The 108,952-nt window shown below is 37.7% G+C and overlaps 2 protein-coding genes and 1 pseudogene across 2 annotated transcripts; all 3 read right to left on the bottom strand.

The window, feature by feature from the left end:
- Window positions 1–657: 657 nt before the first annotated feature.
- On the bottom strand, window positions 658–6,777 carry LOC135734218 (cytochrome P450 2K1-like; annotated as a pseudogene).
- A 14,130-nt stretch (window positions 6,778–20,907) lies between these two features.
- abca3b (ATP-binding cassette, sub-family A (ABC1), member 3b) lies at window positions 20,908–75,132 on the bottom strand. The gene is made up of 31 exons (XM_065253132.1): window positions 74,956–75,132; window positions 73,101–73,177; window positions 69,028–69,277; window positions 64,423–64,550; window positions 60,073–60,238; window positions 58,061–58,320; window positions 57,661–57,777; window positions 52,322–52,442; window positions 43,992–44,165; window positions 43,718–43,899; window positions 41,131–41,277; window positions 40,908–41,037; window positions 38,667–38,821; window positions 38,219–38,374; window positions 37,928–38,138; window positions 37,676–37,826; window positions 35,060–35,158; window positions 34,480–34,678; window positions 34,088–34,397; window positions 33,737–34,007; window positions 32,327–32,531; window positions 32,023–32,242; window positions 31,468–31,626; window positions 29,153–29,313; window positions 28,926–29,060; window positions 28,183–28,377; window positions 25,621–25,808; window positions 25,327–25,497; window positions 25,042–25,238; window positions 24,890–24,963; window positions 20,908–23,017 (listed from the first exon to the last, which is right to left on the bottom strand). Exons 2-31 carry the CDS (start codon window positions 73,152–73,154, stop codon window positions 22,886–22,888), a joined length of 5,118 nt encoding a protein of 1,705 aa, XP_065109204.1. The 5' UTR covers window positions 73,155–73,177; window positions 74,956–75,132; the 3' UTR covers window positions 20,908–22,885.
- Window positions 75,133–77,142: 2,010 nt separating this feature from the next.
- ccnf (cyclin F) lies at window positions 77,143–91,898 on the bottom strand. Its single transcript, XM_065253135.2, has 17 exons — window positions 91,600–91,898; window positions 89,089–89,243; window positions 88,850–88,956; window positions 88,489–88,556; window positions 88,192–88,388; window positions 86,119–86,172; window positions 85,884–85,988; window positions 85,723–85,800; window positions 85,231–85,379; window positions 84,989–85,153; window positions 84,788–84,911; window positions 84,446–84,626; window positions 84,246–84,333; window positions 79,404–79,503; window positions 79,183–79,316; window positions 78,880–79,052; window positions 77,143–78,789 (listed from the first exon to the last, which is right to left on the bottom strand). Exons 1-17 carry the CDS (start codon window positions 91,610–91,612, stop codon window positions 78,383–78,385), a joined length of 2,298 nt encoding a protein of 765 aa, XP_065109207.1. The 5' UTR covers window positions 91,613–91,898; the 3' UTR covers window positions 77,143–78,382.
- Between the last annotated feature and the right edge of the window lie 17,054 nt (window positions 91,899–108,952).

Here is a 108,952-nt window from a genome sequence, read left to right as displayed (position 1 = left end):
GTTTTTTCCCCTCCTAGGACTTTTCTCCCACAGGGTTTTTCTCCTAGGGGGTTTTTTCAACCCCTGCTGACATAGGCTTAAATTAGCACTTTATTACATAGGTTACATTTTTACTACGCACGCTAGTATGGTTAATCTTAACCGCTGTATTCTGCTGTTTATGTTTTTAAGATTTTTCTGTTTTTTTTTCCTGCATCTATTAATGTAAAGCTGCTTTGAAACAATTAAACAATTGTGAAAAGCGCTATATAAATAAAATTGAATTGAAAAAAAGTATGTTGTGACCTGGAGAACCCACCACTTTCTGTGCTGCTAACGTAACGCTACAGGAACATGACAAAATCATGGGTTTGTACAGCTTTAAAAAGTGAACAGTTTGCAGTTTTTTTATACATTTAAATTATTTTACATAAATATTTTAAATAATTTAAAACGGATCCAATGTAATTTATACAATAATTTATTCAACCAGCACTTTAAATTTTACACTTATTTGGGTGGTTTCATATCTATCTTTATTCAATGCGTTCACTGTACAGCGCGTCGTGAATGTGTTAGCATTTAGCCTAGACCCATTAATTCCTATGGTACCAAACAGGGAAGCCACCAAACACTTCCGGGTTTTCCCTATTTAAAGACTGTTACATGACGAGTTATACTAGTAAGTATGGTGCCACAAAATAAATATTTTTTTGGTACCATAGGAATGAATGGGGCTAGGCTAAATGCTAACACATTTTCAAAAGTTTACATACACCTGATTCTTTACACTGTAAGATGTTGCAAATCAAAGACTTTTTTGTTTATGGGTTTCTTGTTTGAACTGCTCGCTGATCTTGCTTTTCTGCATTTTCTGCATATCTGAACCGTGTTTACCAGTGACTTTATTTAGATTCTTTTTTTACATTGCTGACAAACAAGAGACTCATACACAACTATTACAATAGATATACAAACATTCAGTGATGGTCAGGAAGTTAATAGCACACATTTACAAATCAGGTGTACAGTATGTAAACTTTTTTTGCAGTTTTCCTCTCATTTTGTATTATTATTATTTACGTTACATACAAGTTTAACAGATTCATTAAAGGAAAATCACAGAAGTGGTGCTTTTAACAAGATAAGGGCTTCAGTAGAGCTTTGAACACTTTATCACTACTGTATGACTGACTTCATATAAATACTTAACTATTATCTGTGAAACAAACATATTAATTTTATTTAGGAATTATAATAAATCAGTATTTCATATAATTTTTGTTGTCTTATTTAAATGAAGCTATTTTTGCATAGGAGCACAGATTTTACCCACAGTAAATCTATTCATTAGCTGAGGTGTAGATCACTGGAGGTCTTCTGTTTAATAAATTCAGTTTTATATTTATAGCTTGTGTCACAGTTACAAAATTCACCAACAGCAGTTTAATAAATTTAATATTTGTTTATGTTTTTCTTTATAATTGCCTTTTAGCAAAATATATCGGAACATATATAAATTAATTAACTAAAAGTGTAAGCATTATAACACAATAAAAGTAGCTTTGCACATTGTTGCCTAATAATTTCTTCCAATATTTACATATTTACATTTTTGTATGTGCATTTTGTAAAATCAGTGCTTAAATTCTCCATGTGTGGATGGCTATTTAGGAGCGTTTGATGGCACATAGTTTGTGTGGTGATGGATTTAATGTGATTCCAACAATTCCTTTGAGATCCAGTTCATCTCCAGACACTCCGGGTGGGGGAGTGAAACGAAAGGTTTGAAGAAGGGAGGTGAAGAACATAAAGAGCTCCATCCTGGCCAAACTCTCTCCTAGACAAATCCTGCGGCCTAAGAAAGAGAGAGAAAAAGAGAGAGAGATGGGTCATTGCTCAAATGTATACATACTACAAGCATACTACAACATCTGGTCTGGTGTAGATTTGAAAGTACCTGCAGAAAAGGGCATGAAAGCGTCGTTCTTAACAAACTGGCCCTTCTCATCAAGAAAGTGTTCTGGATAAAAGCTGTGTGGTTTCTCCCAAACACTCTCATCCCTTAATACAGACGTCAACAGAGGAATAACAGAGGTACCCTAGAAAACAAACAGAAGACCAAATTATAACATGTAAAGATTTTGACAGTATCTGCACTAACAACAACAACATCATTTATTTATAAAGCACATTTAAACACAATATAGACTGATTCCAAGCTAAAAACCTCTGTTTTAGCTGCAAATAATTATTTGTCATCCACTTCTTGATATCATTTACACATTTCAATAACATTAAATGAACCAGTGGTATCAAGCCTAAAATGTAAAACTGAGAATTGTCTGCAAAACAGTGATATAAAATGTATTTCTAAAAAAGTTAGGGGCAATGGAAGCATATAAAGGGAAAACAATAAAGGTCCCAAAACAGATCCCTGGGGTACACCACACAAAAAAGGGCCAGATGAGGGGGGAAGATTTTCTAAAATTACAGAAAAATTTCCATTCTCAAGGTAAGAAGCAAACCATTGTAATACATTGCCTTTAACATTTACCATACAATCTAGTCATTCAAGAAGAATTTATGGTCAATGATGTCAAATGCAGACCGCAAGTGCAATAAAACCAGCAAAACTCAAGAACCTGAATCCAGAGCAAACAAGATATCATTTGTAACCCTCAACAGAGCTGACTCAGTGCTATGTAATGATCTAAAACCAGATATGAACATGTACACAATATTAAAAGCATTCAAATACTGGAGTTTGTTTGTGAGCTGTGAAAACACTACATTCTCCAAAAGCTTAGGGATGAAAGCCAGTTTAGAGATCAATTACTGCACATTTCCAGATCAAATTGAGTTTTTTTCAACAGAGGTTGCACAATTGCATTTACAGCAGCTCTTGAGATAAGAACGTGAGCTTTTACACACTAGCTGGCCTTTATTGCACAAATATATTTTTGACTGACCTTCTTGATGAAATATCCATTGAAGTTCACATCACAGCTGGTGGTATGTGGTAGATTCATGGGCACTATGTTGGCCAGTCTCTGTACTTCATGGATCACAGCATCTGTGTAAGGTAAATTCTTTCTGTCGTCCACCATTGGCTGACGTCCACCAATCACTCTGTCAATCTCCTCTTGAACTCGATCTGCATACAAACACGGCACATTATTGATCCTTCAGAAACTAATTCAGCTGAACTGAGGAAAGTCTTTATTTGGCCATAATCATCAGACCCCAGCGCAATGTTGTTCCTGTAGTGTCAGTACCAGCAGCAAAAAGATTTCCCACAGAAATGATAAGATTGTCCTGGTGGAAATGTGAGTCCTTCTTGCTGGATTTCTGACACAGAATGCAACATTTATTCAGTTCTGCCAAATCCATAAGGCTACAAAGTCCTATTCAACATTAAAAAACAAAATGGATTATGTCATGGATCATATGCTCAACTAAACCCATCTTGCATTGTGTACTGCTTGTGTAAGTGACTGATTTCTTTAAACTTCTTTCTGTATTCAGTATGTGAAGAAAAACCCTGTAATGTATTTCCATACCTCGTCGCTCTGTTTTCGGATGAGAAAGGAGTCAACAAATCCTCTGCTGTCCTGTGGATTCAGGGTCTCTAACAGCTCAGAGATCAACTGTTTTATTGACTCTATGTTTTTTAGAGCATTTCTTATGACAGCCCTTTTGCTGTTCAGGAATGGACCCAGCCATGGAAATGTGTTATACAACTACAAGAAAAGAGTAGAGATAAACAACATGAATAACAGAATTTTTGTGACATCTATAAAATATCTAGAAGACCTTAGATGCCTTTTATGACCTCTATTAGGAGATGCATAAATAGTGAAAGGAATGACACCCTTAACATGATATTATTAACATGTTATGTTCAACCAAGCATTGGGTCAAAAAGGGATGAACCCAAGACGTTGGGTCATAATTTAACCTATGTTGGGTTGTTTATACCCACTGATATGTCAAATACAGTCTTGCGTAGCCAAAGGCATGGGAATCATAGGCCATTAAAACGGCCAAGGAAAGCCCAAAAGGCCACATGACTGACACATAAAGCAACCAATCACATTTCACTTTGTACTGTGTCATGTTTAGAGGCGTGGAGATGTTGCCACAATAACAGACTAAAGTTTATATCAACAATATAAAACCATGTTAAAATATCTTGCTACTTTTAACCATGCCGTGTTATTTGATATTGATGAAGGATATCGTCTCTGATAAACATGAAAGCTTTTGTCGTCGATCAGACGGCTTTATGTTGTTTCTGGTTGGAACGTTAAAAATCGCAACACACACAAGAATGGGTATTTGGTATTGGTTTTAAGACAACTTTTATTAAATGTTTTGATCCACTTGTAGTAAAATGTAAATGTCAACAATATAATTGAAAGTATTTATTTACCCGCATAGAAACAGATCCACCAAGCCGAACGTTTTCATTTGCCCTGTCAACCATTGCTGTGAAGCGAGGATCTGTGTATTCAAATCTGCTGCCATACACAATAGATGAGATGATGTTTGATACAGCGTAGTTCACGGGTTGAGTAGTATCGAATGGTTTTCCTGTAAAACAAACAAACAAACTCTCTCTATGATTCTTATAAAGTATGAGCATGACTTCAGATGTCCAACTGTGTATTGTCGTACCTTGAAACTTTTCAAACCCTTCTTTCAGATACTGAATTTCCTCTACCATTTTGTCTTCACTTTGTCTCTTGCCCATCCCAAAGTCACGTAGGTTGGTCAGAGCGAAACGTCTCATCTCTTTCCAGCTCTCCCCATTGGCAAAGATGATCCCTGATCAAAACACAAACAAATGCCCAGATGATTGGTTGGAACAATATTCATTATTTCATTTGGGAGAACTCTGCGCTTCTACATGTGTACATGGTTGAGTACATAAATAATTTAAGTTAAGGTTCTTCTTACCACATCCTTCATTAAGTAGTTTGAAAGCAGGTTGAATATCTCGATCTCCAAACTCTTCTGCTCGGTTCACGAGCGCCTCTTTAACCGTTTTGTATCCGGTCAAGACCACAAATTTATTGGGACCCAAAAACACTTGGAATACGTTTCCATATGTTTTGGAAAGCTGGAGGTTACAGAGTAAACATGAGTAAAGAAATCTCTAAATGATGATGTTATTCTTGTTAAGATGTCTCACCTCACAGAGAGAATCAAAAGGTCTTTTCAGGTCCAGCATCAGCAGGTTTCCCAGCAGTGGAAGTGGTTTGGGTCCTGGTGGATCTTTTCCTTCTTTGAGGCTGTTTACACTTGGCATTAACATGCGTTTTCGTCGATCGGATCACAAGTGGACGACGTTAATGCCAGGTGTAAACGGTGTTCAAAACGTTTTGAGCTCGTCCACTTTCGACCACTTTCAACCACATTCAGAGGTAGTCGAAACCACTTTCGATCGGATCGCTTTGGAGTTGTGGAACGCATATGTGGTTGAATGCGTTCGAACCGCCACACGCGACCGCCTTCTCTCCGCCCATTTATCTGATCTGAGGTATTAAACACAAGTTTTACGTCTTTTTTTTTACTTCTGGCGTAAACATACGGTGAACAGCGCTATTTTTAGCCTTTCATTGATACAACTAAAGCGGGTGATCTCCGTAGTTTCGTTTTGAAAGCGTGTGAAAGTTGCGCGATCCTATTTCATCAATTGCGCTGAAAATTCAGAGAAAGCTCCAACATATAAACGTACAAAACACTATGCAGCATGTATACTTGCTAAACAAGCAGTGGACTCCGACATAATATTAGTTTGCTTCCATATAAACTCATAATTACTCCCGCTCGGGTTTGAATGACAGCAGAGAGACTCGCCCACCGTCTCACAGACCACCCCCTCACAGTATTCAGGACAGATGCGGTCGAAAGTGGACAAAAGAGACGGATTTAAATACCAGGTGTAAACGTAATGTGTCTCTCTCGTCCACTTGTGATCCGATCGATGAAAACGCATGTTAATGCCAAGTGTAAACAGCCTCTTTGTGAGATTTGGAGTTGGATGAAAGCACATATAAAACCAAAAACACAAGCAAGGCAGCCAGTATTGTACCACTGCTGGAAAACTGCAGAAGTGTCTCCACAACAGCCATTTTAAATCTGAGCGTCTGTGCTGCACAGAAATCACTGAACGTGTGCATTCACACGTTTATAGCAGGTAGAGGAGGGAGGGACCTCGTGTAAATCTAGAGGGAGTTATTCTGCAAAACAAAGAAGCCATTAGAACAGAGGGCTGGTACCATCATGTCAACATATAGAAAGATATAGGACACCCTTCGATGAATGATTAAACTTACATTTCAGAAAAAATATATTTTAAAGCCAAAGCTAGAAAAGTGTAACATATTTGCACCCATATTATTGCTCATGCATACATTATACATACACACTTGATTTATAAAAGATAATGTGATGTTTTCTAAACTAGTCAATACATGTCAATGTGCGCATTTGAACTCCGAGACACACAGGTCTCATGTTACCTTTGTCCCAATGAAAACCACAATAATCCAAAGTGATTTACATGTGACTTACTTTTTGACTCACTTTTGTACAGGAGGATGTAAAGCACCACTCCCATACAAAAATCATCAGGTTTATATTTGCATTAAAAATAAACAGTGACAACAGACGAAGATTTATGGGAATGAGGTTGAATGCATGCCATGAAGAAGTCCTTTAAGTTAACTTTAGTTTATGAACCATCTCACCAGTGTGCTGAATCAGCAAATGAAGAAGTTTTACACTCTTAACAGTTTAAATATTCATCCAAATGTATGCACAGCCCAATAAAAAGTGAAATCAGGTAAGAGGTTAAAATGTTGGCTAAGTGCATTTTTAATGTAAAAATTTACGCATTTCACAGACACTTTTATCCAACGCGAATTACAGCACATTCAAAGTATACATTGAATCTCACATGACTGCTGAACATTATATATAATATTTGTGAATGAATCACTCTGTGTTATTATAAAGTGATTCAATTCAACTGCATTCTTCTGGATTGACTCTACTGAAATCCTGCTCCACAGGTTCATCTCATCTCAAACTTGAGTGAACTTTTGCACCCTGCATGTTAGTTATATATTTGTACTTTAAGCTCTCACATTTAAATTTGAAATCAGATTAAAATATGAATTTACCTAAAACTGGAGGTTTGGGGTTTGCACACCAAAGTGCTTAAACGTGGCAGAAAACGCCAGGTGGATGCCGACTGTAGGCGCTTGCCAGCTTTTTTCCAGCTGAGCACTTTGGTTATGATACTTTTGCTTAGTTTATAAGTCATTGAACGATGCGCCAGTTGGTTGTTGTGGCATTTGTCCCGCCCCTCCTCCACTGTGATTGGACGGCAGAATGAGAAGTTAAACTTTTTTCAACACAGACAAAAAAGCAGAGCGCTGGGGAAAAGCGCAGAAAAAAAACACCAGCTGCTGGCTTTTTTGAAAATTGAAAACATACGGCGGCCCTGCATGCCCCCTTAAAAGCTAAATGTACTAAGACTCAAACTTTTAAGAGATGTTTAATTTATTGTTTAAGTAAAGACCATATCTGGGTTAACAGTGTATTTCCAAATGCTTATGTCATTTATTATCAGATGGGCTTTAACATACTGGAATATAAACTATGTCTCTGACCTCTGTCACACTTTAAGCTGTATTGACTTCTTACCTCTTTCACACACCTGATGCAATGTTTGTCTGACAGATGCTACATTTGTTCAATGTAAAACCTGTATGTCCTGTCTGTTTATTTAGTCTCATGTGTGTCGCTCCATTCAGTCCAATAATGACTCAAGACGAGTTCTGATAGAGTCAGACAAAATACAAGATATACAAAACAGAAAACAAAAACAAAACAGCAATTGTGATGATGGTATTGTTATGAAGCAATTATAATAAGCAAAATAATAATAAATTAAGATGATGATATTGTTATGAAGCAATGCTATTAATAATAATAATAATAAAAAATATAGCTGCAAGCAGCAATACCGGGGTCAAGCCGAAAAGGGCACAGAAGGATGTAAAGTTGCGTTTGGATAAGCAGACTGAAGAACCTAGGTAAACCTAATGATTTCAGATGAAAAAATGCAAAGGTAATCAACAAAAATAATCTATATTCTTGTCTACTGCAACTGTCCTTCGGTTATTGACAATCATGGAACATTAGAGCACTGAAGGACATGTATGTGATGCTTACAGTGGGCAAACATGGGTCACAACATGTTACAACAAGTTAAAAGAGTCAAAAGAGACCATCCCCATGTCTCTGTGATGTTCTGATACAGAGAAAAAGCTCTTGCAAAAACAGTTGATAACGTATTCTCATTGGTTGCTAGAGAGTAAATGGACATCCTCTAGTGATTATAGTCAAAGCCATGAAAGGAATAATCCATGATGACTCATGGTTTTAGATGTGTTGTTGCAGTAGTTTTAGGCAAAAAATGCCATATTCTATCTCAAAACCAGTAGGTGGCGCAATGACAAAATTCGTGCATGCAACCTCAGGTCATAAATGTGTTACATCTAGCTAGTTTTATGACTATACACTTTAGTTTAGTGAAGAAACAGTTGTATGACCATAGGGTGGCTTGATTTCAAAGGTTTTGTTCAATTATAAGGCCAACTAGTGGTGCAACCATACAATTTTTTTTGTGTAGCCTCAGACTGTGGTTGTACATCAGCGTATCAAATATGGTGAAAAAATCTCTTTGCGTTACGAAGTTATAACCATTTATGTGTAAAAAGTCAAAATTTAAAGGTAATTTTTCGTTTTTTGCAATTTTCGGCCATTTCTGATGAAAATTTTAATATAGTGCCAATAGAACTTTTTGTTCAGAAGGTAATGCAATATTCTTCCTATGATGTTTTCGAGTCGATCAGAATTACGCTCGCGGAGATATTCGCGCGTGTTTTTTAAGTGCTGTTTTGCTGCGCAGGGCTAACCGTGAGGCGAAATCTGGCATGTTTGGTATCGTTGGACTCGGCGACTATTCAGGACTCCTAAAAATCAAGTCCCGTCAAAATACGTTGATCACAGCCAAAGTTATAGGTGTAAAAAACATCTGTCTGGCCACTAGGTGGCGCTGCGACGAAACTGTGCATGCACACTCAGTTCCTGACTGGCATCACAAGTACCTAGTGTCGTGTCAATAGGCCTAAGTTTGACGAAGATACAGCCTAAAATCTGTTTTTTTGCGCTCTACGAAAATTTTGTTGACGCGCTATACGACAACGGATTGGTTTATCGAAATTCTTTTGATAACTTTTTGCCGTGAGGGTCTCTAGATGCTACATACCGATTTTCGTGAAAATTGGGCAAAAGCTCTAGGACGAGTTCGCAAAAGTAGGTTTTACGAATAATTCAAAATGGCGGAAAAATTTTAATGACGGAAAATGACGTCATAGGGTCAAATCGAATCGTCTTGAGCCAAGGAATCAGAGGAAACAAGAAATTTGTTTCTAGGACTTACGGATCAGAAGTTATAAGCAAAAACGTAAGTGCATCTTTGGACTGTTGGTGGCGCTAGAGGGTTGGAGATAGAGACTCCAAATTTGCTGTGGGGACACATTGGACTGTCCTTTATCAGTGTGCCAAATTTCATAACTTTCCTACGTACGGTTCTATGGGCTGCCATAGACCGCAATGGCGGAAGAAGAAGAATAACTAATAATAAATATAGCTGCAAGCAGCGATACCGGGGTCAAGCCAAACATGGCAAAAATGATTCATACGTGATGACGGTCATGATTCAAGATCTAAGTTTGCATTAGTTTTAGGGAAAAAATTGCAATTTTTTGTATCTTGAGACCACTAGGTGGCACTGTGCCGAAACAATAGATGGTGCCTCAGGCCATGACTGTGATGACACATACCAAATTTAGTGTAAATACGATAAAGCGATACGGAGATATAGCCTTAAATGACTTGACCACTAGGGGGCACTGACCAAAACAATAGATGGTGACTCAGGTCATGATTGTGATGACACCCACCAAATTTGGTGTAAATACGATAAAGAGATGCAGAGATATAGCTTCAAATCTCTTGGCCACTAGGGGGCGCCAAAAAGTTTACAAGCCCTCTCAGAACATGTTGCTGATGAACCATACCAAGTTTCATAACAATACGCAATTGCGTTTCTGAAATGCTTGAACTTAAAAAAAACTCAAAATGGCCGACACACAAAATGGCCGACCAAAAACCATTTGGTATCGTTTGACTCGGCATGCCTCACGAAATCTAACAAGACTACTCTCATAATTTTACATTTAAGTTTGCAGTAGTTATAAGCAAAATAGAAATTTTTATATCTCGTGACCACTAGGGGGCGCTGTGACGAAACGGTGCATGCACCCTTACGTCATCACTGTTATGACATATACCAGGTCTCATATCAATACGCAAAAGTTTTGCGAAGATACAGGCTCAAACACATTTTGGCGTGCTCGCCCTCGCATTCTTTGATGTGTTATACGACAACGGATAGGTCTACCGAAAAGCTTTTGATAACTTTTTGTCTAGAGTGTCTCTAGATGATGCGTACCAAAAATCAAGCCAATCAAACAAGCGCTCTAGGAGGAGTTCGAAAAAGTAGGTGTTCAATATAATTCAAAATGGCCGACAGGAAGTAGGTTTGACTCAGACATATTTGGTACCGTCGGACTTAGCACGAGCCAAGGAATCAATAGAGTGAAGTCTCATGTCAGTGTGGCAAATGAATCAAATGCTATAAAGATTTTAAACAATTTCTTTACATATCCTGACCACTAGGTGGCGCTGTCCTAAAGATTTATAGGTGCGCTCAGAACATGTCACTGATGAACCATGCCAAATTTCGTAGCGATACGCTATTTTGTTTGTGAAATACTGAACTTAATGAGAAAATTCAAAATGGCCGACACCCAAAATGGCCGACCGAAAACCGTTTGTTATCGTTTGACTCGGCATGCCTCAAGGAATCTAACAAAACCACCTTCATGATTTTAGACTCAAGTTTGAAGTAGTTATAAGCAAAAATAAGCATTTTTCGAATCTCGTGACCACTAGGTGGCGCTGAGACGAAACGTTGCAGGCACCCTCAGGTCATGACTGTAATGACATATACCAAGTTTCGTGTCGATACACAAACGTTTTGCGAAGATACGGCCTCACGTCCGTTTTGGCGTGCTCGCCGCCTTATATGTTGTCACTGTATACGAGAACGCATTGGTCTATCAAAAAGCTTTTGATAACTTTTTGTCTGGGGTGTCTCTAGATGCTACATACCAAATGACATGCAAATCGGACAAACGCTCTAGGAGGAGTTCGAAAAAGTAGGTTTTACGGAAAATTCAAAATGGCGGAAAGATGTGCATGACACAAATGACATCAATGTGTGCAATTGAATCATCATGAGCCAAGGATTCAGAGGAAACAAGAATTTATTGTCTAGGACTCACGGGTCAGAAGTTATGAGCATGAACATAAGTGGATTTTTGGACTGTTGGTGGCGCTAGAGGGTTTGAGTTAGACACACCAATGTTGCTATAGTAACTTCTAAGACTGTCCTCTACATGTGTGCCAAATTACATAACTTTCCTACGTACGGTTCTATAGGCTGCCATTGACTTCAATGGCGGAAGAACTAGGATGAATAATAATAAGAAAACTAACAATAACAATAGGTGTCTACGCCACTTCGTGGCTTGACCCCTAATAAATTAAACGAATAATAATACAGACATTTACATAATAATAATAATAATAATAATAATAATAATATGTATTTGAAGCAACGATAATAAGCATAATAATAATAATAATAATTATTATTATTATTATTTTATTTATTATTAAATGAAATGGATAATAAGTCAGATATTTACATAATAATAATAATAATAATAATAATAATAATAATAATAATATGTATATATTATGTAATAATAGTATGTACAATAGTAGTATTAATATCAATAATAATTCTATAAGGATTGTTATGATTACTGGAATATTTTTCCTTCTTTTCTTTAATGCCAATAATAATAACTTAATAAATAATAATAATAATAATAATAATAATAATAATGTAATTATTATTATTATTAATAGTAATAATATTAATAATACTACAAACAAAACATATAATTTTATATAAAAGAATGGTGATGATATTAATATTTTGTAAAAAAAAATGGCAACAGGTATGTCAATAATAATAATAATAACGACAACAGCAACACACATACCCAACACATATCACACGAATCAAAACATCAAAACTTCTGTGTATGTTTTTATGATTTTTTACGTTTTAATTTTAACCTCCTAAGACCTGAGTTTTGTTTTGTCTTTTTTTATTCAGATTTCTTCCAGCTATTTGGGGTTAGGAAGAACCAATAAATATAATAACTACTTTTTTCTTTGAACATGAACCATGTGTAATTGTCCATGTTTGTGTACAACAGGTTCCAGTTACACCGAATTAAATATTATGGTGCAAACAACACAAAAATGTGATTCTTAGGAGGTTAATGTTTAAGGATTTTTACTACCGTGTTGGGTTGCCACCTGACCTGCTGAAATCTTCTGTTCACCATTTGTCCTGCACAGCTTCAGACAGATCTGTAAATCATTCATATCTCTGTGTAATAAAGGCCAATAAACAGATCTAGAAAGTATCAAAATGTTTCTTCATTCTCAGTTAGGTGAAGGTTTACCTCCGTTCGACCTAGGTCATTTGACCTGGTATAGTTTTAAGGTCAGCCAAATGTGTCAATGGTGAACCTGCATTGCGTCATTCATTGGCAGAAAATCTACAGCTAATCCTGTATAGCTCTGTTAGCAGAACGAAAGATCAAAGGTTTCGAACCCAAGGAACAACATATAATGCACTGCATGTCGCTTAGATGAGTAAATGGAAACCAACAACTCGTAAACTTTTATGTCCTGCGCAATATATCTGTGTGGGGTGACATCTTTTATGATGCAGTTCAGTGAACACCTGTGGTTTTCTTGCCAGGATACCTGTGTGACCCTGATGAGACATGTATTCATTTAATTTTAGAAACTTACTGTAAATAGCCTTTAGCTTGCATGCACCGCATTTTAGATAAAAGTGCTGTAGAAAGTAAAACTGTAATTATCTAGGCATAGATGAATAATAATAAGAATTGTGTACATTGTAATGGCATATCATTTGTACAATTGTACAATTGTTTCCTCCTTCTTATGTGAACCTGGTGCATGCAAAAGGCTACTGGAAAACCAATCTCAACATAACACCAACTGTGACATTACAGTCAAGATGTACACCCAACATTAAATAACACATTAAATTAATTACAATGTTGTTAAAATGCTAAGTGTTATATGCTCAACATGATCTCACAGAAAGTCGTATTATAGTCACGCAAAATTTGATTAAATTATTTGTGTCCATGGCACAACATTCAGCTTTTGTTCGTGCTTTGAGCAAAAATGTCTTTTCGTGACACTTGCAGGAATTTCTATAAATAGTTTTTTTTTTTGTATTGTTTTCTCTTTTTTCCTATTTTTAAATCATTGTCGCACCTGGAGTTGGGGTTTGAGTTAGGATGTCTAAAAAATGTAACAGAAAGTGATTCTAACCCCAAACCCAACCGACAATGGTAAAAAAATTGTGAGAAAAAAATACATGAAATGAAACAAAAAAGAAAGTTGTGCACGAAAAATATTTGTGCAAGTGTCACAAAAAGACAATCGTGCTCAAGGCACAAAAAAGCTGAATTTCGTGCCATGGACACAAATAAATTAATAAAATTAATAAAATCACAGAAAGTGATTCTAACCCCAAACCCAACCGACAATGGTAAAAAAATTGTGAGAAAAAAATACATGAAATGAAACAAAAAAGAAAGTTGTGCACGAAAAATATTTGTGCAAGTGTCACAAAAAGACAATCGTGCTCAAGGCACAAAAAAGCTGAATTTCGTGCCATGGACACAAATAAATTAATAAAATTAATAAAATCACAGAAAGTGATTCTAACCCCAAACCCAACCGACAATGGTAAAAAAATTGTGAGAAAAAAATACATGAAATGAAACAAAAAAGAAAGTTGTGCACGAAAAATATTTGTGCAAGTGTCACAAAAAGACAATCGTGCTCAAGGCACAAAAAAGCTGAATTTCGTGCCATGGACACAAATAAATTAATAAAATTAATAAAATCACAGAAAGTGATTCTAACCCCAAACCCAACCGACAATGGTAAAAAAATTGTGAGAAAAAAATACATGAAATGAAACAAAAAAGAAAGTTGTGCACGAAAAATATTTGTGCAAGTGTCACAAAAAGACAATCGTGCTCAAGGCACAAAAAAGCTGAATTTCGTGCCATGGACACAAATAAATTAATAAAATTAATAAAATCACAGAAAGTGATTCTAACCCCAAACCCAACCGACAATGGTAAAAAAATTGTGAGAAAAAAATACATGAAATGAAACAAAAAAGAAAGTTGTGCACGAAAAATATTCGTGCAAGTGTCACAAAAAGACAATCGTGCTCAAGGCACAAAAAAGCTGAATTTCGTGCCATGGACACAAATAAATTAATAAAATTAATAAAATCACAGAAAGTGATTCTAACCCCAAACCCAACCGACAATGGTAAAAAGAAAGGAAAAAAATGTGGGAAAAAATGTGAGAAAAAAATACATGAAATGAAACAAAAAAGAAAGTTGTGCACGAAAAACTATTTCTAGAATATTCGTGCAAGTGTCACGAAAAGAAAATCATGCTCAAGGCACAAAAAAGCTGAATTTCGTGCCATGGACACAAATAAATTAATAAAATCACAGAAAGTGATTCTAACCCCAAACCCAATCGACAATGGTAAAAAAATAGGAAAAATTTGTGAGAAAAAAACACATGAAATGAAACAAAAAAGAAAGTTGTGCACGAAAAACTATTTATAGAATATTCGTGCAAGTGTCACGAAAAGACAATCGTGCTCAAGGCACAAAAAAGCTGAATTTCGTGCCATGGACACAAATAAATTAATAAAATTTATAAAATCACAGAAAGTGATTCTAACCCCAAACCCAACCGACAATGGTAAAAAGAAAGGAAAAAAATGTGGGAAAAAATGTGAGAAAAAAATACATGAAATGAAACAAAAAAGAAAGTTGTGCACGAAAAACTATTTCTAGAATATTCGTGCAAGTGTCACGAAAAGAAAATCATGCTCAAGGCACAAAAAAGCTGAATTTCGTGCCATGGACACAAATAAATTAATAAAATCACAGAAAGTGATTCTAACCCCAAACCCAATCGACAATGGTAAAAAAATAGGAAAAATTTGTGAGAAAAAAACACATGAAATGAAACAAAAAAGAAAGTTGTGCACGAAAAACTATTTATAGAATATTCGTGCAAGTGTCACGAAAAGAAAATCGTGCTCAAGGCACAAAAAAGCTGAATTTCGTGCCATGGACACAAATAAATTAATAAAATTAATAAAATCACAGAAAGTGATTCTAACCCCAAACCCAATCAACAATGGTAAAAAAATAGGATTATATTGTGAGAAAAAAATACATGAAATGAAACAAAAAAAGAGTTTTGCACGAAAAACTATTTATAGAATATTCGTGCAAGTGTCACGAAAAGACAATCGTGCTCAAGGCACAAAAAAGCTGAATTTCGTGCCATGGACACAAATAAATTAATAAAATTAATAAAATCACAGAAAGTGATTCTAACCCCAAACCCAATCGACAATGGTAAAAAAATAGGAAAAAATTGTGAGAAAAAAACACATGAAATGAAACAAAAAAGAAAGTTGTGCACGAAAAACTATTTATAGAATATTCGTGCAAGTGTCACGAAAAGAAAATCGTGCTCAAGGCACAAAAAAGCTGAATTTCGTGCCATGGACACAAATAAATTAATTAAATTAATAAAATCACAGAAAGTGATTCTAACCCCAAACCCAATCAACAATGGTAAAAAATAGGATAATATTGTGAGAAAAAAATACATGAAATGAAACAAAAAAGAAAGTTGTGCACGAAAAAATATTTATAGAATATTCGTGCAAGTGTCACGAAAAGAAAATCGTGCTCAAGGCACAAAAAAAGCTGAATTTCGTGCCATGGACACAAATAAATGAATTAAATTAATAAAATCACAGAAAGTGATTCTAACCCCAAACCAAATCGACAATGGTAAAAAAATAGAAAAAATTGTGAGAAAAAAACACATGTGTAACGTGTTCCCTGTGTCCCTGTTATCTGGTGTTTTGTTATACTTGTGTTTTGGGTTTATATTATGTCTCTGTGTACCTGTGTTTAACCTGTGTTCATGTATACCCTTGTTCCCAGTTGTATCTCCCTGTGTTAATTAGTGTCTCCGCCCCCTTGTTTGTAACCATGGATATTCATTGTGATCATGCTTCTCCCCTTGTGTGTTGTCCTAGTTACTGATTGTTTCTGCTTTGTCATTGGTCTTAGTCATGCATATATACCCTGCTTGTTCATTCTGTGTTTGTGGTTTGTTAAATGATGTCGCTAGTCCCTTGTGTTTCCCTGGTTCCTGTTTTTGTCATTTTTACACTTTCACATTGGAATAAACTGCATTTGGATCCGTATTTCGCCTCATCGTCTTGTCTCACCTGGTTTCAGCCGTGACAGAACAAACCACCAACAAGGATCCAGCAGCAATTCCTCGCTCCCCTGTGTGTTCTCCCTTGTGCTTCCCAAGGTTTCCCTGTGTTTGGTCCGACCCCGCTCACAAGATGACTTCCGCCGTGTCTGAGCCTGTGCACAAGTCGCCGGGTTTTCCGGTTCATCCCATGAAAGCCCGGGTCGGCCGTTTGATCTCCAGTATTTCGGATTACCCGCTGATCACTGTCCGAGCGACCAGAATCCCTGGACCGCTCGTTCTCTCGAGTGAATCCCCGAGTGAATCCCCGAGTGAATCCCCGAGTGAATCCCCGAGTGAATCCCCGAGTGAATCCCTGAGTGAATCTTTCCCGAGTGAATCCCCGAGTGAATCTTTCCCGAGTGAATCTCCGAGTGAATCTTTCCCGAGTGAATCTTTCCCGAGTGAATCTCCGAGTGAATCTTTCCCGAGTGAATCTTCCCTGTGTAAAACCCTGAGTGAATCTTCCCCGAGCAAGTCACCGAGTGAATCATCGGCCAGCAGGTGTGATACATCACATGAGACGGCTACAGAACTCTTTAAACTGTTTGTGCCAATTGATTCACTGAAGGCCTCGGAGTTCCCCGAACTTTTTAATTTGTGTGAATCTTCCATGTTAGCACTGGTAATGTGCTATGTTTTCTCAGTTTGGGGCTCACCAGTACGACGGCAGGTCAACCAGACTCATGAGCACAAGTCCCCCGAACACCCTCGAAGGGCTGAAAGATTCGAACCTGAACCATCCGAGTCTACTGAGACTACTGAGTCAACTGAGTCTATTGAGTCCTCCGAGCCGAGTGAATCTCCTGAGTCCTCCGAGCCGAGTGAATCTCCTGAGTCCTCCGAGCCGAGTGAATCTCCTGAGTCCTCCGAGCCGAGTGAATCTCCTGAGTCCTCCGAGCCGAGTGAATCTCCTGAGTCCTCCGAGCCGAGTGAATCTCCTGAGTCCTCCGAGCCGAGTGAATCTCCTGAGTCCTCCGAGCCGAGTGAATCTCCTGAGTCCTCCGAGCCGAGTGAATCTCCTGAGTCCTCCGAGCCGAGTGAATCTCCTGAGTCCTCCGAGCCGAGTGAATCTCCTGAGTCCTCCGAGCCGAGTGAATCTCCTGAGTCCTCCGAGCCGAGTGAATCTCCTGAGTCCTCCGAGCCGAGTGAATCTCCTGAGTCCCCTGAGTCTTCTGATTCCCCTGAGCCGAGTGAGTCATCTGAGCCGAGTGAGTCATCTGAGCCGAGTGAGTCATCTGAGCCACATTGGTCAGCTAGTGTGGTCACCCCGAAGCTCCAGAGACTTATTGTCACTAAAACTATGGCCACTTTCAACCTCTCTGCCTGTTACAAGATGGCTGTCCCCAAGTTTCCGGCTCTCATTACCTGGTCCGAGACGGCCAAATTTGAACTCTCTGCCCTGTCTAACCTGGCCCAGAGGGCCTCTTTCTGTTGTTTCCCTGTACCCAGGTTCATGATACCACCAGCACCACCCTGGTATCCAGTCCCTCTCTGGTCTCTGGCTCCACCCTGGCTTCCCGCCCTGCCGGCTCCGCCCTGGCTTCCCGCCCTGCCGGCTCCACCCTGGCTTCCCGCCCTGCCGGCTCAGCCCTGGCTTCCCGCCCTGCCGGCTCAGCCCTGGGTTCCCGCTCTGCCGGCTCCGCCCTGGGTTCCCGCTCTGCCGGCTCCGCCCTGGGTTCCCGCTCTGCCGGCTCCGCCCTGGGTTCCCGCTCTGCCGGCTCCGCCCTGGGTTCCCGCTCTGCCGGCTCCGCCCTGGGTTCCCGCTCTGCCGGCTCCGCCCTGGGTTCCCGCTCTGCCGGCTCCGCCCTGGGTTCCCGCTCTGCCGGCTCCGCCCTGGGTTCCCGCTCTGCCGGCTCCGCCCTGGGTTCCCGCTCTGCCGGCTCCGCCCTGGGTTCCCGCTCTGCCGGCTCCGCCCTGGGTTCCCGCTCTGCCGGCTCCGCCCTGGGTTCCTGCTCTGCCGGCTCCGCCCTGGGTTCCTGCTCTGCCGGCTCCGCCCTGGGTTCCTGCTCTGCCGGCGGCTCCGCCCTGGTCCCTGTCTCCGCCCGCGGCTCCGCCCTGGTCCCTGTCTCCGCCCGCGGCTCCTCCTTGGTCCCTGTCTCCGCCCGCGGCTCCTCCTTGGTCCCTGTCTCCGCCCGCGGCTCCGCCTTGGTCCCTGTCTCCGCCCGCGGCTCCGCCTTGGTCCCTGTCTCCGCCCGCGGCTCCGCCTTGGTCCCTGTCTCCGCCCGCGGCTCCGCCTTGGTCCCTGTCTCCGCCCGCGGCTCCGCCTTGGTCCCTGTTTCCGCCCGCGGCTCCGCCTTGGTCCCTGCCTCCGCCTGCGGCTCCGCCCTGGCCCTTAGACTCTCAGGGCCTTGACCCACCATCCCTCCCCCGGGTCCACCTCCATACCACCGCCCACCTGGACTTATGTACTTTGGGGTTCTTGTTTCTGGTGGGCGTCTGGAAGCCGCCCTTTAGAGGGGGGGCTATGTAACGTGTTCCCTGTGTCCCTGTTATCTGGTGTTTTGTTATACTTGTGTTTTGGGTTTATATTATGTCTCTGTGTACCTGTGTTTAACCTGTGTTCATGTATACCCTTGTTCCCAGTTGTATCTCCCTGTGTTAATTAGTGTCTCCGCCCCCTTGTTTGTAACCATGGATATTCATTGTGATCATGCTTCTCCCCTTGTGTGTTGTCCTAGTTACTGATTGTTTCTGCTTTGTCATTGGTCTTAGTCATGCATATATACCCTGCTTGTTCATTCTGTGTTTGTGGTTTGTTAAATGATGTCGCTAGTCCCTTGTGTTTCCCTGGTTCCTGTTTTTGTCATTTTTACACTTTCACATTGGAATAAACTGCATTTGGATCCGTATTTCGCCTCATCGTCTTGTCTCACCTGGTTTCAGCCGTGACAACATGAAATGAAACAAAAAAGAAAGTTGTGCACGAAAAACTATTTATAGAATATTCGTGCAAGTGTCACGAAAAGACAATCCTGCTCAAGGCACAAAAAAGCTGAATTTCATGCCATGGACACAAATAAATTAATAAAATTAATAAAATCACAGAAAGTGATTCTAACCCCAAACCCAATCAACAATGGTAAAAAAATAGGATTATATTGTGAGAAAAAAATACATGAAATGAAACAAAAAAAGAGTTTTGCACGAAAAACTATTTATAGAATATTCGTGCAAGTGTCACGAAAAGACAATCGTGCTCAAGGCACAAAAAAGCTGAATTTCGTGCCATGGACACAAATAAATTAATAAAATCACAGAAAGTGATTCTAACCCCAAACCCAATCGACAATGGTAAAAAAATAGGAAAAAATTGTGAGAAAAAAACACATGAAATGAAACAAAAAAGAAAGTTGTGCACGAAAAACTATTTATAGAATATTCGTGCAAGTGTCACGAAAAGAAAATCGTGCTCAAGGCACAAAAAAGCTGAATTTCGTGCCATGGACACAAATAAATTTATCAAATTTTACATGACTATAACACGACTTTCCATGAGATTATCTGTAATGCTATATGCATGCTTATTTTGGCACAGTTTATGTAGGCTAAATTTGATAGGATTATATCTAATGCTGAATTTCTGTTAATGTACGATACATCAAGTATCCCAATGATGGATGTAACTTTGTTATTAAAGTGTACTGTCATGTATATGATACGATCTGCTGACAGACAAATAAAAATTTAGATTTTTTAAATTATTTTATTAATTTGTTGTATTAAAAGTGTTTTATTATTTTGTCTGATTGCTTCGACTAGGCTACTACTGAAGATGTAAATGGTGATTAAATTTAAAACTATTTAAGATAAATGTACTATTTAATAGAGCTATGAACATCAATGTTTTTATAAAGCCTAACACTATTAAAATATAGCTTAGACTAATATTCATCTTACCAATTTCTTGACTTCACGGCAAACAAAGAAGTTTTTTGTCTTTACAGTCCCAATACTTATTGGTGTATATGAATATAAAAACAACAAACAGTTGCTTTACTGAAGCAGATATCAAACTGCAAGGTGCCAGGGAGCCCCAATTTCAAAACAAATTTTATAAAATACATTAATTTATTATAAATTCTGTATACAAACATCAAATTGAGATTTTTTTATGAATGGGAGGCACCCAACCCATAAGTTTAACCACCACTTTACTGTATCTTTGTGAAAAAGCCAACAACACAAAAAACTGCTGCATAACACAGTTAGTTAATTTGCACAAGGCAGATTTAATTTAAAAAAAGAAATGTCAATACTTACATTTTACACATGGTTAATTTAGTGATACAGTAGTCAGGATTACAATTCCCTTTGTGTTATAGTATACACAACCATTTTAAATCAACATTGTCCTCATTAACATTTTCAGGTTCACCTTCTTTCTCTTCAAAATGCAATATTTCAGTTTCATATCAAGCAGATCAGACACAACAGCCAGAGCACTGTGCAAAGAGTATGACAAACAGATCAATTCATGAAAAACAAAACATACAAAATCTGTGATCGAGTCACCAATGAAGCCCTGTATTATGTCAGTTTTGTCTACGTCAGGGTTACGGTGACGAATAAACCCAGAGTTTTTCCCACCGCTAAAAAATTACATTCAATAAAGGTGAATCTGGACGGAAAGATGCACCGATGCAAAGTAAAGAATGGCAGTAAGTGAAACATGCAATCTGATGAAGAAGAATCAACTTTAATGCACTTTATAAATGAATTCAGCAGCACTTCTTACTTCTCCTAACACATTAAGTCACTTAACTTGAAGCGGACGGATGTCGTAACCTTATATAATGTTTTTTTCTGTAGTGTTTCATTAAGGCTTCACTCATGAAACACAATCATGTGCATAATGTTGCATTGAAAAAAATCTTACAAGAAAGCTTGCAAGCACGACTACACGACTTGCAAGTTGAGTTTCATGAATGAAGCCCCCTGTTGCATTAAATTCATTGCAGCGATTCAAGTTACCAACCTCTCAAAAAATTAATCGATTACTAATGGATTTGAATGTAAATGAATTGGTCCACATAAGTAGTGCAAGTAGTGAATAAATGAACAAATTCCCGTAACTAAAGAGACGGATGTAACTTAAGTCATTTATTAATATGATTTAACATTGTGGTTCTCATCACACAAGTAGGCATTTTGCATATCTAAATGACTTTAAGCCCTCTAGTGGTCCGATATGAAATAACAAAACATTTTACAACAGTCAAATCCTGGTGGTTTTACGCGTTACTATATACATTAAACAACATCATGATTGGAAATGTTGGGTGAAAAAGCATTAAAACATTTGAAGTGAAAAAAATTCAAAGCATTATTTTACTGAAATATAAAGGAATGTTGAACATTTTGATGCGACTCGATGAAGACTTTTTTTACACTCTGGGTTATTTTCAATTAAATTAAAGATTTTTTTATATTTGACCCAGCAATGGGTTAAAACAACTCGACACCGGTTGCTTGGCTTCGTCCCTTTTTTGACCAAACCCAGCATTTTTTCGATTGCACATTCAATTCAATTTCGGAGAGAAACTGATGTCTGCCAATAACTGATAATAAATAGCAAATAAATGTGGAACAAAACTATTTGATAAAATATTATATTTATTTACTTAGTAATTGCAAAAAGATGCAGCATTTTTTTTTATTTATTTCCCATTCTTCAAGTCCCATATTCGGATAATCTTTCACCTTTTTCGTTGAAAGAGCCAAGCATACGTACCATTAAGACCACAGTCAGATGAAAAAAGCGAACGAAAAAGACATTCATAAATAATATCACAGTCCTACACAAGCCCGCTCAGTAGACATTTTATAAGACATTTGTCAGTCGGTTTCTGTGGAAAATTCAACCACGGATTAAAAAGGACGCAAGATGCACCATTTGAGATGATGTTGTGAAGAACTTCCCCATCCCTTCAAACCGCTCGCAAACACACACACACACACACACCTGGACGTTAAATAAACACAGAATACAGCAACAGTGGTCCTGTTTCTGTGTGACACAGTGTTTGTGTTGGGAGATGTTAGATCTGTATGTTATGTGTGTATGCGAGAAGACCTGAGCAATGTCCTGTGGTGTGACTCCATCCAGAGTCAGTTAGCCCAGGCTCTTCCTCTTCAACACGTGAAGGCAAACTGAAGGAGCTCATCGCCCCATTTATGTCTCGTGATGTCATTTCCTGCTATCCTGTGAACAGTGTTGGAACTGAGCGAAGCTGAGGAAGACCTGCTCCAGAGAGATCTGACTCACGCAGTAGTCCTCGATGCGGTATTTCTCTTTGGCTGTTTCTAAAACCCCAAACACCTACCGAACAAAAACGTGTTAGAAATATGTCAGCAGGTTGGTTATGACTTATATTGCTTTAAAAACAACTTAAATGCAACGCATTGTGCGAAACAGCATTACACTCAGTGTGCTATGATTGTACAGTATGCTGCACACTTTAGCAAATATATATAAAACATTACAAAGGTAATGTTATGTGTTTAGGTCACAAATTTATTTGATTAGATTTTTTACTAAATTAAAATTTTATTGATAATCTGAAGAATCTTATATTTTTAGATTTTGTTAATTTTTCAGGTTTTTGTTAATTGTTCATTTTAGTCTAATTTTTTGTAACTTTGCTATGAATTTTTTTGTATTTATTAAATATTTAACATTTATATTGCAATTTAAGTTTCAAAATGTATTTTTTAGTTTTGATTTTATTTGATCTTTTACTACATTTTAATTGTATTAATATTTTGAATTACTTTTATTTTATTTTTATATTCTATGTTCATTTTAGTCTAATTTTTTGTTTCTTTGATATGAGTTTATTTTTATTTCACAGAATATGATATTAAAATGTTTCAAAATGTACTTTTATTTCAGTTTTAGGTTTTATTTTAATTTTAGTTTATACAAAATTTTAATTTTATAAAAATTGTGAATTACCTTATATTTTTAGATTTAATGTTAATTTTAGTATAATTCTAATTTTTTTTGCAATGAATTTTTGTCTGTTTTATAAAAATAAAAATAAAATCACACTAATATTGCTATTTACGTTTTAATGTTTATTTTTATTTCAGTTGTAGTTTTATTTTATTTTTTACTAAATTTTAGTTTTATTAATATTCTGAATTACCTTATATTTTTTAGATTTTATGTTAATTTTAGTCTAATTTTTAGTAAATTTGCTATGTGTTTTTGTCATTGTTTTAGTTTTTATTAAAATTTAAGTTTAAAAATTAATTTCGCACTAATATTCCTATTTAAGTTTCAATGTTTATTTTTATTTCAGTTGTAGTTTTTATTTTAGTTTTTACTAAATGTTAATTTTATTAACATTCTAAATAAGCTTATATTTAACATTTTATGTTAATTTTAGTCTAATTTTTTGTTACTTTGCTCTGCATTTTTGTCACGTTTTAGTTTTTATTAAAAAATAATTACACTAATATTGATATAAATTTCAAAATAAATTTTTATTTCAGTTTTGGATTTTATTTTAGTTTTAACTAAATTTTAATTATATTAATATTCTGAAATAGCTTATATTTTTAGATTATATGTTAATTTTAGTCTAATTCTTTAGTCTTTTCAATTGCTATGAGTTTTTTTTATTCACACTAACATTGCTATTTAAGTTTTAATGTTTATTTTATTTCAGTCGTAGTTTTTATTTTATTTTTTACTCAATTTTAATTTTATTTATATTTTGAATTAGCTCATATTTTTACATTTTTATATTTTATGTTAATTGTAGTCTAATTTCTAGTTTTTTTCTTTTTTAGTTTTTATTAAAAAAATGTAACACTAATACTGCTATTTAAGTTTCTAAAATAAAGTACTTAGGCCTGTATATGATTTGAATTAACTTTCATTTTTAATAGTTTTAGTTAACAATAATAACCCTGATAGGTTGTAGATCATCTGTGTATTGCATGCATAGATGTTCATCAAATGTTTTTCAACATCAGTATGAGTATTATTTATATAAATGCCAAAATAAATGTATTTTTAGGGCAATTTTGGCCTAACATTTAACAAAACTGGGACATTTTCCACATGTTTTCAGTCCTGAGCTTTCCTAAATGAACACTGATGCCCAATACACACTTTGCACAAATACACAAATACAATGTGTAGTATGTGATCACCAGAATGATTGTGGTGCATGAGACGTACCTGTGCCCAGGTGAGGGTCTTATCAGTTAAGTGATAGTGTACCATTCCCAGATGTGCATCCTTCAGTAAACTTCCTGCAAGAGTCATAAAACAAGCGGTTACAAACCCTGACCTGTTTTTTTATTATAAACACAAACCAGCTCTCAAAATACCTGGAAAAGTGCTTTCAATAAAGTCTTTAAAGAGCTGAAGATCCATTTCCCCTAAATCTCCCTCCATGTGAACCTTTGCCAGCAGCGTGTAACCACTCCCAAATTTACTCTTCAGGTGCTGCGGGCTGCCCAGACACTTAAACTGACCGTTTACCATGACAGCCAACCGCGTACACAACGCCTCGCACTCCTCCATACTGCACAGAGGGAAGAGAGAGCGTAACTATCCGCTTATTTGCATTTCATATGCAGATATTTGAATGTGGCAGGTGATGTGTGACTGACCTGTGTGATGTTATGATGATGGCTTTGCCAGACTCTCTGGTGCGTGTAATTGCGTCCCATAGCAAGCGGCGGGCCACAGGGTCCATGCCTGTCGACGGCTCATCCAGAAAAATCACAGGCGGCCCTCCGATCAGAGCCATGCCTGCACTCAACTTCCTCTTATTACCACCGCTGTGCGGAAGAAAACAAAACAAAATCTCATCCAAAATATCTAAACCTTCTTCCACCTATCCATCATATTACATCATTTATCTATCTATTTATTACATCCTCTCTCCGGCCTCATGTTTATACCTGTAGCTGCGGACCAGTTTATCAGCGTGAGGTTCGATCAGCAGTGAACGCAGGACGTTTTCGACGCACGCTGACACATATTTCTCTGGAATGCCTCTCAGTCTGGCGTACATGCTCAAGGTCTCACGTCCCGTCATGTGATCCAACACAGCGTCAAACTGAGGACAGTAGCCAATCCTCTGCTGAACCTGTGGACATGCAACAAAGATAGGACACATTTATCACTGAGCCCAGCCTTCTTTTGTAATAAATGTTAAATGCTGCAATCTAAACCTTTTCAGCTAAAAATAAACAAAAATCTGTTGAGAAAATACATAAAAAATTGATGTATAATAACAAATCTACTCTAATGAAATCAGATTCATCTGCACAGAATAATGGGGGAAGCACAACACATACAAAAAAATTACTTCACAAATACCTGAAATTTTATGTTTCAAACAGAGATGGCAGTAGAGAGGCAAAAGTTACGGATTGCAGCTTAACTGCGTTTTTGGTACATTTGTAGTAGAACATTTACTTAATTATATAATATAATAAAATATTATAAAAAATCATAATCATAATAATAACGTCATAACTAGATGACAAACTTTATGTTGGCTTGACAAAGCCTGGTCGGAACTTTTTAAACCATTTGAAGTTTGACAGTTTTCACCTGGAATTTGTAGTAATATAGCTGGTTGTTAGCATGTTTTAATATGAAGCTAACATGATTTAACATGAAGCTAGCATGATTTAGCATTAAGCTATCATGATGTTAGTATGATTTAGCATTAAGGCTAACATGATTTAACACAAAGTTAGCATGATTTACCATAAAGCTAGCATGATTAAGCATGAAGCTATCATGATTTTAGTATGATTTAGTATTACGGCGAACATGTTTTAACACAAAGTTAGCATGATTCAACATAAAGCTAACATGATTTAGCATGAAGCTATCATGATTTTACTATGATTTAGCATTAAGACTAACATGATTTAACATAAAGCTAGCATGATTTAACATGAAGCTATCATGATTTAGCATGGAGCTATCATGATGTTAGTATGATTTAACATGAAGCTAGCATTATTTAACAAAGCTAGCATAATTAAGCATAATAAAAATAATACTCATAAAACAAACATCCTAACTAGATAACAAACTTTATGTTGGCTTGACAAAGCCTGGTCGGAACTTTTAAAACCATTTGAAGTTTGACAGTTTTCACCTGGAATTTGTAGTAATATAGCTGGTTGTTAGCATGTTTTAATATGAAGATAACATGATTTAACACGAAGCTAGCATGATTTAGCATTAAGCTATCATGATGTTAGTATGATTTAACATGAAGCTAACATGATGTTAGTATGATTTAACATTAAGGCTAACATGATTAAACATAAAGATAACATGATTTAGTATGAAACTAGTATGATTTGGCATGAAGCTATCATGATGTTAGTATGATTTAGAATTAAGGCTAACATGATTTAACATAAAGCTAGCATGAAGCTATCATGATTTTAGTATGATTTAGCATGAAGCTAGCATGATTTAGCATGACACTATCATGATGTTAATATGATTTAGCATTAAGGATATCATGATTTAACATGAAGCTAACATGATGTTAGTATGATTTAACATTAAGGCTAACATGATTTAATATAACGCTAGCATGATTTAGCATGAAGCTTTCATAATTTTAGTATGATTTAACATTAAGGCTAACATGATTTAACATGAAGCTAGCATGATTTAACATGAAGCCATCATGATGTTAGTATGATTTATCATTAAGGATATCATGATTTAACATGAAGCTAACATGATGTTAGTATGATTTAGCATTAAGGCTAACATGATTTAATATAACGCTAGCATGATTTAGCATGAAGCTAGCATAATTTTAGTATGATTTAACATTAAGGCTAACATGATTTAACATTAAGGCTAACATGATTTAACATGAAGCCATCATGATGTTAGTATGATTTATCATTAAGGATATCATGATTTAACATGAAGCTAACATGATGTTAGTATGATTTAGCATAAAGCTATCATGATTTTAGTATGATTTAACATTAAGGCTTACATGATTTAACATGATTTAACATGAAGCTAGCATGATTTAAAATAAAGCTAGCATGATTTAGCATTAAGGCTAACATGAACTAACATAAAGCTAGCCCGATTTAACATGAAGCTAGCATGATGGTAGCATGATTTAGGATTAAGCTAACATTTTTAACATAAAGCTAGCATGATTTAACAGGAAGCTACCATGTCCATAACAGCATGTACCATGGGTGGAGATGGTGCAGTGGATAAGACACACGCCTTTGGTGTGAGAGACATAAAGCTAGTGACACACCACAGTGAATCCACTGTGACACACCATTGTGTCCCTGAGCAAGACACTTAACCCCTAGTTGCTCCAGAGGCGTGCAACCTCTGGCATGTATATCAATTGTAAGTCGCTTCGGATAAAAGCAGAGGCTAAATTAATGAATAAAAATGTCACGGCAACATAATTACAATAATAATCATCAAAAGAATAAACATCAGACCTTTTTCACATCTCGGAGGATGCTGTAACCATCGATAAAGGCATCTCCTGATGTTACGCTTTCATCTCCAGTCAACATTTTGAAGGTTGTGGTCTTTCCTGCCCCATTAAACCCTAGCAAACCGAAACACTCGCCCTTTCCGACTGCCAGGGACAATCGGTCCACAGCTAACAGCGACGGTCCACCAGAGTACACCTGACGTAACACAAGTCAAAGATTTTAAACTCTGGCAGAAATGAAAACTAGTGCTCTACCGATTGTATTAATTTTTTGGCCAGTTCCGATATTGATAAAGCATTGTGGCCAATATTAGACCGATGTAACGAGAAAGTAATTACAGTAAATCTCCCATTTACTGTATTGACATTCTTGTTATATCAGTCTAATATCGAACAATTGGCCACAGCGTTTTAGCAATATCGGTATCGAGCATAATAAATAAATAAACAAACATATTGGTAAACTACTAGTTTTCAGACTGTTGAAACTAAAAAAGAACAAAACATTTATTTGTACAAAAAATTTATAAATACAGGCTTAAAAATATTGCAAAATATTTAATCATATGAATAATCGGCTATCAGAAACGGTGGAAAAATTTTAAATGGGTGTATGAAACCAACATGATATTCACACCGATGACACAAACATATTCAATGTAAAAGGAGACTTGTGAGAGCATGTGAAAGCACAGCCAAGTGTCTAAAAATGTAAACAAAACCATCAGTAAGATGACCCTGTACCTTACTAAGCTCCTGCAGGATAAGTGGGCTGCCCACCATGGACTCGACCACCGGCTGACACTCTAAAATTCTCTTTCTCTCCTCCGCGACGTCTCTGTCCTCAGGCTGAAGACCCTCTTCTACCAGCAGCAGGCCCTGACAATCACACACATTTATGACTGTGAGCTCCTGCAGAAACCCAAACCTTTCAAAGCACACCGGACGTCCATCTTCCCTTCCTCTCTTACCTTCTTGTGTCTCCTGCAGAAGTTGAGGAGGTTGTGAACGCACTGGAGCTCGATGAGGAAGAGGAGGAAGATGAACACCACACCCTGCAGGGTCATGGCCACCAGGAATCGACCCACACCGGGCTCCTCCATGGAAAAGTAGTTGACTTGATATGTAATGTCTGCAAATAACCAGCAATTACTTTGATGAAAACTCTTGTGCTTGCACTGTTAGCTGTATCTCAACAATGTTTGAGACTTGCAATCGTGCTATCATTGAAGACCATGTGCCTTTTGCCAAATCACAGCCATGATAATAAACACCCAAAACGCACCTTTTCTAATCACATGATACACATGATTCACTGAGCTAAAATAAGCATAGCATAAGCTGGCTGGTTTTAACTGGTCTCCCAGCCTGGATTTATCTGGGTAAGCTAGTCTAGCAGCCTGGGAACCAGCTTAAACCAGCTTGACCAGGCTGAAAGCTTGGCCAGCTTGGGTAAGATGGTTGTCTTAGCTGGTTTAAGCCTGGCAAAGCTTGGCCGGTTGCATAAACTGCTTAGATTAGTCATACAAAGTTAGTCCTCAAGTTATTTCTTCAAGACTGCTCATAACTTTTTAAAGTCAGTTATAAAAAGGTAGAAGAGTCTAATTTGAAGCCGAAAGGTGAGACGGTTTAGTCCTGACTACTTGCTAGTTTGTCAGATTAGTTCTTAAAACCCAGTCTTAACTAAATGGCTATGCTTATGCAACTGGGCACTGGATTTAGTTGGGTAAGCTGGTCTAGCAGGCTGGTTTTAGAGGGGTTTTGGACACTTTTTAGCTGGTCTTAGCTGGTCAGGCTGAGAAACTCTGGCTTAAACCAGCTTGGTTAAGATGGTTGTCTTAGCTGGTTTAAGCCTGGCAAAGCTTAAGATGGTCTTCCAGCTGTTGCCAGTTGCATAAACTGCTTAGACTAGTCATACAAAGTTAGTCATCTAATATGTTCTTCACGACTGCTCATAACTTTTCAAAGTCTGCTATAAAAAGGTAGATTGGTCTAATTTGAAGCCGAAAAGTAAAACCGTTTAGTCGTAACTATGTGCTAGTTTGTCAGATTAGTTCTTAAAACCCAGTCTTAACTTAGTGGCTATGCTTATGCAACTGGGCACTGAATTTAGCTGGTTAAGCTGGTCTAGCAGGCTGGTTTTAGAGGGGTTTTGGACACTTTTTAGCTGGTCTTAGCTGGTCAGGCTGGGAAACCCGCTAACCCTCCGGCATAAACCAGCTTGGTTAAGATCTTTTGGTTTAAGCCTGGCAAAGCTTAAGCTGGTCTTCCAGCTGTGGCCAGTTGCATAAACTGCTTAGACTAGTCATACAAAGTTAGTCATCTAATATGTTCTTCATGACTGCTCATAACTTTTCAAAGTCGGTTATAAAAAGGTAGACTGGCTCTTATTTGAAGCTGAAAAGTAAGACGGTTTAGTCCTAACTATTTGCCAGTTTGTGAGATTAGTTCTCAACTGGTCTAGCAGGCTGGTTTTAGAGGGGTTTTGGACACTTTTTAGCTGATCTTAGCTGGTCAAGCTGGAAGACCAGCTTAACCAGCTTGACACGGCTGGAAGCTTGGCTAAAGTGGTTGGCTGGTCTGGCTGGTTTTAGATGGAAGAAGCTGATTTAAGCCTGGCAAAACTGGTTAAGTTGGTCTTCCAGATCGTGGCTAGTTGCATAAACTGCTTAGACTAGTCATGCAAAGTTAGTTATCTTGTTCTTCAAGACTGCTCATAACTTTTTAAAGTCAGTTATAAAAAAGTAGACTGACTCTAATTTAATGCCAATTGACTCTTATTTGAAGCAAAAAAGTAGGACTGTTTAGTCCTAACTATTTGCCCGTTTTTGAGATTCGTTCTTAAAACACAGTCTTAACTTAGTGGCTATGCTTATGCAACTTGGCACTGGATTTAGCTGGGTAAGCTGGTCTAGGCGGGCTGGTTTTAAAGGGGTTTTTGACACTTTTCTTAGCTGGTCAGCTTGGCTAAGCTTGTTTGGCTGATTTAGCTGGTTTAAGATGGAAGTCACTGGTTTAAGCTGGTCCTTCCAGTCTGGCACAGCTGGTCTTCCAGCCTGACCAGCTAAGAGCAACTTTGAAATTGGCCAAAACCCCTTTAAAACCAACCTGCTACACCAGCTAAAACCTGTCTGGGAGACCAGCTAAAACCAGCCAACCATCTTAGGCTGTTTTTAGCTTCTTGTTTTTTCAGAAGGGAAGTGAGGTCTTGCATGTAAACAGTCCTTATCTCCTCATGTTTTAGATCAGGTGGTTTTCCTTCAGGTGATGTCATACAGATACTTACTGTAATACTTGCAGATGGACTCTGCTAACTTGCTGGATGTGCAGAAGGTGATGACCTCATAGTTCTGGTAGAACTGGCTGAAGGACATCCCCAGACAGTAGTTCGGGAAGAGCAGGAAGACTTTATCCAGGAGATGAGAGAGATCTTGCAATTTCAGCTCTGGGAGAAGATGATCATAAGGTTTAATGACTGAAGGCAACAGATGGTTAGACTAAGAAGCAGAATTTGCAAAATAACGTACGAAAGCAAGTGACACATGCTTGAGTAACCTGAGGTCATAGTCCACAACTAAATATAAAAATATTTTTGCAAATTAATGAATAACCATCCTTTAAATAAGATATACATGTATGTGAAGAAAAAACGATATTATTAAAAAACTGCATTACAGCGATCCCAAATACTTAACTGTGCTTATTAAAATATGACATAACACACAAAACACTACATAAATTATTCATGTTAAACAAAAAGCAGAACTTTATTGGCAGTCACTTACAAAAAATAAAAATAAAAAAAAATTGGAAACTCTAAGAAGGTATGCGGGTGTCTCACCAGGTATGCTCAAGATGACGACGGCGAGGAACGTGGCCGTGCCGCTGATCATGTTGAAGATGGTGAGGCGTGTGTACGCGGTGGCGGCCGTGGAGAACAGGAAGCTGAGCAGATACATGAGAGGAATCACAGCCCATCCATACAAAAGCAACATCAGCAGAACATCCACCAGGTGATTTTCAGCCACAAACGCGTCCACTGAAAACCCCCGAAACACAACCTGAGGGACCACAAAACACCGTGATCAAAACTAATTTTTATCTGGTTTGGTTATGATGAAACTGAAGATTAAGTTCAGACTGACCAGCATGAGCAGACAGGGCAACAGGAAGTTGACGAGGTCCCACAGCAGGGCCGAAAACCAGAAGTTGGAGAGGTAAACACCGCTGACCTTCTGCACGTGCGTGGACTTCACTGACCGCTCGGACACCAGGAGCAGAGCAAAGGTGCTGGCTAATGATGCCATACCGTACATGAGGTTTATGGCGATGACGAAACCCGTCGAACCCCTGTGGAGAAAAATGAAGAGAAAACACAAAGTTAAGAAGAGTTCACGTGAATAAAATTACATAAAGACACATGATGAATAACTGACTTGAAGTAGTGGTGTTTCCCTTACTAGCCTTTTAAAGGTGCCAAAGAATGCACTGTTACAGTATGTTACACTGTTCTCTTATACCTACATAGAAATGATCCAGAAACAGTTTTACATGTCCATTTACAACCCTAGGATTTACCTTTAAAATGAAATGGTCTATTATTACCTTATTTGGAAAGGTCATAAATAATTATGTTGAGCTCTGCTCTGATTGGCTGTTTCTCAGAGCGGCTCATTTCAGTAGCTCTCTGTGTGTGCAAAAAAATATTTTTGTGAAATGTTCAATTATTCGGAGATAGAAAATGGACATCTTTACATAAAGCATTAATGTATTGCGTATAATATATATAGCAAAAAATTGTAAAATCAATTTAAATTATAAAAAAATATATATTTACAATCAGACATTAGCAGATGTTTTTATTCAGAGACTTACAAAAGTGGGAAAACAACAACCTCTCTGATTTAATACAACTTTACATAACTTGAAATATTAAAATCATTTAACTATTGCAAACCACTGCAATATGCGTAGAGCAAAATGCACATTTGCGATATTTCGATTCATCTTGCCGTCCTAGAAGTTTAACTTTGATGAGTTACTCGTCATTTAAGAGAAAACATTTGCATAAATAAAGTATTTCTGAAGAATTTTACCGTGATTATCCACTAGATGGCGCACTTACCCAATTTACAAAAAACTGAAGCCAAAACGTTATTTAATAATTTTAAACTCTGTGTATGTTTTAATAATCGTTCTGAATCTGATCTCTTAGCAAAATTCCTTCACAAAACTGCAATTATTTCAGATTTTTGCCCAAAAAAAAATATTTTATTTTTAGAGAAAAATACTCATATTTAAGAGTTTATAAGCAGAGAAAAAAAATATAGATATGATGAAAAGTTTTTTCCTGTTTTGTTTGTTTGTTTATTGTTAGTTTGAAAGCAGATGGTCTGTTCTTTCATTTGATATATTTGTGTGTTTAGATATTTTTGGAAGAACATTTTCCTGGAAGGCATCTTGTGAAACTTTTGTAAAAATCACAAAAAATGGCTGGTGGGGAATGTGTTAATACTGAAACCTAAATCTAAATATTCAGGAAAGGAGACACTCACTCCGAAAGCTGGTTTTGGGCGTTTTCGGACATATTGCGTGGCATTGGGTAATTTCCGGTTAGGATGGAGGCGTTGGGTCCAGCCAGCTGTTTGTAAAGAGCGTTGTCGATCAGCATGAGTGCCGTGGCGGAGGTGTGATAGCCCTGATTGTTGAAATAGCCGATCATCTCGGTGCGAGTCCTGGATTTGCTGAGAGCGGCACCCACCACGCAACGTTCATTGAAAGCTCCGCCCTCTCTCATAGAATTGTACAGCACATAATCTGAAAAATCTTTTACAAACGAATAAAACGATGGTTCTCAGCCCTAGCAACTACTGTGTGTATGCCGGTATATGTTAAGTGCCCTTTACCTGTTATATTAATGTCAGCTATTGCATTCTGGGATGGCATCTGCGCTGCGTAGACCTCAGCCAGGGATGCGGCCAACGGTCCGGCATCGGCATCCAGGGCCACAGGTACGCGGGTAGTGCCGTACAGAGCCAACGCCAGACGCAGCTGCGGGGTGTTGTGGCCACCGGGAAGAGTGCGGGCCACCACAAGTGCCAACACGATGAAAATGAGCGGCACCAAAAACTGAGCCACCATCACTTTCCAATTCCTCCAGCTGTAGAGCGCCCTCTTCAGGAACATGGCGTAAAACTGCTGCATGTAAAGTCGAGCCTGAGGATAAAGTTTATAATATTTAAAAAGTTATTTTGGAGGCACAAAGCACAGTACGTGTTCAGTAAAAACATCCGCTCACCCCCGTGTTGAGTTTGATGTTGGAGCAGTCTTCTGAAATCAAAGTGCCGCTGTCAGTAAAATCCGTCACGTCAGTCATACCGCTAACACTGCTGGAGTCGTCCGTCGTCCAGTCATGTGACCTGCGTTCATGCTGATACTGCAGAGGCGGAAGCTGGATGGCCTGAATATCCAAACTGGAGTCCACGAGCTTGCCGACCCTGGTATATACACATGCAAATGCATACAAAGAGACACACAGATATGAATACAGACACATGTCGGGCAAATATGGCTTACTTTAATTAATTTCTATTTAACTGCTGTTAATTCATTTTAAAAGGGGATGCTGAATGCTACTTCATACAATCTGACCTTTTAACACCATTAATCAAATAGATTCTCATGCTAAATATAAGCCAAGTTTTAAAAAAATAGTTGGACTTTGGTTGGGAGTATTTCTGTGCCGAGTAAACTCTGACAAGGTTGTATAAGCTTCGAAAAGTTTTGGGCCTTTATGAAGTCATAAGGGTGAAAGTCCTTGTATGGGATTTGTACCATCTGAAAGCATTAGGGACTTTCTATATTGTGTGCATGAATACCTGAGAAAAACCTCCTCCATGGTCGTGACTGACGCTCCATAGCTGGCGATGCCCAACTCCTCTCGATTCATCTCCAACTCGGCAAACAGCAGCTCGAATCTGCAGAGAGATTTCAAAGCAAACAAAAGCTGTTTATTATCTGATTTTTATGAGATGAAATTCTATTGTTGACAGTTCTCAGAAAAAAAAGATAACGTCTGAGTGTGTTTACAGAAAAGACCTTCACCACCACCCATGAGACTAATGGTTAAATTTAGTCTGTCTGTTGCTACAGCAGTCAACATTACTCAGACTTTACCAAGTTCTGTTTGCATTTATTATTTAATTTATTATTATCAGCATTTATTTGGATAATATGTAATATTTACGTATTTAGCTTTCTCTTATTTCTGCCATTTGTGTTTGCATAATCATAATCTTGAGTATTCACAATAGGTTACAATGATGACATCTTTACACTTTTGCACAGAGCTAATAAACAGTTTTCCACTGCTTGGTATGAATGGGTTCGGCTCAGCTCGCTTTACTTTGGCTCGGTTTGCATTCTCCCTGCAGTTTAGTAATGCTTCAAAGTGGAAATTTAGATTTATCGTATAGTTGGGGCGTCTCTACTGTCGTGACATCATCGTAAACTCAACACAAACAAACGCACAGGAGCAATGGAGCATATCGATGACATGGTGTTCTTGATTCATGTGGATGTTTTTCGCTGCTAAAAAGGGAGTTTACATGACTTGGTTTTTGCTTGATGGTGCACAAGAGTAAGCTTAAATTTAGCAATGACGCTGGTAATGACGATTCTCCATCAGTGACCAATCAGTGATCTGCAGTGATAAGGGGCCGTCACACTACACTTTTCGTTCCAATGGCTTCCATTCATACGCATGCGAATGCATCAGACTGAAAACGCAAGTTTGTTGGAAGATATTTCACATTTCGCTGCGTACCAAAGTTTAAGGCCACTCTGACGCGCAAATCCGTATCACATGAACCTCATTCACACACCACTGTGTGTCCATAAAATAGGCCTAGAGGCTTCTGTGCAAACGCAAATGCGTACCGTAAATGTTCCGGGATCACTCCCGTAAAGCGGGCCTAGTAATATTACCGTAACGTTCCCGGAAAGCATTCTGTGGGAACAAGATGCAGAAACAATGCTGTAAGAGTCATGCCGTAGTCAGGGACGGATTAACATAAGGGCTAGGTGGGGCTGCCGGATTAGGGGGACCTGTGATTGGCTGGAGGAAATGAGATTGTCAAGGTATAGGTGGTTGATTTGTGTATAATAAAATAACAAGAAGTTATTGGAAAATTGATGAATGATATAATTCACCGGCCATTCAAATTAACTCTACAATTTGCGCCATGAAGTTGGGAAACGCCTCTTTTCGTTATGCTTTCATGTAGAACATTGGTAGGTCTATAAATCGCTCGCTGGAGTTAAAAAAATTATGAAAAAAAAATACTAATAGTGAGGGTGAGGTTAACCTGGACTATTTAGTGTGCAATAATAATAATCATAATAAATAATGATAAAGAAAAACATTTATTAATAACAATAAAAAATGTATTGCAGTAGAAGACTGGCTTGGAAATCAGAAGAAAGGGGGCCGCTGGGGGTTGCTATAGCCCCGGAGCCCAAAGTCCTCTTAATCCGGGCCTGGCCGTAGTGGGGACGTGCGTGTCATCGCAACCAGAAATTCTGGTTTAGCTCTTTAAAATGAGGGATTTACATGCAGATTAACATTCACGATGAGAAATGTCGACAAACTGGACTGATGCAGTCATCAGGGAATGATAAATGAGAGACAGAAACAATGCCGTAAGGGGCAGGCGTGCTGTAGTGAGGACACGCGTGTCATGGCATTTTCCGTGTATTTTCCCTAAAGTCTGTGTGAAAAGGGCTGAGATATGTGACCAGTAGAAAACCGATATGTCACGGCCTGACCTTTCTCTCTACAAAAAAAGGAAAGATGGACGAAGCCAAAGAACTTGTACGGACAAAGTGCTCACCACCAATATTCGCTGTAATGTCCTTAAAATATTGCCATGCTCAAAGTCTAGTATGACTGCCGTCTTACACAGCACTTTTTAGGATCATGTTTAGAAGTTTTGGTATGCAAATTTGTACATGCAAATGAATTCTAAGATGACCTACTTCATGATCTATCGCAATATTAAAGTACAACACACTGGTTTAGATCACATAATGAAATGCACTCCACCTTCTTATGAATGTTTGACAAATGAACTACAACAGGGAACCCCTAGTGGTTTGTGAGTGAATTGCAGGAGGTCGTGATTTGATGAAAAACAATAATTACAATGAAATCATAAAATGTAAATGATTTAAAAATAAAAAATTAAAATAAAAAACTTCCTAACAAAAATAATATATATATAGTTTAATTCTGCATGTCATGTGATCATTACACAACCCTACAATATATCAGAAAACTAAAACTAACCCCTGAACTAAAATGTCAACCATAAAGCTTAATTTCTCTTTTTTTACTTAGCTAAATCTTATTTTTTGCCATTGTAAATTGATGCAATTATAATTATGAGGGGAACGCAGCTGGTGAAATAAACATGAAAGTTAAAGCGGTCTCTCACCGGTTGGTGCTCTCTTTAGGCAGTATGTAGGACAGCTCAGCTCCAGCGCTGCTCTCTAATGTAGCGTTTGGCACGTACATGTGGACCAGACGGGTGATCTCTGACACGTTACATAAAGCATCCTTTACGATCACCATGTGGTAACCAGCACCTGTGATAAGTTGAATAGGAAGACTTGTAAAATGATTGTCTGACCACAAGAGAGCAGTATTTATTCATGTTGGCAGTCAAAAACAAATATCCCATCCTTACCGTATTTGTTTTTGAGAAAAAGTGGCGAGCCACAGCACTGCAGTTCTCCACCAGCCATGATGGCGATCCGATCGCCCAGTAGATCGGCTTCGTCCATGAAGTGTGTGGTGAGCAGGATGGTACGGCCTCGCTTCTCGCCCTGCAGCAGGTCCCAGGTGGCCCGTCGGGCTGATGGGTCCATACCCGAGGTGGGCTCGTCCAGCATCACTACCTGTGGGGAAATAACACATGCATGAGTGATGTCATCACCGGGGTAAAGCGTGACTTCAAAGACAGTTTGCGCAGACGGACCTTAGAGTCTCCGATCAGGGCGATGCCGATGGAAAGCTTCCTCTTCATTCCTCCAGACAGAGTCTTGGATTTTGCATCTCGCTTATCTTCCAGGTTAAGAATGTGAATGATGCGCTCAACCTCGTCTGGGATCATTTTGCGAGGGAAACCCTTTAGCTAGAAGACAAGAGAGATACAAAGTAATTGGAGTGCTGCGTTGAAATATCTCAAACAAAAACAGAACCGGCTTTGTCTTGGACATTTATATTTATGCGTTTGGAAAATGCTTTTATCCAAAAGATGCAGACTTAAGCTACACTTAAACTGCAAATAAATTAACTTAATTAACAGACTTAAGGATTGACATGGACTCCGTCTGGGAATACATTCTGATATAATGCCCAACCCTATATATCTACAGTAGATAACATAAGCGGTGACTACAGACTCTCAAGTGATCTGTGTTTACCTGTGTGTAAAAGAGCAGATGTTCTCGGACGGTGAGATTGTCGAAGAGGACGTCGTGCTGTGGACACAAACCCAGACTGTGGCGGATCAGAGCCATGTCCTGACATATATTATAACCATTAATGTATGCACAACCCCTGCTGGGAGGAAAGAGACCTGAGAGGAAAAACAAAACACAGTGATAGTGAGTACTGATAAACCTCATTCTTACAGCACTTTGGTCTAAATTTTTTTGCACAATTGGCAGAGAGGCTTCTTTGAGAACACAATTCCATAAATGTTCTGGGATCGCTCCCGGAAAGAGGACCTAGTAACATTCCCATAACATATACGGAAAGTGAACAAGATGCAGAAACAATGCCGTAAGGGGCGTGCCGTAGTAAGAATATGCGTGTCATTGTAACAAGAAGTTATGGTTCAGCTCTTTGACACAGGTTCTTCTGAGTCACGTGACTGCAGTGACGTGGATGACGTGTTATCTGGTGCGCCCCAGATGTTTTTTTTGTGCGCCCGGGCTTCGTTTACAGTCTGAGGGAGACGCACGCTGTAAGTTTGAAAACAAAAAAACTTTGCAAACATGTCTGAGGATAACACGTCAGCCGCGTCACTGCAGTCATGTGACTTCACCAAAAACGCGGAAGAGAAGACAATGCTGAATAAAGTGGTAATTTTTGTTATTTTTGGACCAAAATGTATTTTCAATGCTTCAACACATTCTATCTGACCCACTTGTGTCACATGGACTACTTTGATGATGTTTTTATTACCTTTCTGGACATGGACAGTATACCGTGCATAGATTTTCAATGAAGGGTCTAAATATAAAACATCTTAAAGGGGACAGAGAATGAAAAAAACATTTTTACCTTGTCTTTGTTGAATAATGGTAGTCTACCCACATTCACAAACATACAAAAAGTGCTAAACATGCTAAACATCTCAGTCTCATAGAAATTCCTCTTTTAGGAATGAAAAAAGCCAGAAAACGGCCCAATCTGAAAAACTGATGCTTATGACATCACAGGCATCTCACTGCCCCTCCACCTTAAAATAATTGGCTAAATTTTTTGAGTGGCAGCAAAGTCAGCCAATCAGTAATGAGATTGCAAGTAAAGCCAGTAGGGGGAGCCAAATAGGTGCAAAACCACTTGTTTAAAATCCCCCACCCTAATAGAGCTATCTGAGAGAGGTTTTTAGGAAGCTTCTAAGGCATTACAGACCCAAACAAAACATTTTTTGTCTACATGTCACATCACAGAACAAGGATAAATACCCCGTTCAATCATTCTATGTCACCTTTAAACTGTGTTCCGAAGATGAACGAAGGTCGTACGAGTTTGGAACGACATGAGGGTGAGTCATTAATGACATTATTTTCATTTTTGGGTGAACTATCGCTTTAAATAAACATCTTGATACTTCCAAATTCTTTCAGTTAAAATAAATAATTTATTACTATGAAGGCACAACTAATATTCCAATTAATTACATTGTTTTATTTTATTTTATTTGGAACAAATTTCATTCATTAACAAAACTTCTCTAAATTGCAGCCCAACTTTCCACATTTCCAATTTGAAATTGAAACATTTTGAAAATATCTTACATTTGTTAAAAACAAGACAAATGAAAGATTTTGAAATATTATGATGACTTTTTTTGCAATACCACTAATGCATAATGTTCAACTTTTCATTTTTTATATTTTTATTTATTTCTTTTGTAATCATATTTATTTATGCTTTCTATTCTCTTATTTTATTTGTGAACACACTCCTTATGATCTTATCATAAACCAAAAAGCATGCCTGTGGTTTATATAGAGAGAAAAAAACGAATAATTAGCAAACTTTCCATACTGTGAAAAAAATATGTCACGTCTCTATATACGGGATCGGAAAATCATTGTCAGTGTGGATAAACCACAAATCAAATGATCCCGGACACATTTCCGTGTATTTTTCGTAATGTTAGTGTGAAAATGGCTTTAGTTAACTGATCTCTGCTATTGTTGTTTACAGTGTTAGGTGTGAGAGATCACATTTACATTGACTGTACTGATGTGTATTCACATGTGTATATGGCTGTGTCTGGCCTTTATACTTCATCTAAATCAGCCTTTGTACAAGCAATCGATTGTACTTTTCACTAGCTAGGTTGTAATGCAATCTAAGTGCAAACGTTTGTGTAATCAATCACAATTTATATATCAATAATAATGTTTATATATCATAACTCTTACCTGTAAGCATTGACAGTGTGGTGGTCTTGCCAGCTCCGTTGTGACCCAACAGGACGGTGATTTGACCTTCAAACATGTTGAGTGTTAGGTCTCTCACTGCTTCTTTAGTCTTACTGCCCACTTTAAACACCTGTGACAGGATCATCCATACACATTGACCTCGTGCTAATGGAGTCTTTCATATAACCTTAGTGATTGGTAATGATAAATCATAATAATGTACCTTTGCTAAATGTTTGATCTTGACTCCTGAGACCAGACCAGCTGGCTCTTCCTCGATGAACTCGCTGATCTGGGCCTTCTCGGCATCTTCCTCATCCTCTTTCTCTTTAAGGAAGGCCACGCGAGGACTACTGCACCAGTATGACGGCTGTGGGCGGCAGATATGGAGGGCAAATATTAGATTAAAACATAATAGAGGTTTTGTATGTAAATGTGAGGACATGATAAACATAAGGACTACGTTTGACCAATTTATTTATTAAAAACACACTCCAGGTCAGTGGCATCCAGCGTGACCTTTTTTAAGGCTAAATGAATTCATAATGCTAATACAGACATAACAGCCAATGCTTTCACATGCAGACAGATAGTCTCATAATTTGACCACAACATCAGATCCAATATGAAATATTTCATTTAACCTTAACCTTCATTTTAACAAGTCAGTTTGTGTTTAAATGTATTGCGAATAAAGGTGCCAGAGACCATCCACTAAAAGGCCATTACTGAACTTTCACTCCAGCAGGATTTTTAAACATCATCTGCAAACACAAACATTAACGCAGTGGGTGTCCTGCATATACAATAGCTCACTTCGCTCCCATTACACATCCCACAGTAAATCACGTAGGTGAGGTGATAAGCTTGCTTATGGACTTCCTGTGATGTCTTGATGACATAAGCAAGGTTTCCTGCTGAGATTAAATGCTTCCTGTCTTTTAAGAGGCTGTTGGTCAGGAAGCTCCAGCTGGGAGATGATCAAGCCTCGACATATGCTGGTTTCAATTCTGTTAAGTCTACCAATAAGGTTATTTTGACCCGAGATTCACACACATACAAACTCACATGATGACCACGAGGATAACAGATTTAACTCTTGTGATAATTGGATGATGACAGGAACCACAACCTTCTCCTTAAAACAGAAGTATGTGTCTGGTCATGTATAGAAAGGTGCTGACATGTACAGTATTGTGCAAAAATTTTGTAGTTTGAGCAACATTTTAATGATCATTTATCCTCAGTTTTCAGTCTCCTTATTAACTCATTCCCCGCCAGCATACTGGTTTCACAAAATGCCTTGCAGTAAAATTTTCTTCAAAAAATATATAAACATACAAATATATCAAATAGAAGAACAGACCCTTTGCTTAAAAAAAAAAAAAAAACGGGAAAAAAACGTATCATCCTATCTATATTTTTTCTCTGCTTATAAACTCTTAAATATGGGTATTTTTCTTTAAAAATATTTTTTTTAGCAAAAAGCTGAAATAAGTGCATTTTTGTGAAGAAATTTTGTTAGAGATCAGATTCAGTTTTTTCATAAATTGGGTAAGTGCGGTACTGCAGATTAACATAAAAATCCATCAAGAACACGTTTTTTATGCAAACGTTTTCTCTTAATTGACAAAATAACTCGTCAATGGCAGAGAAATAGTTAAGATACAACCAGAAAATATGCACACAAACTGTAAAAATTTGGCTCCTGCTTCTTTCAACCTACCTAGTTTTAAAGAGCACATATTATGCAAAATCCACTTTTAAAAGGTGTTTGGACATAAATGTGTGTTGGCAGTATGTGAACACAACAACTCTACAATGAAAAAAAATCTGCACACTTCATTTTTTTATCCCCATTTAACCAAAGTGGTCTTATAAAACATGCTGTTCTGATTCTCTCGTTAATGTGACATCACACTGAGAAAGCCCCGCCCACAGCCACCGACTGACAGGCCTGCACTGCCATTGTTTCTGCCCTCAGCGAGTTGTACGCGGTTCACCGTCTCTCAATAGTGAGATACTATTGTCTCATACTGTATTCATAGAAATAAGTGTTTCCATTTTAAATGAAACACTTACTGTTTTTTGTAAGGGAGTAAAGAACAGCAGCTAATTTGGATTTAAAGGAATACACACTGCAAAAAATGACTTAGTATTTTTGTCTTTTTTTTTCAGTAAAAATGTCTAAAAATTCTTAAATCAAGATGTATTTTCTTGATGAGCAAATGACCTAAGAAAATAAGTCTAGTTCTTAGACACAACATATCAAATTTAAGCGAATTTGGCTTAATACAAGAAAATGTCTTATTCTATTGGCAGATTTATTTGCTTGTTTTAAGCAAATGTTTTGTCTAAAACAAGCTAGACTTATTTTCTTAGGTCATTTGCTTATCAAGAAAATACATCTTGATTTAATAATTTTTAGATATTTCTACTGAAAACAATGCTAAAATACTAATTAAGAAAGTCATTTGTTTAGTGCATATGAAAATCATAATAAGACGTATTTTTTGCACCCACCTAAATATGGCCATTTTGGACATGCTATAATAAATGGGGTATTTTGAGCTGAAACTTCACAGATATATTCTGGGCACACCTGAGACTTATATTACATCTTATAAAAATGGGCATAACAGGTCTTCTTTTGAAGATTTAAAGTCAACATTAAAAGAAAAACAAATCTAGCTTTTTCTCAAAAAGCCTTTGCAATTTTTCTATCCGATATACATGACCGTGACATGTCCCAAGATCTTGTATTGACTTGTTTTACAGGAACAGACAATTTAAATCTATGTGACACATACCAGAATGAAGAAATACCATGGCAGAGGGACTCCGTACTCTCCGGGGAACACCGCTTCGACGTACCAGGCGACCAGGCCGTACAGCAGAGCGTCCAGCAGTAGCAGTCCGAGCACCTGAGCCAGTGAGAAGTCATCGTCCACCGTCACCGGATCAAACAGGTTATGCCACTGGATGCCAGTCCCTAACAACGACACAGGATATGAACGACAACTCCCCGTATAAAACAAGTATTGAAAATCATGGCAAAAGGAAGCATTAATTTTGACCTCTGACCTTTGCCCTCAAACATGCCGATCAGTTGGGCTCCCATGGCCATAGCCACATTGGAGATGAGACAGGCGGAGACTTTCTGGGCGTGTGACAGCAGGTCATAGCGAGGCCACAGGAAGAGATACGGCAGGTAGCTCAGGAAGTAGATGAAGCCGCCAGCGGCTGCTGCCACATTCGCTGCAAAGAGAGGAAAAATTATGTGAAAGCAAATCAAAACTCAAAAAACATTTGATTATAAGCATTTAGATTAACAAGTTATTGAGATTCAGCTCTTAAGCCCTTTAAAGAGCATCTATTTCATTGCTAAAAACGACGTTATTTCGCGTATTTGGTATAATACAATGTGTTTGCGTGGTTTATTATATAAAAAAAACATTATTTCCACATACTGTACATTTTTGTAGCTCCAGATTTCACACTCTTCCTGAAACGCACAGATTTGAAAAGCTCTGTGCACGTTGTGATTGGCCTGAATACCTCTGACGTCAGCAGGAAATGTGACGCTCCTTACCATGTTTAAAAGATTCGCTCACAATGCAATGCTAACAGGAGTTAACTTACAAGCTGAGAGTCCAAAGCGGTAGGAATTATGATAATATCGTTTTTTACTACATCATGCAATCCCAGAAAATAAACTGTCCGTGTGTTTGTTGTATTCCAAGAAAAGAGATTTACGTTGGAGATGATAACTCGCGTCATTGTTTACTTTGGGGTTTATACCTTTTGCACAGTTACACACCACAGGAATGTAAAAATGTGAATCAGCATAGGTGCTCTTTAAGGAAGTTGTTTGCCAACGCCTCCGGGCATTTATCTCAGTCATGCAAGACAGATATCTCTAAAATCGCAGGCTAAACACAAAATTAAACTAAATATTTCTAACCAACGATTAAACCTAACATCAACTGTACCTTAACTTTTGTTTCTTAATTTCAAATTGTGCTAAAAACACATTGGGCCCTATCTTGCACCCAGCGCAATTGACTTTGTCAGTGACACATGTATCATTCGTATTTTGCACCGGTGCACAGCGGGTTTTTCCCTCCACAGACGCACGTCGGCAAACTAGGGAATGAACTTGCGCTCCCTGGGCGGTTCAGCGCAAAAAAAGAGCCGTGTTCCGGCGCAAACCATCCCTGATGCTATTTTGCAGTTTCAAAAACAATTGCGCCACTGACCAGAAAAAAAAAGTTTAAAGTCAGTGGCGCGTTGCGCGTTGTTCATTATGCTATTTTAAGGGCGCATGCTTGACCATAATGTATAGCGTGCACAACACGCACACACTTTGCTTATCTACTCACAGATGCAACAGTTATTTTTGCAAATCATAAATTGTTACAATAAAAAATATTAACACATGAAATGAGTGGAATCATAGTGGTGAGCATTGTGGTGATAGTTTTTATTTATTGTGTGGCTGCGTTAAAAAATTCTCATGCAAATAACGATTAAAATATTTTCATAAGTTTGTTGTGTGGCTGTGTTACGTTTATTTTATGTAAATAATAATAAAAATGTTTTCATAAGAAACCTTAATGTATATGAACTTGATTTGTAAGTGATCTTTGGGGTTGGACCTTGCTTGCATCTTGGGTCCGATTTCAAAGACCCCAAACCCTTTCAGCGGTGAGGGTGGACGCAGCGATGTCCTCTGCTGGCGTCAGGTCATGTGTAGGCAGATCTACCTCCTGTTACATGGCGTGCCCGATTTATGCTGGCAAGCTTGGGATTCCCCCGTCTCATCATTGTAGCGCTTGGCGCAACGATCCTAGCTGATGAGACTGCTATTTCCTCTCACGCCTGTTTAACCGACGCTGATTTGGGCGGGTTTCTCCTATCCCCATACAAAACAACTTCTCTGTCTTTGACTGCTCTTACAAGAACGTCGGTCTCCTCGGCTGTAAACCGCTCCTGGCATGCGCCTGGTAAATCCGTCATAATAATAGCAACCCGCCATGGAACTTGCGCCCTTGCGTTTAAAGGGAATGTAGGATAGCGTTCTGATAGGTTTATTTGACGTTACGCCCAAACCACACCTATGAATAATGAACCTACTTCAGACCAACCCCTTATTGATTTGCGCTCGGCGCAAGAGTTATTTCTCACGCCGGAAAAATAGTAACAGCGCCCAAGATCTGCCCACAAACTCACTTGCGCGTTGCGCTTCGCACTTGCGTTTCAGATCGTTAAAATAGGGCCCCTTGTTTTAGCGACGTCTTAATCAATTGATGATTGGTCCCTTTACCTGGAAGGCGGGACTTCTGTCACCAGAGCGCCCATATTGACTGCAGTCATCTACTGTACATAAAAGTACTACCTTAAAATTAAATTTCAAATTTATTTATATAAAATAAAATCAAAAAAATATATATTTCACAATGCTGCATTGTTTTATAGCAGCTTTGCATGCATAAGAAAAAAAGGGAAAATAATTAAATATACAATATAAAGAGTACAATATAATATACATGATATTATTGCACATTTTATTGTGCTCATAAATAGATTATAATCTAATAAAACACACACATATATATAAGATAAAAGTCATGAATAATAAAAATGCCACAATGCCAAAAATCTTAACAATTTTATAATGATATATTTTTTTCGTGCCGAATGTAGCAAATGAGATTTTTCGGGTGCAGCAAAACCGTGACATGAGCCCGAGTATTAGCGTAAATCTGCTGCGTAGATCTCTATTATAAACCTGAATGTGATGCGAGGCTCTTCTCGTCTTATCACCATCACACGGCCACAAAAGAGAAAATACAAGAAAGGACAGGAGAAGAAGGAGCTGCACCGCTGAGCAGAAAATGAAGTAAAATGACACACTGGGTTATTTTTATATTCACATCTCAAATGGACAAAAAGACGCGTGAGGTCCTTCAGACTCAACAATGTGTCATTTGGTGTTTGAATGGGCCGGACTGACGGAGCGGGACATGTTGATTAAGCTCCATTTTCAGCATCTATAAATCTGTGATTGTTAAAGTCTCTACAGGGTTTGGAATAAAGAAAGTTGTTGAAGCGAAGAGATTCAATCTCAGAGTCGTGGTCCTGCTGTGCTGAATGATCTAGAGGACAAAAATAACTAACTTCATTGTACATCACATTTATCGTGCTGTTTAGAAATGACATTTAGAGAATTAGGTTTATTTTAAAATTAAATTAAGATTAAAAATATTTTATGATTTGCCTAATTTTCAATGACTACGTTTACATGCACCCTCATAATGGGATTATAATGAGATACAGTATTGCGATTACACTTAATCTCATGTAAACATTATTATTATTATGTCAAAATAATGCGATTATGCTCATTATCGCGGCAAGTATAATTGTATTAAAACATGTGTATGCCGATTTTAATCGCAATACACGGCCATGTAAACACTTTAATCATATCTATAGTCCACTAAATGAAGTGCGCGTGTGTTTTTGTCACACATCTTAAGTGGAAATTCATAGTAAACTTAACAATAGGAAATTTTCCCGGAACGCTGTCAACACGACTCCCTTTCAGCAGTCTTGCCTTCATCCAAAAACAGCGCAACAGACGCGACAGCAGCAAATATAACCATTACAGGCATTGTTAGCATATTTTTCTGTCTTCATTACTTACGACACCAAATAACGAAAACTTCCACAGTAACGTGTTTGTTATTTAACTCTTTCACCGCCAGCGTTTTTAAAAAAAGTTGCCAGCCAGCGCCAGCGTTTTTCACCAAAGTTTAATGCCTTCCAGAAAATGTTCTTCTTTAAATAAATAAACATACAATATACCAAATGAAAGAACAGACCCTCTGCTTTCAAACCAAAAAAACCGTTTCATCCTACCTTTAGTGGTTCTTTTGTAATCAGCTTTTTAATATGGGTATGTTTTTGCAAAAACACCATATTTTGAGCAAAAAGCAAAAATAATTCCATTGTGACGGACTTTTCATAGAGATCCCATTCAGAGTGATCTTTAAAACAGACACGGACATGCAGCAGCTTGCCATAGGGCAATACTTCCGGTTTTAAAAAGTTGCGGAAGGGCGCCACCTGGTGGATAATAGCGGTATTGCGGAAAGAAGGAAAATCTCGTCATTGGCGGGGAAGCGTTTTCTCTTAATTGACGAGATATCTCGTCAATGGCGGGGAAAGAGTTAACGTAAATAAATTAAAACAGTGGACAGTAACACACCTACATGCGAGTTCATCATTTGCTTTGTAAATAATAAGCACACGCTTTTATCCAAAGTGACTTACAAAGATAAGGAAAGAATCAAGTGATTTGTCATAGGGAGTCAATAATACAAGTGCTTATACAGAATTACAAGTTTTCATAAATCCAAGACTGTACCTGTTATTTGCGGATAATTAGAATATAAAACTGCATGTAAACAACAAGTCCTTACTCTGTTTTTTGGAAAAAATAAAATTTTTGGTGTACATATAAATGTAGTCAATAATATGTTATAATATGTTAAATTGTGAAGTATTAAAACATCACATTAATAATCAATAAAATGTAAAGTGTCTGGGCAATAAAGCAGTAGTGACATTTTGCCGGGCCGATGTGACTAATTGTCATGAAAATAATATTGCCAAAATTAATATTCGTAAGTAGAAGACTTCCTTTTCCTTATGTAAATATGAAAATTCTTTATGACAATCAGCCATTAAAATGAATGAAGTATAAAAGCTCTGGTGTCTTATTCATTCAGGAATGGATGGACAATTTTGGGGTTAGACAAGCTCATTTCCGTTTCATTAGCCAGCTGAAATAGGAGAAAAGGCTTTTGAAAAGCTGAATCTTCCATCAGCAGTTCATAAAAGATCATTGCCAGCCAAAGATTCAATCTTACAGTCTTACGTTTAAAGGTATTTGGGCAATTCCATGCAAACCTTATCATGAAAAATAAAGTTTTTAACCATATCGGTATCTCATATGTCAATATTGCATGGTTTAAATACCCATATTCAATGTCTCTGTTTAAGCTTTTTTTCATACTTTCCATACAAATGCAAATTTAAGTAAAATAATGATTAAATGTTCTTCGAAGAGCCGTCCTTTTTCCATTTGTTATGGATTATTGCTTCTGGGTTGTACAGTTTAATGTCTAAAAGTCCTTCAAAGTATGTTGTCTACCAAAAATATTCCAAAAAATCACAATGTATGATTTTTTAACTATTTATTTGTATGATACAGCTGCAAATAAGTATTTGAACACCTGAGAAAATCAATGTTAATATTTGGTACAGTAGCCTTTGTTTGCAATTACAAAGGTCAAATGTTTCCTGTAGTTTTTCACCAGGTTTGCACACACTGCAGGAGGGTTTTGGCCCACTCCTCCACACAGATCTTCTCTAGATCAGTCAGGTTTCTGGCCTGTCGCTGAGAAACACGGAGTTTGAGTTCCCTCCAAAGATTCTTTATTGGGTTTAGGTCTGAAGACTGGCTAGGCCACACCAGAACCTTGATATGCTTCTTACAGAGCCACTCCTTGGTTATCCTGGCTGTGTGCTTTGGGTCATTGTCATGTTGGAAGACGCAGCCTCGACCCATCTTCAATGCTCTAACTGAGGAAGGAGGTTGTTCCCCAAAATCTTGCATTACATGGCCCCGGTCATCCTCTCCTTAACACAGTGCAGTCACCCTGTCCCAGGTGCAGAAAAACACCCCAAAGCATGATGCTATCACCCCCATGTTTACATTAGGGATGGTGGTCTTGGGATGATACTCATCATTATTCTTCCTCCAAACACGTTTAGTGGAATTATGACCAAAAAGTTTTATTTTGGTCTCATCTGACCACATGACTTTCTCCCATGACTCCTCTGGATCATCCAAATGGTCATTGGCAAACTTAAGACGGGCCTGGACGGGCGGGCTGCTTGGCAATTTCCCCGTAGCCCTTTCCAGCCTTGTGGAGGTGTACAATTTGGTCTCTAGTGTCTTTGGACAGCTCTTTGGTCTTGACCATGTTAGTAGTTGGATTCTTACTGATTGTATGGGGTGGACAGGTGTCTTTATGCAGCTAATGACCTCAAACAGGTGCATCTAATTTAGGATAATGGTGGACATTTTAAAGGCAGACTAACAGGTCTTTGAGGGTCAGAATTCTAGCTGATAGACAGGTGTTCAAATACTTATTTGCAGCTGTATCATACAAATAAATAGTTAGAAAAATCATATATTGTGATTTCTGGATTTTTTTTAGATTATGTCTCTCACATTGGACATGCACCTGCAATGACAATTTCAGACCCCTCCATGATTTCTAAGTGGGAAAACAGGCAAAATGGCAGGGTGTTCAAATACTTATTTTCCTCACTGTACATTCCCAGGGAATTTATATTTTAAGTTTTGACTGCAAATGTCACATCCTTATAACACTGGAACTGCAAAAGTAACTTATGCTATATATAATTTATATATATATATATACACACATATATATATATATATATATATATATATTTTTTTTTTATTATAATGGGCCATGACTCGATTAAAAAATTATATATATACATTGTTTTGCCTCAGCTCGCATGAAATGCATAAAATTTCCAAATATAAACATGATTACTACCTAGCAATCTGACTTCAGGCAAATGCGAGGGCGCAGCTGCCTGCATGTGCGAAAGAGAGCAATAGAGGCGACAAGATGATTTAAAAAATCATTATTGAAAATAAAAACGATTGATTGCACAGCCCTACAAGCATCAGTATTTGCGTGCTTTTGTTGTAGTCTGTTGCACATTTCAAATTTTGCCACTTTAAAAAGTTTTATGTGCATATAGTGCCATGAAGAAATATTGACAAAATTGTGATTCCTGTGTGAACTTGCCCTTTAACTCCAAGCCCCTTCTGAGTCAACATGGAGCTGAAACACAATGTCTCGAGTACACACAACTAAACGACTTGTTCTCAGATCAGCACAATAACCATAATGAGTCCCATGAGAACACAATAGCACTGCTAAATAGGAAACTGAATGCAGCTTGAGGTCCGTATCCTGAAGGTTGCTTGATTTTATATTCTTACTGGACAGCAGATATTGTTTTAGTCTTAAAGCCGTCAAACAGGTTTAGAACATGAACATGGATCTTATTGTTAACTCTAGCACATAAACATCAATCAAACACAACAAAGTACAGTGATAACCTTTTCTTACAGCACTCTCACTGAAAGCCTTTCAAAACAATAACAAGGTGTCAAGAATGGAAACCTTAGGTGTTTACAAGCTTTTACCAACAGGCGTTTGTGGTAATTTGAGGCTTTTGTTAGGCGAGAGAAAGGAGAACAAGTTACTCATAATGGAGTTGATTTTCAAAAGCTTTGTGCGGTTGGTACAAACACTTTTTTATAAAGACAACAGACAAAAGTCTATGGCCTCGTACACACTGCAAACTTTTGGTAGTGACAACCACATTAAATGCAGTAGTGCATACGCTAAATGATCATTTCATGTGTGTACAGAACAAGACTCACTCCTGAAAATTCGATGATTGACACAAAGGGAACCACAGCAAGTCTTTGCCATCTGGCATGCGTATCATTCACAGCTTTGATCAAAATAATAAAACAGCAAAATGTTTTTCAATAAACCTCCACCTTGGCATTGTGTATTGTAAGCATTTGTGACGCTGCTTCTCTCAGCGTTGTCCTGCAGTGTTGCCAGATCCTCGTCTTTTTTGTTCTTAGATACCGTTATGGTGCTTAACCATTTATGGCTTTTAGCTTACGAAGCGATCAAGTTTTTGGTTTTATTACAGTGTGAAGCTGCTTCTCCCAATATTTTGATCTTTGAGGTAAAGCATTTGGATTTATTTTGGTCTGTACGTGTGAACCACAGATAAAGCGCAAATAAAAGTCTTTCATTCAATTTCTCATTTCTGTAGAAATCTTTTTATTTTGTATTTAAGAGCGAGGAGTATTTCATCGGAGCGTTCACACATCTCAGCCGGCTCACACACTTGTAATTGAAAGCATTATCTGGCTTCGTGTCTCCACTGCGTGTAATGACTCGACGTGAACATTTATTCACGTCCTCGTTTACCCGGTCCGCCTCTCGCTCACCTGCCTCTATCTCTATCTTCATCTCCTCATTATGAGCCTTTGTTGATCTCAGAATAGGGTTGGGGTGATAGTCGGACATATGGCCAAAAGCGAGCCTTCATGACAATTAATGTTTAAAATTATTATGATGCTATTATTATTATTATCATCATCATCAGTTTCACATTAATATTTCCACCTAACCTGCACTTGTGACACCAACACATATTGCATGCTTGTGTTGGTGTCACATATTGCAGTGATAATTGTGAGAACTGACCTCTGGAGAAGAAGACGCTGACCATGAAGCTGAAGTTAATGGTGGACACAGCAAACACAAGCAGAAAGACGAACACCAGCGTGGGGTCACTGTAGGTCAACACTGCTCCGTTGGGACTCACCTGTTGGCATGAAAACACCCATGCAAAACTAAACATGACTGTTATGGTAAAACATCATACACAATGATTATAATGACGGAAGTTGAAGATTATTGTTATTATTCCCATGCAACTTAAAGGGACAATAAGTAGAATTTACCCCCATCGCATTCAAACTAGGGATGCTAAACAATTAATCGCGATTAATCGTTAGCAGAATAAAAGTTTTTGTTTACATCACATATGTGTGTAAACTGTGTATAATAAATATGTATATATATATATATATATATATAAATATGAACACATTCATGTATAATTTTAAGAAAAAAATATATATATTAAGTATTTATATTTATATATAATATTAATTATACATAAATATACAAATGTATATACACATGTAAACATTTCTAAAACATATACATGCATGTGTGTATATTTATTTATACAAAGTTATTATACACAGTTCACACACACATATATGATGTAAACAAAAACTTTTATTCTGCTAACGATTAATCGCGATTAATCGTTAAGCATCCCTAATTCAAACGAATAGTGCTCTCTAGCGCCTCGCTTTTCCAAATGCGTGTTGCAACCACGGTAGCCTTTATGTACGCACTGATATCTCCTTGTCCATTTCAGCTGGTTCACGTGTTCTGAATGAAAACGCGTTGTAGAAATGCATTGGTAGGCTATAGTCCTTTTTGTCCCTCTTTGCTATTACAGTTTTTCAATATGGCGGAACGACATGGAAGCCTCCTTGGAATTACCCGTTCAATGTTAATAAGGAGAATAAATTCTAAGCTTACAAAAAAAAGTCAGATCATTGGCAGATGTCATTTGACACCAATGAGGGCATATTTATGAATAAAGACATTGATTTTGATTATTAAAAAACTTAGAACCCTACTTTCTGTCCTTTTAAAGGGATAGTTCACGGCCAAAAATTACACAATTACCCAATGATTTACTTACCATCAAGCCATTCTCGATGTTTAGGATTACCTTCTTTCCGACAAAGACAATCTGAGTTATATTAGAAAATGTTCTGGCTATTCTACGCTTTATAATGGAAGTAAATGGTGCTTTGGATTTAAAACCCAAAAAGTCCACCCATCCTTCACAGAAGTAATCCACATGGCTTCATGGTTACACTTTATGAAGATAGTAAATGGTGCTTCTGATTTGTTCCTCACTATGGCCCTACGTCTCGTACGCTACGTCAAACACTGAAAACGTGTGAACGTACGTCGTCATTAGATCAAAAGCTGGTTATTTTAGTTTTAAAAGTTTGAACTATTGGGGCCCTCTTTTAACGATCTAAGCAAATGGTGGAAAGTGCACGGCACACGGTCTAAACGGGCGTGTCCGATTCCACTTTTGCTAATTTAACGACGGGAAAAATGGTTTGTGCGCCGAGTGCACGGTCGAAAAGGGTTGTTCCTATTCTTGTTATGAGTAATGGGTGTGTTTTGGGCGTAACGTGCAAAAAAACAATGAGAGTGTCATCACCTTTAAAAGCCACTTGCGCTGGCACGATGTCTAATCCCTATTTAGATGACGGACTTTGTTAACTAAAAAACTAAGCGGAGGAAAAAGACCCTCAGTTTAAGAATAATGTTAAAAGAAATGTGTTGTTTTTATTTGTATTAAAATTGTTCTTTTTGGATTAAAACCTTTAAAATCAGTTTTCTTTAACTCTTTCCCCGCCATTGACGAGATATCTCGTCAATTAAGAGAAAACGCTTCCCCGCCAATGACGAGATTTTCCGTCTTTCCGCAATACCGCTATTATCCACCACCCTTCTGTTTAAAGATCGCTCTGAATGGGATCTCTATGAAAAGTCCGTCACAAAAATGGAATTATTTCTGCTTTTTGCTCAAAATATGGTGTTTTTGCAAAAACCTACCCATATTCAAAAGCTGATTGCAAAAGAACCACTAAAGGTAGGATGAAACGTTTTTTTTTGTTTGAAAGCAGAGGGTCTGTTCTTTCATTTGGTATATTGTATGTTTATATATTTAAAGAAGAACATTTGGAAGGCATTAAACTTTGGTGAAAATCATGAAAAACGCTGGCGCTGGCTGGCAACTTTTTTTAAAAACGCTGGCGGTGAAAGAGTTAAGTCATGGAAGTAAAAATAGCAGGTTTTTAATTGCTGTAAATGTATGGATAAAATTTTTGAGATAAAAATTTTTTTTTATTAATGCATTCATTTAATAACAAAAACAATATTGGGCCATTGACTTTAGAGAAGGTTTTTAGCAACGCGCCAACAATACGCCTGAATACACCTCGTTTTCAGACCAGAATGCCAATGGGCGCAAAATTGGGCGCAAATGCATTTGCTATTTAACCCTTTAGGCGCCAGAGGTTTTTTCCTAAAACGTTTAATTTTGACATGTTACTTTCAAAAGGCTATATCTTAAACGTGATAAGAGATAGAGACTTTATGTAAATTAGAGAAATATTAAGGATGACACACTTTATGGAGGGGAATAAAATGTCCCATTAAATTTGCATATTATGACGTCATATGTGGCAGCCATCTTGAATTTTTATGAAAAGTCACATGTTTGAATGATAAAATGCAGCACTTCTTCCCCCCAAAAATGTCCATAACCTTCTGTATGCTATATTGCATAATACTGAATGCTCAGGTAAATACTAAGTAGTAAACAAACTGATCTGCGCGTCGATAGACTAACGTTATGCATAATGGCTCCTCCTCTGCCCCGTGTAACACCGCCTCTGCTCCTGCTACGAGCCGCATGGCCAGATCTGCCTCGCATGCGCCCCGAGTGGAGAGAATTTGCACAGCTGGGACTATTGCCTTTACTGTCGCCGTGATTGTGATGAGGTACACGGGACGGAGCACTGGAAGTCGGCCGCTCGCCCGACAGACTCCCAGGGCCCGCTCGGGAAGACGCAGCTCGCTCTACATTGCTTGCACGGTAAAAAGACTGGACGCGCATATTACCTCCAGCCTCATTCCCCACACCTGTAACACGCTTGCTAAACCGATGAATTCTCCGACCCCGTGTAACATTCCCACCACTGACATTGGGCAAAGGATTTATCATTTGTGCTTGGTGTATAGCTACACTTTCACTTTGCCAGCTGCATGATTGCAAAGCAGGGGCGCGTCTGAATCGTGGTCACTAAATGAATCACCAGCATCTTCTGAAGGCAGATATTCCCCTTCAGAATCATTGTCAGCGAATATAAGACCCAACACTTCATTGCAGGTAAGCTTTTTTGATGCCATTTATATGATCATGTATTGAAAAAACTCGCTGAGGTTATCGCTCTGATAAAATGACTCACTTGCACACTAGCTATGCTGTTGCGCACTTCAATGCGCTCTTGCTCTAAGAGTTTGTATAAAAGCATGCTGTTTTTCTGAGTCCGGTATAAAGTATGACATGTCTGCCATCTAGTGGAGGGGGCGGATGAACGAAATTTGACACCCTATGTGACAAAATCGGCAGTTACATTCAGTGACGCATCTTGTCGACAAAAGTCGACCGTGGCGCCTAGAGGGTTAAACTGTTTGACGCTAAACGTGAAAATGATAATTGCGCTGGGTTGAAACTAGCAAAAGACACTTGCATTCTTACAAAATCGTATCGATTGCCATCAGAAGGCCTTTATTAACCCCCTGAATCCATTCCATGGATGGACTTTTTTGGGTTTCAAATCAAAAGCACCATTTACTTCCATTATAAAGCTTGAAACAGCCAAGACATTTTCTAATATAACTCTGATTGTGTTCATCTGAAAAAAGATAATCATATGCATCGAGGATGGTTTGAGGGTGAGTAAATCCTGGGGTAATTTTCATTTTTGGGTGTACTATCCCTTTAACAATTACACTTTATGAGTCACTGAATTAAACAGGATTTTCATATTTATCAGGACACAAATAATCCCTTATGTAAAGAATAATTGACGACGGGCCGTTGAATTATTCAAAAATAATAATACACACCCAAAGTGGTTTCAAGATCATTCAAAGAACCACAAACATTGCTCTGGTGTTTTTGTTTAAGACATCCGACAGATCAGGTGTGTGTTTATCGAAAAATAATGCATACCCATGGAGCATGTATTTAACAGCCTGTGGTATAAATCTAAATAATCTATCTATACATCTCAACAATAGAAACAGAACGCAGTTATGCTAATTTGAAAACCACGCCCAACGGGGGGAAACAATCCAACGTCTCCATTGACTTTGTATTGCGAGAGGCTGTCCCCTTGTCTTCTCTGGCTTATAAAAAAAACAGAATAATGCCTAAAATCTGATGTGTGACAAGGTGTACAGCTGACAAACTAAAAAAAAACAAAAATATGTTTTTAGAAGCTGTCGACCCCCCCCAAAAAAACGAGCTTTTAAAGACACAAAGGTCGCTGACTATGTTTCCCTCTAGTGGGTGTAGTACTAATAATAGTAGTACTATGAAAAGTTGCCTGTTTCCAATTTTGCATCTTTAGACGCTCATTTTTTTTCGACAGCTTCTAAAAACGTATTTCTGTTTTTTTTTGGCTTGTTAGCTGTATACCCTGTAACACAACAGCTTTGGGGCATTATTCTGTTTTTTGTTATAAGGCTCTCGCAATACAAAGTCAATAGAGACGGATGGATTGTTTTCCTCCCGGTGGGCGTAGTTTTCAGGTTATGACGCATTGCGCTCTGTCTCTATACTATTTTTGATTAACATTTAAAATGTATTGCAATAAAACTTGCGTGTGCATTTTACTACACATTTGTATATGAACAATGATTCAGTGATCAAAGTATAACATAATAAACCAATGACAGATAAATGAGACCAATAACTGATGAGCTTGAGGCAGGCTTTTGGCACTGCTTGGCTGATTTATTTATAACATCTGAATCATTTCTTTATGGATCAGATTTTAATTTATGGTAGTCAATTTTTCCCTCTGCACATTTAATTCAGATTGCAAGCACAACTTGACTATAATACATTATGATGTCTTGCCATGGATCTTTAGATTTCATAGCAACGCAGGAAATTCATTTGGTGAAGAATGCTGACGTTCAAGAATCATTAACACAATCTAAATGTTTAATCATCAAACAGGAAAATCATTCAGTTCCAGTACATTTCCCTTAAAAGTGGAACCGGTTCATGATTCCCAACCTCATAACTTACTTATTAATGACAATCGCTACATTAGTAACGTGATAAGTGTAACACCAACCTTGATACAGCAGAGCAAAGTGACGAAGAAGATGGAGATGGACAGGAAGAGGAAGAACATGAGGAACCAGGCGCTCCAATGCAGCCAGTTACTGAGACCCATCATACGCATGTATTCCTGAAACACACACATGCGACTAAAGTTAACACTGCGCATTACCTGAACGTGCATGCAGCACTGCAATGCACATGTGAAATTTGTAAATCCATAAAACGTCAACCATCAGGATTTCTTTTAATGCACGATCTGATTGGGAACCTTTACAAGTTTGGCCACATAGCGCGACAAATGTTGTTCATGATATGAATCCTTTAGAAACTTTTCACATCATTCCCATACTGCTACAAATTAAATCTAATACAGATACAGTACAGCATTAAAACTTCACATAGATAGAGACCTTCAGCTTCCTCTCTTTCTCCTGCACCACAGCACGAACGATGTTCAGAGACGTGTATGTGAAGCTGAGCACAAGCAGCAAGGGCAGCTGGTTCTGAATCGCCAGAATAAAGACGTCATAGATGAACGGCGGGAAGGGAAAGCGGGAGAGCCGCACGTGAGTTTGGTCGAGGAGGGCCGATGCTGCCGTGCTGTTGAAAGCCTTCATGATGGCCTTGTCCACCGCATGCTGGACATGCAGAAAGCCCTCACGGTAATATCCTGTCCAGAGACAAAGAGAAGAAAACTATGATGGTCCATCAAATTGATTATATATAAATAGCATCATATGTATGCTTCACGTGTATTTAAGCACAAACTTCATATTTCATTCAGTAGCCTTGCGATATAATATATATATATAAAAATGGCTGTGTGATATGCATTTACTGCGTCATCGCGAAACCTCCTAATTCAAAATAATGACTAGCTATAAAGACTAACATCCCGTAGCACAAAACATGACAAGTCCTCACCGCTCTCAATGGCTTTTCAAACCATAATGACCCTTACAGATCAAAACACTTGATGTGTTGCCCTTTGTGCTTTCTGTATAAAGTCAGTCAGCGTGATTAAATTTATATCAAAAGGACAAGGCGTTTCGTCAAAAATTATGATATAAACTGAGAAATCGAGCCACAAATAGAGGCTGACAGTCATCAAGGACAAAACGACTTCAGTCTGAGATCAAAGAGCAAACATGAGCTTAATGTGAAAACAAGCGATGATCAAACACACAGCCAGTGCAATGAGAGAATATTTTATAATCAGTACAAAGTGGTGTAATAGGACACCAGTTTGGGAGGAGACTGTTTGGAAAATGGATAAGAGTGATAGCCCAGTATATTGCATTTGTTTTATTACAGTAACCTAGCATGCAAAGATGATATCAGCTTGTGCTGAGAAAATAAACAAACCTATGATGATGAGTAAGACTTCATCATCGATGGAAATAATTATTACCACCAACCAACTATGTCACAGGCTAGGTTTTTATCACAATGGTACACGGAAAAAGGTAAAGATTAAGCCTAAAATGCATTTCATATCACCCTATAAATTTGCTTTCAAATAATTACAAAAAACTAGCTAAGGTCTTGGCAGTGGAAGGCACATTCACACTGGACGTAAGCGTTAACGCTTTTTATTTACTTTGACGTCATGCATTGACAAACTGAATTGTTGATCTGTCTTTGTGTCGCATCACTGCAGTTGCTCACAGCAGAAGTTGAACATTTCTCAACTTTTTAAGCCCCAACACATGAAACAGCCAATCAGATCGCCTTATGCAAATAACCTAGTGAAGCCAATTACGTTTATGCAAGACCGGAGAACAGAGGAGCATGTGTGGCAACCACTGTGATTGGCTGTTGACCACGCTTCAGACAAGCCGTGTGAATGTACCTTAACTCTTTCCCGCCATTAAGAGATTAAGAGAAAATATTTGCATGAAAAAACGTGTTCCTGATGAGTTTTTATGTTAATCTGTAATACCAGGATTACTTACCCAATTTATAAAAAAACTGAAGCAAAAAAAATATTTACAAATTTTAAACTCTGTGTATGTTTTGATAATCGTTCTGAATCTAATCTCTAATGCAGGGTTCACACCAAGCGTCCAACTACGCACGAACAGCGGTTGGTGTGAATGCAATATAACAAAATTCCTTCACAAAAATGCTATTATTTTGGCTTTTTGCTAAAAAAACATTTAATTTAGTTTATAAGCAGAGAAAAAATATATATATCGGATGAAACGCTTTTTCCCGTTATTGTTTGTTTGAAAGCAGAGGGTCTGTTCTTTCGTTTGATATATTTGTATGTTTATATTCTTTAGAAGAACATTTTCCTGAAAGGCATTTTGTGAAAATCACAAAAAAAGGCTAGCAGGGAATGAGTTAAGGCTGAATTCTGCCATGCAGTCCATTATACATCACATGCAATATTTCCCACAATGCACCAGCGCTGACTGACCTGGAGTGCCGCCAAGTAGATCGTGTTGTTCTCTAGGCCCGGGAAGCTGGAAAAGTGGGAAGAGGCTGAGAGTGTGCCAGTCCAGATCATTGTTTGGGTTAAGCTCGGATTTCTCAGGAGCCGGAGCATTTCGGGGGCTGTACGAGAAACGGAGATGATAGGCAACCTGCCAGTAGAGAAGAGTTATTTAGCAAATGATCTCCACCAGCTTATAATACATTTATTGTTGAAAGAGTCATCCTGAGGTTAAAGCTCTTGATCATAGGCACAGAAGTGAAAAGTTTAATGTATTTTAAGTGAATGATTAACCAATAAGAATGTAATTATTAAATTCTCATTTTCCATTGTGTCAACCAGGTTAAAACACTTTTTGAAAATTGTGAAAATCAAATTTTCTATGTTTCCGCACGTTCATATACAAGGATTAAGCTTTCACGGATGTTGTTTAACAAAAACCTCAAAAACTTAAAAGTGCAAAATGTTGTTAAAGAGCTGTGAAGAGATCATAAAAGTTGGTATAAATAAATCATAATCCATTCTAAAGCAGGGCCTCAATGGAGACGAGGCAAATTCATTACACACTCAGGAAGAAACTCGCTGCTCGTGTCTGAGATCCCAGAGCTTTTATCTTCAGTCAAAAACCGATCTTATCTCTCCAATAGACACAACGAGTAGAAAGCACATCACAGAAACGCTGAAACAGGTTGAGCTACAATAATTAGTCGTTCATAAACACAAGCAGGAGCTGGAGGCCATATTTTAAAGTATTTTTAGTAGAACCACTAATGGTCGACTACATCTAACCTATTAGACTGTACTTTCCAGTTCTGTGAAAAACAGGACAAAGAAATGTTTTTCACTTCTTCACACAGAACATTTCCTTCAGGAAGACTTGTTTTAAATAAAAGTTATCATTATGAAGCACAGAGTTTAACCTCGAAGTAAAATCATATTCAGGGTTCCCACATCTTAGTTAACTTCAAATTCAAGGACTTTCCAGGTCCAATACCCTCAAATTCAAGGACTAAATTTCAAGTGCAAGAGCAAGGTTACATCGTGTTACCTTTTAAGATAAATTTTTACAGTTTCCTTTTGAGGGAACTCGTGCTGCGTCACTGCGGTGACACTTTGGGGACGCCTCCAGGGGTAAGTGCGTCTGAATGTGTATATCAAATTCAACCAATGGTGAGGCTTAACAACAAACACAGGGTGACGCGGGAGCCAGGAAGTATATGGCTATCTGAAATATTGCCAAAGACGGCGTTACAGGGACGCAGGAAGTATAGCAAGGGAGAAGCAGCGTCTCGTTCCCTTCTCAGGGAACAACAGTTACATACGTAACCCGAGACGTTTTCATGTGTCAAACACAACTATGCAAAAAAAGCATTTTGGTATGAATCAACATTCACATACAGAAGATATAAGCATTTAAAGTGAACAGTTTAGCACGTGCGCTTAAAAAGTCTAGAATTTGTATGATATTATCCTACACTACACAGGGAACAATGTGGATTTTTTTAAGAAAACTTCTTGCATAAAATAGATTCAAGCACTTTCAATGACCTGTATCTATGCATGTATATTTTCAAAAACTTCGCAGGGCCTTGAATTTTTTCCCCAGATTCACAAACTTTCAAGGATTTCAAGGACCCGTGGGAAACCTGCATATTACTAAACAAGGCAAGTGCCGAAGGAAGTGGACATTTTTGCAGGTGACTTACTGACAAGACACATGTTAAAGAACAGACGCAACATTTAACTTCCATAATAATCAATGCAAGACATGCTTTGTTTGGCCGTTAAATAATGTCGCAAATAGCAGTAAACTGATGAGCACAAATGTTAGTATATCACGTTGCGTAATTTATTTATACTCCCCACCATACATTGTGCATCTGAAATGCATGTGCATTTATGAAATATGAAATATGGTCAGTTGTAAAAATAATGTCCAAGGCTTTTCAGCGTTAAATTTTCACTGCGTGTCTTTTGTAAACCTTGACAGTATCGTTTTTAACACCAAAAGATGGTTTGCGCTGGCACAAGCTGTTAGTAAATCTGGCTTGTTATGTGCAAAAAAGTTTTATATGACATTATATTGCACAATTGTTATTGCTCTACAACTAATAGTAAACCTATTTTTGTATAAGATCTGAGTTAACCTGTGCTTAAAGGATTAGTCCATTTTCTTAAAAGAAAAATCCAGATAATTTACTCACCACCATGTCATCCAAAATGTTGATGTCTTTCTTTGTTCAGTCGAGAAGAAATTATGTTTTTTGAGGAAAACATTGCAGGATTTTTCTCATTTTAATGGACTTTAATAGAGCCCAACATTTAATACTTAACTCAACACTTAACAGTTTTTTTCAACGGAGTTTCAAAGGACTATAAACGATCCCAAACGAGGCATAAGGGTCTTATCTAGCAAAACGATTGTCATTTTTGACAATAAAAATAACAAATATACACTTTTAAACCACAACTTCTCGTCATGTAGATCCGGTCGTGATGCGCCAACGTGACCCCACGCAATACGTCATGACGTCAAGAGGTCACAGAGGACGAACGCCAAACTCCGCCCCAGTGTTTACAAGCGTCTTGAAAGAGGACCGTTCCTACGTTGTTGTATGTTGAATGATACTAATTAATGTCTTTGTGTCAGTTTATTGTTTACAATGATCCGCAAATGTGCGTTTTATATATGTAACACGTGACCTCCCTACGTCACTACGCATTTACGTTAGGTCGCGCTGGATCGGACCTTAACGAAAAGTTGTGGTTTAAAAGTACATATTTTTTATTTTTCTTGTCAAAAATGACAATCGTTTCGCTAGATAAGACCCTTATGCCTCGTTTGGGATCGTTTATAGTCCTTTGAAGCTCCGTTGAAAAAAACTGTTTAGTGTTGAGTTAAGTGTTAAATGTTGGGCTCTATTAAAGTCCATTAAAATGAGAAAAATCCTGCAATGTTTTCCTCAAAAAACATAATTTCTTCTGGACTGAACAAAGAAAGACATCAATATTTTGGATGATATGGTGGTGGGTAAATTATCTGGATTTTTCTTTTAAGAAAATGGAATATTTAAATGTGCTTAAAAATAAGCTTAATTTACTTTAGATTATTTTGGGGTAAATTATGACCTGGGCATTTCTCCATGAGATTTATGTGATGTTAGGGGTGTGCCGGTTTCAGAATTGGTGATGACGGTTATGACGTGAGTCAAATGTGACGGTTCATAACATAACCGTCTGTGGGGGGCGTTTTGCTCGTTTAAATGTTTGTGGATTGACGCGAAAGTGTCATTTTACCATAAAATCATGAATGTGATGCCAAGTGTGTTTTAAACAGTAATGACTTTAAGCAATTTAACAGAAAGCAATGAAATATTTAAAAACACACTGTTGACAGAAGACTGCGCTGTCACTCTCTGCTCAGAATAAATGAATCCTCTCTCATCTAACGTTATTTTGATAATCTTCAGAGAAACAGATATAATTGTGTCTATATCTGTCATTACATGGACCAGAATGTGGGTTAAAAAGCGTCTTGAAGAGGTTTTGCTCATAAATGCATGTAAAGTAAAGTAATATGACCTTGAGATTTTTATACTGTTATCAAACTGCACAGTATGCGCAGCAAACGCAGCTGACAATGGCCACGCGCGGCAAACGCTCTCCACATACAGTACGCGCTGTTCAGTTCTCACACTTGCGAAGTAAACCGGCGTTTGAATAAACAAGACACTGATTAGCTACTTACTCTACGTTTATTTAAAATTAACAGCAAGACAAGCAGTGAATGTGCTTTCAGGAGAGTTAGTATTAGCATGGGAGAATTTGAACTTGAAAAGCGGAGTGTACTGACGTCTTTCCGCGGTTAAAACAACATCCTTCTTATGGTCATTCATGTTTATTTGATGCTATAAATTAACTAGAAGGAAGAGATGATTTGAAAGGTGAGACTTTGTTTAATATGTTTAATCTCAAAAGTAACCGAAAAGTAACCTGGTCTGTCCTGTATGTCAGCGCGTTGTCAGTGTCTGCTCCGCTCTGTATTTTTCACTGCGTGAGACCATGGTGGGGCGTATAACACAGACTGTTAACAATTGTTTTAAATAGTATTTAAAAATTCTGTATGATACATTTTTTTAATATATATTTTAATAACACGGTTTTGCCGGTTATAGGGTTCTAATGACGGTGTTCAACTATAACCGTCGGTCTCACGGTTATATAATGACCGTCACAGCCCTAGATGCAGTCAGACAGGCTGATCTCAGTAAACAGGTAAAACTTTAGAATGCAGACAAGAATGTTAATATTTAACACACAGATGCGAGATCTCACCTGCAGGGGAAGAGGCTCATCATCGGAGGTGAATGTGTGCTCAAACACAACAGCTGCCAAGACGTCGCTCGACTGTGGATCGGTCTTCACAAACGTCTCAAACTGTTCCTCTGTTTCAAAGCCCCGAACTGAAAGACAAACAGAGGAATATTTAGAGCTCATTATAAATTTAATATTCAGGATTATTAAATTGCATTTATTTTTTGTATAGCACTTTTAAAATAAATTTAAGCCATTCCTAAAATATATTATTGATATGAATAAAATATGCTGCATGAACACATGCTTACCATTTGTCATTTATTACAATCTATTTCACCATGTCAGCCTGGTGTCCAGTCTGTTAATGTTATGAAAAGCTAACAATAAGCTAGTGAAAACTAGAAATTCAGCCACACACAAAGAAAAAGGTGTCCCAAAAAGATTTATTCATTCAAAAATTATCTCTCTGTCACGAGGCTTAAGACACTTTTTACTTTGTGGTCCATAATAACACCATGGATTTTGAGTAAAATACCACAGTAAATGACAGAAATGTTTGGTGAACTGTTTCTTCAACCTGTTACACGATGTCCTCAGATGACTCTCTGTCTATTGTGTGGCACAGTCTGTTGATATCTTTAAATGATCTTAAATAAAAGCAGGACTGGCCAGTAAATCAGGTTTAGGGAAAACAACACATGTTAGTACCCTGTAATGTCTGATCTCTCTATGTATTCAAGATCAACAAAACCTGTACCATCTCCAGATGATTTAGAAACTGGAAGCATGTTTAAACACACCAATGCAAACACAAGTGAAGAATTACTAACTGAATTATTTATCCTTTTGGTTAAGGATATTTCCTTTTAATTTTTCCTGAAACAACCTAAAAAAATTAAAAATTCAAGAATTTATTTTGGCATTTCTTTATATTTTGAAATATATTTTAAAGCATTTATTTACATCGCATTGGAAGAAAAACTTTGTACGTTACAAACCTGTAAACATAACAGGCTTGAAAAATTTTATATTAAATATATTTTTAACTGCAAAAATATACTTATATATTTATACATACTTAAACATTTTTTACTTACACTTTATACATTTTATACAAACTTTTATATTTTGGCAAGAAAAAAATATTTTTTCCATATGGGTTGTAAACTTAAAAATGTATTTGTTGCCCCTGAAATACATGTTTTAATATATGTTAATAGATGAAGGTTAAAACTAAATATATTTTCTAATTAAAAAAATTATTTAATTAAGCTTTTCTACAAAATGCATATAGCATATATTTAAAACATATTTTGGGCCAGAGAAATGTTGTTGTTTTTTTGCCGTATGGGAATACACAGCATCTTGTGCAGACGTGCCACTTTTTGTGTTGATTCAGCTTGTTGTGGCTACCAAAATATCCCAATCTTGTGATTTTAGTATGCAATCACTCAAGCCTGTTCCTCTTTAAACCCTGTCATTCTCTATAAAGATGTTGTTAACTATAAGAAACTAGCATTTAATATGGCTAACGGTCATATAGCTATATGGCTAACTGTATATAAATATATATATATATATATATATATATATATATATATATATATATATATATATATATATATTAGTGTGTAAAGGGCTCGTGTTCAAATCCCAGTGGACAAACTAGATTTATAAATAAAGTTTTTGATTACCTTATCAAATAGCAACCAGCTTTTTTTTTTTAAATATGCCGTACAAATTGCAGATTTCCGTGTGCAAAATATGCAGGGCATGCATGATTTCATATTCCCTGCATTTTCGTAGCAAAAATCACATATATCTTACATTACAAAGTGACTTGATTACATGGTGTAAACATCATTGAAAAACTGCAAAAGCTGCTAGTTTTTGCAGGTTCCCGCAGTTTTGCAAGTTCCTGCAATTTCATTGCATAACATTGCATAAATATCCCGCATATTCCATCACATTTTTTAAGAAAATGTGCTGCAAGATCAAGGATTTTTTCCCGCAACAATCACAAAAAAACTCCCATCTCGTAATCTCCCATATATCGCAAAAAGTTTTTATGTTCAAGTTTTTTTTTCAGGTAAATCGAAAAATCAATGTCACAAAACTGCAATGGAAAACATTTACAGGTCGCCTGAAATGCGTAAAAGTCACATGATCATTCTTTAAATAAGGCACAATATGTTTGGTTAGAGGACACAGAAGAGATGTGGTCGACCTCATATGGCGTCACAAGAACAAACAAAAACATGACATCACATTACAGCAAGAGCGATTCGGAGTTGATGTGTTGCTCTCGCTGTATTTTGATGTCATCTGCGCGAAAACTCACCCGTCGCCATGATTTTTGGAATGACTTATCGCGATAGAACAAAATTACGTTCTAGTTGCATAACAGTTAATGCAACGCAATAGTTTTTGTTAGTGCTGCACAATTAATCGCATCGCAATCGCGATGTCAGCCTGTGCGATTATATGACAGCAAAATGGTGCAATTATATTAAATAAATAAATGTGTGGACTTGTTAACACAAACTTTCTGATAACAGTTTGATGATTTTCCTTGCTGTTTAAAAAAAGAAAGAAAAACGAACAAAAAAGGCAGTGCACGTGTGGCATGCACGTGTGTGGCGTGCGTCGTCACTTGTGTGTGCGCAGCCCGGAAATACCAGAGCGAAGATGGATGCAGAGGAGATGGACAGTGATCTGGAAACTAAAAAAAAAAACCTCTACGTCTGTTGTATGGCGGTATTTTGGATTTAGGATAACTGACACTGAGCAGTTGCTACATCGTGTGGCAATACGAAAATATTTCTAGTTGTAAATACACATTTTAGCATTATCACTAAAATGTGTGTGGATTTTTCTTAAAACCCATCAAGTTGACTCATGATATCATCAATTATAATCGTTACAGCACATCGCAATATTAGCATCAATAACCGCAATGGGGAAAATTACCCAAATCGTGCAGCCCTAGTTTTTGTCAACATTTAGAAACTAATGCTAAATGTTCTGCATAAATATTTAATGGATAAAATGTATAGCTTGAACACACTGTAAGCTGCTTTTATTACAAGCATCTTTGAAATGCATACATCTATGGCTTCAACTAACGATTATTTTCATAATCGATTAATCAGGCGATTATTTTTCCCGATTAATTGACTAATCGGATACAATATAAATATTTACTTAATTAGATGTTTTCACGCATTATAGCTAAATAAGGCACTAAATTAGGGTATTTACGTGTAGAAGTGTACTTTTAAAAGTGCAAATGCCACACACTACTACAGAGTTTTACTAATATAATATTTTTTATTTAGATATTTTAAGCCTTAAATAAAAAAGGTTTGTGCGGCTTTTAAATAGTAAAACATCTTTAAATGTCAAAATATCAAATAACAAAATGAATTGAGTCTTCAGGGATGTGCTAAGATTTTGGCCACAGATTAATAAACTAGTTTTAATCTTTAGCTTTAGACCTTGATGAATATTAAGATTATTTGTTATTAACAAAATAAATAAGCATTATGTTATGCAAGTGGTGATACACATGCGTTGTTACAGACAGTAATAAAAACCTGGATTTCCTCCTTTCTTTAAAACAGATTTTTATTTAAACCCAACAACTAATATAAACATATACACATTCACTTATATAAAAGGAAATTTGAGCAGGTAGAAACAAAAATAGCACCTGACGCATGTGCATGTTGGCCGACAGTGGTGTGGGAGCATGTGACTAATCAATAATGAAATTCGAATGTCATAATCGATTTTATCGATTAGTTGTTGCAGCTCTACATACATAGAAATGTTTTTACTACAAATCACCTTATATTAAATATTTTTTTTTTTTTTTTTTTTTGAGAGTCAAAGTGTTAAGTCAGTGTTTTAATCAGATGATTGTAAATGACAGATGATTTACAGACGATTTTATGTGAAACTTCCACTTTAGGAGATCCCACAAGTCTACGATTAAAATCACTGATGGAGATCAGATACAAACAATCACTGCTGACTCTTCTAAACCAACATTTAGTGATTTAATCCTTAAAATTAACCCATCAGTAACAGAATCAAAGCTGTTCATTTACAGTCAGGGCTGAGCCATTTGATGATAGATGAGAGAAGATGCAGAGAGAGAAAGAGAGAGAGGTCGGGCGTGAGTCATATAATGAGAACAGAGAAACATCTCTCTTCTGACTCAACACCTGCATATGTCCCCACGGGGCTCACAATAACACAACCACCGAGAAATCACAGGTAAGGATAGAAGATATTTGGATGCATTTGATGGAGTCACGAGTCTCTTCATTAACTCCCTTGCAATGCTGAAAAAATGCTCGTGAATGAGTTTATAACACGGAAATGCATTTAGACATTTGTACACTTTATAATTATAGCAATAATAAGTGTTATCCTCCAGTCAGGCTACCCAGTATACCAGAAATGCACTGTAAGTCACTTTGGATAAAAGCATTTGCCGAACAGGACTGGAAATGATGCAAAGGAGTGGGAACATGATTGGATTAATGTGTCGTGGTGCATGCACATTTATGAATATGCATTGCTTTTCAGACCACTAAAATACACTGAAGCTCTTACCAGAATTGATGCACCACTTTAGGCTCTGCTGAACGTCCTCGGCGATCTGCCTCACCACGCTGGCGTTGCCGGGCACGTACGCCAGGTCCTTGAAGCAGACCTGGCCCGGCAGGTCGTTCACTTGGAAGCTGTGGTAGTGTGTTGCATTAGGGTAGATGGTGTATGTAACCTTTTGCCGCAAGACAATCAGGATGGCCGAGAAGAGCAAAGGTAGAGCGATCTCAACCAGCGTGACCACGATCTGACGCTTCTGCGGATAGAGATTTTTAAATGGGTTAAAAATAAACAGGGACTATAAAATCCCTTAAGTTAGAAGTTATAATGTTCCCCTTATTTTTGACCTCACTGATTCGATTCAAAGGTTTCTTTCATAAAGTGGTCTGTTTTTCACAGGTGGATTCATTTGACCATTGCATTTATTGTTTGGATCTATTTTTCACGTTTATTAAATGATATATTATTTTGCTGACTCGTATAAGGTCATGTAGAAGAGATAAAGCTAGCTTAACTTTCAAAACAAATCAATCAAGCTCGATCAAAGAGGACCACGTGAAACCATGTTTCGATTCCCTCCCGGCTGTTTGCTAAGGATTCTGCTCAAGCTGTTGCTAAGAAACCTGAACCCGGTTGTAGAGGCGGTAAACACGGGCTCTTCATTGCCTCATTACCACAGGCACTGACGCCTCTTTGACCCAGATAAATGGATCGAGTTCAAGGGTCAAAAGTTCTTCACTGATCTAGTTTAAGATTCAGGTGTTGCGTGGGCTCAGGTATGTTTACACAGAGATTTATTTCTGTTAAATATAATGCTTGGAACAGACAAATGTGACATTCACCTGTGAATGAAATCATACAAATATGGGCAATGGCACAGATGGTAAACATCAATTTTTTTTATTAACGAATCATGACTGTAGAATTATGATGACCACAATAAAAATGATATTATGAGCATAATTATTTTTATCTTTTTCCGTGTTTTGCACTTTTAATACAAAGGGAAAATTAGTTAATTCTGGCTTGCCATGTGTAAGGGTCATTCACATTATTAACGATAACCATAACGCTAACTATAACAATATTTAGCATCCACACCACAGGACGATAACAATAACTTTATGCTATTTCACTCACGTGCCGCAAATAATTTACTTTTAATTAAACATGAACTAATATTATAGACATCCTCTAAATAAAAACTAGGCAATTGTTTACATGTCATTGAGCATTAAAATATGCTTTTTTGTTGTTTTTACAGCAGCTATATTTATAAAACTTTATTTTTATAATTATAGTTATCATCCATAGTGTGAACAGACATTTAAACCTAAGTTAATTTTACTATTTGTAGGGCTGGGTATCGATTCAGATGTTCCAGATCGATTTGATTTCGATTCATAAGCTATCAATTCAATTTCGATTCTCGGTTCGCTTTCGATTCTCGGACCATTTTTTTATACTCAATTCTCGATTCAACTCAATGAATATAGATTTAATAAAAATACTTCATTTATAAAAAACAGTGAACATAAGTTTACAATTGGATAATTAATAAAAAGAAATGAAGAGCCACCAACTTGTATATTACACTTTTTTATTTTAGGTACACTTGGGTAGATTAAAACAGAACTCATCTCTAATTTTCAAATGCATACAATTATGTTAAATACAATAAAATTTTGATGCAAGATGAAAAATGTATGCTGAAAAATGTCAAAACAGTCGCATTCCTTGATCAAACAGGATCAGGTTATTTCATAAAAAAAAAAAATCGATTCGTGGCCTTTGAGAATCAATTTTTTATCAATCACGTTTAAAAAAAAAAGATTTTTTGAAAAATCGATATTTTGCCCAGCCCTATTTATTTGTATACTGATTTGGTAATAAAGTACAGTAACCAATTTACTGCTTGTAATGGAAAAGTCATTGTGTGATAAATAATATTCTTAATATTTTTTTATGTTTCAAATAAACTTTTTCCTTATTTAATACATTCTCCTCATTTGATACGGTCATGACATATCATTTGATACACAACATTTTCGTTTTTCGATCGAAATGGTAACATTATGCAGTTTGGCTGTTCATTTATACGACAATGGAGTTTTGCATTTCTCAAAGTTTTAAAGTTTTGGATAACAATGGCTTTTTATCGCCATATAAACTACTACGGAAACGCGAATTTGTGAAAACGTCGACGTCACACGCATTTGTTAATTTATTCTATAGATGGATTTCAGTCATGTGACCTTTTACGTCATGCCGCCATCTTGAGGACCTACCGAGTACCAGTAGGTTATTGACAAGCATTGGCTACCTTGATACGATTTACGGATTTCTTATCTTTTCCTGTCTATGATTCTTACGGATACAGTAAAGGGCTACGAAAGACAACATGTCGCATCTCGACTGTCATGAAAATAAACGCTACTTTAAAAAAGATATCTTGGTTAGGATGTGATGCCTTCTTGATCCCTGATGCGTTCTTCCAGCCGCTGTCCGCTGCTACCGAACTACCACTATTTTACAACATAAGGCGGCGCGACACAACATGAAACTTTGCTCGAAGTATCACCTTGATCTCTACACATGAACGTGAGCATTGGGAACATTGTTTGTGTACACGGAGTTTACTAAAAATAAAGGTTTTGTACAACTGACTTTGGCTGTAATGATGTCCGCTCGTCATCTCTGCCAGACGTAAATAATCGATTTCCGAATGTGAATGAATGAATCTCATATGAGGCTCCTTTTTCAACTAGAAGGTCAATATTGTTTTTCACTTGCGACAAAACAACGAATTATCCATGCATTTATATGGAATTATGCTTTAGAAGATATCAATCTTTACTCTCCTCCCTCCTTACGTCGCAATTGGAGATCGATACATCTTGACTGGGAAGAAGGCGGCGAGCGGACGCCAAATCATCCAAAGTCAGTTGTTCAAAACCTTCTTTTTAGTAAACTCTGTGTTCACAAACAATGTTCTCAATGCTCAAGTTCACGTGTAGAGACACAGGCGATACTTCGAGCAAAATATCATGTTGTGTTGAGCCTTCTTAGTGTTGTTAAAATAGCGATTTTGATGCTCACAGCATATTGAAGGCATAGCTTCTAGTTCTTTTGCGACCACTTCAGGTACTCAAAATGGCGGAAGACAAGTGAGTGACGTCAGCTGATATCCATGTATAGACGCTTTCATCGGACATACACACACATTGTGTCCAATTAATTTTTTTCCTTGATATCAGAAATAAACTACTCTAAAAGGACTCTGTTGTTATTGATTATTTGTGGCTTCTTCTGGAAGTCATGTTTGTTCCATGAAAGCTGTTTGTTTATGTTTTTACTGCTGAAACCATATAGGCAACTAGGCATGCACGAGTATAACCAAAACAACAATGGCGGCCTACAAGATTGCATTTGTGCCGCTCAAGATACTAAGTTTAACAAAGTTTACTCTTTTTGGCGCTTAATAGTCCAGGGTCACTTGTAGTAATAAACCAACCTCAGCGTCCATCTAAACAAAACAGCTCAATGCTTTTGTCGTCTTGATTGTTTGTATTTATCGCTCTGTACTAGAATGTTTATGTGCGCAGGTGTGTAGTGCTTCTTTACAAAGTAACATCCCCACCTACTGTTCTGGCACGCATAATACTAGTTTTCGCAGATCCGTGTAAATGCAAATCTTTTTTTAAAAGCAGTATCGTGTGTACGTGAAGTTTTTCAGAGAGGCGAACAATTTGTTTTTTTTACTCCGTTACTGTTGTGTTCATGTAGCAAAAAATACTACAAAATAGTTTTGGTAATTAGAATTTACCATGCAGCTGCTTTACAGAAAATTATAAAACATTTCAAAACTTCAATTTAAAATGTATTAACCATCAATAATAATCATGATGACAGTATCAAGGTGAATAACTGACAAGTAAGATTTCTCATAATGACATCACATAATGGGTTTCCCGTTGACTTTAACCAAGGGATTAAAATAGTGTGAAATTCCTTAAAATCGCATTGCCCACAACGTCATCATTTACTCAGGTTTAAGATAAAATAAAAAAATGACTCACTTGATGAATGTAGTTTTTCCAGAGCAGCAATCCGAACTGTTGCAACACAGCCATCGCAAACAACAGATCTTCACAACCTACAAGTAAACATCAGATCAATGCAAAACCTCTTCAAAATAATGGACAAAAATAATAACAGAGCTATTTCTGGAATTGTGGAGCAATTCAGAGTTGGTAAACAAGCTGCGAACGTTTCACAATGAGACTATACACAACAAAGGCAAATAAATCAGATGATTTACAGAACAGAAGAAATACAAGCAGCTTTATATGTATGTACACAACATAATGAGATTAAACAAACACACAAGGAAACAAACAAGACGAAGCAAACATCTCTATATGTGTGTCTGTGTACAACAATGCCTAAAGACCTCAATGAAACTGTAAAATATACTGACCACAACATACAGCCCACAGAGAAGATATTAAAGAGATAGTTCACCCAAAAATGAAATTCTGTCATCATTTACTCACTCTCATGTTGTTACAAACCTGTATACATTTCTTTGTTCTGATGAATACAAAGAAAAAATATTTTGAGGAATGTTTGTAACCAAACCAATCATGAGCACCATTCACTTCTATTGTAGGAGTAAGGAATACAATGAACAAAGACATTTATAAAAGTTTGTAACAACACGAGAGTGGGTAAATAATGAAAAATATAGCTTTTTTGGGTGAACTATCCATTTAACCGTGGCTTGAATGAAAATTAAATAACAATTTAACGAGATAATATCCTTAAGAGCTTTTTTCGTTTTTTAACTGTAGCTCTTCTTAAAGGGGACATATCATGTAAGTCTGACTTTTTAGGGCTATAATTGGCCCCAGTGCTTCTATCAACCTAGAAAATGTGAAAAAGATCAACTCAGTAACCTAGTTTTGGTAAACCATTCTCTGCAAGCATGTGAGAAAATAGATGATTGAAATTTGGCTCCCCTTGTGATGTCAGAAGGGGATAATACCGCCCCTTAATCTGCTCTATCCAACAACGGCACTGCCATTTAGTGCAACTCATTTGCATTTTAAAGGACACACTCAAAAACGGCACATTTTTGTTCACACCTACAAAGTGGCAGTTTTAACATTTTTTTTTTTATAAATATCTATATGGTATTTTGAGTTAAAACTTAAAATATGTACTCTGGGGACACCAAAGATTTATTTAACATCTTAAAAAAACGTCTTGTAAAATGTCCCCTTTAATTATGTCATATCCTTTTGTGTCACCAGTTTAGGACACATTTTAGTAAATGAAAAATATACAAATAATACCATTCATGATTAATCATATGCATTATCATATAACTGTATAATATAAAATAAACACACGAATATTAGTATGCAAGAGCGGTTCTGAAGTGAAATCTAGATATATTTATGCTCAAAAAATATACTTTATTGTAAAGAAAACATTTATACTTCTATTACAGGTAGGTTGTAACATTTCAAGCTGTACGTTCACAATTCCTCATTTAAAAAGCCAGCTTGGTTAAATAACACATCAGCCACAGACATCACGATGACGCAACTGCTGTTTGTCTGCCTCACCTTTCTCACGCTATGAGACAATTACACACATGTACTGATTGTTGTTATTTTCATTTATTGTATCGGTTTTAGCTGCATGCGAAAATAAAGTGTCATATAAGAAATCATTTGCATGGATTCTCTGCTACGAATCCGTTGATGAACGCACAGGGCTCTCGATGCCATCGTTGACAAGGCCAAACCGACAGCAAACACACAATGCATTACACATTTACATTATAAACACACACGCGCGCGAGCGCACGCACGCTCGCTCGCTCGCTCCAGCATCAGCTGTGGAAACAAAACGAAGACAGCTTACCTCGCGCTACGTCAGTCTCTCCGACATACGGCAATTACGTCGCATTCAGTCCGTTAGCATTGAATAAACAATTGCAGTCGATAAATTTCCGTCATCGGCACTATAACCGCTATAAAGATGAGCGTGATGACATTGCGGCGCAGAGGCCGTGCGGCGCTGACACAACAAATGCGTCACGTGATCTCTGGCAGCTGAAGGACTGCTCCCGATCACGTGACAGATGCGTTTGCTGGCTGTGTTGTTGGATTTTCTGCCGCGCAGACTGATCGGAATATAATATCGAAGTCCCGCGAGAGTGATTCAGAAGCTACGCTGTCGAATTACTCTCGCGATATTATGATGTCATACACCCATCGGCCTGAAGTCGAACACGCTTTTTTGTGCTGTAAAGGAGCGCTACGTCATCGCTCGTTCCCGTTAAAAAAACACTGCAGGCAGATGGATTCAAATATTTGTTCATTAACAGAATGAAACTTTGCCAAATTAAAAAAATTGTTTTAGTTCTATATATTTGATTAAAGCATCCTGTTGTTAATATCACGTAAGTTAAGGAAATTAATTTACTTACCACGCAAATATCTTTTTCATATGTGTGCAAATGATTGTAAGTGATGTAGACTCCATTAAAATAAACTGTGTTTTTATCCTCTTAACTATCACCCCTCCTTTTGGAGTGTGGGGGTAAAAAGTTGATGGGCATTTTCATATTTAATTTAGCTGTGGCATTGTTTAATTTGAATAAATATAGATAATGCAATAACACATTAATTTTATAAACAAAATTATAAAAATGTAAATGTTTCATGACAGAAATGTTATAAATATGAAGGCATAAATCTCAAGTAGTTTCAAGTTAAAATCACAAAAAAAGGTCTGTCTCACCTTTTTAGTTGTTTTACCAACAAAGTCCACTAGGTGTCATTGGTTTTCTGCGTACTGCTGTCACAAACTTATAAATTACTGTCACTGCATTATTGTTACTGCTAAAAGGTTTAAAACTGTATTCTTAGTGATTTTCAAAGATATATAGTTTGTCAACATTTTTGAATATTTATAATAGGATATAGTGTTATAAATATATAAAATGAATATGCATTCCTATGGGGGGCGGGGTCATGTAACCAAAAACTAAATAATTTCTATCATCAATTGACCTTAAAATTAAAACTACATTCTGAGAGCTTTCTAGTGATATATAGTTTGTAAAGGTTTTTGGGTTTAGGATAAGGTTTTAGTGTTATAAATATGTATAAACAAATTGGACCCACCTGTGGGCCCATGATATTATGGAAACTGACTCTCACTACATTACAATTTTCCAAAAATTGTGATAAAATACAAAATCTATACTCTTAGAGCTTTCAAAAGAAGGTTTGTCAAGATGTTTAGGTTTAAAATAGGATATTAGTGCTATACATATCTAAAAACATGTGGGCCTGCCTGTGGGCCGTGATCTTTTAGAAAATGACTCACACTATGTCAATCTTTTCCCAAAATGATGCTAACAAATGAAAAATCACTTTTAGTGTTTTCCAATATATAGTTTGTCATGATTAAATAAGAATTCACATGCAAAACACGCAGGCGGGACAGTGACACTTAGCAGGATTATCAATGTTATGTGGCATACTCTTATCATAAATGAATCAATCACTCTCCCTACATAATTTATTTTATAAAACACTAATGAAATCTGTATTCTAAGGCTTACCCCTTTCCAACGTATAGTTTGTAGTGATTTGATACACATTTACATCCAAAATATTGAAGTAAACTCAGGCGTTCTGTATACGGTATGGGTTACAGTAAAGGTTATACATGTATGCATGTAAATTAATTATGTGTTTTGCCTTAAAATGCCCCAAAAAATGCAACACACCAGCAATATTTCATGGATATGAAATCAAGTATTAAAGCAAAATCCATGACTACTTTTCTTTTGAAAGTCAAGTAAATGTTGCGTTATATAGCTGAAATCTATTATTTTTATTCCACCAAAATACCCCCATGAAAAAGTTAATTGTTTGTATATTAATGCTGCAATAATTATAATATTGGTCAGTTAACTTTAAAGAAAAGCCTTTAAGTAAAGAAAGTGTTTTAACATTTACTAATAAATGAAAGACGAATGAAAACGGAGGCAAAATGCTATAGAATCAACAAATGGATTACAGGCTAACATCTCGTTGCATTGTTTTATTGTTGTTGTTTCCGTTATATAGCACACACACGTTTTGTTTTCAAGTTCACATGTCCTTTCACAGTTTCATACATTTATATATTTACAGTTATAAACAAAAAAATATTTACATTCGCAATCCTTAGTGATGTTCGATATACAGTACCAACAAGACCTGAAAAATAACTTAATGCTTTTAGTGTCGTAAAACCTCAAACACCAGTATTGTAATAATACCAGGATTAACACTGTTTCGCACGCGTATGATTGATTGTTCAAGCATATTAAAGGTCACTATAAAACATTAAGACAAAGCATTGGTTATGCTTTTCACCAGCATTAAAAAGTGCTCAGCATCTCTCGAGGTCATTACGAAAAGCACGTCAAACGATCACATTCATCGGCGTTTGCATTGGATCTGTCATAAACAAAGCATTGGTTTCACAGGTCAAAATATCAGTGGTATCACAAAATAGAGTGATGTACGGCGGTCACGAGGGAGATAACAGACACATGACCATTGGCAACAATGGCAGATGCTAGCTATGCTAGCAAAAGCAACTTTGGCATATAAAACATAACAAAACAAAACAGAGAATTCACAACAACAACAAAAAGACAAACTAAACTGGAATACTTCAGTCCAGTTCGAGATAAATAATCAAAACCCATGAGGAAAAACCTATCAGTGCCCTGAAATGACAGCGTAAACCTTTTCCGATCGGACAGTGCATGTTTAAAGTGTAACATATCTTGATCTTGTTTTCTCCTTAGCTGCATGAACCATTGTAAAAAAAATATTTAGATATTTTCAGTATTGAAAAACTACATAGCAACATATGAAATAGCCCTGCTTTCTCTGGAAGCCGGGCTGCGTTGTAAACAATCTGGATTTTAAATACTTTAAACGTATTTAAACTTGTGAAATATATACACAAACGAGTCTTCACAAAACGGTGTCAGTTCCAGTGATTTTCAACACGGAAGGAATTCATCATTTTGCTTGTCAACAGCAACATTCGAAAAAAAAGCGTGCCCACCGTCAGGGGCCTCCAAATGTAATGATTTATGGAAAAAAGCTCAGAAAGGACGTTTTGACAGACGGTGGTCGAACTCTCCGGTGTCCCTCTGAGATAAAGATTATCAGCACCGGTGGACAAAAGTGCTCCTGGAGTGAGGCCAGGAAGTGATGCGTTAAGGGACAACATCCTTATCAGCTGTCAGTCAAAGCCCGCTTGATATCTTCTTTCACCAGCTGAGGAAAGCATCCTCTCCCGGTTCCAGGTCGCCTTCGATTTCCCCGCCGCTGTGCGCGGCCGTGTTTTTCCTCTTTACCTGTCGGCGGGTTCGCTGCGAGGGCGGCAGCAGCAGACAGAAGCCGGCGGAGGTTGAATTCTGGGATGGCGCGGAGACTGATGGACTGGGAACGCTCTGGATGGAGGAGTAGCCGGAGCTCTGGAGATCTGTACAATTGGGACACGATGAACAGGAAGATGAGGACAGGTGGCGTAGCCAGGGTCTGGTGCGGCATGTTGCCTCTTCATTGTTCTTATCTTCACAAAGGCTGTCATCGTCATCACTAGATAGCGCACAACAATGAGGCCGTCTGTCACCGGATTCAATGGGAATCTCCATCTGCACCTCCATGAATGATACTGGGAGGAAACAAAGAGAGGATCAATAATCGAATGACCTTTGTTAACCTTAAATGAGCTTTGACAATAATGCATATATGTAAAACTCACAATCTCCATCCTTCTCTCCTTCACTTTCCCGATCTCCTTCATAACCGGAACAGGAAGTGTCCAAGCTCCAGTCCAGGATGTCTCCCAACAGCGTCTCCTCCTGACTGGACAGCTCAGCGGTGGGCGTGGCCATGAAGCTGCCTCTGTGTGCCTGCATGTCATCTTCTCTTCTCCTATTGGATCCCAAAAATAAGCATGTAGACGTTTACTCTTCCATTCACCGCATATCAACTTTACTTTAAAATGTAAAAAACACCAAAACACATATCTCTTAAAATCCTTCTCTTCATTATTTTTTCTCACCTCTTGCTGTTGCTGGCGGGAGAGGAGAGAAACGTGTGAAAGTCTGTGAGGTGACTGCTAGCGCCGGACACCTCCACCTGCGGCTCCACCTCTGGGACCTCCAACACCTGGCAGAGCTCTTTAAATCCAATCACCTGACACCAAACACAAGCACTGTTCAGTCGCTACATCTCACCTAAGCGAACACGAGCGTAGAGACCCGAGCTGATGATGATACTCACCACATCTTTACTAATCTGCTGGTAAGCGTCATCTTCAAACCTCTGTTGAACACCAGTTAAAGACATGTGCCTGTAGTCTTTGGGTATCTCTTGACCGAAACTAGAAACCAAGAAAACATGTTGATGAGATTATAGGCAAGACCTAAAATCACTGTCTCGCATGGACGTGACAAGCACAGAAAAGGAAAGAGTGGAAAGTAAATTGGAAACTAAATACAGGCATTTCCACAGAGATCTTACTTAAAATTTATAAAAGTTGTGTCAATACATAATTTTTTTGCTTTAATATTTGTTTTGCGCAGTAACCGTTTTATAAAAGCAATAAGGTAACCCGAAGGCTAGCGCTGTATTGTTATAATCACGACTGAAAGGGTTCCAATAGATTCAGTTTTTCCATGGGGTCAACTGACTATCGGTGCCAAAATTATGTATTTTTTATGGTCATCGGTCAATTTTAAAACCAATAAATTAATTTAAGTTTGAAATGTGCTATTTGGCTCTGGAAAAAAATGTCCATCCACCGCCCATTTGAATTGTTGGGAGTCACGAATTCCGCACTAATGTTACGATTATTAATATTATTATTAACAGTTCTCAGACTTAAATAGGTTTACACTGGAAAAAAATTACTTTCTTAGTATTTTTGTCTTGTTTTCAATAAAAATATTTAAAATTTCTTAAATCAAGATGTATTTTCTTCATGAGCAAAATGACCTAGGAAAATAACTCTAGTTTATAGATAAAAAATATAAAAATTTAAGCAAATGTGTTCTTAAAACAAGCAAAATTAGTGTTTACACTGCAAAAAATTATTTAAGATTTTTTTTTTATATTTGTCTTGTTTTCAGTAAAACTTAAAAAAAAATTCTAAAATTACAATGTTTTTTTCTTGTAGCAAAACAACCCAAAAAAATTCTACTTTTTAGACCAAAAATATCCAATTTAAGTGATATTGTGCATAAATCAAGCAAAAAAAATCTTCCAATAGGCAAGCAAAAAAAATCTTGAAAAATTTTCTTGAACACTAAATTCAAGAAATTTTCTTGGGTTGTTTTGTTCATCAAGAAAAAGCATCTTAATTTATTTTTTGATATTTTTACTGAAAACTGACCAAAATACTAAGAATTTTGTTCTTGAAAATAATTTTTGTAAACTTAAGTAAACTTACTCAAGAAAATTGTTCTCAGATTTTTTGTGCATGTTTTAAGCATTAATTTACTTACAGTTTATATTTTTTGTCTAAAACCTAGACTTATTTTCCTAGGTCATTTTGCTTATTTAGAAAATACATCTTATTGAAAACAAGACAAAAATAAAATAAAATAATTTTTTGCAGTGTAAAATTTTGTTTAACCTCCTACACCGCAAAATAAACATGAATGTCTTACTTAGTATTTTTGTCTTATATAAATATCTGAAAATTCTTAAATTGAGATACATTTACTTGTTAAGCAATTTTTATTGAAATAAATGATGAAAATCGAGTTTTTTTTACTTAAAACAAGTCAAATTATCTGCCAGTGCAGTAAGAAAAATCTACTTAAATTAAGTTAGAATTAAGTAGATTTTTCTTACTGCACTGGCAGATAAACCCTCAATTTAAAAACCTCTATCTCAATTTAAGAATTTTCAGATATTTATATTAGAAAACAAGACAAAAATACTAAGTAAAATGTTCATTTTTTTGGAGTGTAAGACCTGAGCTTTGGTTTGTCTTTTTTCAGATTTCTTCCAGCTATTTTTGGGTTAGGAAGAACTAATAAATATTATAACCAAATATTTTTCTTGAACATGAAGCAGTGTAATTCTCCACGTTTGTGTACAACAGGTTTCAGTTACACCAAATTAAGCATCATGGTGCAAAAAAAAATTGTCTTAGGAGGTTAAAGAAAGTTTTGGTCATAGCCCTTGTTATTCTTAATTTTGACATTAATTTTATTTCTACACCAACATATACATCGGTTCATAATAATGGTCATCGTGATGTGTAATAATCCTGAAAAACACATAACATCATGACAACCAACGCCTTTCAGTCGTGACTTATTCACAGTGAAGCACAGCCTCTCGTATCTTATTCCTCACATATACTTTAAAAGTGCTTGAAGTTGTTGTTGTAATAATGCTGAAGCATTAAGAGCTCAGTTAATCAAACTCAAGGGTGATGAAGGAGTCACGATTTGTACACTTGAATACTTTACAGCCTCTATGGAAACATTTACTAGAAAAGGCTATAGAAATACCACTATCATTTCTCCTAGGGTTCATAAGAGGGCTGGGTATCGATTCAGATTTTCCAGATCGATTCAATTTCGATTCACAAGCTGTCAAATCGATTCGATTTCGATTAAATTTTCGATTCCGTTTCTAGGGGCAGTTTTTATACTCGAATCTCGATTCAACTCAATAAATATAGATTAAGTAAGGGATAATGTAGAGGCAGCCGGTAGTTATCGGGAAATAAGCCCCGACAGTGTGATCAGGACCCGACGCGAAGCGGAGGGTCTTGTATCACACTGAAGGGGCTTATTTCCCGATAACTACCGGCTGACTCTACATTATCCCGCTTATTACACGGCTACTTGTCACATAAGAAAAAAAACTGGACATGAATATGAATTTGAAACATTTTATTGGCATATTTGTTTTAAATTAACATTTTTTATCCTTCCGCGAAACTTTGCACAGATGCATAAAATGATCGTAATACCTTATTAAGATCCTCTGCTTCATACTTGTCTGTCTCCATTTTTTCTCTTTTAGCCAGTCTTTGAGAAGTTTTAATGCCCATTCTGTATTTTTTTGTGTGTTGGCTTCGTAGCTGTCATGCTCTATTTTGTCAAGTTCAGTCTCAGTAAGCTCTCTGTGTCTTGTCGTGGTTGTCCAGTGTTTGTCACAAGATGGCGCCAAACAAACAGTAATCTTTATTGGCGCGGAGCGATCTTTCTCGTAAAAGTAGTACAGGCTATGCGTTATTATTTTGGAGCGGTTATTATTCGAAAAGAACGAACCTGCAAATGTCTCAACTGACCAATCAGAATCAAGCATTCCAGAGAGCCGTGTAATAAATACAAATACTCTACTAATAAAAAGAACAGTGAACAGCAGGTTTCAAGTGGGTAATTAAGTATTAAAATCGACGAAGCACCTGAAACCGCCATTTTAACCACTGAATTAATGAATGACAGGCTTGCCTCTCGCTCCTTGGTAACCTCGCGCAAAGCAAAAAATAGGGTGACATCTAGTGAAGAAGACTAGTAATTCGATTAACGTTAATCTTTCGCTCAATGTTTGCAGAAATAAATATGAAAGAAAAAAATCGATTCTGCTCTTTGAGGAAATAAACACAGGTCAGTAGGTGACAGAAGGAGGGAGGACAAAGTAGTTAATCCAAAATCTAATGTTTGACATCCTACATAGGCAGCATTTTTTCCGAAATTGAACACTTTTAAGTGACTAATGTGAAACCATAGGCAGGCAACTACACCACCACACGAATCAGTGTTGAATTAAATCTTTTTAAATAATAATTAATAGGGATGCACCGATACTGGTATCGGCCTCGATACCACATTTTCTAAAGTACTCGTTAAAAGTCCCCCGATACCTGGAATCGATACCACGTCTGAGAAATGTCTATGTTTGAGTGGCGTGTAAGGGGTTAATGCCTTGTGTTGTCCAAAGAGGCAGAGTTTACAACAAACTGGAAAACTACTCCTTTGTTTTTTGTTAAATTATATGACTAAAGCTGTTACCTGTAAATTTAAATCATGTTTTTATTAAGTACTCTGTATCGGTGCATCCCTAATAATTAATTTAATTTCCATCTGCTGTTACTGACCCTGTCACAAGCATTCTGGGATTTATTGATGCATGAAAGATGCTTGGAAATATTTAAGCTGCGTTTCTCAAATTTGAGCAGTAACAAAAGTCTCATGTACACTGCAAAAAATGATTTAAGAAAAAAATTATTAGTATTTTTGTCTTGTTTTCGGTAAAAATATCTTAAATTAAGATGCTTTTTCTTGATGAGCAAAACAACCCAAGAAAATAATTAAAAACATCAGATGTAAGTGATTTTGTGCATAAAACAATCAAAAAAAATCTGCCAATGGGGTAAGCAAAAAATCGTGAAAATTTTTCTTAAACACTAAATTCAAGAAAAATTCAAAACCCATTGGCAGATTTTTTTCTTAGTTTTATGCACAAAATTACTTAAATGTGATATTTTTGGCCTAAAACTTTGACTTATTTTTGGGGGTCTTTTGCTCATCAAGAAAAAGCATCTTAATTTAAGATTTTTTAAGCACTTTGGAAAGGTGGAAATCGGCGCAGTCGTATTTTCCCCACGATTTCAGATTATATGAATCGGCCCTTATTCAGCTTATCAATTAATTATTTCGAGATCCACCAATCAAGAGAGGCTGCAATTTTTTTTTTATCAATTGAGCATATATGCCGTTTTTCATGGGTGCCCGACTATGCTTCTATATTTCATATGATGCATCGCAAATTTTGAAGTAACTTGCGACAACCAGCCCGCTAAATCTCTACCATACACGCTTAAAGGCGGGATGCATGATTTTTTTTTTTATTCGAGCCGAGCACCAAAACACACTTGTAGCCAATCAGTAGTAAGTGGCGTGCCTACTAACCGACATCATTGCCTGGGTTGCATATATGTGTGGTGGGTCTATAAAAAGAAGGTCCAGTTTCTATTGGGGTAGGGGCGTGTTTGTTTAGGTGATTTCAATTGTCAACATTGGCTTTCAGAGATCATGCACCCCGCCTTTAAACTCATCACACCTAACAAGTGCTTGAATAACCAACAACACCACATACCACTTGACGTAGAGGGATAAAGCACAGGAGACAAGATCCTGTTTGGAGAAACCGGTGTTTTCCTCCAGCTGAGCTGGCCACACCGGGACTGTTGAGGTCAAAACAAACACACCGTTTAAATCAGCTTAACACCACACTGCGTAGTAATCAAGTTAGGACGAGTTATGCAGTTTGTCTTTAAACAAGTTATGTGGTCATACCATAGTTGTGCAGTGCTCTGGTGAGCAGCATGATGGCGCAGGCGAGTCGGGCCGGACCGGGAAGAGCGAGACGAGAGCACAACATAGACAGATCACAGATGTAGCTGTAGAGATGAGAAGAGCGCCGCTCTACGGGTAACAGCGAGAGCAACACTGCCCCGTAATCCAGCACTGTCGGAGTCTAAAAATAGCACAAAAAAAGTGTTATACACGTGTACTGTATCATAGTCATTAATCATACAGAGCCTGTGAGGAAAGCATCTGCATTGTAATAGTACATCTGTCTTAACGTTACAAACATAAAAATTAAAGATTGCATACATGTATCCTATTTTAACCGACCTGTATTTTCCCGTCCAGCACAGAGATGACCTCTCCCATCATCCGCACCAAGTCTTCATACTGATAGGTGTTATCTGTAAGCCACACAGCCTCACGGATGGTCAAGATCTCTTTACTGATGTATCTAAAATGACACAAGACACTTAGCCAAAAGACGCATATCAGCGGACGCTCTTTTAGACAATCTGTGTCGTAGCTTACCGAGTGCTGATGACCATGCAGGCGATGCCCAAGAGCTGCAGTTGGGCCTTCGGTACCGAGCGTAGAAACAGATAGCGGTCAACACATCCGACGGTAAGATGAAGAACCTGGCTAGAAAAGTCCTTCATAGTGGCCACCTCAACTAACCAGTCCACTAGAATATACCTAAAAACAGATGGCGGTCAGATATAACCGAAAATGATAGGAACCATGTCAGACATTTGAGACAGAAGAGGTCGTACCTCTTAGTGTTGAGGTCTTTCTCCTCCAGATGTTGTGATCGTGATGGTGCCGTCAGTCCAGAGTTGAAAAACTGGGCCACAAGTTCGGCACAGGCCCGGGGCTCCAGACCCAAAGGGTTTGCCGTACCGCAGGTTTTAGCGAATGTCAGCTGAAACATCAGAATGGATACTGACGTCAGAAAAGTATGGAAAACATATCACTCTTCATTTCAGCGCGCCGGCTCGCTTGATTATTACAAATAACGTCAAGCACTGGCAAAGACAGCCTCCAGATGAGATGACACACATAATGACACAGCAGCACACACATTTTTATTATGAGGCTGTATACATTGTTGATCTTATAATGAGATAAAATGGAGACGGATGATTGGTGGTGATTTTGGTGAGAATACACACATCCCACCTCTGATGTTGTGATAAAAAAACATCACCAAAAGCTTTTTAGGCAAAAATATGTTATGACAAAATAAAACCATTTTCCCCAGTCACCTGAGCATCCCAGCATCCTTTAGCAGCGTAGTCACGGAGTGTCCTTACACATTGAAGATATCTGCCTGGGTCGGCCGTCTGAAAAGAGAAAAATCAACCAGATCAACACCGAACATCAGAAAATAGGAGCGTTGTTATCGTTCACCCTGAAAATCTCTTACCGATGCGTTACGGTTCAGGTCCCACAGCAGATACGAACTGTGAACGTTACCACAGCGTCCTGACTCCTCCAGCATGGCCACAGCCTCGGCGCGCTTCTCCTCATCCTGAAGAAAACAGCACACCTGTTCAACACCTGCTGGTCTATCAGCTTATGCTTCATGTCTGGCCTCTCAAAACCAATCGAGTTACATTTCTTACTTTATAAAAACAGAGTTTCACAAACAAAACACTCACATCAAACAGCTGAAGGACTCGAGCCAGGCAGTGAAGCAACATCCCCTTCCGGCCCTTTAAAAGAGAAGTCAATTTATCATACAACTTTTTTAAATTGAAACAAAGTTAGAGGAGAAATACAAGAGCTCATCCATTTATTTTTAAAAACCATTATATTTTACATAGCATCCCAGCAAACCAGTCCAACCCAAGATGTTAAAGGTACAATATGCATTTTAACCACTAGAGGTCTCTAAACACCAACAACGGCATAGCTTGATGGCGCTGTGAAAAAGCGTAGAACGATGGGAGTTCAATAGAAATCGATTCGACAGGGCTTGTGAAATAAATGTATGCATACGTAGCTGCGCAGATCGTTTGGCAAGGCAACAGTACTGCTTTTAAATCGCTCTCGCAATGTCATAGGCTGATCGGTCTGTGCAGTGTCGGTTTTTTTCTATACCAGCAAAAGCAGAAAAAGTCACTAGCTTGGTCTCCATCGAAACCTTAAGCAAATCTTTTCAAAATTTGCAAAAATAAAAATATATGCAAATTAGGTGCATTTCCATCAAGTTGATTGAGCGAGTGATGGTGGTATTGGTAAACTAGTAACCAACAACAAATAAAACAAGGCACGCTTAGAAAATGAAGACAGGAGTGCGTTTAGTTACGATTTGGCAAGTTAGAAATTCACTAGCAGCGCAGGTTGTAATTGCTGTGCACAGAAGAAGGAATGAAGGATTTTTGATGCAGGCACTAACAGCAAGGGCATTACGACGACAACGTCAGCTGACGACTAGATGATCAGTCACGGAGGTTTAATGTTCGCTAGGTCAGAATTTATTCTGCAAATGCGTTTCCATCATGGATTATTCGCATTTACTATTTTTCGCATAAGTTAAAAACCAAAAAAAAGAACTTTTTTGCGAATTAAGGAATTTCTATTCAGAATTTGGCGTTTCCATCACTTGTTTTTTATGTGTGTTAGAAAACCCAGCTATTGACAAGCGACACTATGAACAGGACCACTGGTTAAAGGATTAGTCAATTTTCTTTAAAAAAAAATGAAAAAAAAAAAACAAAAAGTTACTAACCACTATGACATCCAAAATGTTGATGTCTTTTTTAATGGACCCTAACACTTGACAGTTTTATGCAGTTTAAAATTGCAGTTTCAAATGACTCTAAATGATCCCAAACGAGGCATAAGGGTCTTATCTAGCGAAACACTTGTCATTTTTGGCAAGAAAAATTACAAATATGCACTTTTAAACCACAACTTCTCGTCTGTCTCTGGTCCTGTGACGCGCCAGCGCGACCTCACGAAATACGTCATCACGTCAAGAGGTCACGGATGACGTAGTTTTACGCCCCAGTGTTTACAAGTGTGTAGAAAGAGGACCGTTACGATGTTGTTGTATGTGGAATGATAATAATTAATGTCTTTGTTTCAGTTAATTGTATAAAATGGTCCGCAAATGTGCGTTTCAAATATATGTAACACGGGACCTTTGGACGGCATAACGCAATTACTTGAGTTCGCGCTGGCGTGTCACACTGCCGAAGGAAGACGAGAAGTTGTGGTTTAAAAGTGCATATTTTTTATTTTTCCTGCCAAAAATGACAATCGGCATTAAAACTGTTAAGTGTTGGGGTCCATTAAAGTCCATTAAAATGAGAACAATTCTGGAATGTTTTCCTCAAAAAACATAATTTCTTCTCGACTGAACAAAGAAAGACATTAACATTTTGGATGACGTCATGGTGGTGAGTAAATTATCTGGATTTTTATTTTTAAGAAAATGGACTAATCCTTTAAAATATCAAATTCTCTAAATTTAAACATTTGTGATAATATAATATAAAGTACACCATGTTAGTAGATTTTGTGTTATTTTATTACAAAATCTTATATATTATGGCTTCAATTTCTTCTCTCTCAGCATAATGTTCAGATATAATTATATGTGGCCAATCACAGTCTTCCCTAAAATACATTTCTGTCCCCCTTGTTGCTGTTTGCTTAAGTATCCCGCAGACCTCAACAGAGCGCTTGCCATAAAATGTGTAAACCGATGGCAGATGTGAACTTACCGGGTTGGTGTCACATTCTTCTTTTAGGCGGTCAAACACCACGGCCTTACAGCAGCCCCCCGACACAGACCACGGAGGGCGGATGAAAACCCAGGTAAAGGGATCGGACATTGGAGACCTGAGACTTTCGGCCAGGCTGAAGTAACGTGACGCCATCTTGCCACACAGATCAGCCCGCCCCGCCTCACAGAGTGATGCTACACAGACAACATTACACTTTATAATCTGATCAACACAGTGATCAATCAATCAAAACGATCGTTAATCAAACACGTCATAGAAACAATGGATACTTACGTCCTTCATTGTACAAATACGCAATTCCTAGTTTCACAGCAGCCTCAAAGTTTCCTTTATTAGCAGCTCTAGAGAAAGAAAAGTCACCCAAAATATTAACAATCGCCTTCATTTCCATAACTTTAACATTGTGATTCAGACTGATTCATGAATTAATGATTCACACCAATTTGAATAGTGTGATTCATTCTTACACACTCTTATTTATCTAACATTAACCATGTGTCATCCATGGCCAGAAAACGCAGCACTAATGTAAGTAAAACATGTTTTTCCAGGATTCGTCCCAAATCGTGCCTGCCATATATGTCAAGATGGACTTGTAGAAGCTTTACTGTTCCTGATTTATTACCCATCGTACCTCTCAAAGAGCCAAAGAGTATCAGGGGCTGGCCAGCTCTCCTTGAAGCTCACTCGCGCCCAGACACTTGAGTTACTATCAATAATATCACGAAGATGAGAATGTACCTGCAGAAAAACATCATGATAAACATTAAGTCAAGTCACGGATCCTGAAACAGCTGATATAAAATGTCCTGTACATATGAAGCATTATTAGGCTGTTTTAGAGAAATATGAAGAAGATTGGATGTCACTTACAGCTCTGACAGCGAGCAGATCTTCAGCAGAGAGACACTGAAGAACCGACAGCAGAAGCTCTTCAGGAAGAGACAGAAGAGTCACGGCAGACGGACGCTTTCGAATCCGCTTCCTTACAGGTACAGAAAAACATTTGGCACATCGGCAGTGGAGCACTGGGAAAGAAAGAGAGAAATAAAGGAAAAAGAGAATAAATTTACTATTGAGAAATCACAAAGTAACGTTGCAAATTAAAAATATTTTATTATGCAATGACTGTTTTTTGTAATACATCACAATAACAAATAATATAGTATTAAATAGTTTATAATAAAACAAAAAGTTTATACAAAACATATCTAGTATACTGATAAAGCTCATATTGGTTAACCACTACACAAATAGTACCAATGATATGGATCCACTTTCCTATAGTGATGAGATTGTAATACCATAGTATATTGATAACTTAATACGACCATATTCTTATATCACGGTATTTGTTTGTGCAGTATATTGATTTAAATAACGGTCGGGACACTTTTATACAACGGTAATTATGCATAACTAGTAATATGACACCACTTTTCTACACTACAGCGATTATTTACCAATATACCGTGGTATCCCTTACGAAAATTAACCATGGTTTTATTGTGGTAAAAGTGTAGTAACCATTTTTGGTGTATTGATTACTATCAGCAAAAAATAAATAAATAAATGGTTTTACTACACTAACCATGGTTTAACTATGGTTTTTTTAAAACCATTGTTGTCAAAACTATAGTTATTTTGTGGTTATCATGATTTTACTACAGTATCCATGGTTTTATGGTTAGTTTTCATAAGGGATTACCATCTATAGATGACCGTATTCTTTTGTCATGATTTTTATGTGTTGCACAACTGGTAATAAGACACCAATTTACTATACTATAGTAATTAGATAGTAATACCATGGCATATTGACAAATAAAGATGGCCATATCCTTATATCACATTATTTATGTGGTACACAACTAGTAATATGGCACCGCTTTCCTATACTATAGTGATTTTATGGTCTACCGCAATATATTGATAATTTAAAGAAGGTCGCCTTTTATATTACTACTCGTGTACCACATAAATACAGTTATATAAAAGGCGACCTTCTTTAATTTATCAATATATCGCGGTAGACCATAAAATCACTATAGTATAGGAAAGCGGTGCCATATTACTACTCGTGTACCACATAAATACAGTTATATGACACCACTTTCCTATACTATAGTGATTTGTTTGCAATACCACGGTATATTGATGGATAAGCATTGCCATGTTCTTATGTCACTGTATTAATGTTTTACGCAACAAGTAATACGGCACCGCTTTCCTATACTATAGTGTTTTGTGGTATTACCGCGGTATATTGATAAAGGTGATCGCCTTTCTATATAACGGTATTTATGTGGTACCTGAGTAGTAATATGGCACCACTTTCCTATACTATAGTGATTAGATGTAATACCACGGTATATTGACAAATAAATATGGCTTTGTTATTAGATCACTGTGTTTATGTAGTACACAACTAGCAATATGGAACCACTTTCATATACTATAGTGATTAGATGGTAATACCACAGTATATCGATAAGAGTTGCCACATTCTTATAATCGCGGTATTTCTTCGTTACACAACCTTTAACGTGGCACCACTTTCTATACTATAACGATTTGATGGTAATACTACGGTATATTGATTAAAACCATTTTACAAAGATGTCTACGGTTTTATATAGCTGTCTATATCTATGTGGTACACGGGTAATAATATGGCACCACTTTCCAATACTACAGTGATTAGATGGTAATACCCCACGGTAAATTTACGAATAAAGATGTCCATGTTCTTATATCACAGTATTTATGTGGTACTCCAAGATACTAAAAAAATACTACAGTAAGTTACTAGGTAAAACTAAAACATGGTATGACCACTGTAACGTATTCAAAAACTATGGTAGTTAAGATACTTTACCTCAGGAATAGATCATATATTTGCATATGTTTAAAAGTAAAAACCTTAAATTGAATAATAAATTAAAATAACTAGAGTTAAATAACTATATAGACTTTAATAACATTTTGAATCTGAAATGGCTGTTTTGACACCCAGATCATCATCACCGAGTTTTCCCTCCTGAATGAAGGAGTGAGGTGAGAGATCATAACCGACCTCTGGCTCTGATGACGATATAACTTAAGTTTTTACATTTAAAACAGATTAACTAAACTTATTAATGTACTTATTATTAACAGGGTGCTTATATTTGTGAGTTTAACATGTATTGTAATGATAAACCGCGTAACGAGTCCGTAACAGATTTATGTCTGAGTATCGATAAGCAAGAATATCCAAGAAACTTGAAACGTTTAAGAAGCAGTGGTTAGAATACAAAGACTATATAAACATTAATAAAATACTGATTTAATAGAGAACTTACTTTTAAAACGAACCATGAAGAGATTAAAGTAACTACTTACCGCCCTCTTTCATTTCAGTGGAAGATCAGTAAAGTCTGTTTGAAGCAATGATATTTACAGTTGCTAAACGCAGAGTTATTATTAAGACACGATATCTAATTTAAAAAAATTTGAACTTAGTTAACGTACTAAGTTCCTGTTAACTAATAGTGTTGAACTGTTTAAAACACAACTCTGCTCTGATTCAACCATGCAACTTCCTCTACGCCCCTCCCCAATGTGCTTAACTCCGCCTGCGCGGACAGTTTAAACATCAACTACGACCGTTCATTGGCCTAGAGAAGGATACGCCCATGTGACTCGCTGCTTCGTTCTGATTGGTCTTTACGTAGAACTCGATGCGCTATTGGTTTGTATTTCTAAACAGATAAAAGCCATCGATTCATTGGCTGACCGGATGCTATTTCGAATTACGCGCTTACATTCTAGCACGATAGGATTGGTTAAAGAGATGTCGCGCCGGGATTTCTGGGTAATGAAGTATATTATTAATACTACGTCACGCATATATGTAGTATAACGTAAGAGTTTTAAAATGTTAATAAAAAAAGAGTTTTAAAATGTGTTTAGATGTAACACATTGTAAAACATTTTGTTTTTAATTTTAAAAGTTAATAGTTAATTAAAAGCAGGCATCCAAACAAAACATATACAATGTGTAAACTAAGCATTACATTCACCTAAAGCATAACAGATTTTACTAACCCGTACTAAATTAAGCCAATCACATCTTTAGTAGATTCATCTTAATTAATTTTAACACTTTTAGTGCAATTAATTAAATACTGTAAATAAAAATATCTATGTGGGACATTTGTTGATGACATGCTTAACAGTTAGTAAAAAAAATGTTGAATAAATTCTGTTAATATCCTTTTATGAAAACTACTAAGATATAGTAATGATATATTATACTAAGATTTAATATATTAATTAATAATATATTGTGCAATTTTTTTCAAATCATATCCAGTCTAAAGTGTAAAGTAGTTAATATATATATATACACACACATATACACACATATACATATATACATATATATATATACATATATACATATATATATATATATACATATATATATACATATACATATACATATACATATACATATACATATACATATATATATACATATACATATATATATATATATATATATATATATATATATATATATATATATATATATATATATATATATACATACATTATGCACAGCATTCACTTGTATATTATAAAAAATCACTTTTATTTTGTATGCGATTAATCTAGATCAATCTTTGCCCAGCACTAAAATGAATACACATACATGACATTTTGTTTTGAAATTACTGTATTTATGTAATCAGAAAACCATGGTGTGATATGAGAGAAATAAAAAAGCAAAGCTATGTAGCAAATCAGTTGCCTGGAACAACATTCAATTATACAGTACAGTATATTGCTCATTATATTAACATATTTGTCATCATTTGTCTTGTATGTGGGCAGTAATGTATACATACATGTCACACATTTACTCCTCCATATTTAACCAGCCATCCTCTGCTTTGGATATAATATTCAATGTCATCCACAGAGCATATTAAAGACTTTCATCAATGATAAGAGTCTTGTTTTCAAACCTGACAAAGTGTTGCTGAATGTCTCTCAACAGGCCTGCCACAAGACGATAGGAAAATGTTAAAATAATGTAACAATTATTCATTTGAATTATGCAATATAACACAAAAAGTATAGTGAAATATAATATATATATATACATGTACACAGTTTCTTAATAACAACTATACGGCTTGTGTATATTGCATAATTTAAAAGCTTCAAAATGCTTTCATATAAACTATGGTGATACCAACATGATGCTTTTATATTCTATTGTTTATAATAGCATTTCATCTCTTTAATGCAACATCCTGGTCCTTCCTATCAACATTGCAATGCAAACCCAAATAAGGGCTTGAATGTATATTTAATCAAATCATATAATATTTTCATATAATAATAATCATATCCTTATAATATGAGTATAGATGAAAAGCTAAAAGTGCTTTAATTTAATATTCGAGAAGTAAATCAACACGTAATTGTATAATAATAATAAGAACGATCAATTAGTTGTAATACTATCATCTCCAAAGCAAATATCAAGGTTTCTAACCAGGAGTCTTTTATAAAAAGGTCATTGTTTGTATATAGTTTAATAGCATTTAATTTGGTAAATCAAGGACATCTAGAAACCCAGCTCAGGTACTCATTATTGTCAAATATATGCATATGAAGATTTATCTTTATATATAGAGACAGACGTAAATAATGTTATGGAATCTGATATGATTACAAAACGCTATATTTCACAGTTACTTATATTTGGCAGGTGCATTTAAGGTACTCACACATGACTGTGGTTTTGCCGGCGGCAAGCTCTACTAGCTGGATTACAGAAACTAAATGTACATCAAATGCTTAAAAATTGACTTTCATTTTCAGCTCAGCCGGCTGCGTAAATGACTCTTATTCAGAGCTGAGCAAAAATCCCATTGATTAAAAGGCACAAAAATATCCAATCTACAGTAAATGACCATCTCAAAATTGGAGAGCATGTGCCGGTCGAAGAATGAAAGGGACCAAATGAGGACTGAGTATACCCATCATGGGTTTCCATGACAACCTGACACAATATTATATTTTGAATGCATTTGTAGCAGGTGGTGATAGGGACGTGAGGTGTTATAATCCACTGGCCAAATGGAGGAGGCTTTTAGCGGTCTGGAAAATAGATTTGAGTTGTTTTTCAGGGTTTACTGGCTCACGAGCGCTTCTGTGAAGCTCATTGGAACAATCGTTCAAGTAAATATGTTTTAAAAAGCAATTTTTCACGTTTACTTGTCTCTGCAAGATGTTTATGGCCAAACAGAGCTGAAGGGGCTCGAGTCACCACGTGGTTCACTTATGGCATCACTGTAAGGAACCTTCTAAGCACCTTTATGGTGTACAGGGTATTTTTATTTATAGAAAAACAGTATTTAGTTATTTTACCAAATTACAGACATTTTGGCCAAAATACATGCACTCTTAAAAATAAAGAGTTCTCACCTAGAAGAACTATTTTTGGTTCCTCAGGGAATGATTCAGTCAAAGGTTCTCAGAAGAACCATTTCTCTTTTCCACTACAAAAAGGCTTTGGTGAGACAGAAAGGTTCTTCAGACGTTAAAGGTTCTTTATGGAACCACACAGCCTAAAATGGTTCATCTATGGCATCGCTTAGCACCTTTTTTTCAAAAGTGAATTATGACACAAAATTTCTGTTTCTTCATGAAACACGAGATTGATCGTCCTGGGTTTTTTTTGGCATTCCTGACTATGTGAACCGAATCTGAGGATAATTGAAAAACCCCAAGCAGGCGTTTTTCCAGGAAACTCTCTGTGTTTAATTGGTGTATAAGCGCTGTGGAACATCTGGTAGAGTTCACCCGGCTATCTGATGCAACAGGCGATTTAGCACCTCCACTTACTCTCCTCGAATTTTCCTCACGGGGCTCAATCACCCCGCCCCATGAGAAAGGCTGTGATGGAGCAAAATGAGAAGCATAAAAGCTATACATGGATTTCTAGGACCACGTAATTTCATTTATCTTGAAATATTATATTAAAATGCAGTTTGGTAGCCTCGGCTGTCACTGTTTGTTCGGGGACGCATAAGTAAAATGTTTAAGTGATAAAGCCAAAGAGCCATAGCTGTCAAACAGCACCACTATCAAAAGCCTTTCTTTAAAATATATTTGATCATTATCATTTAAAAGAAATATAATTTGAACTTAACACCTTCAGCTTCCCAGCAAGCAATTTTGTGTTTAAAAGTTTAATAGCTCTACAAACACAGCACAGACGTCTAGGCGAAAATTTGGGCTGTCAGCGATAAGTTAGACAACTAACAAAAATAAATGACGCAAACACCTTGTAATCATGGTTGACTTGCTTACATGATGAAATATTAAACTATCTCAGTTATTTTGGCAAAAACGACAACAAATTCAAGTTTATTTTTGCTAGAAGTGCATGGGTTACTCGAGCCTAAACCTGTACGTATTTTACAAGTTGGCTAATTCATATAAATTCGTACAAAGTAAATTCTACAAAGTGCTAGGCAAAGATTAATCGCGATTAATCGCATACAAAATAAAAGTGATTTTTTACATAATATATGAGTGTGTGCTGTGTGTAATTATAATGTATATATAAATACATACACATTCATGTATGTATTTAAGAAACATTTACATATGTATATATATTTATTTATATTTTTATATATTCTATATTATATATAATTGTAAAAAAAAAACTATATATAAATTAAAAAATCTGAAATTAATATATGCATGTGTTCATGGTTAAATATACATAATAATTACACACAGTACACACATATTGTGACGGATGTCAGCGCCAACGCTCCCGGTACTTCCCATTCACCCGAATATTAACTACATTCCCCATCATGCACTGTGACCCGCTGATTACACACCAGCTGCAGCGTATCAGCGGGTCTATTTAACCTGGGACTCTGCCACCTGAACTTTGCGAAGTCTTGTTTGCCCTAGCAGCATTTCTGAGCGTTTTCCCTGTGTGTACCCGTGTTTGATTTCCTGGTGTTATTTTGGACTGTCTCTTGGTTTATTGATTCTTGCCGCCTGCCCTGAACTTGGACTGGATTACGATTACGACTGCTTTCTGCCTGCCCCGAACCTGGTCTGTTATATGTTTATGATTACTTGGATGTGCCCATTGTTTACTATTGTTTGCTGATTGAAAACATCAATAAAGAGTTGCAAATGGAACCTAACCTGTCAGTCTCGTCACAGAAGACTTCGCCACCACAGGCTCCAGCAACCGTGGCACAGCTTACAGGCGAGCTGTCCACACAAGCAAACATCCTGGCGGCTCATCAACATCAGTTAGTCCGACTGACCTCTCTCACGGAGGAATTAGTTCGCTCTGTGCAGAGCTTAGCTACGTCAGCTAACACCGCCGCTACACCAGTTCCCACGCCTCAGCCAACTCAACCCAGAGCCACGCCCCTGGCTTCAGTTACACCCCGTCTAGCATTCCCTGAAAAGTTTGATGGCACCCCAGATTGATGCAAAGGCTTTCTCATGCAGTGTGAGCTTTTCATCGCCCAGCAACTCAACATTTACACCACGGAGGTTAGTAAAATCTCGTTGATTTGTTCTTTGCTTACTGGGAAAGCATTAGAGTGGGCTACGGCATTATGGGCAGCTGGCAACTTTAACCAATGTACCTTTGATGAGTTTAAGAGCACCATGCGAGCTGTGTTTGAACACCCAGCAGGAGGTCGAGACCCAGGTGAACAACTACTCTCCCTTAGACAGGGGCGCCGCTCAGCGGCCGAATTCGCTCTGACCTTCCGCACACTCGCTGCACAGACCAACTGGGTTGAAGATACATTGAAGACATTGTTTCGTCAAGGTTTAAGTCAAGAATTACAGTCCGAGTTAGCCTGCCGTGACGAAGGGAGGAGTTTTGATGAATTCGTCAAGCTGGCTATACGAGTGGATAATCTAGTACGCAGTCGCAGACCAGTCCGTGTATTTGAGACTTACGCAACTCACTCAGTACCTTCACCTGACACGAGTGAACCCATGCAAGTGGGCAGAGCACGACTCACGGCGGGTGAGAGAGAACGCCGCTTTCGTCAACGTCTATGCCTGTATTGTGGTGAAGCTGGCCATGTCCTGGCCGTCTGTCCCTCACGACCAGCTCAGACACGCTTAGGTCGGGTGAGTGCATCTATTCCACCTACTACATTTGAATGTATGGAAGTTACTGTCTCGTTGTCATGGCAACAAAGTAAATTTAATACCAAAGCATTACTTGACTCCGGGGCTGCGGGAAACTTTATTGATGCGGGATTAGTGAAGTCTCATGGAATCTCAGTAACCCCTTGTGTACCCCCTCTCTCTATCGCAGCGTTAGACGGGAGACCATTGGGCACCGGTCACGTCACGCATATCTCTCAAAGCATCACACTTGTTACCGAACACGACCACACAGAAGAGATTGTCTTCTATGTCATCTCATCTCCTCATAATCCAGTTATTTTGGGCTTTCCCTGGTTGCATCTACACAACCCACTCGTTTCTTGGAAGGAAAAGTGTATTCTGAAGTGGAGTGATGAATGTAGGAAATCCTGTCTGAGTAAGTCACCTGATCTCTCTGTGTGTACATCACAAATTAAACCAGTTCCCAGTTTACCTGATAATGTTCCCCACGAGTATTCAGACCTAGCTATTGCATTCAGCAAGACCAAAGCCACGCAAATACCACCTCATCGAGACAGTGATTGTGCTATCGAATTGTTACCTGATACAGTACCACCTAGGGGGCGCATCTTTCCTCTATCCGAACCTGAACAACAAGCCATGAAGAAATACATCGCAGAGGAGCTTGAGAAGGGCTTCATACGCCATTCTACATCACCAGCATCTGCAGGGTTTTTTCTTCGTGGGCAAGAAAGATGGCAGTCTAAGACCCTGTATTGATTATCGTGGCCTGAATGACATCACGGTGAAGTTTCGCTATCCGTTACCTCTAGTACCCGCTGCTTTGGAGCAACTACGCAGCGCCAAGATCTACAGCAAATTGGACCTCCGTAGTGCTTACAACCTGATTCGTATTCGGGAAGGGGACGAATGGAAAACAGCTTTCTCCACCAGCGATGGTCACTACGAATATTTGGTGATGCCCTTCGGTCTTTGTAACAGTCCATCCGTGTTCCAGTCCTTTATTAATGACGTGCTCCGGGACATGCTTAACCGATTTGTTATTGTTTACATTGATGACATACTCATTTACTCTGATTCTCTAGAACAACACGTGATACATGTCAGAACTGTCCTCCAACGCCTCATTGAACACCAACTCTATGTGAAAGCAGAAAAGTGTGAGTTCCATCAGTCCTCTACGTCCTTCCTGGGGTATATCATAAGTCCAGACGGGGTGGCTATGGATGAGAAGAAGGTGGCGTCAGTGCTACAGTGGCCTAAACCAACTACGGTTAAGGAACTCCAAAGATTTCTGGGATTTGCTAACTTTTACAGAAGATTTATCAAGAATTTCAGTATTGTTGCTGCACCTTTAACTTCACTTGTGCACAAATCTAATCACAAGCTCTCATGGAACCCGGAAGCCGAAGCTGCCTTCAGTAACCTTAAGACTCGCTTTACTTCAGCCCCTATACTGCATCATCCAGATCCCGAGAAGCCTTTCATAGTCGAGGTGGATGCCTCGAATTCTGGAGTGGGCGCTGTGTTATCACAGAGGCAAGGTAACCCAGGCAAAGTTTACCCCTGTGCTTTCTATTCTAGAAAACTGAATCCTGCTGAGAGAAATTATGATGTGGGTAACCGGGAGCTTTTGGCCATAAAGGCGGTCTTGGAAGAATGGCGGCATTGGCTAGAGGGCGCCAAACACCCTTTTCTGATTCTCACGGACCATCGCAACCTGGAATATTTACAATCTGCCAAACGTCTCAATACCCGGCAGGCAAGGTGGGCTCTGTTTTTCACAAGATTTCATTTCACTATCACATACCTACCTGGATCCAAGAACACCAAAGCAGATGCATTGTCACGTATTTTTGATTCTTCACCCCAGCCTGTTTGTTCCGAGCCCATCATCCCACCCTCCCTCATTGTAGCTCCTGTTCAGTGGAACGTGATGCAAGAAATAAACCAACTCAACAATGCTAACCCACCACCAGCGGAATGCCCTGCAGACCGTACTTACGTTCCTCCATCTCATAGGAAGCAGGTCATCCAATGGATTCACACATCTCTCTCTTCTGGACATCCGGGCATTAACTCAACTTTGGTGATGCTGAAGAACAAGTTCTGGTGGCAGTCCATGTTACCTGATGTCAGCGCGGTGGTGAATGCCTGTACGGTTTGCGCAGCCAGTAAAACTCCACACCAGAACCCAGCTGGTCTCCTCCAACCCCTTGTGATCCCACAGAGACCATGGTCTCACATAGCGGTGGATTTTGTGACGGATCTGCCTAGGTCTGATGGTAACACAGTGGTACTTTCTGTCATTGATCGTTTCTCTAAAGCATGTCGTTTTATCCCTCTGCCCAAGCTGCCATCCGCCATGGAAACCGCCGAACAGCTGCTTCATTGTGTGTTCCGGTATTATGGACTTCCTGAGGACATTGTATCTGACCGGGGGCCGCAATTCACGTCCAAGGTATGGAAAGCATTCTTCAAAGCATTAAACATCAACATCAGTCTTACTTCCGGTTATCATCCACAATCCAATGGTCAAGTTGAACGTCTTAATCAAGAGTTAACTAAGTTTCTCAGAGTTTACTGTCACAAGAATCAGCATGACTGGTGTCGCTTCCTACCTTGGGCGGAATATGCACAGAACTCCCTGAAGAAAACCTCCACGGGTCTCACGCCTTTCCAATGTGTCCTTGGATATCAACCGCCCATCTTCCCCTGGGATGAGGAACTCGCAGACATCCCGGCCATTGACGCTTGGTTCACCCGAAGTCAGGAAGCCTGGCAACAAGCTCATGTTCATCTGTCTCGAGCCATTGGAAAGGTTAAAGAAAAAGCGGATCGCCATAGAACCCCAGAACCCCACTACGAACCTGGTCAGTTGGTTTGGCTCTCGTCCAGAGACCTGAAACTTCGTCTCCCCTGCAAAAAGTTGAGTCCCAGGTATGTTGGTCCTTTTAAAATCGTGAAACAAGTTAACCCTGTCTCCTACCGTCTTGATCTCCCCCCTAATTACCGTATCTCTCCCACTTTTCATGTTTCCCTGTTAAAACCTGCCGAGGACCCGGGAGCGGCTGTAGATTCTGGAGGATCAGGGCCCCCTCCCATCATGGTGGACGGTGAAGAGGCCTATCTGGTCAGCGAGCTGCTGGACTCCAGACGTCAGGGCTCCAACCTGCAGTACCTCGTCAACTGGGAGGGGTATGGTCCCGAGGAGAGGTCGTGGGTGAACGCAAACGACATCTTGGATGCCAACCTCATCCATGAATTTCACAGACTACACTCGGATAAACCTGCCCCTCGTCCCCGAGGTCGTCCTCGAAAGAACACTTCCCGCGTCTGGAGCCGCTCGCAGGGGGGGGGGGGGGGGGGGGCTCTGTGACGGATGTCAGCGCCAACGCTCCCGGTACTTCCCATTCACCCGAATATTAACTACATTCCCCATCATGCACTGTGACCCGCTGATTACACACCAGCTGCAGCGTATCAGCGGGTCTATTTAACCTGGGACTCTGCCACCTAAACTTTGCGAAGTCTTGTTTGCCCTAGCAGCATTTCTGAGCGTTTTCCCTGTGTGTACCCGTGTTTGATTTCCTGGTGTTATTTTGGACTGTCTCTTGGTTTATTGATTCTTGCCGCCTGCCCTGAACTTGGACTGGATTACGATTACGACTGCTTTCTGCCTGCCCCGAACCTGGTCTGTTATATGTTTATGATTACTTGGATGTGCCCATTGTTTACTATTGTTTGCTGATTGAAAACATCAATAAAGAGTTGCAAATGGAACCTAACCTGTCAGTCTCGTCACACATATATTATGCAAAAAAAATCACTTTTATTTTGTATGCGATTAATCGCGATTAATCTTTGCCCAGCACTAAATATGATTATCAAAAAAATATATAACGAAATCCCCCTGCTAACCTCGCCTCTAACACCAAAAGCAAATCGTACAAAACTGTAAGAATGTGGTCGTATGAATTAGCCGCCTCGTAAAATATGTACGAATAACAATGAAACACGGTTGGTTGCTCATGGTCGGACTATACTGTGTCGATATTAAAGGGCTGCTAACGTAGGTGTTTTCAGCAATCTCTGGTATCCCCAGAATGTGTCTGTTAAGTGTCAGCTTAAATACACCACATATCTTTCATTATACGATGTTGAACATGGCCATTTGTGGCTGCATTGAAAACGCGCTGTTTTTGTGAGTGTTTCATTAAATGCAAAGAAAGCTTCTGTTCCCCTCCCCGTATGCAAAGTAGGGTGTAGAGTGCATATACATGTGCTTTGGACTTTATCAAAACATGGGTCTCTGGCAGAAGATTAAACTACACGCTCATAAGGCGGAGTCTGTGAGCGGTCATGGGTGGGGCGTAATCAATGTGACATCACATTGATTGGGGATCCCCAACAGCCTGCTTTGTGTGACTATAGTTTAAAGGAGATTACTACTACAATTGAACTAACTCTAATAAAATAACAACTGGTATAAAAAAGAACCGTTTAAGAAGTGTTGACTGAATGGTTCTTCTGAAATGTACCTTTTCTGTCGCTCGTGTGGTATTGTGATGGGGCGTACACAATAAACGCAAATTCAACAATTTGCGCAAATAGATTACATACAAAGCAAAGACGCGAATAGACGCGAAGTCATGCAGGGCAATGCGAATGACGCGAATTGGGTGGTACGATTGCTGCAAAAACACGAGCTGTCTCAAACGCATCTTCATGCAAGTTGAAAGAACTCAACTTGAGCAAAAAATTTGCATGGCACAAAGTCCCACTAGTAATCTGGAGCGAGGAACGCGATGCTTCGCGCTTGGTGTGTATGCAGCATAAGGTTCTGTTTTGTACCAACATAATACAACGTTGTACCTTTTTGTGTCCCTTTCTTTGCTATTGAACCATTGTTTGACATTAACGGTTTGTAGCCCTAAAATTTACAAAATTGGTACAAAATTAAGGGATAAAATTGTTCCTTTAAGGAACACGTCGACTTTTTGTGCCTTTAGCTTATTCACCGTATCCCCCAGAGCAGGGCTTGACATTAACACCCGCAAACCCGCCAAATGCGGGTAGATTTTCCACAGACAATCCCAAGAGGCAACTTTGGCAGGTTACATTTTTTATTGTAGTTTTCTTAAAAGTTTTGCGAAATGCCAAACAATGCGTAATACGACACTGGAAAACTACAACCCCCATGACCACTACCAGCATCCAGCACAACGCAGGCCTACAATAGGGGTTGAGCTTTGTTTCTGCGCCTGTCTCAGGCGCAAGCATCAGCGCTACTTTAGAAGATTTTGCGAATGCAATGCCTTACTAGCATGTTTTTCATGCAGCTAAATATGATCTGTACTGATATACCTGGTATATACCAGCTAACAAATGTAGTCTTAATTTGGTTGGTCAATCTGCATTTTAAAAGTTTAAAATCTAATCTAGCTAAATCAAGTAAATCTACTCTTAATTAAAGTCATTTTAGGATGCCAAAGTCAAGTTTAATCATATACATGTATTTTACTGACAACAAAATTGTGACCAGGGAAAATGCTGAGTGGCTAGTAACTTTGGAAAACAACTAGCCACTTTGGTCAAGCCCTGCCCCAGAGTTAGATAAGTCCATACATACCCTTTTCATCTCCGTGGATCCCGTAACTCTGTCTGACTCACCGCGGTTAGCCTAGCTTAGCACAAAGACTGGAAGTAAATGGCTCCAGCTAGCACACTGCTCCCAATAAGTGACAAAATAACGCCAAAATTTTCCTATTTACATGTTGCGATTTGTATAGTCACAGCATGTACAAATAACAAGGTCATATGAGACACAGACATCTTTACATACTGGAAACTATATTTTCAGAAGACGAAGCACTGCTACTGCGGAGTGATTTGCTCGCAGCACCTGAGAAGCCCTGTGGTGAGGAGCGCTAATCACATCCAGTCTTTGTGCTAAGCTAGGCTAGCAGTGGCGTCAGACAGAGTTACGGGACACACATTGATGAAAAGGGTATGTATGGACTTATCTAACTCTGGGGAATATGGTGAATAAGCTAAAGTCCCAAAAAGTCAGTGTGTTCCTTTAAGGTACACAATAGGTCCTTGGGGTATAATACTGTACCCCAAAAGGTATACAACATTTAATGTGTTGTTTACCCAAAAAGGTAAAAAAATGAAGCTTTGATGATATAGTTTTGTACCTTTTTTCTGACAGTGCATGTAATTTTTGTAGCACCTTTATTTTTAATAGCGTACCATGTAGTTTTTCTCCTTCAACATCACATTTATAACCTTCAGATTTATTCCAGGTTCAAAACAAAATGGAAATTGAAAGAAGCTTTTATCACATCTCAGCTAACAACTTTAAGTTCAACAAAAAGTGACCCATTTATAAACCAATCCTCTTTTGTCATCGTTGGAAAGAGGAAGCAGGCGTGTTAAAGTTGTGCTGAATCCGTGCGCATGTGAGAGCACAGGAAAGGGAGCGTGTGCAATTGATCTGAAAGTTCAGTGGAGTTTAGTGAGAGAGGTCACAGGCGGACGCCTCTAAAGCCAAGACTGTGTGGAACAGGAGGAAAAGCTTCAGTGCCAGAATTCCTGTAATCTTCACTGACCATCACACGCCCAGCGTCACCTCCTGTGGCCTTTTCCCCTTTTCCCTAAATCAACCTGTTTCCTGCTCAAACATTCACACGCTAACTGAGCTTTACTCCGTCTCATGTGGCTGCCTGGATTCGGACCATTTACATTTGGTTTGCTATTAGTGATGGAGCGCATGTGTGAAAGAGATGGACGGCATATGGCAAAAACCTGGGTTTTTAATGGATTGCTCACATAATATAGCAACAGGACTTTTATTCCTTAATAAAACTCCTGATCAAAAATCCTTATAAGCCATCTTCTTGTGATTTAGTCATTACAGTCAGATTTTAACAGTTGGATTATAATGTAATAAGTGAATAGTACATTAAAGTTAAAGCCCGGGGTTTAGTCTGTTTTTTTACGTGTATGCAAACATATGCACAGCATTGCAAAGCATAGTTTATTTGATTTGTACGTATATGCAGACGTTCAACGCATGCACATTGCGACAAAATGCAATGCATATCCTGGGCTACATACTACATAGTCCTGTATGCGCATGCGCGACCTACGCGTACAATATATGCAGGGTTTGAAAAATCCGTCAGTGTGCGTACAGTACACGCACACTCCTCTGATGATGAAAATTGCGTCACGTGCACTGTACGCGGACCCTCATGTAAACGTAAAAATGGATAATACTTAAAGATCCTTAAGGCCTTAAAGATCTTTTTTCACATGTACGCATGGGTCGAACCTTGCAAAGTATAGTTTATTTGATTCGTGTCCAAAGATGTTCGTCGCATGCGCATTGCGGCAAAATGCAATGCATTTCCTGGGTTACATACTACTGTCTCCTATACGCGCATATGCAACCTACGAGTACAATGTACGTACAAATCTGACGGTGTGCGTACATTATATGCGCGCTCTTCCAATGAAGAAAACTGTGTCGTGTGCACTGTACGTGAATCCCCACAAACACATAACAAATGGACTATACATTGGCCTTTAAGCCTGGAGTATAGACTGTTTTCTAACGTAAGCATGTGGTCGAACGCACAGCCTTGCAAAGTATAATTTATTTGATTTGTACGTGTACACAGACGTTCGATGTGTGCACATTGCGTCAAACTGTGCTACATACTACATTCTCCTGTACGTGCATACATGACCTATGCGTACAATATACGCATGGTTTTGAAAAATCCGTCAGTGTGCGTACAGTACACGTGCCCTCTTCTGATGATGAAAATTCCATCACTCGAACTGTACGCGGACCCTCATGTAAACGTAAAAATGGACTATACTTCGGCCTTAAAGTCATTTTTTATGTGTACACGAAAGTACGCGCACGGTCGAATGCACAGCTAAGAAAAGTATAGTTTTTTTGATTCGTACGTGTTCACAGATGTTTTGTGCAAAATGCAATGCATTTCCTGGGCTACAGTCTCCTGTAGATGCATGCATATGACCTACGCATAAAATGTAAGTGGGGTTTAAAAAATCCGGTGGTGTGCGAACACAACCCATGCATTCTTCTGATGCCAAATATTGCGTCACTGTATGCAAACCCCAACGTACATGTAAAAATAGACTATACAACGGCATTAAAGTCCTTTTTTTACGTGCACGGTCGAAATGCCCACTGTGGCAAAATGCAATGCATTTCCTGGGCTACAAACTACAGTACGTACAGTACCCGTGCATTTTTTCTGATGACAATATTGCTTCATGCATACTACATAAAAAATTTACTAGATTTTGGCATTAATACTACAAATACAATATTTACTGTAGTGCATAATCTTTGTTATGCAAAACTATTTGTTACCCCGTCTGTGAAATTTAGTCCAAAGTCTCACAATGTAATGATGAGATTTGGAGCATCAAAGTTTGTTATTAACTTCAATTTTCAAGATAATATTTTTACAGAATGTTTTTTACATTATGTAAGATTTAAAATCACAAACAGCTGTAAAAAACCATCTCGTCTCATCTGAACAGTGCACCTGCAGAACAAATAACAGACTGCACAGATGTTTAATCTCTGCAGTGAAGAAAAAAACACCTGTGACAGGCTGCCACTTAATTTTCTTCTTGTAAGCCATATTCTGAGCTTCAATCACATCTTAATGTTCACAAGTTAAAGATATCAAGTAGGAATGTTGCACATCTAACTTTAAATGAATTTCCAAGAATAAATTACTGGCTATAAATAAAAAAGCTGTCACTGGGGTGGTACCCTTTACATATTTATACAAAAATTGTACACATAAGGGCCTTTTTAAAGGTCCTGCCACAGTGAAAGCTAGCACAAGTACGTCTGTAAGATGTCTGCTAAAGATCTGGAAAACATCTTGGGTCTCATTAATAAAACATGCGTACGCACAAAACGGGGCTGGAAAGATGATTCATGTACGCACACTTGCAGCTGATCTGTCATTTATAAAGGGAGCATTGCTTTGTCTTATAAGTCTTAATATTTTTGCCGTATGCCATTTTTGGCTTTTGTGCGTACTTAAGACTTTTAGTAAGACTTTTAGTAAGGATCCCCATTTTATAAATGAGACCCCTGGTGTGTAAAAACGTCTGATAAAGGTCTTAGAAAAAGCTGTTTAACATTCATTCTAAATCAAAGACACCTTCAATATGTCTTTATGACATCTTTTAGGAAATGTCTCAGAGGGGTCAATATCACTATAAGTGCCTTTTGCTGTCCTCATCAGAATCACTCCGTCATCATGAATATAATCCATAATAATGAAATTCTGAGGTTTTATTATAAATGGCCAAACATTTACACACATACAAGTTCAATGATAATTCAATTCAATTCAATTCAATTCAATTTTATTTATATAGCGCTTTTCACAATTGGCAATTGTTGCAAAGCAGCTTTAAGTCTCTTGAAATATGTTTTTCCCATTTCATACCATTTTCTTTGATTGGATGCATGCGATTTTGGCATGTCCCAGATCCTGCTCAGCTAACTTTAGTGATATAGAAGTGAATAAATGACATAAAATTTTTAAAACTTTTAAATTTTTCTTATTGTCCTTAACAAGTTATTTGATAAAGCAAGACATTTTTACAGATCGTTTCATCGGGCGCACGTGCGGTGACGCGATAAGAGTCTGGTCCAAACTTTACTTCCGGTTTCTGTTTGTTTAATGGTCTGACTAGTTGCTGAAACTGAACTCTTAAACAAATAACTCTTCAAAAATAACAAATGTTTTGGGTTCCTAATCTATGTGTTGTTTGTTTTGCTTGTTATATAAATAAACTACTTTAAAGGGATTTTGTTGTTATTTATTCTTCACAGAGTTTACCGGAAGTTACGTGATAACCACGAAAGCCCGTGTTTATGTTGTTACTGCTGAAACGTCTATGATTTATATTCATTTTCATAATAATATTAAGCATTTTGCATGTGTCCCTAAAATTGCTGCCCACCCTGTCGTTTTGGGGTAAACGTCCCTTCAAGAAACCCATTGATGTATTCAGTGACATCCTGTCCCCAATGTGGTCTTTATTCAGTGGAGGTTAAAACATATAATGCACACACAGTAAGCATCTACACTTATTTTTCCTTTGTGTTTGTAGTTGCCTTGTGTGAAGCTTAAAATGTCCACCCTCGAATATTAATTAACATAAAACTCCGCGGGAAAAAATCTAAATATGTATTTGAAACAGTGCACAGTCAGCCTCATCACTTAGTTAACTGCAGCTACATCATGTGTTCATTAAATGCTAAATTTAGCTAAAAATGTCCACCGTGTCATGAATTTTTTACATTGAATTTGCATGACAGGGTGGACATATGGTGTTTGCTTGCAGTTAATTTATAAAAAAAAGTGCTGGAGCTTGACCAATATGCGTTTCTAACAGCCTAAGGTCTTCTTAATACAAAACATAAGAAGTTAAATGGAAAATCTCAGATTTTTGAGGGGGAAATTTTGCAGTCTCAAAGGCACTTTATAGTGATTTTGACCCAGAGACGTATTGCAGATGAGCAACAATCAAAATAATACATCTTGCAGATGTAAATGCAGATGTTGCCAAGATGAATCGTGCTATCGGGGTACTGTATGGCTCATTTTTTGGACATACTTTGATGTCATGTCTGGACAGTGCCACATGAATTCAAACAATGTTGTCTATTCAAAGCCCTTTTCGAATGGTAATTGTTTCTCATGAGTGCAGAATGACTTTTGCATTGATCCCCTTTTATAAACTCAGAGATGTGGATTTGGACGGCAATTAAATTACCACACAACCTGTGTTCATCAAAAAACAGTACTGTACACTGTAAAAAATAAATTGTTGGCTCAATGAATTATTTTTTAGTAACTAGTTCCACAGAAATTTTACGTTCACTCAATTTCTGACTCCAAAGTGTTACCTGGATTGATGTTTTTTAGTTGGCCCAATTTTGACTCAAATATAAAAAAGTATGTTTGCTCAACTAGCTTTATAGTTCATTCAACTAAAATGTTTTAATCAGTTGAATCTTTAAAAACTTACAGCAAAGACTCTGTCAATTAAATTTTAAGTATTTACTCAATGTTTTATGTGTTACTTCAATTAATATTTATTATTTGGGAATACTTAATAAACTTTTTAAAATTATTTATCAAATAATTTATGCTGGTGTTGTTAACAAATAATTAACTTCAGTCACAAAAAAACAAAAGCTTTATTCACTTATCATACAGACTGAACATACAGAATTAAGTCTTCTCTAAATAGAGAGCATAAAACAGTCCAAAAGCACTCCAAAATCAGTCAGAACATCTCCAGGGCCATTTAGGAGAACTTCTTTCACCATGTATCCCTCTCTGCCTCTCTCCACATCATCACCGCTCTGGTTTGATAAACAGAGGAATATAAATACATACATAAAAACATGTTTAATATAATAAAGCTTGACGGTGAAAGACTTTATACTCTAAAATTG

Source organism: Paramisgurnus dabryanus, chromosome 3, assembly GCF_030506205.2.
Source record: "Paramisgurnus dabryanus chromosome 3, PD_genome_1.1, whole genome shotgun sequence".
In the NCBI taxonomy this organism is placed as follows: Eukaryota; Metazoa; Chordata; class Actinopteri; order Cypriniformes; family Cobitidae; genus Paramisgurnus; species Paramisgurnus dabryanus.
The sequence above is the reverse complement of the archived record's forward strand: the minus strand, read 5'-3'. Positions and strand labels throughout refer to the sequence as shown.

Coding starts and splice junctions, on each gene's coding strand:
- ccnf (XM_065253135.2), bottom strand. Junction 85,989..86,118: donor GAGTCCTTCAGCTGTTTGAT/GTGAGTGTTTTG, acceptor TGTTTTCTTCAG/GATGAGGAGAAGCGCGCCGA. Junction 84,627..84,787: donor TGCTGGACGGGAAAATACAG/GTCGGTTAAAAT, acceptor TGCTATTTTTAG/ACTCCGACAGTGCTGGATTA.
- abca3b (XM_065253132.1), bottom strand. CDS start 73,154: ATGGCTGTGTTGCAACAGTTCGGATTGCTGCTCTGGAAAAACTACATT. Junction 69,278..73,100: donor GGAAAAACTACATTCATCAA/GTGAGTCATTTT, acceptor CTCTATCCGCAG/AAGCGTCAGATCGTGGTCAC. Junction 38,375..38,666: donor ATCTGCTCTTTTACACACAG/GTAAACACAGAT, acceptor CTTGTCTTCTAG/CTAAAGGGTTTCCCTCGCAA.